This window comes from Tauraco erythrolophus, chromosome 7 (assembly GCF_009769465.1).
Source record: "Tauraco erythrolophus isolate bTauEry1 chromosome 7, bTauEry1.pri, whole genome shotgun sequence".
Classification (NCBI taxonomy): Eukaryota; Metazoa; Chordata; class Aves; order Musophagiformes; family Musophagidae; genus Tauraco; species Tauraco erythrolophus.
The window spans coordinates 33,283,119-33,426,953 of NC_141471.1; the positions used below are offsets into that span (position 1 = coordinate 33,283,119).

Below are 143,835 nucleotides of genomic sequence, written 5' to 3' on the forward strand. Positions count from 1 at the left end.
TTCCTAGATCCAAGAGTGGACAGTGACTACATCATGACTCCATATCTAAGTCCCAGGCATTTACCTATTGCTTGCCACTTGTCATGAAATTAAACTTGTGCACCCGAGCTACAGGAAGTCGATGCATGTCAAATGAGAATGTCACTGTATGTCCCAACAGGTGTTAAGAGATGCAGTAAACAAGAATTGACACTCAGCTCCCTTCTTTTAAAAAACTTCCCTTTATTCTTCATAATTTATTCTTCTGATCTTTGAAATTAAAACACAGGTACATTCCCTGCACAGAAGCATTTATGTATCTTCACTCTTACAGTTTTCAGACTATTAAACAAAAACTCTCAATATATTAAATAGTAAAAAATTACTAGCATTTTCCCTCTATTTTGAGGATGGTCCTTATTCCTCTAAGTTTAAGGATATTGCCATGTTCAAAACACCAGCTATTCATCCAACAGTTAGAGAATCTCGAATTTTGCCATCCTTATGCAGCAAGCAATAGTGTTGGTTGTGGCATTCCCTGTGAAAACAGCACAGTTAAGGGAAGCTATTTTCTAGATTTGGTATTTATTTGAAAGCCCAAGTGAAGTCCCAGTTGTATCAATGCACACATGAATTTTCCCATTTAATTCACTGTGACCAGGTTCAGCATGAGCAATTTTATGTTTATGAAATAATTCATAAGCAACATCCCATTGTGCTACAAGACATCTTCACCTGAAAACTGAGATTTAGAAGCCATTATTATTGTCAGTCAAAATATTTTAAATCATTCTGGTCTTCCCTTCATTAGACTTTGACAAACTTGGAATATTTTTGACCAAACCAATAGTGAAACAGTTCTGTTGAAATGCACATTTCACAGTCAGCTTGAGATATCTGAAATGGCAGTACCATTTAATGAAATTGCCACAAAACAGACACTATTGTTGTGCACTCACTAGTCAAAAATATTTACAGTCATGTCATGAAAAGTTCAGAATTCAGACGAGTATTTTCAGAAACTTAACTGCTCCTGAATTCCCTCAGATAAAGCTTCATAAAGTGGTGTAAAAAACAAATTTAGCAGTTGGCTTCCCAATGCTTTTAACTACAGTTCTGTGTACTTGCAGAAAAAAAATACTAATATTACAATTAAAATAGATTTTATGTTCTGAAAACATGAATAATCCCAATTTGTTTTTCACTAAGTGGCTGATTAACCACAGATACTCATAGATTTTTACTATGCTTACTGTTGGTATACATACAGATGGATCTATGCCACTCTAGTTTTTATCAGATAACAAATACCTATTTTGACAATCTACAACAGAACTTTCTGAAGTATTTCTAGAAAAATTAGCCAGTATTTCATCTTGTGATGAACAGAGACATGCTGTCTTTCAAAGGGAGTCGTGCATAAGCCATGCTGTAAGAACTCAGACATGGTCAGCACAAAAAATTCTTCATGACTCTTGAGGTACAGGGACGTAGCCAGAACACTTTGTCCCTTCCTACTTTCTTCTTATTCTTCTGAATCTTGAATTTTTTGAAGAGCAATGTCAGATAAGCCAGTCTCACTTTCCAGTGGACTTTCGGGGTGCAGGGCTAGTGCCTCTGTCTCTTTGGTAAATTCAGGGTCTTCTGTTCGGTCAGTACCATCATTTGGATCCACTTCTTTGGTAGCATCTGGACCAGGATCTGACTGTTCTTCGCTTGTAGAACTACCCTCTACGAGTTGCACTTCATCTAAACAAAAGAGAAATTGCTCATGAGTTTAGGAACACTAAACTCATATGCAAGCAAACATTTTTATTTTTGAAGAGTAATAAACACTAGGAAACTTTGAATCAATTAGAAGTGATTAATTTAACCAAGCTTTGTCAAAAAAGACCTAAGACACTACAGTTCTGCTTAAGTCGGTGTAAGATTACTCTGAAACTAACTCTACACAAAGCTCTCATTAATTCATCTTCAATTTTGCCATCCTCCTTTGTCATATGTAGAGGATCAGAGTAGGACACTGCAGTTATTTTAACTTTCGACTCAAATGTGCTTTATTGACACTACTCTTACAGGAGAGTTTTGTTTTTCTTTTTTTTTTTTTTTAAAAAGCAGCATGTAGTTGATTACATAGGAAGCATTTTTGCATATAACAGACTGAAGAAATTATTTGCTAATGAACTGTTGACCACAATGAACCAGCTGAAGTGAGTCATCCTGAAATTTATAACCTGGCTGCATGGAACAGAATTGGCTATTGCACCTTTACTTTTCAAGCAATGTTTTCAGAGAAAAAACTGTTTGCTGTAGTTCTGCTAAGTAGGGGCTGTGCGATCGCAATTCTGAAAAGAAAGAGGGGAAAGCGGAGGGGCTCCAGCACCTTCAGAAGGAGTTAATCTGGTTTCTTATTCTGTTATGATTGACAGGCAGCTGAAAACACTGTCACAGCTGGCCACAACACTGCCAAAGCCCTGCCAAGGTCTTATTTGGCTATGGTGCTAACTGCCTTAATCACAGGCTGAAGCACAGACTTCCTTAGCACTCACCCTCGTACAATGGAAACCCTTGAACTCTTGGTTTTCCTTGTAGTTGCAGCTGTGAGACTCCCCCCACCCCCCCACGATGTATAGGATTGGCAGAGGCTATTATTAGCTTTTTGAAATAAACTGCTGTTGATAAGAAGAGCTTTGATACAACACCATTCGCAAGGTGACTCTAAGCTACGATGAATTCACTGTCTTGCTAACAATGCACGATCTGATAAGGTCTATAGAGTGTTGGCCATGTAGCTGAAGAAGTTAGTGAAGATTAACGTTTACTACTGCACCATCTACATGTCAAAAAATGTTAGCTTCGCTTTTTAGGAAGGGACGGAGAACAGCTGTCCACCAAGATCCTGTCTCCACCTCTGAAGAGGGCAGCACCTGGCCACTGATTTGTCCAGTTAACATGTATCTGCAAGCGTATTTGTCACCAGTGTGAGGTATCACACTGCTCACGGCTCGTTATGTTTTGCTGTATTAGTAGGCAATATGTTCAGGGATTTCTAGTATCCTTGCCTCCAACTTCCATAGTCATCTTGATCCCATGCAACAGCAACTCTTGTAACTGGAGCTGTTGAAAACTTCCATAATTACTAATTTATTACTAATTTATATCCTGCTATAGTTTTTCCAGTCCAGCTGAAGTGAAGAATACTGCCATTTTAGGAAGTGTGATTTGTCCAGTGCACTTCTACAATCTTTAAAACAAGGGAAGCGGAATCTAATAAGTTGTAAAAAAGAAAAAGTGATTTCACCCCAATTTTCCTACTATTTCACTTAGAGAAACACTGTATCACAGTAAGTTAAGGGAGGGTGTGTGTGTGATACAGTGTTTTTTTTCTGTCATTATGTATTAATTTGCTTACTGAAGAGAGGAAAACACCATAACAATTTAAAGAGTAATGCTTTCTTCACATTCAAAGTACACAACACAACCTGGTACTGTGATTATGAAGAAGAAAATACTACAGGAGAATTAACATCTTCATTAACCTTTCCAACTGGAAGGAACGGGCTGCTTTCTTCTTATCCAACTTGTCCTAATGCCTCCAACAAAAGGTGGTGTAGCATGAAACCTCTGTACGATTTTGATTAAAGACTCGGATTTTGAAACACTGCAGTGTGATTCAGAATGCTTTAGTTGTAGAAACCTATGTTAACTCTGGAATTAGAAACCAGATTTCAGAAGTACTTAGCATTTATAAATTGAAAGACTAGAATTCCAACAAATGCAGGTATGCTGCTATGTTACAACAAAGATTTTTCTTTCAACCTCAGCTGTTAGAGATTTTAAGACTTTTTACTATTGTTCCTTGTGCAGTTAAAGCAGCATTAGTTTCAGCAAGTAAACTATAGATCCTAACCTTTTTTTTGCCTTTTTTCTTGTTTCCTTTTTTCTTTGGCAGCTTCTAGTTCTTGTTTCTCATGAATTTCCTTCAGGGTCTTGCAAACTTTTTTATGGGTAAACCAGTGTATCTTCTGGCAGTTCTGGTCACAGTACATCACCTGAAAGTTACCAGAGTTATCAATTCATCTTTATGTACTAAAAAAAATACACAATATCTTTATGTACTAAAAAAAATATACAATGTTCTTGCATTTCTTAGTGTACCAAGTTAAATCTCTCCATGTATATTACTTAATGGTATTTTAAGCAATTTGGAAGGTCATGTGGAGTGATTCTAACCTATATAAAACTCTACAGTTTGTTTTGTTAACTCTAAACATAAATTTTACTCTTCCTTAATTCTTAAACATACACACTTGGGAATCCAAGTACTCCTATTTAGGAATTTCAGGCACCTCTCCCAGAAGAAGATCGCTCGCACATTTTCAGTGTAAGCAAACATGCCATTGCTCCTAAGTCTACACAGTAAACACCCAAATATTCAAAATCCTCAGCACCTCTGTGGTACTATTTTTTGTGATTTATTATAACTCTTTATGGATTCTTACCATTTTACATACTGAGCATCTTTTGCCTGCTCCCTTTCCCCCACAAGTTGTACAGAATTCAGCATCCACAAAACCCACTTGGCCAGTAATAGCTTGTGTAAGTACAGAAAAAGCTGTAGGATCAGAGCCCTGAAAGGTAAGACAAGAGGCAGTAATGAGATTAAAAACCAACACTATCGTAAAGAGGGACAGACAAGAGGAAAACAAAGCAATGCAAGCTTCCAGGTGGCCAGCTGCAGTCTCACTGAGGATGCCATAGCAGCAAGAACATGAAATTGAATCATGGAACTTGAACTAACATACGTGACCTAACATTTATATAGTTAGATAAATTTTTGTATATAAAGTTAATTTAGTCTTTAGCTTCTGTAGAGGGAAGGATAAAAATTATAATTTTTTTACTCTGTAAATTATTAATACTACTACTAATGAACTCAGTGTTCTTTGCACACTGTCATCCACTTGTAGAGTATATGCAGGAGGTTTTCGCACATTAGCCTCTGTGCTGGCACACAGAAAGATATTTTGCGTGTCACTGACGTATTATCGTGCTCAGTGTACTCAGATACTGCAGACCAAATGGTGAGAACTCGGAATCTTCAAAACAATTATTTCCATGTTATTATTTAGATATTATTTGCAGTATCTTTCCCATGCAATACAAGCAGTAAGATTTAGTATATTTTCCTAGTAACCCTAAATTACGACTAGTCTTTTGGGCAATGATGTAAATATTAGAGGAAAAAAATGCCAAGTTGTTCCAGTTCTAAGTAAATCCTTAAACTGTGAGACTACCATGGAATAGGCACGATCATAACGACTATGACAATGCTGAGATGCCCAGATTTGAATCCAAGTAACTGTGCATGCCAACGGTCAAGGCCTTCCAGACAAGCGAAAATTTATAGCATCTCCTCCTTCGCAGTTCTGCAGAATGGACAGAAATCCAATGCAACAAACTGTGTTTCTTTAAAGGGAGAAAGCAGAAAAGACTGCAAGCTCTTCTAAAGAAAAAAGGGACAGGAAGGAAAACGTTTGTTCTAAAGCAAGTCTTAATGCATCATGATGGCTTATGTTTTCCCACTGTGTTTATTTTTCTGGCTTAGACAAACAGTAGGAATTGCATTAAGCCTCAGGACATTTTAGTAGACTGGAGCCACTTAAGATGGAGGCTATTTTTAATTCACTCAGCATATTCCAAACACATCACAAAATTGTTCCACTTCCCCAGTGTTAGTACATGTAACATCTAGTTCTCAGAGACCAGAGAGAACATTCTTAAAAAAGAATTAATAACTCTTGTCTAAGATTTATTATGAACTAATTAACAGTACTATAATGAAGAGCATGTAGGCAAAGATGCATGAGGAAAACTGAAGTTAGATTTTTTTACTTGTGATCTTGATTTCCTAATTTAGATATACATTTTACTCTGTATTGCATCACTTTGCCTCTCTCTGTGATAAAAGGAGCTTCACAGAATGTTTTCCCTTTTCATACCATTATGTATTTCCAACTTTTTGTGTACGCTAGAAATGCATTAAATCTAGGAAATTATTTGATCTTAAATTGAATTTAGTCATTGTGAAAAAATAGCACAAAATGGGTTTCATCTGTGTCTGAATCTGTAAATTGTAAAAGCGAATTGGCAAAGAAAAACAGAATAGACATCCTAGAATAGGAAAAGAAAGCTCTGACGCATAAACAAACTGTTCCAATTTTCTTTAAAAGCTGAGGTATTTAAGCATTCATTATGGGTACAGGAAAAAGCCTGCTAGTTGAAGTATTTTAGAGCATTTTCCTGCAATACGTAAAATAAAATTCCAGTTTGCCAGAGAGTTCAGGGACAGTCAAAAAACAGTTGCTTAATATAATACATTGCAGAAGCTGAGAAGCAGAAAGATGGCTTAGTTCAAACTGAATTTACTACGCAAGTTGCTTAGAAAGTATTTTCTTGATAGGAAGAACTTACTATTTCAACAGGAGCGATACTTCTCACGAGCTGCTGGAGCAACGTAGCTTCACAGTAAGGAAACTTTCGGATACTTTCTCGAATGAGCTTCTCTTGATATACAGGGAAACCATCTTTCTCTCTCCCCTTCAAGAGACTAAATTTTTTAAAACCGAAGTCAAACAAGAAATCACACAGTAAATGTTCAGAACAAATACACGGCTTGCTGTGCCCTGTCCTCCTGACTCTGTCCTCTTTCAAATTACAGAGAAGAAATACAAGTCAAAACAATTTGGTAACTTCAAATGCAACAGTGTTTAAAACGCAAACAAAATTGGTTTTATTCTAATGCATAATGAAATAGAAAATAACCAAATGTATGCTCTGATGCCACTACTTACTAATTCAGCCACACAGAGAAAAATAATCATCTACAGGCAGACTAGTATCTGCATCAGACTGAAGCAGCAACATGCTTTGTTGCACTTTAAAATGAGTATTGTAAAAAGAAACACTGAAGAATACACAACACTTCAAAACACAAATTATGTTTTACTTACATTTAATAACGTTACAGTCCTGATGCTTCTATATTTATCTGGTTGGCTCCTACTTTTTTATACGGATCACTGATGAACTATTTGTTTTTAGTATGTAAAAGCTGATTTCATCATTTATTTTCAGTATCATGTACAAATCCACAAAGGTCTACGGGGAATGTGATCCTTCTAAAAGCCAGGCCATTTACTTTGATGCTTAAGATCAGGCAGCGGGTTTTGTAACTCTGAGTAGGTTCTGAAGATCTGTCTAAGTGATTTAAGAGTCTAAGTCTCATCCCGAGCCAGTGGGATTTGCAGTTCTTGGTTGCTTAAGTGATTTTGGAAAAAAATCTCACCCTGTATGACTGCTAGAGAGTAAAATGACATGACAGAATTTCCCATATGATCCATATTGGACATTGAGAAATTATTTTTCAAACCTATCACTCCCCTTTTTCTCCACCACATGTTGTGCTCTGCGGCTTCATAGTGTACGTGTGATTGCCAAGCTCTAACCAGTTCCAGCAGGGAGCTGAAACTCTAGGAAATGTTTCCTTTGTACCCCAGGAAAGGACAATGCCACTTCAGACAGAAAAAAGGGAGTCACAGTGCCACCCTGAAGTGACTGCAACTGAGATTATTTCAAAATTGGCTCAGCATAGCCTTTATCCACGACATTCCCATCTATTACTACAGTTGTCTTTTTCTGGTATCTATAAAGCTGGTTCATACATACACCCTCAGACCCCTCTGTAGAAATACCTACCTTTTGATAAATCCATCTAGTTTATCCTCTCGCTCTTTTAAAAATGTAATACACTTCTGGAAGATGCAACTCATGTAGTGCATTTTCATAGCAAGTACTTCATTCATATCTTTCTGCTTCATACATTTCTCACAAATTAGATCCAGAACCCTGTAACATTTCTGCAGTGCTTCTACTTCGGCCAATAGAGGGTTCTCTTTTACCAGCAACACGATCTATGAGAAAGATTAAAGAAAATGTAATCCAATTAGGAACTAATATTTTCAAACTTGTGCATTAGCATTAAAGGTTATATAGCTCATTGTAGCTAAAGTTCAGTGGAGTTTCTAATATTCCTCTATTTCCACTTATGCAGTCTTCCTCTTCTTTTTTCAGTCATTATTTAGCATTACTATTTAGTATACTGTAATTCACAGTTCCCATACAAGAAACATTCAAAATTAAGTCTGGTATTAAAAATAATAAGGATTTTTCCAGAATAAGGACCTGAAGAATCAAAACCATTTCAAAAGAAAGTTACAGAAACTACCATGCACTGTCCTGAAATGTCTTTCCTTTTGAACATCTAAAGTAAACTGGACTTGGATGATTTAAGCAGTTTTACAGAATACATCAATCTCACATAATCTTGGAATACTTCAGGTAGACTAGTAAAGCACTGAACTAAACATTTTAAGAGGAAACTGTATACTCTAGTCACTAAATTAGCTGCCACTGGTACATTACTATTTCTATGTGTTGCAGATACCTGGTTGGCAACTGTTGACAAATTCCTGACTTTGAATGGCAAATCCAAAGAACTTGTCTTTGAATTTACATGTAGTAATTTCTCTGAACTGTATGGGAGGAGCAAACCATAAAAGACATTATTTGCAGCAAATATACTGAGAAGTAAAAATAAACATCTCTTGCCCATACTTTCAGAAACAGCTGCAGATGTTACTATGGTGAACCGGTGATGAAGGTAGGATGATAGATGCTGAGACAAGCACTGAGAGAACAATGAGATTTTGTTAAGATAGGAAATTGTTCTATGTTTCCACTTTGAGGGGTGTTAGGAAAAAAAGAAAGCCAAAGAAGCAAGCTATTTATGGTCACTGATGTAAAAACGAAGAATCTCTCCACTTAAAGGTGTTACCTCAAGATTCTGGTGTATATAAACACTGAAATAGCTTCATTTTTTAAATCATGTCTGAACGTTGAGCCCAATTCTTTCTCATTTCCAGAAGAATCTGAATTAGTGGATAACGCTTTTGATCTCAGTGGACTCTCGGAAGAGCTGAATGCTTTCTGACATAAAGAAACAGTTCCCATGCCAACACACACTCTACCTTTACAGGATGCATGTTAGTAGTAGTAATAATTTTATGTAGAGGCCCAGCTAATTTTACTGGCAGTTTTGGTTCTTTATCCAAGCCTTGTGGTTTAGTATAGTAGTCCAGCCTTTCACGTGGAAAGAAGTTGTTGATGACGGTGACACAGTCATGTTGACCTAAAGGCACACAAGAAAAAAAAAAATCACCAATGAAATGAAGTAATAACCAAAATATAAAAGACCCAACTCCAAATCTATAAGCAATACAGGTGAGAATTACCCACAAAGGAGCTTAGCGTGGTATGCTTTGCACTGGTAACAGGCAACTCTGGCCATTCTTTTACATTCAGTAAGGGCCACTTTTATGTTCAGTAAGTGCAACTTACTGACTCCCAGCAGCAAAGGACTCCATGGAATTTCATTCTGAGAACTGTGTCCCCCTCCTGCACCCTCTCTCCCTGGTAAGCCAAAACTAAGATAATAGGTATTTCTCCCCAAAGTTATACTATACTAGTAGTGTCATACTGATGTTAAAATTTTTCAGGAGAAGTTCTCTCCCCTTTGTAGTTTCAAAAATTAATGACATTTGCATTGGGACTTGTAAGTTTTCAGACCTGAAGCAGATAGTGATGTGTTAACCTAAAGTGGGAGAAATTATAAGAACAGAACATGCTTAAAATTTACCAAAAAAAAACCCCGACCCTGATGAAAGTAACAAGATGAGAGTAGTTACACTCCCTTCTTCTTTTCTACATCTGACAATATGATGGATTACTTGCCTAAAGAGAGAGTAAAATTTAGCTTCTCTAGTTCAGGACCACATTCTTTAAACTGATTTATCTTGGCACTAACCCTATTAATCGGCAGAAGACAACACAGCCAACCAAATTCCAGCATTTAAAACTTTCCAGTTTCGGAAGAGACTGTTCTAAGCTAATAGAGCACAGTGTAAGACAAACGACAGGGGAAGAAGTATCCTCACTTCCTACACACTGACAGATGAGTTAATGTTGATTGGACAGAGAATAAAAAAGAACAGGAATGGATTCCAATGTTCAGACTTTCACAGAGTCGCGTATCTCAGTATGCCTGAAATTATTTATTCTATCTTGGTGATGTGATGAGATTTTAAACAAGAAATCTCCAAAATTATGTTGGAGATAACATTCCCCGTTCACTAATAACTCAATTCAGCATCACATTAGAGAAGACTCTCCAAATCCAAAGTATAATTAATAGGAGTGGACTTCTCTGACATAAGGTTTTGCTGCTTGAACCTCAAGTGAGCAATGTCAATCTTTTTCTCTTTAAAAGACCAGAATGACATACGATTGAAATTGAAACTGCACTAACTCACTATTCAAGGCAGTAAATCTAAATGGCACGGTAGGCTCTTGAATCCAGAACACCTAATGGACTGGCAAGGGAGTTCTCAGACATTTAAACAATACAAGAAGGCTGCGTTGAAGTGAAAACACAGGTCCTCATTTTTGGTTGTTGAGAAGGTCATCTGGACAGCAATAGCCAAGTTATTAAAATGACTCCACTTTTTCTGGTAATATTCTATCACACATCCTTGCAGAAATAGAGAAAAAGTGGTATATTTGGGAATGTTAATCCAGGAATCTCCCAGCACTGTCAACGTGGGTACAGAAGTAAAAAGAGTTTAAAAAAAAAAAAAGAAAAAGAAATATAACAACAGAAAAAAGTTTGGTTGCATGTTTTTCCCAGGATCACACAGCACACTGGAATGACAATCTTCAAATCTTTTATCTTGTTCCAGTCAAGTTTAGGTCACTAAGTACTGACTACCTCAGAACAGGTTCTGAGACTTCTCCCTTTCCCAACTGCAGAGGGAGAAGGGCAGGAGGTGACTCACTGTGGCATGCAGCATGCTCCTGGCGAAGCTCAGGTGCGAGTTCCTGACTCCTAGCGCTACGTTTGGTCCTTCCTACAGAGGAAGCTCTAATTATGCACTTTCTCCTGCAGAAGCACACACCTGCACATCAGACACCTCAGGTGTGACCAGCTTCCTCTTACCATTTGAAAAGCGAAGACATTGCAAAAACTCGCATGCTTGGAGAACAGCAGCGTCTATTCTCACAGATAAGATCATTTGTGCTTTTATGAAATAAAGCGTTTTCACAAATTGACTCTGCTACAGAATGAGATGTGGAAAAAAAGCTGAACAACTGTGTCAGTTCAGAACAGGTCATTAAATAATGTTTCTCCAACAAAAAGCATCAGAATCTAACGTTTTACTTCTTTAGGAATTTAGGAAATGATAATAGACTTTCACCTTACCCACAAAAGCAGCCATCTGAGCTGCTGTCCTTCCCACCGAGTTGACAACATCAGTCTCTGCTCCAGCCTCTAACATCATCCAGGTGATTTCTTTGTTTCCTGCATTTGGAGGGAAGACATAGGGAATGAGAGAGAACAAACTAGAACTTGTAATTCTTTATGCTGTAGAAAAACAAGGAGCGAATTTCTTAAAGACCAGGAATAACACTGGGGGAAATGTGAATGTTCTTAAATGTCATTATTTTAAGACTAGTTTAAGAGAAGGGCATGGTGCTGCCTCCTTATTAATGGTTCCAGAGGGTCAAATCAAAGTGAAAACTAAATTCAGGCAGGGTGTAACCCTGCTCTCTATAACACACATTCAGCTCCCCGTGGAGCTTATGGGAGTCACACACATCTAACTACACCAGAGCTTGGTCCCTCTGGATAGTCTTATAGAAGCAAACTCTACTAATCTAGTTTGACAGTTCAACTATCGCATTTGCTATTCTAAGAAAAACACGAAATTCAGTACTATTATGTAGCAGGAGCATAGAGAAGAGAACAGATTGTTCCTTTTTCCACAGCGGGAACTGGGTGTTCAGACTGGGCTAAATACCAAGTAAAATTAAGCTACAGTTTGATGGGAAGATTAGATGACTTAATTGGTGCCCTTCAGAGACTAATAAGGACACTTGTCACCACTCGTGCTGCTTCTGCTTTCAAAGGTGTTCTCACTTTATCAGTTTTTGTGTACATGCTAGGTAAAGAAAAGCGAATACAAAAAAAGGACAGAGTGGTGGATGGAAACGAACGTTTCTGATTTAAAAACAAAGGCATTGTGTCAGTAGTGGGTGGTCATGTACCTTTTGCGCTCACAGGTAAGGACCTTAAAGTCAACATTCAGAAGCATTCAAACCCAAGATGACAGGTTAAAATCTCAGCTGTGAGAAAAGAGTAAAAATCCAGCAATTTCCACAAAGCTGCAATCACTTAACAGCCTCTAAGAGTTTGTTCCCATCTATCTTCTGCAACTCTGATAATGCCTAATGCCACAGAATGCTGAAATTTCCCAAATCTTTTCACCAAAGTTTCAGCAGAAAAGCAATCTGATGATCCAGCTCAGGTTCATGTATGTGCATATGCCTCTCTTTTTTTTTATACTTATGATGAAAGAAGGCAGAGTTTAAACTCTACCTGCTAAGAAATCTTACTTTCCTAGAATCTCCTTTTTGGGAAGATGTAAGTGGCCTAGTAAAGAAGATACTTAAAATAACCTAATATTCCCAAATCTAATCTTTTCCCCAGAAGGAACAACGTTTTTTTGTGTAATGTCTTTTCCTCACTCAAGGAAATAATTGTTCTTTTCATTAGGGAAAAAGAATAGCAAGTGGAAAGCTGCAAACCACCACATGAGACAGGAGAAGATGTATACAGCTATATTCTAATGAAAAAATAAAGGAAGAGGAGAGGAAGAATTAATGTGAGAAAACGTTTTTAAAACTTACTAAATAAATTTTTAAAAGCCCACATGATAGTTGCAAAAATAACGTAGGATAAAGGCAAAATTTGAAAAATACTGGATTAATCTGAAAACCTTCAAATATTACTAAAAGCTACTGATTTGTAGTCCTAAAAAAGGCAGTATGGTGCAACATCTTTTTCAGTGTACACAGTGCAATTAAACAGAGTGTATCCCACTGCACAAGAAAACCATCACAGGAGACTGAATTTTGAGATCTGAGACAAACAGGACAAAGTACAGATAGACCATATGCCTCGAAATACTGAACGAAGTCAATTTTTATACAAAAAAGATCCCAAGCCCAAACAGTAGCTATCCTATTTCACTGTCCTGATGATTCTACTGGTCTTGGCATATTTGCATAGTTCACGTAAGTAACACTAGACCTGAATAATAGAAAGGTGTCAACATTTTCCTTTAAATTATTCATTTTTGGCAAGCTGTACATATCAATGTCAAAAAGCCCCAGTAAGCTAAGTGTAGTAAGAAGTTACCTGAAAGTCCAGCAAACATCAAGGCAGTATATCCGTGCTCATGTTCATTGCAGTTGACATCAGCCCCATGTCGCAAGAGCAACCTGCACATGTCTACTTTCCCTTTGTACGCTGCATGCATTAGAGGCGTCATGCCATGCTGAAAAAAGGAAGAGGAAGGAAGAAGGAAGCAAAAAAGAATTAGTTATATCTCTTGATCTTCACACCATTGATAATTTTTACTTGTACATACATATTCAGTACAACTAACAAAACCTCAAGGAATTTTCAGTTAGTAAGAACAAAAAAGCTCACAAAATCCTCATGAAAAACTATGGTTACAAACATGCAGCAGATTTTCCAGTTCCCATGTCACTTTTCTGATTATGCGGTGCTATATATTTAAATCCAGACCAGTGCTGAATAAACAAAAACCATTTACTGCCAATTTGTCATTGGCCTTTTGTATAAGACATTAAAGACAACTAATGCTTCTGCCAGCAGGAGAAGCCTGTTTTAGAAAATTTGTTAGGTTCCTAAGTCATTTATTCCCTCCCTGCATTACACGGTAAGTAACAAGAAAATTAGGAACAGGTTTTGCCATTGCAAAGATTTGCAGTTTCTGGAACCCATCTTGCTCGTTTTCAGTCATGATTACTGGTAATTGTGCTGTTCTCCTCTCTCCCACTTATCCATCCTTTTGGTATTGTGTCTGTGATCTTACACCAGCCAGAGCTCTGAAAGCCCTTGTGAAGATACCCAGCTCTAAGGAGACTTTACCAACCACACAGTCTCAATCCTTGCCTTTGATGAACTGCACCTGTACAAAAACGATTAACTTCAGCAAGGAAGGCACCGAGTTTTTATGACAGAGTTGTACTGGTGTAATTATAAACGCAAACCTGGGCAAACACTGGGGGAAGCGCTCAGAACAAGAGTGAACTGTTAGTGCAGGCTCTCTCCCTCTCAAAGGGCAGGGAGAAGCATATTTCCGTTTGAGAAAATTGCATGATGTTTCATTTTTAGAATTTGATACGCTTTTTCGAATATGCTGTTAATTTTCACTTAACATCAAGTCAGGATTCATGTTATCAGCTGAGACACATTAATTGCCCAAGAACATCCTCCAACACTGAATACAAGGGAGTGTGCTTCAGTTTCTCCCTGAAGGAAATAAAAATGGCATTTTCCCCTGTTTTTTGCAATTCAAGGCTGTGTGCATGAATATACTCATGTACAGCACTACTGCCACACTCTCTAAACACATGGTAATGCGATACTCTGAAATAATGTAATTGTCAGTTGGAGCCTTAATACATTTCTTGTTTCAATTTACGATAGAATAAAATCCAATTAAATTAAAACTCAGTTAAATTTATCAGGATAATTTTCAAAAAATTCCTAAAGGTGAGGGAAATTGGGAAAGTTAAAATTAGAATGATAATTTTTAAGTATTATATTTTCATTATCCCCCATCCTAACTGGAAACAATAAAAATGATTACTTGATGCATTGTATTGTAGTAACCCCAAATATTTTGGTAAAATGCAATATAAACTACCATTAAAGAAACAAAAGACCCGAGGAGATCACTTCACAAACATGAAACAAATTTGTGACTGTTTTTGTTATGTTTAATTTGTGGTCTTATAAGGAAAAGTAAAATTCTGTTCTTTTACGTTGCATTATATTGACAGCAATTTTTACGGGCCAATCCCAATTTGGAGTCACAGTACAGATACGCCCCCTTTCAGCAGTGCAGGAAAGTACTGCTGTAAGCGGATATGAATGTAGTAAGGTTTTTGACTAGAAAAGGAATTTTAAGAAACCAATGACTTTAAGATTGCTTATATCTTGAATGCCAGTTGTTTCTATTAAAAAATCTGTCTGAAGATTATAGGACACAGGAAAGGTGTGCGCCTTTTTTTTTGTGATCCCTTCCTCCTGGGAAACTTTTTTAAAAACCTTTGATTAAATTTTGAACATGTCAAGCTGTGGTGTGGATCAAAAAAAAAACGTATCAAGCAGAAAACACATGGACAGCTGCTAGAAAAACTAGATTTAAAGTCACACTAATATCAGCCTCTCACATTCACAGCAAACAAAAAAGGGACAGGCTAGACACAAGCTTCTCTGGAAACGCCTGGTATCCTGTATTATGTCCCTACGCAGAAACGGAAGTGACTGCAAAGACCTTTCTCGGGCTGAGTATCAAAGGCAGGTTCAGCAACAGTCTGTTTTCTGACAGATGACATTTGGATTGTCAGCACAACATACTTAAAAGACTAAACTAGCAGACAGCTTATTAAGCTTACAGATGAAACAAATTATTTATTGTTCCAGTATGGAACATAGGATGAAGAATCCATTTTCTAGCAGCTACTATGTAACATTCTTCTGATCAAAAATCCAGCCTTTTAACCTCATTCCTTTGGACAAAATTGAATCTTTCCCAGTTTATTGTCTACTTTGCAGGGATGTTACATCATTTACAGGTAGCAAAATTAACACCTCCCGTCTTCTGCAGCGCTACAAGTACAACCCAGCTGCATATTAACATGGAAAAAGCGTGCCTTACTTTATTCTTTAGATTCAGGCAACTATACCGGTTATATTCACTGAGAAAATTATTATGCCTGACTGTACAAGGGGAATAGAGTTTGCAGTGCCTCTAGAAATCGCTTGGCATCTCCTTTGACCAGGTTCTTCAGCTCATCAGCCAACAAAGGACTCCCTGGCACAATGGGGTAACACCTGATGGCACAGCCAGCCCAGCCATTACACACCACCCTTAGTTCCTGATACTGAAAATGTACCAGAAGTAGACTGAGGGATGGGATTCTAGGAGCTAAGTTGATCTAATGCTGCCATAGTGGGGGAGCCAACTGAAGAAAAAAACATACTACAGGGCCAGTGGGCTGCATCAGCTAGAAAGCGAAGAAAAGGATGTGTGGGGAGGCAGGAGGGTCACATGAGTACCAGAACCAGAGAGGGGCTGGACTCCACCACCAGAAGCGGGGGAAGAAGAAAGCAGGTCAGTCAGTCTCTCTTCAGGACCTGGAAGAGGTGTGCTTCCACAGGATGAATAAGATAATAAACTGGAAAAGTAACCTTCTACCTTCTAGGAACTACAGAGGAAGTTTTCAACAACACTGTTTCTCAGCCTTCATCGACCAGAAGAATTAGGGGATAGGAGGTGGCCAAGGAACAAGAGTCAGGACCAACAAAAAAAATACACAGACCATCTTACATCCCAGTGACCTGTGCATATTTGGCAGAAAAACTATGTTGCGAGCATTTAAATACTTATGCTGACTGTGTAAGAACAGACATGATACGTTTTTCAAAAACTGTTGATTCACTGATGATTCACTACTGGAATAGCCACATAGACTTGTGTTACTCAAGAGAAAAAGAGTAACCCAAGTGGTCCCAACATTCCCAGTGTTTTACACTTCTCCTGCTCACTTGACCCTTCTCAATCATGGAAACACAACCAAGATGTGTCACACAAGGTCTGGATCACACTGGAGCAGCTATTGGGGTACGCTACAACACTGCAGGTGTGAAAACCAGCTACCTAACTAGACGTTAATTCAGAGGTGATTTGGGTAAATAGAACAAGGGAAGAAAAGGGGAAAAAAAACCCAAACACACAAAGAACAAACAGCTGTGAAAACCCTAGCTGAAGAACTGTTGTAGACACTTGTATGCTGACACTGTCCCAGCATCCACCTCTCCCTGTCCCAGCTCACTTTGCAATGAGGAACCCAGCCCCACATTAACATGGAAAAAGCGTGCCTTATTTTATTCTTTAGATTCAGGCAACTACACTAGTTGTATTCATTCAGAAAATTACAAACTGAACACATAGACTGGAGGTTTGGCTTTTATTTGAGACAATATATGGGAAGTTACTAAAAAGAAAACAAACGATGCAAAAAGGTGTCACAAGGAACACAAAAATACTAGTTGAGGAATGTCTTCAACTCTCCTAAATGAACAGCACTACTGAAATCAGACCAACTCGTTAACAGGTAGGTATTTGGAATTGGATTGTAAAAATGCCTCGTGACTTTTAACAGAAATGGTACTGAATGCTGCCAGCCTAGAAATACACGACTTGAATTTTCATTGGATAAAAGCCTTCAGAAATTTCACCCTTAAAGCTTTTGAATAAGATTGCCCTTACCTACCTTAAACTCTCTGCAAGTGGGATTTGGAAGGCAGTCAACGGACACGTGCACGAATAATTTTAGCTATAGCCAAGTATGAACTAATTAGAATATGAAATACTGTTCAGTGAGTGTAGATATGTCAATCATAACTATAGTTCTCCTCCTTTATAGTCATCCTGCTAAGCTGTTTGTTTCACATATGTAACACATTAGGTTTCTCTGATGATCTGCTTATCTGCAGCGATGAAAAGTTAAAATCTGCATCAGTCAGCGACCTGAACTGAAACCAGATCATTCTTAATAGTTGTTGAATTTTCTTTTGTTTGTGTATTTTGAAGCACTACATTGAAAACATCAAAAGACAGAACTCTCCTCAATAAAGGCCAAGGATCTGGGCATTTTCTGCTAGCATAGGAAGTTCATACTGGAACAGCAAGATAAACTGAAGAACCCTCCACTGAACATAATCAGTATGAGTAAAGCTATGCATATCTCATATACTAACAAGCTGGCTGCTGCTGTAATTCCCAGAAAGTATTCAGTGCTGTAATTAGCATAGAAAAGTAGACCATTTCTAAAAGATGTTTTTTATTGCGGAAGTGAACAACTGAATTACCAAACTAGAGGAAAAAAGTAATGCTGCTAATGCCAAATGACAGTTCTGTATATAAGAAGATTATGAACAACCTTAAAATTATTTGAAATACAGAAAAACTGTGAAGCCTTTTCAGGTCAAGTCTCTCTGCTTTATCTGCAGAAAATATGGGACTATAGTACTACAGTGCTCCTTCGCAGCCTTAACTACCAACATGACTGGAGGCAGCCTCCATGGCCAGAAATCCTCTAGACTGCCTTTCCATAGCAATCTGAAAGATCTTAGCCACACTCTGCAAATGGAAGGAGTTAAAGTCAGTAAACTGCCAACATGAAGTCACAGGACTATTTACAAGCTCCGTACTCCCAGGGGAAAGAAAATTCCTGAACACTTTCTTCCATACTTCGTTTCCAAATTAGCAACCAGTAGGCCAAAAATGACTAAGCAGTGTGCATTTAAATGAAATGAATTTGTTTATTTTCCATCCACTTCCATTGCCCATCTATTTGTCCTAATATTTTGGGACACCTGAGCTTAAATGCCCCTGAAGTTTTAAAGCTGACAAAACTGTTAAAGACAAGTTTTGTGGAAAAGCTACATTATTTCTTCGTTTTCATAAAAACAGTGATTAAGCCTAAATACCTTCCCTTTCTTCAGCTACCTAAATTCACAAAGAAACAACAAAAAAATTGATTTGGTCAGAAAAGATGCTAGGAAAAAACAGGACTGTTATCTGCTGGATATCCACAACCTTCTGGATGATGGGCATCTGTGAAACTAATTTGAATAAAGGGGTCTTACTCTGCTTTCAAGTGACCTACTGCTCCCAGGAGAGCACTGCAGACAGCAGGAGGTGAAGGGTGATCAAGTCCTGGCACATGGGCAGGAAAAGCAAACAGACTTCAAGGAGCTAGTTATTAGTTTGTGAATACATGTAACAACAGCAGAAGCAATGCTGAAATACTGTGTCCAGCTCATGCCTGCATTTTTGAAGGAAGAAGCTGAAACAACTCGAAAGGATTGGGAAAAGAGCCATGATTGATTATAGCTCAATTACTGAAGAAACAGAACTTTAGGCAAGATTCTAAAAAAAAAAAAAAAAAAAAAAAAAGCACTTGGAAGATGTTAAAAGGTGACTTGGTCCTCATCTAAAGGTACCCAGAGAAAAGACGGCTGATTATCAGTAGTTTTTAATCTAAAAGAAAGCAGATCTAAGCAGTTAGAATATAGGGTCAAACTAAAAATTTAAAGGGCCATCTCATGCCTATTTTCTTAAATCATGAAGTGCAAGATATAACTGCCTGCTCCTGGATGCTGTGGATTCTCCACCCTGTGGAAATTATTAAGTTGTGACTGTCTATTTGCTGTACCACAAATAGAAGAGAGAATTACATTAAACCTGTGCTCGTTCTGTGGATTCTCTCATGTAAAAAGGACTGTAAGGAAGGAAATGAGTTCTTATTTCCCAACTGAATTGTGCTCCCATTTCAGTATCTAAGTATTCAATTTTCAGGGCTGTTTCCTCATTTCTTAACATTAATAAAACAACAGTAGTAACATAAATAGTGGTAATATAAATTTATATAAATATGAAAAGACAGCAGCAGAAGAAAACAGGACCTGATGCATTCAAAGTAGTCTCCCGTTGTGGTGACACTGAACAACAAATGAAGCTAATGTTTAACTGGGGTTTCACATACTCTATTTATGTACAGATATTAGAATAACACATCAGAGGGAAAACAGTTTATAATAGAAAAATTCTGAAGTTGACGCGAGATGACTAAAGGATTAAGAATCCTAAACAGATCTGAGCCCTTTCCTGTTTGGTATGTATCATTACACATCGCTCTGGGGGACAAAGGGGAGACCGTGAGGAGCCCATCACATGACCTGTCTAAGCCTTATGTGCCTTGGGTGTATTTAGTCAGATGCGAGCATTAGGCAAGTGTTGTTAATACTATTTCTTCTTTAACAATAGCCTGAGGCACAACTCAGTTCTGGTTTCTACTAATAAACCGTATCTTCTAAACAGTAATCCTGCACGTTGCTCTAACACTGCATCGAGGGTGCGGTCATTCAGCACCAGCTCAGCAATTACACTAAAATAAAAGCTTTTAAAGTCCATATAACAAAGCACAGTTGCAAACACACTTATATTGTATCTTGTCTTCCTAAAGTTTACTGCAAAGCTGTTGAAGTTTGTCAGAAGCTTGTTGAAACTCATACATTAGAAATTATTGTTTAAATATTTACCTACATTTAAGAATAATCAGAAAATGGATCTGTTGGCAGCACAAAAAAGGCTAACAATATTCCAGGAAGATAGCCGGTACATGAAGTTATAATTTTCCTCTATTCGGCAGTCATGAGACCACATCTACAATATCCTGTCCGATTCTGGGCCTTCCAGTACAATAAAGACATGGATAAACTGCAGTGAGTTCAGTGAAGTACCACCAAGACATGGTGGGAACCTTAGTACTTGTGCAGTGAAGAGAGGCTGCAGGAACTCGGCTTTTTCAGCCTAGAGAAGAGATGGCCTTGGTGGGACCCAAGAGCAGCCTGCTGGTGCCCACAGGAAGATCACTGAGAAGATAGAGCCAAATTCATTGAGAACATAGAGCTATGGTGGCAGGAGGGCACGACACAACGAGGTTAAGCTGAAATAGAGGTTCACATATAAGGAAGAAACATTTTCACCCTAAGCACAGTAAGGCAGTGGAACAAGTTGCCCAGAAATACTGTGCAGTCTCCATCCCTGGAGATTTACAAGGCCAGACAGGATAAAGCTCAGAGCAACCTCATCTGACCTCAGAGCTGAAGCTGCTTTGAGTGGGAGGCTGCACTAGAGACCTCAGAAGGTCTCTTCTAGCCTAAATTTCCCAGGGGTCCTAAGAAATGGTGAAGTTAAGAAGAAACACAATTGACATTTAAATTGATAAATTACACAGTGATGAAAATTGCAGGCTGGCCAATTACAGTTACAGTTTTGCTTCCATGTTACACTTCACATTAATGTTGCATGCTTTAGAAAACCACTGTAAAAAGAGGAAACAGATATGGACATCACACAAGGTTCCTTTCTCCACGAACATCCTCCCGTCTTCAGGTAGCACTTAAGGATTTTACCTTCTACATGTCTATAACATCTGCCTCTGCAAAAGACAGTGTTTTCCACTTCTGACCTAGCTGCTCACTGAGCGTGTTTACGGTTCTGCAAAGATAAGGCTTTGGGCGATGAGATGCGGGTGTGAGATGGGGACAGGTTTTCTTCATCCACGCTGTCTGCTGCTACCTAAGCAGAGGGACTACAGTTTGGTGGAGGTGACAAGAAGTAAGGGAGCATTCCCGTGCGTATTGCTGCAGTGTGCATCTTACCTTACAGACACCAAATCTCATGCTAGAACTTGAGAGAAAATACAAACAGTGTAGTACTTTATGTAACATTAATCTTTAAATTTTCTTTAAAAAAAAAACAAACAATGTTAAGAGCTCTTCAAAGGTTCATTATTCTGCTGCAGGCTAAAAATATCTTCAGAATAACTGATTACCAGGAATCTGTATAGCAATGTTATTTAACAACAAGGCAGTCTTCAGACCTAGTATTTTCCTTGCTAAACCCAGCATAATCCTTGTACAGTTTTGCTGTACCTCATCCAAGCAATTGACACGGACATTCTTGCTGCCCAGTAGCCTTCCAGCCTCCTCAGTGTTTCCTTTAATAAAAAAAAAAAAAAAAAAGAGACACAAAGAGAGAGAGGTGGGGTGAGAAAGGGAATAAATTGAAAATCAAGAGGAAAAAGACTAGTTCCATTCCTGATTAGAATCCCAAATCTTTGTAGATTAACCACCAATAAATCAATCATATTTAGTGAAGAGGCTTAGGAATGAACAGTGTTCTGTTCTAGAAGCTAAAAGCCAAAAATTCACAATATCAAGGAGCAGTCTGAGAACATGCACTAGAAGCAAATATCCTTTTTGGTTTTTTGAAGTAACTGATCTACACACACACTAAACAGGACACTAATGTCTCTTCATAAACTGCATCAGAACCATTCTGGATAAGTAAAAAGATACTGAGCATTTTAACACATTCTGTACTTCGACCTCTTTTGGAGCATCTTATATCCAAATGAGCTATCTAAATTCTCACCAAAGCAATTATCCCATTTCAGAGACTTTTCTGGTCTAAATGAAACATGCTTTATAATTTACTCCCTTCCTGTTTAAATTTGAAATTTGTAACATTCCACCTCCCAGGTCCCCAAAACTGGAGGAATTTGCTTTTGGTAACAGAGAATAGAGGTGGAAAGGACAAGGACTGAGGTAGCTTGATCACTGACATTTGTAAAAATTACCAAACGCTTAAGCAGACTGAAGTCTGAAAAAAAAAGGTGCAAGGAAAAACAGGGCATAACTTTGTAATTTTCCATTTGCTATAAGAACCCTTTCAGTTAAGCCACAGATCTAAGAACCCAATTTAAAGCCCTTCGAAGGCCTATTCAGAAACGTCAATGCAACTTCAACAGACATTTAAACAAACAGAAATAAAAGAACACTCAAAGAGTCTAAGTTGGGGCAATTAAATTTATTGCAAATTAACAGAAACTTCTGATCGCTAATTCAATCACAAGCTAAGCTCTTTTGGCAGTAATGTGCTTAATAAAAATAAGCATTACGTCCCTCGTTTTACTGATAGCCTTCATGTTTATCTTCACTATATCACAAGGAGGTGCTCTTCCAGCAAAGTTTCAGCAAACTAGCTCTTTAAACTTCAGTTTTGACTCATCTTTCAAAAAACATTACAAATACTAGAAATAATTTATTTTCATAAAGTTTTCGTTGTGGTTTAACTATTCTAAACAGGTTTCTTTACTCATTTTTTTTAAATTCATTCTATTAGGGAAAAAAGCCAGTCACCTGAGTCATCTCACACACTTGTAAAGACCCAGTAAAATACACTGACTGCCAGTCAGGGCACTGTCAACCAGCCTACTCCTTCAAATATATATAATTTTTTAAACATGTGAGAAGCTTCTTAGGACCTGGAGCAGTTTTCAGAAGAACATTCCAGCAAAAGAACAAATATCAAAACCAGCAAGTCTTCAAGAGGTGATCTTCAAAGTAAGTTTTAAAGCAAGTAAAGCAAAGCAAAGTCGCATTTACAAGCTCAGGTTCTGTATGACACAGCATTCAAGGATTTCCAATCAAGACACTAAACTGACGGAAGTCAGACTTCTAGAATTGGTTAGAGCTTAAAGTTGGAGCCAGGCTGTTCATAGCAGTGCATGGTAGGAGGCCAAGAGGCAACAGGTGGAAGCTGAATGAAAAAGAAGCTTCAGACTCGATATAAGGAAAACCATTTTCAGTATGAGACCAGTAAGACAGCAGAAGAGGTTGCCCAGAGGCACTGTGCAGTCTCCATCCTTGGAGGTTTTCAAGGCCTGATAGGAGAAAGCCCTGTGCAATCTTATTTGACCTCACAGCTGACCTATTTTGACCAGGAGGCTGGCCTAGAGACCTCCTCAGGTCCCTTCCAACCTGAATTATCCCAAAACCCTAATCATACGCATCAGGCAAGTTAGACAGAAGTGTCTGCAAGACAAAGGCCTGAAACTCCAATTAAAGTGAGTCAATCAAACTGATTCTGATCCATAATAAATTCATTGCTGACTGTCCTATGCTTGTGTCTCTGACACAGAGGAATATTTTAATATAATTGACACTGAAGCTCTGAAACTATAAATAAAATTTCTTATGGGTTCAAACTGCCTCAAAACTACATCTAAAAATGCATGGAGCACATCAGGTGTTTTGAGTTTACATCCGACAAACACCGCTCATAATTTTCAAAATATCGTTTGGAATGTAACTATTTAGACAGGGCTGGGAAATTCATGTTGCTGGACCATGAAACCAAACTATTACAGCAAGTGTGACAGCAAGCCCCCAGCAATAAGCATATATGCACCACATAACATGGTGAAAGTGCAACACTTACATGAAATGTAAAATAAAACAGTCTAAGGGATAAGAGGCGCACAATACCCTGGACAAGCTCAAGTTCTGCTAATTTAAGAACATCCTGTCTGCAAGGACATCCTGGTCTGGCAACAGCACACCGGGAAACCTGTAACAGGCTAAACAACTGGATTATAGAATCATAGAATGGTTTGGGTTGGAAGGGACCCCAAAGATCATCTAGTTCCAACCCCCCTGCGATGGGCAGTGAAACCCTCCACTACACCAGGTTGCCCAAAGCCTCACCCAACCTGGCCTTTAACACTTCCAGGGATGGGGCATCTACAGCTTCTCTGGACAATCTGTTCCAGTGCCTCACCATCCTCTGAGTGAAAAATTTCTTCCTTATATCCAATCTAAATCTGCCCTCTTTCAGTTTAAATCCATTGCCCCTTGTCCTATCACTACACGCCCTTGTAAAAAGTCCCTCTCCGGCTTTCCTGTAGGCCCCCTTTAGGTACTGGAAGGCTGCTATGAGATCGCCCCGGAGTCTTCTCTTCTCCAGGCTGAACAACTCTCTCAGCCTCAAAAAAACATTTTTTGCAGAGCACGTCGACACAAGTCATTAGATAAACGTCAGTGTACGCTACGAACACAAACACACAGGAGAAAGACGTAAGCTTTCCTTGGCAGAGTCAGACCCTCGCGGTTGGGTTTCCCCAGCCTGAGCTCCACAGCTGCACCCAAGCGATACCGGCCGGCGCCGCGTACGGCCGGCGCGAGAGACGCGGACTCCCGCTTCCAGGGGAACGGCCACTTTCCTTGCCTGGGAGAAGAGGGACGGGGCCCAAAGGCGGGGCTGGCGGGCGGACAGGCCCGCGGCCCGGGCCCCGCCGAGCCCTGCCGTGCCGGCGGCCCGCGGCCCGCGCGAGGAGGCAGCGCGGCCAGTAACGGCTCCAGCGCCCCCGCCCTTCGCCCGCCGCCGCTAACGGGCGCGGAAGCCAGCCCTCCTCGGGAGCAACAGCGGGGCCCGGCGCGGCGGGGAGCGGGACCCGCCCGGGCTCCACGAGGCCCGCGGAAGCTGCGACACGGCCCGGCCCGCGGCCGCACGGGAGGGCAGAGCGCTGCGCAGCCCCCGCCAGGAGAGGCGCCGGCTGCGGCCTCGCCAGCCCGCGACGACGAGGTGAAGGCACCGGGCCGGGCCCGCCGGGGCAGCACTACCGCCCACCGCCGCGGCGGGGCGAGGGCCGGGCCGGGCTCACCTGCGGCGATCACTCCCAGCAAGTCCTTCTCCTCAGGGCTCAGGTCGCCTCTCCTGGGCGGAGCCATCGCGCCCCCCTGCCTCTCGCAGACGGTAAGGCGGTCTCGGGACGGTGCGGCGAGGCGAACTCAGCCCGGCCGCGGCGACAGCCCGGGCGCCGCAGCGCCCCCCGAGCACCCCCTCCCTGCGGCGAACCCAGCAGCGCCGGCCCCCGCCCCGCACCTCATGGCGACTTCCTCCCACAGCTCCGCCTCGCCAGGGCCGGCCGCGGAGTAAACCATTCCTGCTGCGCGTAAGGGGGGACTGGGTGCCGGTTGTCCCCCTCCGCCGCCATCCCAACTCGGCGCTGCTGGAGAGAAGGGGACCGTTTCTCTCTTGTCCTCATTTTGAAGTTGGGAAACGGGTTTTCCTTTTTTTTGCGCCCTTCTTCCTGGTTTCCCTCCGGCTCCTCCTCCGTGCCCCCCCGGGGCGGTGCCGGGGGTGGGGCGGCCGGGCGGAGGGGGCGGCCGCAGAGGCGCCCGTGTGTCAATGTGTCTGTCCTTCACTCCTCCATTGTTTGCCGCCACCGCCGCCGCCGCGCCTGCCCTCCGCTCCCCGGACCGCGCAACCACCCGACAGGTGCGGCGGGCGGGCGGGCGGACATCCCTTACGGCCGGGCCGGGCCGCCCCGCCCCGCGGAGAGCGCGGCCGCCGCCGGCCGAGAGCGGCGCCTCAGCCCCGCGGCGGGGCTGCCCCGGCGGGCGGCGTCCGCGGGCGGCGGCGGGGCAGCGGCGGGCAGGCGAGGCGCGGGGCCTGTGCGCGGCGGCCATCGCGGGTCCGGGCGGCGCCGCGGCGCGGTGCCCGGGCTCCCGCGGAGGAAGCCCGCGCGATGGAGCGCCGCCGTGCGCGGGGTTCGCCCGCCCGGCCGCCCTCTGCTCCCCGGCCGCTGCCAGGGGCGAAGCGTCTGGGCGGGCGCGGGGGGCCGGCTGGAAGCCCCGAGCCCCCGGAGCGGGCGGCGCTGGGGCTGCTGCTGGCGGGAGGGCGGGCGGCGGGGCGGGCTGGCACCTGCGGCTGGCCGGCCCCGTGCCCCGGGGGTCTTCCCTCAGGGGCTGCTTTCTTGCCTTTTCATGGCATCGGTTCGAGGGATGTTTTTTTCCGAGGCAGGAAAAGCTGTTTATTCGGCTAAAGCGGTCGGATAAAGCCCTGGCATCGCGTCTCCGAAAGGAAGCAGACTTTGATGGATTGGGAAGGGAAGTAAGGCGTTTGGGGTATTTAGAGCGGTGCCTTTTGTTAGCGCCTTTCTAAAATTAAACCGTCGGTGGAAAAACGATCTTTGTTACGGATCCAACTTTCCACTCCTCCAGTTGAGGCTCGGTAGGCACAGGGATGATCCTGCAGATCCCCAGGAAGGGTCGGAGACTGAGGTTTAACATCCTTGATTTCTGCTGGTGTTTGTACGAGAGAGAAAAGCAAACCTTGGTACTTGGTGGTACTTTTTACCCTCCTTCGTCTTACTTTACAATGTGTAGTTTTTGTATCCTTTCTGTTAAGGAACCTATTTTTTTCCTGTAACTAAGTTTTGAAGGTGTAGCCTTATCAGCAGGCTGATTTTTTTTTTTTTCTTTTCTTAGTATTTGCAGGTCATCTTGTGGCTACTTATTTATTGGAATCTCTCTCTTAAGTATTTAACTTGTTCTCTGTCTTTACATTTATTAATTACTTGAGTGACTTTCAGAAGAGATGAAATCCTGTTGTTTTCTTCCTGGCTCAGAGAAGTGCATGCTCTCTGGATCTACTGTGTCTTCATAACTATTTAGGTACAAAACCAAAATGTGATACAACTTTATTTTAACAAAACAGTCAAATTCTGTATGTTTTCCTGATTTTAAAAATCACGGATATACAGGGATGTACCACTATCTAGTTTTATTTGAATCAACAGATGTAAATGAGAGAGATTGCTCTGGACTTCAGATTATAAAAGATTCTCTTGACTTTTTTGGTGGGAAACAAAAAATGCCTTGAAGGAAATGCCCTCAAGACAAAAGACCTTTTATATTCTGGTCCAGAAAGATATCCCCATGTCGTGCTAACAGAAGTCTGTTACTGGCTCAACTGTGAAAGCTGAAATTAGGTTTTACGTGGTCTTTTGTTGGTTTACTGCTGGGTGTGAATTTTACCCGCTGTGAAGAAATTTTGTGATATTGTAGTACACCAATAATTTCTGTGGCACTATTAAATAACAAGAACCTACAAGCTTCCTTTCATATTCCAGAAAAACCCTGTCAGGCATTCGATGTCCAAAAGTATGCATATTACATACCTTTTTTTTAATGTGAGAATGTCAGTACTGTCATTGCAACCTAGTTCACAGAGTGAACAGGCAAACACAACTTTTTCTTGGCAGCCTCACTGGATCTCACTTGGTGACTAAGGCTGCAGGAGTGCTTCATCTGTAAGATTAATAAAATACTTTAGTTAAAAATGTTTCCTCCTCTTACCTATGGAAGGCTTCTGTATGACCTTCAGTCCAGTAGTTTTGTGGACATTTCACAATCTTCTGCTCATCCTTGCGACATTGCGATGAGGTAATGAAGTGGTGTTGCCTTCATTTTATGTATAGAATTTGAAGCACAAAGAAGGCAGCAAGTGATTTTTCCAAGGCAACATAGGGAGTCTGTGTCAGGGCAGGGAACTGGAACGTGAAGATGTAGGTTCTGTACCTTTGTGTCTTGCCCCTTAATGCATTTTCTTTTATCTACTGTATCTGTTTCACATATTTAAGTTGTGAGCGTTAACTGTTTGGTAATTAGTAACTTAAGTTTTGAATATTAGAGAGGGAGAAGGAAATGTTGATCTCACTGCAACTCAATGTATTGTTTAGATTTCAAATTATAAGAATTACATATAAAACATTCCCTATTTCCTTGTCAGGTGATACATCTTGTATTTTTGGTTTGTGAAGCAGGTATCACTATTGACAATTTTCCCCTGCGGTTCACTGGTTCTAGTATGTGCGGGTGTCATGGTTTTAGGCTGATCTGATGGGCAGCTCCTGCCACCAGAACCTCCCCCCCCATCAAACCATGACAGCAGGTCTGCTTATGGGAATTTATGATGGCTATTGTAATCGATGTATGGGTGTTCCTAACTCCTGATGTTTTCTGCAGTTGTTGAGAGCAAGATTCACGCAAGAAAATAAGAAGGATTTCTTTAATTGAGTAGCGTTCACTTTTGGTGAATATACAAAACAAGCTTTTTCCTGATTCAATCTAGGGAAGAAGAGAATGCCTTATGCCTTGGAGAGTGCACAGTGAAACTGTCATTCTTTGGGCATAGAAGAGGAGAAAAGGAGATGCTGAACTGGTTTCACTGGTTTCAAGATGTTTTCTCTCAAATGACTAACCTTTGCTTGTATCTTGGAGGCTTGCTTCAATTATGGACATGTTCTCTGCTGCTCTGCTACTGGTAGCAAGAGTCAAAGATCCTGTAGCCTCTTTCTGTGTCTGGACTTGGCATGATCAGAAGCTTGGTCCGATCCACTACATTTTTTATTTAGGGAAAAACAAAAGAATGGGTCAAACAAGTACTGATATTCCTATGACTTATTCTCCTAGCTCCCATCCCACTAGTTCTCAGCTAAGGACCCTTGTGTTTACCTTTGTAGTTGATAGCCTATGGTGGGCTTTTTAAATTTAGGTAAATTTTGTGTCTGCAGAGTCCTGTGATTATAACTTTTGCAGATGCTTGAGAAAGGACCTCTTTTTATTTGTTTTTGAACTTGCTACTTCACAGTTTCATTTGATTCCCCACCCCCACACTCCCAGTTCCTGTTTTGGGAGATGACAAAGAATTGTTCCGTATACAATCTTGATGTGCAGTCATGCCTTGACAGACCTGTGTTATCGCCCACGACTGTCTTTTTGCCAGGCTGAAATCTTGGGTCTGTTTAGTCATTTCTATATAAAAGCCATTTCATATGGTTCTGAAGTGCGTTTTTGTAAAATGTTTCTGTCTTCTGCATGGCCTGGGCTATGGGAAATCTCCTTTGCCTGCAGCTGAGCCTTTCCAACAGACCTCCACTGGGTTTTGGTCCTGCCTACTCCAATCCTGATAGTTATATCCTGGCCAAAGTGAGGAGTATCTAATATAATTATTCATTTAGATCAATTCAAGTTCATGCAAGTTCAAGGGTTTTTGATTGCTAGAAACAGCCTCTGTTTTTTCCTCTCAGATCTCGCAGATACTAATCTGAGGATAGGTTACTGTTTTTCCCCCAGTTGATTGGCATTGTGTAACTCTTTGACTAAGTAATTTTTATTTTATTATAAGTGGAGTTTTTAAGGTTTCATCTGTATTTGGATCTCAGAACAGCCACTGGATCTATGATATGATCTGCAACGTTGCCAAGTCTTGTTTTGTACCAGAAGGTAGATTATAAAAAGACCACAAAAGAATAACTGAAAGCAGCTGGGGACGGGCATGCACAATACGTGTCTGAACATAATAGGTATCTCTTTGAATGACAGGGTATTCCTGTAGCCAGGATGCTCATCTGAAACATGGGTAGAGATCTCTATCTGCTCCTGACCTTGCACAAAGTTAGGCTTTGCCTACACTTTGAAATTTAGGAGCAAATTCCAGCACTTGACTCTAGCTGTATCCAAAGTCTAGCAAGATGAGACCTGGGCTTGCGTCATCTTCTCTTGAACCCTTACTTGAAGAATTCTCAAGCATATGGGACAGAGAGACACCAGAGTATCCTCCAAGGGATTGTCTGGTCCAGAGTGTTGAGATAAACAGTGTTGTCCAGTGGGAAATACAGGACAGAGGAATCTGAAAGTACCAGTTTGGGACTTGAAGGTTCATATAACTATGTAGTCCTCCTGACAGGATTTATTAGTCTGATTTAGCATGAGTGTTGGTGGTTTGCTCCAAGACCTGATCTGACTGAGCAGAACCAGCTTTGGTGGTTTTGCACCCAGAACATAGCCAGCATAGCAGCCACCACCTGTAGAGGTTTCTTTAAACTGCTCAAGAGTTTATTTGTATTGGCTGCAAAGTGTATTTTTGAGTTTGTGCTTTTATTTTTGTGTATGTTTTTATGTGGGTTGCCCTTGCAAAAGTAGAAGTTAATCTTCCCACAGATAGGGAGAGTTAACAGTGCAAATAAGGAATTTTGAGGTGCTTAGTTATTGTATGATTAGGGCCATGTGAGTGCCTTAGTTAAGCATGCATTTTTACTTCCTGATTAAAAGCTTCTTTTTAAAAAAATATCGGCATTACTTTAGTAACAAAACCAAATATGTGTACCCCTTGCTCCATTTATATACTCAACATTGGATTGTAATTTAGGAAAAAAAAAAAATTGCTCCTTTGCAGGTTGACTTCATATTCTCTTAATTGTTTGTTCTAGATAGTCCTGACCTGAACAACTTGCTGATACTACATCTTTTTTGTTTTTCATGTGAGACTTTAAGTCATTATGATTCTTTTTGATTAATAAAAATCCAAGCTTTCAACAAATTGTTTCATGCATATGAATTCCATGTAGGTAATGGGTGCTTCAATTTTTTGGTGAGTATACTAGAACAAGCAGCTTTTAGCTGATAAAAGACTGAGGCATGTTTAGTGACTGCAGAGCAATATGGATGAGAGGGCCAGCTGAGCGCCTTTGCAAGGCTTAAGTTCTTTCCCACTTAAGCTTTGCGAGTGGTGGCAATAACTCAGTCATGCATTAGCACAGTTTCTGTAAGAGTTGCTTTGCAATGGCTTTTCAGACAGGTGTTGCTAAAACAAATTCAAAGCTTTAGAGATGTAAAGTAAATAAAGTTACATAAAGCTGTAAAGGAAATATACCTCTTTGAAGAAGGATGCTGAAAAGCTTTACAGACCCAACCCACCTTTTGGGAATTGTGAGTGATACTGGGAAAAATAAAGTCCCAGGGAGCGTTATGTGTCAGCAGCAGTTAGTGACAATCAAGCCTTTTATCTGGTGAAGACTGGTGGAGGCAGTTGAGTTAAACATATCTAATTAGGTCTAATCTGTGAGTAATTTTTTAATGTAAGATAAGTTTATTGAAACTCTTCTTAAGTAATACAGTCATCTATAGATGTATGTGCCTGTTTGCAGGCTTAATGTGATTGTTTAGGACAGAGGAATAAGATTATGTGTTGAATAGATCACATGCTATTAAGTTCAGATTGCTTTGAGAGACGTAATTTTTTACTCCTCAGCTTACTTTCTGTCCTCATTCCTCCTGTTCAAATTCAAGAATTCTTATGTCCATGTGGCACGTAACGCAATAGGCTGTCACCTGTTTCTGTCTCACTGCCTGAGCCTACAGGTAAAGTAATTCCATTCTGATACATCAGGTGCAAGAGATTTCACCAGTGAACTTCCGTGATTGCCTGTTAAACTGTGGATTTGATTTCTGTGTGATCGGTAGTTGATTAAATATGAGTACTTGTCTCAACTGCAGCAGTACTTACTTGTTAATTTAAAATAGTAATTATCTGTTCAAAGATAACTAGAATACTTGGGGATCACTCAGAGGTGATGCTGGTGTGTGAGAGGAAAATTGACAAATAGAAAAAATCTGTTGCTTCTCCCTAGAGAGAGAAGTCTGTGGAGTACAGTAATGCTCTGGCAAGCCTGACAACCCTTTTCGACTTGCCATACCATACTTTTTAAATCTAGCTGTAGATCTTGTAAGAGACTACAAAAGTCAAAATAAAAGCTAATCCAAAATAAAAAAAGCAAAATAGAGAGAGTCCAGTGACCAAATGGATGGGTACAGTGGTGTGGTGGCCGTATCTATGGCAGCGTAGTGCTCCTCAAGGTTCTTACGTGCTGTAAAGCTGAGAGCAGAATGAAACACTTGAGTTCCAGGGTTTAACAGCTTTGGTCTTCTGTAGAGTGTGGCTGCGTAGTACAAGCGCAATAAAGGGAAATCATGTATTTGTAACGTTGCTGGTTAAGCTTCCGACTTGGATCACAGTTTTGCGATGGGCTTGGATAGGTGCAAGTGGCAGCTCGCATAGGTCACGTTGCAAGCCTAGGAGTGCTTGATGCATGCTTCCTAGGCAAAGGGAAGGTAGTTAAGAGGTAAGCTGGTCATGAGTCGGTACAGAAGCTGAAACCTGGGTAATGGCTCATACATGTGGTAAGAACTTTTTTTTCCCCCCCCCTGTTGTTCAGTCTTGTTCCCAGTCCATCTTTAGATATGCTTTTGTCATCAAGTATGTTTTAATATAGTAAAAACACTTCCTCACATGTGCCATATAAAACAAATAATCTTTTGTTGAGTTATGTAGCTTGTTTTTTAAATTCCCAGAAGTCAGGAAAATATTTCCAGGAAGTAAATCAGTAATAATTCCTACCATAATAGGGACTTTGTCTATAAGCGCTGTTTGTTGCTACATGTCTAAGAGCTTTTGAAATTAGAAATGTGTTTGTGCTGCAGTATTCACATAGAGTTTTCCATAGAAATTTTAAAATTCATTGAGTACTTCATACATAGGCATGTTTTGGAGTCCTGTGTAAGGGTTTGCTCTGCAAAATCTGAGTTATTCTTAGGTCAGATGGAGAAGTTTTGTATAGAGACTGCTTGCAGTTATTGCAGACTCATAGTAGTGGACAAAGGTTATTGCTTCTAGTCAGCCTGTAAGAAGGATGGATTACCTCTGGTGAGAATTAGAATTGAGATCAGACAGGTCAGGCAAGGAAAATACTAGACGCAGTCTGGGACAGAGAGGTCGGTCAGGGACACAGGAAGCATCCTCTGTGATGCCTTGAATCCCAACAAGTTACACCCTTCTACAACTCCTTCAATTACTGCAGACAGTACAATTAAATATGGCTTTGGCGTTCTACTTCATTATGAAAACCACTATTTCATGTGTTTTCCTTAAATGTCTTTTCATGCAGAAAAAGAAGTCTAAGCAGTTCAACAGTTTGCAATTTGCAAGCTTAAATGATCCTTGTATTTTAGATTTTTTTTCTATAAGTAAAATTTCCTACTTCTCTAGAAATGTTTTTTAAGAGGAAGTACTCATTCAGTGCATTCAAGTTATACATTAGTCATTTTTCTTCTGATAAGACACAGGAGGTGAAATCTTAGGAACATGTTGCTGAGCATTAGCAGACACAGGGCTAGTCATTTATTTTCACTTCCGTTTCATGCCTCAAGTGATAGAAAATTAGAAAAACAAAGTATGTTATTTGTTTTAAATGCTCAAGATGTCAGCCCTTTAAAAAGAGGGGATGGCAAGTTTCTTCTCAATCTGCAACCATCTCTGTATGAGCCAGGATTGATATGATGAGTTTGGTTAGAGTCTCACTGCTGGTTTTGTCCCGTGTCTCTGCACCTCTCTGAGGTTGCTTCTGAAGCCTGTGCTGGTAGTCTCACTTGTGTCTTAGTTCTGCTTTGACTGTATCATCTTAATGCATGGTTTCCTGTGGCAAGACTGGAGGATCCCCAACCCATCAGCCACTGCTTTGGAAGCCTGTTGTGTTGTTGAAACCCATATTCTGTCCAAGATGTGTTTTTTCTACATTTTGTGGCAAAAAGAGACCCAGTCAGCATGTCTTCAGGGCTGCCTGAATCCTTGGCTCTGCCCTTGAGATTCATCCTCTGCATCAGTCTCAGCTTCCTTCTCAGCACAGGGAAAGACCTGCTTCTACACTCAAGTACTTGGGTGAGATCTTTTGCCAGTTTTTGAGTTTGCCTGTCTTATTTTGTGGAACTTTATTTAGAAGGCTTTTCCTTGGATTAGAGAAAGGAAAACATAACTCATAATTTACTTTTCCAAAGGAGCCAAAGGGAAGGACTTCATATTTTTGATTCTTTGATTCCTGTTAAAATGTTTATTGGCGTATGCCGAAAAGTCATAGTACCTTCTTCCCAGTGTGCTCTGCCACCAGTATGTCAATTTTTTTGCGTTGCTGTTGTGCCTTCAAGAGCCTTTGTTAGGATAGTGGACTGGTTGTTTAGTGACCTGCACTGCTAAATCATCAAGACACCAGACTATCAGGACTCTCCTGTGATGAAGTTGTGCAATTCTTGAACTTTCATCTGTAAGCAGTGGTCCACACCTCCCTGAAGCCAAATGTGTCAAGCCAAAGCATTTCATGGGTGGCCTGTTTGATGCTAGGATTAGTGTAGTGGCTTAGTGCCTCCCCTGAGTTGCTTTTGTTTCCTGGGAATAGGAAGACCTGATTCTTTCCCCATTTCCCTCGGCCTTGTCTTGTCAGTTTAAACAGTTGTTGACCTTTTCAGTCTCACCTGGTAGGTATCAGTGCTGCAAAAGCAGTATTATGGTCTGCAGAGGCTGCACACACAAAAAAAATTAATCTTTTGAAGCTGAGGGAGAGCAAGATGTCAGTGATGGGGAAAAGGGCACTGTCTTTCTTCCTGTTGCCGACCAAGATGTTCCTCATTTATCCTTTTCAACATATTTGTTACTTTTTTCGTTTGATTTTTTTTTTTGTAATCGCAGAATAAATTGCTCGATTCCTGTTAATAACTAGGTTATTAGGTTACTGAACAGCTACCTTAAGTAGTGTTCTGAACAATTGGTTGATAAAGGTTTGTATCAGCATATTCTTAATTTCAAATATCAACTCTGTTTTTGCAGCATTGTCAAGAATAGAGGAAAATTGCCACCTATCGCAAAGCCCCTTATTGAGAGCCATGTTAAATATCTGCTTTCTTTTCTTTTATTTTTTTTTAAAAAATTCAGATTGACACTTCTGCTGCCTTTGCATTTTATCTTCCAGTAGCAAAGAACATATGCCAGGTTTTCTAGTTTTCCAGCTCTGCAGAGTGCATCAGACTAGGTAGAGCAACATTTGAGGTGGGATGCATATGCGTTGGACTGCATGGGCTTTAACAGTCAGTTCATTCCCTTTGAGAGTTTGGCTGTATCCATGACTGAACGGATCTACGTTTTAGGATTTAGCATCAGTTTACTTCTTAAAATTAGAAATATTTTTTGTTGTTGTTTTCCTCATTGTACAATAGATGCAGTAGCTGTTAACAGCTTTTTAGGCTTTTGAAAGCATCAGTTTCTTTCAAAAGGACAGGAGGTGTAGCAGTGAAAGATATATGCCTCTTTTTCACTGAAAATTTATGTGTTTTGTAGAATCCTTTTCTAGATCCACATTCAAGAGCCCTAGGTTAACTGGCATGTCTTTCTGAAGTCCCCAGAGAAACCAGCCAAGCCTTTTGTTGTGTTCTCTTAGTCCAGAAAAAAAAAAAAAAAGAAGAAAATAATCCTTTGGGTGTCTCATTAATAAGCCTTTCAAAATTCTTCGTATCTTGCATCCTTGTAGGACGCGAGTTGTAGAAATCTAACATAGCATTTATTGGCATTCTTACTCTTACGTGTACGTATGTACGCATACACCTAGAGACATACATCCCGTGGAACATTTGTTAGGTTGTCTGCAAAAGTAGGTTGCTGATATTGGCCTTTCCAGTGCATGAACAACAATGCTGTAAACAAGAAAATAGATTTCCCTATTAATAGCGTCAAATATCGTTGTGCTGAGCTGACACTGATACAGCCCAAACAACTGCAAAGTGGATGAATGCTTTTTCTGCTGAAGGAAGCCAGACTGGCTTGCGTAGTGATGTTTTATGCCCATTAAAAAAAGTTATTAAACCTATTCCGGTTAGAAATCCGTAATTCCCTGCAGTAACGCTCGGCTTCAGAAACTGGGTTGGGTGCGGGTGGGTTGTTGTGGTCTGACGCTGAACCTGTTCTCTCAGCATATTTGTGGTATGCTGGATTTTGAAGCTTCTCAGCCAACAATGGAAATTCTGTGAATCATTTCAGAAAGATAAACAAGGAGGTCTACTGAATTAACTGTAGAACTGAATAATATACCATTTGTAATTGTCCTGTTGTTAATTTTGGCTGCGTAATTAAACTCTTGACTCTGCCTGAGATGTTTTTAGGTGTCGCTGAGCTATAGGCTTTCACACAGATTGCCAGTCTTCAGGTGTGGATTTCAGTTGTAGCACTGTAGAAACTAATGGAGGAAGTTTGATCTAGTTCACATATCTAAAAAGTGCCTAAAGCTGAAGCTGTGAAGCTGTGCGTAAGAGACTCCCTTCAGATATCACTCTGAGATGAACAAGCGGAATGTTTTAGATAAGCTGTTTTCTGGAAATGTTTACTTTTCTCCATCAATTGTGAAAAGAGGCAAGGGTCGCAGGGTCAGACTTAGATGTCCGTCGTCATTCATTTTTAAAGTTAGGCCAAATGCACCCCATTTTTTGGGTTCTGACAGTCGGATGTTCAGTAAGGAAAAGTGAATGTGGGTTTTGGCTTAGCTGATTGCCTCTTAAAACAGGTAGTGGTCCTCATGACCAATAGCATCAATTAAATTGTCGTTTTTTGCACTGAACTGAGCTGATGACAGCTGTCCATGTTTCCATTGCCAGTGCGTGTGCACAAAGCGCTTCAGGAGCTGGTGCAGTGTAGGCGGTGCTGCCCGCGGGTGGGATCTGCTGCCTCTGTGATGGAGTGGGGCAAAATATTACATACCTGCTCTGGTCTGCATCTCGGTGAAGCAGATGTCTCTCACTCAGTAACTTCTACTAGCTTTTCGTAATGTGATTATGTTGTTAGTGCATGACGCTAATAATGGAAAATAGATACAAATTAGTGAAGCAACAGGCTAATTACTTTTATTTTTTTCTTGCTCAGGTGATTTGTGTTGCTACTTCATTTGACTTCCTTTCGTGTCAATGTTTCTTAATTCTGAGATTCTGACTACCTGAGTATATAACTATATTTTTGAGAACAAGAGTTTTCATCTGATTGCCATTATAATCAAAATTGCTTATAAATACATCTTTTTGAGGAGCAAAACTATCAAGACGCATTCATAGCATTCATAATAGCAATTGCTTGCAGTGCAGTGTTTATAGATAGACTCTGAATTCTTTTGGTTAGTCTGATGGACTTCAAAGTCTCCCGAATCTGGATTACCGCAAAGACATATTCTTGGTTTTATGCACTTGTATTTCCAGAAAAGTGTTGCATTTAATGCCCGTTTATGTCCTTATACAGCATGGAAGAAGATCACAGAATCATAGAATGGTTAGGGTTGGAAGGGATCTTAAAGATCATCTAGTTCCAATCCCCCTGCCATGGGCAGGGAAACCCTCCACTACACCACGTTGCCCAAAGCCTCATCCAACCTGGCCTTGAACACTGCCAGGGATGGGGCATCCACAACTTCATCAAGAAAAGGGAAGCTGAACTGCTGAAATTGAGAGAAGACGTGATGTTTTAAGCACTATGTGTGTGTATGGTATATCAAAAGAGAGGAAACTTTGCCACATGTGGTTGCTTAACATTTGAACTTTTTGGTTACCAAACCAAGACTGATCTCTCGGTTTGTTCTAATGTGTGAACAGTGTCAGAGTCCAATACTCTCTGACCAGCTTCTTTTAGATATTTCATGCTTGGAGGTTGTAATGTTTAATATCTAATTTACTTATCTGAAGATAGTTGATGATATATGGGATTTCCGATTTAGCAGAATGTTACAAAATGTACTGAAAACACAATACAAATGTATGTTGCACATAACAAAATAAAGCAATTGCAATACATAGTTCAGTTGCAATAACGATGTGATTCCTATTACCAGTCTCTCCAATATGCTTACTCTCAAGACACTTGAGCATCCCTAATCACTGGGAAGAAATATGTGAGTTCAATCACAATATTCTGTACAGGCTGGCTCAAAGCTTTTTGTTTTCGTCACTGAAGACGACTAGTTTGAATGTTTTCCCTCATCTCAAAAGACGCAACCTCAAGTCCTCCTACAAAATTAGCAATACAACATGCTGACCCAGGTAAATGGGTCTTCTCACTTCTCACCTGGCCTTACTGAATTGCCTTTCAGCTCTCAGTGTTATGGTCATAGTACTCCCAAGTGGAGTATGCTGTCATGGGTGAGTACTGCTAGTCTCGTGTGTTCATGGATTTAAGAGACAGCCTTTCTTTACATACAGAGTGGGAAGGAGCTACATGGGATACTTGATGCCTATAAGTTACCTGACCTCAGACCAAAGCTTGATTACTGGGAGAAATTGGCCTTTAGTCCAGAGTTTGGGCTCTGAAAGTGGTCTGTAGAGTTGGGTAGATGTTTAAGAAGAAAGGGGGGGGGGGGGGGGGGGTGGAGAAAGAAAAAGAAAAGGCGACGGGAAGGGAAAGGATGTGGTCGTGTAAAAATATAGATAGATAGAAGTGCTACATTTATTTTCTTCTCATGCTCTTGTCATACTTACAGCAGTTTTCAGCATAGAAGGTTGTATGATCCCTATGTTTAATAGGCCTTGATAGACACTTCCATGAATCCATCCAAGAGCTCTCTGACTTGTGCACAAAGATGAAGAAATGACTTTCTGAAGTCAGGCTGAGAGCGTCAGTATGTGAGCTGCCAAGCAGTGGGTAGGATAGCAAGTGTGTGCCCCCTCTCTGTGTTCAGTCTGTAATAGCTATTTTTCTGACTCACTCAGGATAATAGTTGATCATGTAGGCACCTCGTGCCATACACTGTGGGGTGAGTTTTGGTTTTGGTGTGGTTTTTTTTTAGCAGCCAACTTGTGGATGTGAATCAATATCTAGTGCCTTAGAATTGTCTTGGCTTGGTCTGAGAAGAATTGTATCCATCACTGCCTAGAAAATAACTTTTTGCAGATTGAAGCAATCCAAGTGTTGACTACTTTTATCCTTCGCTCCAGGAATCTGTTCACCAAAACTAGTGTGTTGTCTCAAAATGTTCAGCCTGCTCTGAGGAGAAAGCAGCCACAGGGAACATAGGACTACTTTTGGGGTGCAGAGTGATACACGTCAGTTAGGGGCTCCTTTTCCATCCAAGTGAATGTTGCCAACAGCATAATCAGCATTAGTTGGTATGTTTGGAATAGCTGACATGGTGCAAAGGGTTGTGGCTTTCCACTGCTGGCCATCTCCTTTTAGCCAGAAATATCAGGATTGAAGTAGCTGGAAATTGATTCACTATCCTGCAGGTAAAAAGCCATGTGTTAACTTGGTGAACTCGTTTCTCTTGTACATACTTTGAAGAAATAATTAGGGAGTTCTAAGTTAAAGCTTGCTTTCCTGCTTACAGCAGTTGTCCTTTTATTAAAGCCAAGGCGTTCAGTGCTTGCAAGTGTGTAAGAGGTGCTGGCTATTAATACATCCCTCCTCAGATTACTGTATTTAGTTCATGAAATAATAAGCTGTTAGCATCTGGGAGGCATTGCTTTCTGGAGAATGCAAGCTTTGTATTTATTTTTTTTTTTAAGCTTGGTCCTTGTAATTTTGAAGACAATTCATGGGTTTTCAAATGCGGCAGTGCTGTATCCTGGAGACACTGGTGATCTCCTGTGCTTTTGCTGCTGCTCTGAGCTTTGAGTTAGCAAGAAAAATGGAAGTGGCTTATCTCTGATTTTATTGTTGTGATATTTGAATTGTATGAGTAGGGTCGACATTATAAAAATATAGCTTCCAGTGAGCTGATAAATTAAAAAAAAGAGAAGCAGAGTGCACTTGAGCAGATGAGTGGTACTGTACATGAGAACACTGCTCTTCTTGTCTCTGGCCATCGTTCCTGAGCTGTTCTTGTGTTGTCTTGTGTCTGAGAGACTTCATTGCCAGTTATTTTTTTAAGATGTTTTCTTCCGAATACTTGTATTTTTTTTGATTTGTTGGAGACCTGTCTCAGGGAGACTCTATGAAGTAACTCCATTAATGATTTCTTCCCAGTGTACTTGGAACAGTGTCCGGTACTACTCTCTCTGCCAAACATTAATGAAGGATTGAGCTAAGTTGCGGCAGTACCTTTACAATAATGTTTTTGCAGCATTTCAGCTGCACTGTTTTTCCTTTAGCAACGTCATCTCTTGCAATGATTGCTGAGATAGTTATATTTTTTCAGGATAAACAGCACATCCAATGTCCCTCTGAATTCAAGAATCCTGTTCTAACATCTACACGGTCCATTGAAAGTCATGTCCTGCATAAGGGAAAATACTCCACCTTGTTAGCCTTGGAAGAGTACTGTCTTCTGCTTGTTATCCAAGTTAACCTGACCCTGATCTCTGCTGATCCTTTTTATCCCCTTCTTTTTCTAAGAGGTTTTCCTGCTGGCAAGGCATGCAAGCTTGGAGTTGGATGACTAGCCATCACCTTAACATCAATGTTAATTGAGTATGAACTGATCTGTAGCAATATACCATCTCCATTATCTCAGGATACTCCAGTTAGGAACACAGCAGCCTAAGAGAGCTCTTGGCAGTCTGAGAAAAGCTCCTACTAATACCTTGCCCTTGAAAAATTATACCTAATTCCTCCTCTTAGTTGCTGAAAGAAACCTTGTCACCGAAAGATAACTTTTTGTGTGTCAACTCAAGTGTATGATTTCATTTTCTTGATTTATGTTCTCACCTGTCAATGATTAAGAATTTTTTTCTCTTTTTTTTCCTCCCTGACTGTGCCATGACTCATGCATATTTCATATGGTTGCTGATTACGAGACACAGAAGCCCATTGCCTCAGTGGTTCAGTTTACAGTTCTCTTGACTTTGTGGAGTGCTTCGGTCGTGGGAGATTTCTGTCTTGTTTTTACCTTGTTATTCAGCTGAGCCGCTTCTGTAGAAATTCTTGGTTAGTGACTTAAGAAATACCTGCTCTCCTGAAATACGTGCAGTGGGCTGGGTCTCTAATGCAGTGTGTGATTGTACATTAATTGGTGGCAGTGGGGTTTTTTGACTGTTTTTCAAGAAACATCTTCCGTCACATACCAGTTTAGCAGTTAGGTGATGAGATTTATGGTACAGATTTCAGTGAATTTGTGTTCTCATTTTTGTCTGGGTTTACTTATTTCTCAGCTGGGTAACTACTCACAGGTTACACAATTCTTGGCTGGAGAATCTTGCATGAGCACAATTTTTTATTTTTTATTTAATGTGTGGTAAGTTTCATTCTCTTTCGGTATTTGTTCTTGCTGCAGAATGAAAGCAATTCCACTTGTTTCATCTCTTCGTTTTCTCTCTGCCACTAGACATACTAATAAAGGACAAGTACTTTTATTGGAGTGGACACTCTTTGCTGTGGAAAAACACTGTCTTGTGATTAAAAAAAATAAAAAATTAAGTGTCTTAAGAGCTTCTGGAAGACTCTGTTGGGAAAGACAGGGCATTCAGAGTATGTTGAAAACCTGCTACAACACTATCTTAAGACACTACATATGATAGCCACTGGTGACTAGGGCATGCTTCCAAGTATGAAATCAAAGGTCGGTATCTAGTTGCTTTATGTACTGTAATGTCATAAGCAAAGTTAATCCATAACTTTGGATTTGGGTTAGTTTGCGCGTTGGAACTAGATGATCTTTAAGGTCCCTTCCAACCCAAACCATTCTATGATTCTATGATAACAGAAGATGTATTTTTCAGCAATAAACATGTGGATTATTAGTATCCTTTTTTCATGTAAATATTAAAACATGAGGTTGATTGTATTTACCCTGCACATCATTATGTGATTGCTTCGTCCCTGCATGTTGCCATTGAGGTCGTTTGTACAATAAAATCAGTGAGGGGATTTTAACACAGTGCAAGCCTGGCTCTGCCTTTACTGTTTGTACTGAGTGAGACCTTTGGGATAAAGGTTTCATAAACATTGTAACTCTACTGGTGGCCTCTGTGGGCAAAATAGCAAGGTAAACCTTCCGGCTGGCAGTGCTGCCCTTCCTGCTGATTTGTACCACAGTTGAAGATGGAGACCTCCAGGTTATTAGCCACTTCTTAAAAAAAAATGTTTTAGGAACGGAGGGCAAGAGTTGGAAAATGATGATGAAGTGGCACAAGTCAACCTGCGTAAAGAAAACCCTGCGCATCTCACTAAGCGTAGGGGCTTGGTCTTGCTGGCTCCCCAGATGTGTAACGGGGGCGAGAGGAGAGGTGGCTTTTTAAGCACTGTTCTGGTTCCATCCTCAGCACTTGGGACCCTGGGAAGCAGCAAATAGATCTGCTTATTTCCTTATTTTTCAATACTATCAAAATGAGCTTGGTCAGGTGCTTTAGCAGATGTTAGGGAGCGTCGCCACTGCTCTTCACGTTGTGCACTAGCTGTCGTACTGGCTCAGACGTGCAAATACAGCGCCTTTCCTTCACACCAACCTAACCTGGGAAACGTCAGCAGCCGAGGTAGATTTCTTAGCCTTATGAAAACTGTGTTAAAGCAGAAAATGCTTCACAGCTGTTGCAGCGGCTGCGAGGGAGTGAACAGTGTGTGAGCAAGGTGCATTGCAGTCACTCGCCTCTTGCTGCACCCAGGTGTTGGGAAGTGCTCATGGAAAAGAAGGAGCTGTGAGAATCCTTGCAGGGGCTCTGTGTCCGGGTGGAAAGTGGGAAGCCTGACGCAGATTCGGCGAGAGCAGGGGGCTGCATCACATCCTCTCTGTCCTGTCATCCCCTAACATTACTCTGTTTCTCTGTACTGGAAATGATTTATGAGTTTTCCACCTACAGATTTTGTCAGCTCATAGTCTAGCTGCCTGCTGCCTTCCTGGGGAGCTGTGTGCTGACGTGATTCCTCTCCTGCAGAAGCACAAGGGCAGCTCTTCCTCCCTGCCACCCGAGTTTGGTGATTTGCTTTTAACATAAGCGCTCGGCTTGTTGTTGAAAGAAGAGGAAACCCTTCTTTAGGTTTTCATCCCAAGCCTGAAACTGCAGTGGTGGGAGGATGAAAATGCCTAGTAACATTGCTGGATGAAAAAGACACAATAAAGCCTTTTAGAGTCTTGGATATTACACTTCTTGGGGGAAGAAAAAAAATGACCTTGATATGTGGGTTGGTATTTTTCCTTCATAGAAACTCTCCCTATTTATACTTTTATTTTATTTTACTTTGTGATGAGTGCTTCTGTCTTGCATGATGTCTGAGCAAGGGAAGGGGATGAAAATAATTCCTGCCAAGCATCTGTTCCTGTGAAAGCTGGTGGTGCTGTGTTGGTGGTGCTCTGGCAGCTCTCTCCAGCACCATGTCAATCAAACGCCAACCGCACAAGTCCCCACAGCAGCAGCATCCCGTGGAGCAGTGCTGCTGGAGCCTGCTGGCCAGCTGACCAAAGGGTCACCACCAGCTCCCCTGGGCTCCCTTGCTCCTGTTGCAGTGCCCTGCGTACACAGAGCCATAAAATCTTGGTAGGGAGTTTTATTAAATGGTTCTTTTTTTTTATGTCGTCTGGCATTGATTTCTCTCTCTCCGTAACTAGGGCAGTGAAGTTTCGCAGCAACTGTTCTTGAATTCATCATGAGCGTGTTAATGTTTGGAGAATCTCTGATGATTCTGAGACTTTGGTTAAAAGAAGTGTAAAATGATGCTTAGAAAAATAGTATTGGTTTGGATAAAAGTTTTTAGTATTTATTTTTCAATTCGAGCAATATGTTTCCAAGAACAAACGTTTCCAGTATTTTAGCTTGGTAGAAACTTCAGCCTCATCAAGGCTTTCAATAATTTAGGAGTTAATCATCGTAAGAATTTCCCTGTGGTATGGATAAAAGACTGCATTTGTCTAACTTGTTCAACAAGTTCAAGCTTGCTGAAGCTCTGAAGTAACTTGTAATTCATCTGTTACTGGTTTCATAATTTAATTTTATTAATTAATGCTGGTTTTATTAATTAATTCTGTTACAATCTTTAGTAATCGTGTGAGAAGAACTAGTTGATTATAGAAGCTGCTATGTCGTATATGGCTAGATATCTACGACTGTAGATGTCTGTCAGCTTTATTTTAACTGTTTAGGATCTTTAGCATGTAAATGAGAAGGAACTGTAGAGAAAGCTGAACTTGTGAACTTCAAGCAGTTTCAGGAGTTTGTACCAACTCAACAACTTAAGTATTTTTCAAGTATGAATCTGTTTTGTAGAAGCCTGTTAACAAGTTTGGGAGTGGAATTTAGGAAACTGTTTTGTCATGCCTTTTTTTTTTTTACTGTTTTTCTGATTAGTTTTGTAGCTGCAAGTTAGTTATTGGCAGGCTTGGATGTTTTGAGTTTCATATGGAAAATGAGCCTGTTCTGGAATGTGATGCCTGGTTCTGTAGTGCTGTCTGACATCTCCTGCTTCACTCAGCCCAGCCCAGCTTCTGGGCTTATACCCCCTTATAAAATAAAAAGTATTTGAGTATGGAATTTGAACATGTAAGTTTTCTACAAGAGGTTTTCTGGATCCTAAAGGGAGAATCAAGAGTAAAGCATTTATTGGTGAGCCTCTCCTATCTTCTGTAGAAGAGTGGAGTCTGTGAAAGGAGTGTGCTAAGGAGCTATCATTTCCACATATCTTGCTCTTTCCTGCTGGCAATTCGTATGAATCCTGAAGAATGTTGGCTCCAAGATACAAGTTTGACTGGTGGTTTGGGTTTTCTTTTTGGGTTTTCTTTTCCTTCCTATCCATACCCATCCTTAAGATCTTTACTCTTCTGAAACTATTATGACTTCTCTGGCCAGCATTTCAAAGTCTGCCTTTTGCTTTGACCTACCCAGATCTTGTACCTTTCAAAAAGGAGAATGTATGTGATAGTTCAAGGTCTTTTATGATTTTAAGGTTTTATAGCTACATGACACCTGAGAGACAGACTGCACGCTGATGCAATCAACCGAACTGTGCAAGTTTATATGCTGCCATCTGAGTTTACAACCTTCAGCCATCACTTGTGTGCTGTTGTTAGTGTGTTGCTTAAAAAAAAAAGTTTTTGCAATGCATTCACTTTTGTAAATTTAAAACTATCATCCAGGCACCTGTTGCAGTGACAACAGCACATTAAAATCTCATTTGCAGTGTCTGGTGTCATTTGTAGTATAGATAAAACCTGGGCTGTCATATAGATCACTGGGTTGGTTTTGCTTAAGCTTATGCTGCAGTTTCTGGATGAAAGTGCCTGTGCCCTCCCTGGGCCAGGGCTTGAGGGAGTGCCTTATAAAGCCTGACCCTCACTCGAGCAGATTAGTGCGCAGTGCATTTAAAGCTAAATATAGAAGAAGGCAGATCCTGTGTTCCTAATAATTAACTATTCAAGAGTCTCTTCTGTTGCACTGAACCTCTAGTCGTTAAATCTGCCGCAAGTGGTGAGTCTTACTTTAACTGTTTTTTTTTAATCTTGTTCCCATCAGTCTTAAAGGGCATATTTTGTTATTACGGGGAACAGTTTTAGAATCTAATAGTCAAGCTTCAGGTGCATGCAACTCTTCTCACAGTTTAAAAAGACACTGCATCAAAGGAAAGGAGAAATCTAGTACTAGAAATTCAGCATATGCATTTATGCCTTTTATAACGACTGGGAAACCGTACCAGTATGGCTGGGTTGAAGGTCAGGTGTCATTGATTTCATTGCCCCTAAGGAATTCGTTAAGGAAGCAGGCAGTGTCCATCCCAGCCCGACGACATGTTTTTGCTCAGTGAGCACAGAGAGCGCTGTGACAACCACAAGAGCTGTGACAAGAGGATTAATTCTTACCTTCTTGCTTGACACTTTCTTTGCAAACCTCATGGACTCCTCCTGCAATCTATTGAAATGAACGTTTTTAGACCCAGAACAAGGTGTAAGGTATCGGGACCAAGCATAAAAACAATCAAAAATACCTGGGCAAGTGTTGTATATTCCAGATCAGTCTCTTAGAAATAACTGCAGGTCAGAAAGATAAACCAGATAAATTTGTCAAATCTAGCTGGTCACTGGCTAGAGGCTGGGCTGTTGCTTATCCCTGTTGACTGCTAGGTTATCTGTCTGATTAACTTGTAAAGCACCTCCTGTTCCTCTGCCACCGAGACAGCTAAGTCAGGGAAAGAGACTTTTGATCTCTGCTGTGAAGGGAGGCTTGGATCCTACAGGGCTTTAAAACGTCCCATGATATCCTGGTTTGCCATTTTTAACTCTTTGCAGAAGGGCCGATCATTTCTCCAGAAGGCTATTTAGTGTTGCAGTTGTTTCAAAGTGCTCCTTGGTCTGTTAAAACTGTAGCTTTAAGTCTCAATGATGAATGTGAACCTCTCAATTTAACTGCTTATTGCATCTTTGTATTTTTTGTGACTCGGAGGAAGCAAAACCAGTCTTGACTCTGAACTTTACTGGCTATTTCCAGTGCATACAGGCATTTTGACTGCAGATAAATTGTAGACCTAAACTAGAAAGCAGTGGTTTGCCAAGTTAAACATTTGAAACACTGCAGAAGTGGCCAGCTAGTGATGCTGCAACCAGAAGAGGTAGTCTGGGGAAAGGGAACAGATCGTATAGTTGGAGCTTTGTTAACAGAGTTGTTAAGTGAGCTTTCAGGGGTAGAGAGAGCATTACTTGGATAGTAATGTGTAATTAATGGCATCTTTCTAGCCATGAGGTTTCTCTTCGCCCATGGTAGGAAGAAGTGTTGGCAAATGTATATACTTTTAACCTCAACCTGCAGAGTCCGCAATGAAGAAATACAAATACAAATTTTTGTAAAACTAAACTTATTAGAAGAACATGCCCAAAAGACAAAGCTGCTTGCATGGTAAGGCTTAATTCTGGATGAGCAAATTATATGTAACAGTGACCTGATGACCTGCTGGGTGTGAAATAGGTGGCCCGTAAGTCCCATTGCTGGCACTTGCTGTTGGCAGGGCAGGGCGATGACTTGTGATGACTGCCACACGCAGCAAAGCTTCCTCGTGTTCACTGCTGGTTGCATGCAGCTGTCATTTCGCTGCTCGTTGCGCAAGCTGCATCTCATGTGATTAAACTAATTATATCCAAAGCTGAAAAATAGTTTTGTTCTCTTTAGAAAAAATGGCATCAATATATGAGCACTTCTCAAATTTTTTAATGTTTCATGTGGAGATTCGCCTTTAAAGTCTGAAGTAATATAAGCCAAATATTTTTTACTGTTGTTGTTATTATATGATGTGCCATGTAGGTCCTTAACTGTGTATTTATACACAAAATTGATGGGGGAGGGACTTGGTTATCTTTTATTTTTACAACACCTACATGTTTCTAGGAACTAAAAGTTTTAAAGATAGAGTGATACTTGGCAGAAACATTTGAGCAGGGTTTGATGGTTAAAACATTGTCTTTGTGGTTAGACTGCACTCATGTTTTCAGCAGGACCACGTGTAGCTCTGGGAGTCCGTCTGTCTGGTGAACGTGCCAGAGGGCGAGACCTGTGTCATGCTGAGCCCCACCAGGATGGTTCCCAGTCTGTGTTCTAGTGGCTTCTGTGCCCCCGGGCACCCCCATGAGCTGCGTGGGCATCACTGCTGTACCTCTGCCCCGGCAGTAAGGGCGGAGGCTCCATCACCTTCCTGCTTGAGTTTGAACCTTCAGGGTTTTTTTATAGGGATGCTGAGAGCTGGGTTTTGAGAGCAGCACATCTCATCAAAGTTATTCTTGGATTGTAGTGCTTTTCATCTTTAAGATAATGTGAGTTATTCCTTGCGTATACATCAAGAACTTTCTTTCCCTTTCACATGTCGGGATTTTACTACACTGAATGTTTATTTTGAATTTAGGTTAAACTGTTATCTGTGAATGCCATAGTAAAAATACATTTTTCTCTTTTTTTTTTTCCTCCAGAAATTTTATGAATAAGAATCAGAAGCCGGTGCTAACAGGCCAACGGTTCAAAACTAGGAAGAGGGGTAGGTTACATTACATTTTTTACTGTATTTTCCTCTTTGTTGGAACAAGTAGAAACAGGGCAGGTGGAATAACTGAAAGTTCAATAGGATTAAGGTTTTTCTCCCCTTCTCTTCAGCCATATTAAGAATGCAGATGTTATTTTAACTAAGCTCTATGAATTTTATTATTTTCTCTATATATCTTAGGACTTTCTGTAAAATTTGGGTTTATTAGCTATTAAGGCTTGTAGAAGCCTCAGTTAAAAAAATAGATTCTAACTGAGTTTATAGTATATTTATGTACGAGGAAGAAAACTTATTAGATGTTTGTTTCTGGTGTTTCATAAAGTATCCCTTTCAACCAGTAAGGTGAAATATGAGCTTTTCTTTAAAGGTTGCGTAAAGAAAATAGTCTGGCTTTTTTGGTTTTGATTTTTTTTTCTCTGATTCAAATCAATGCCATCTCTATAAATGAACTTTTCTCATCTAAAAAGGAAATCTCTCACCTTCCATCTCATTGGTCAGATCATCTCATTGGCCCTGCTTTTGGTAACGATAGAGGTCAGAAAGCTCCTTTTTCACAAATATTTTTCTGCTGTGCTAGCGTAGTTTGTGTTTTTTTATTGTTAAAATAAAACTATTGCCATTGTGTAAGTCCTGTTTTACTCATTGGGATACTGATTTTTCTAGAAGCATAACCAGGACTCTTATTGCATCAATTTTTAAAGAAAGCTAAGTGGTGCTAATTATGCTGATTTTCCAGGTATTCTGTACAGTGAGTGTCATCCTAACATGCTTGCTTCTACTATACTCAGAGTTCATTTGTCGTGGTTTAGATATCTGAGATAAATGCCCAACACTTTGAGGCAGAGAGCAAAACCATATGTAATAAATAATTTATTTTTTTCAGAAAAATTAAAAAAAGTCTGGTTTATGAAAAGAAGACTTAGATTTTTTTTTCCTGTTGCAGTAGCATATTATTATAGCCCATACAGGTGAGGTTCCCGTCCGTCATGTAACAGACTTTTTCCATCTTGACTTTTCTGTTTCAAATCAAAAGCTAACACCTGGTCTTAACCTCTTGTGACAGATAATGAAAATAAGAGCATTTTCTCAGTGTGGATGAGAGAAACAAAAAGAGTTTGTAAGCTTTCTCAGAAAATTACAAATTCTGCCACACATCTGAATTGCTGAGTGAATGTGCTAAGATCATGAAGCTTGTATGAGAATTGCAAAATAGTTTTGTTTTCAGTCTGCTAAAAAGCAGTGCCAGCTTTCTCTCATTTTTCCTCCCTTGCACATATCATTTCCTCAGTTAGTTTTACTGGTGTGGTCTCTTAAATGGCAAATGCCCTTTCTGTGATGCACATACAATGTTTGTAGACATAACTAATTAAAAAAAGAAACCTATATTGTTTGTAAATAAGTGTCACGATGCTCCAGTAATTAGCGGGATTGACTTTCTATCAGCATGTTCCAGAACGTTAGGCAGTAACTGTACACTGCGTTAACAAACAACAGCGTAGATGTAGCTAGAGGAGTGGAATTAACAATCCCTGTAGAAATAACTGTCAACCAGTAAAAGCAATCAAATATGCATACTGCTGGATTGATCCAAGGTATTAGTCAGTCTAGGTCAGTCAATTACAGTACGTATTTTATTTGCTAAAATTGTTTTAGAAGACCTCTCTCTCATAAAGACTTTCTTTTCAGTCCTTTTTTTGCAATGTATTTGACATAATGGATCCTAAGATGGATTTGATCTTTGATTTCTATTTAATACAAGTAATAATTAGAATGAATAAAGAGCTTTTATCCGTAATTCTATGCCTATCTTTTGAATTTCTGTTGCAGTGAGCGGAAGTGGCAATAGATGCTCGTTTCATAGATTTCATAGATTTCATAGATTTCTAGGTTGGAAAAGACCTTAGAGATCATCGAGTCCAACCATCCCTAATCCCCATTAAACCATATCCTCAAGTAGCTCATCCACCCTATTCTTAAACACATCCAGGGATGGGGACTCAACCACCTCCCTGGGCAGCCTATTCCAGTGGCTGACAACCCTTTCAGAGAAGAAATACTTCCTAACATCCAACCTGAATCTCCCCTGACTAAGCTTATGCCCATTTCCTCTTGTTCTATCACCCATCACTAATGTAAAGAGCCCCTCCCCTAACTCCCCACCATCTTTTCTCAAGTATTTATAGGCCGTAATCAGGTCTCCCCTCAGCCTCCTCTTCTCCAGGCTAAACAGCCCCAACTCCCTCAGCCGCTCCTCATAAGTTTTATTTTCCAGCCCCTTGACCAGTTTAGTCGCCCTTCTTTGGACTCGCTCCAGGAGCTCAATATCTCTCTTAAAGTGAGGGGCCCAAAACTGGACACAATATTCCAGGTGCGGCCTCACCAGTGCCGAGCACAGGGGCAGGATCACTTCCCTGCTCCTGCTGGTCACACTATTCTTGATACACGCCAGTATCCCATTGGCCTTTTTGGCCACCTGGGCACACTGCTGGCTCATATCAAGCCGGTCGTCAGCCAACACCCCCAGGTCCTTCTCCGCCAGGCAGCTCTCCAGCCACTCCTCCCCGAGCCTATAGCGATGCTTGGGGTTTTTATACCCCAAGTGAAGGACTCTGCACTTGGCCTTATTAAAGCTCATGCCATTGGCCTCAGCCCAACGATCCAGTCTGTTCAAATCCCTCTGAAGGGCCTCCCTACCCTCGAGCAGATCGACACAGCCTCCCAGCTTGGTGTCGTCCGCAAATTTACTGAGGGTACATTCAATCCCCTCATCCAGGTCATTGATAAAGATGTTAAACAGAACTGGACCCAGCACTGAGCCCTGGGGAACCCCACTGGTGACCGGCCTCCAGCCGGATTTAGCCCCATTTACCACCACTCTTTGGGCCCGGCCATCCAGCCAGTTTTTAACCCAAAGGAGGGTGTGCCTATCCAGGCCAGCAGTTACCAGTTTCTCCACCAGAACAGTATGAGAAACTGTATCAAAGGCTTTACTGAGGTCCAGGAAAACTACATCCACAGCCCTTCCCTCGTCAACCAGGCGGGTCACCCTGTCATAGAAGGTGATCAGGTTTGATTGGCAAGACCTGCCTTTCATAAACCCATGTTGACTGGGCCTGATCACCCGGTTAACCTGTATGTGCTCATTAATAGCACTCAAGATAACCTGTTCCATGACTTTGCCCGTCACCGAGGTCAGACTGACAGGCCTGTAGTTCCCCGGATCCTCCTTCCACCCTTTTTTGTAAATGGGGGTAACATCCGCCAGCCTCCAGTCCAGCGGAACTTCCCCAGTGAGCCAAGACTGCCCAAAGATAATGGACAGGGGTTTGGCAATGACATCCGCCAGCTCTCTCAGGACTCTCGTTGACTGCATGGAAGAAGGAAAAGACTTAGGGGGAGTCTGGAAGATGGAGAGAGGGTTGTTTGGAGTTTTTTTGAGAGATTACTTAAAGGGGATTGGGGATATTAGATGGCTTTATAGCCATATAGAAAACTTAGCATGCAAAGACTTCTTTATATACTTAAAGGATAAAATCTCTTCTTCAAATATGATGGGATCCTGGTTGCCTTAGTATTTGAGGATCCTGCTTAGAAAATTATAGATACTTGTTTTCTTTCTGGAAGCACAGGGCTTGAGGAAGAGCACGTTTATTCCCTTCTGTTTGTGTATATATATATATAGTTTGCGTATATACTTTTTGTATCATAGAAGTGGCACAGACTGTTATGTCTTGGACTTAGACTAGAAAATACTATTCAGTTTTTGTCTACTGACTTTCAGTATATCAGGGAGTCATGAAATTTCACCCAGGTAGGACAGAGGACAATGGCTGTGGTTGAACATGGCATTTCAGACATTGGAGATGATTCTGTTGTGTGTAACAGGCAGGTAGGGAGGTCTGAAATGTGTAAATGCTGGGAGGAGTGAGCCAATTAAGAGATGACTGCTGGTACTTACCAGTTGATTTGTGTCTCACAATGCTCTCTTTCCCTTTCTGCAGCTCCCAGGAGCACTGCCGTCTGAGAAGACAGTGAGGTGTAACACAGCAGTCAGGGATTTCATAAAAATCATTGTCCATATGAACTCTATCACTGCCTCTAATCTCTGAATGCAAACAATTTTTGAGCTGTTGGAAAGCAAAAAAGGAAGAAGACTTTTTTTTTTCTTTAGAGTTTGCAAGTGTGCTTAGTGTCTATAATGTTTTTGAGAGAACTATGAAGGTGGAGCTTGTAAATCCCACTCCTTCCAGTTCTATTAGTTGACCTAATAGAAAATATAAACCTAGCCTCCAGCATATCTAGTGGTAGGCGTTAAAATCACTTTAAAAAGATTTGAAGGAAAAAGAATTACGTTGCAAAGGGAAAAGCCTTCTGAGGGAAGGAGGCATCTCACAATTCCGTATCAAGTTTCTAGCAATCTAGGCAAAGAAAATAGTTCATTTAGTTTGCAGTATAATCCCTATACCTGTTGAATACTGCATTTTTGGTGAGGGTCAGCAGTAGCTGGCATCTGCCCAGGATTTGTTCTTATGGTGCAGATACATGGGATGTGGATTGTATTGACTGCATGCATGCAAATTTATGTCTTTGTGTGTTCTGAAATGGAAAAGGAACAAATAGGAGTAGCAAAAATGCCGGTAGTAGTAAGGAAAATTTCTGTAACCAGACAGTTGACAAATACTTACAAGACAAAAAGTTTCCTGAAGCATTAACAGGGACAAACAGTGCATGTTGTTTAAAGTAAGCTGACAGGCAATACCTGAGACCTGAGTTTGTTCCCATGGCATGAATAACATAGAGTTAATATCTGAAAAAAACTGGCACAAAAAGGTAAATGGCAGCATAAAAATAAGCTAAGCAAAATGATGCATATTGCTTTCTTTCAGGAAGAATATTATCTAGTAAAAAGTCAGTATTAACACCTTTACATTAGCATGAAGTCTGAAGAGGGGCCAAACCAGGGCATCTCATTTTTCTTCTGCAGAAATACAGTTGTGGGCCTTCTGTTGAAGAGTTACAGTTAATTCTTAAGGAGGGATGTCTAAATGTACTTTGTGATTTCCTTAGAAGCAAAAGAAAGGACACAGGATCCGGGAACATGATGAAAATGAAAAGCTGTGTATGGCACTGCTGCATTGGGTGTTGTATGCATCACATCTGCAAGCTACACCTGCCTTCGCTAGCCCGTGATTGAAACTGTGCTTGTTTAGTAATTATGTACTTGACAGCTCAACACACTGTCACCACTTCTTGATGATGGCTTCTTACTCACCCTGTTGTACTATATCAGCATATCTTCTTCAGTACATTAGCTTGTTAGGAAAATGTTTCAATAAAATTATAAATAATTTTTCATGCAATGAGTTTACCTCCTCTTCCTGTGTAAATTTTTACGTTGTGATAGACAAGAAAATAGTAGGGTGCTCCAAATGAGAGAAGGTCTTCTGGGGCAGGAGAAGAATCTGTTTAAAATAGCTAAGAAATATCAATCATGGTGTTTGTACTGAGCACTGCGTGCCCGTGATACCAAGCATGTAACACTTTGTAGTTTAGATGTGAACATCTTAATTTTTTAGACAAAATATAGTTGAAAAAGTAAAATAGGAATTTTTTTTTAACTCATCTCTTGAGACAGAACTCCACCTTCTTACTGGTTAATGAGCGATCAAGCATTTTTTTTAATCCTGCAAATAATAGATACTTATTTGGTAACCGAAAAGAGAATAATTATACTCAGATACTTGTTTATGGGTGGAGCTGTGTTTCTGGTGTGCAAATAAAACTGCCTGAATTACACATACTGAAGGGTTTACACTTACTTCAGTAAAAGACTTGTTTGTTTGTGGGTTGTTGCTTTTTTGGAGTTTAGTATTTCAAGTTGCAAGAGAGCTGCAACTGAGTATTTGATAATGGATCTGATACCCCAGATGAGATTCCAGCAGTATGCTTCTCTGTAGGCATTTCCCAGAGCAAAAGCATGGTTCTTCAGTTTCCCCACTCGACCCTCTCAGGTTTGTTCACCATGGGCATGCCCTGCAGATATGAGAGATGTTTACTCCAGTGGCAGACTCCAGATCTTCATCACAGCTGAAAGTCAAGGTGGTTTCCTGGGTGTATATGTGGGTATCCATGTTGTTTAGTAATCCTCAGCTTTGGTCTGAGGAGGTCAGCTTCAGGTCATGGGGCAGCAAGACACTGGGAGATAGGTAACAGTGTTAACAAGCCACTAAAAGCTAGGAGTAGCAAGGCATTTCTGGAAGACGAGGTGGTACCTCATTTTTCCAGTGTTTCTGAGTGCTTGACAGACAGCCCTGGAGCTGCTGTTGGCTGCATGCTGCCAGACTCCTTGGAAGCACCAGTTCACTAGTCCACTGAGCTTCCCAGTGGCCTGCAACACTGAGTGGGAGAGACTGCTTGTGCTTTCCAGATATTATGGGGGAAGGGGATGCTCTGGGAGAGGGGGAAAATGGGCAAGTGTTGTACTGAAGATGGTAGAATGAGCATGCTCCAGGTACATGCAGGGGAACAAGGAGAGAGGTATGTTTCTATATTACAAATAATAAAGCTGATAAAAGTAGACGTTACGTGTAAAATAGTTATTTAATTGCCTTAAGGCTATTGTAGCAGGAGGAAAGAGATTAGAGGAAGAAAGGCTATCAGAAACCAAGGTCTTTTGGAGGTTGCTTTTGGTTAGTATTTGGGATTGAAAGCTGTGCTATGAGTCACACGGAAAGGAAACCTGCAGCCAGAGGATGTGTAACATCCACAACTTCTCCCAAAAAGCCTGCGAGAGTTGCAGCTGCCACATTTCAGACCGCATTAGCACATGTTTAGACAGGAATTTTACCAATCCTCATTCGTCTTAGTAACTAGAAGTCTCTGAATTTGTCTTTTGGATATAATACATGCAGGGTTTTTAAGAACTGGTATCAACTTTTGCATTGGCAGGTGATAAGAAATTAGTTTTGGTTTTTGAGTGTCACAGAACAGCTCGTGGTTCTATTTCTGAAGTTCAGAGTTATTTTGATGGTAAAAGCATTTCATGTGTGCCGTTATATAAAGCCGGGACTTGTTTTGCTAAGAAGCTTCAGGTGTGTGCGGTAAGCTGTTAACAGCCTGCAAGAAGCAGCAGCCGGAGGTATGGGTGAATGTCCCGAGCTTTGTCTGGGGTTGCAGTTACACCTGTTGAGGCCAATGGCCTTGACATAGGGATGTAGTCTGGGGGTCACACTGTACCTGAATCAAGTTCAACCAGGGACAGCTGTGGAAAACATAATGGGAGCACTGCATTTCCGTGTTCCTGGTGCTGCTTAGGTCTGTGAATATGAAAGATAAATTCTTGGTTACACTGTGTTGCTGGGTCCTAAATGTTTACACAAAACCTGTTTTTATGAATGCCTTGATCTCCTCTTCCTGAAGACTTATCTTTTTGAAAACATTTTAGATACGTGACCGTAGTTATTTAAAGAAAAATAGCAAGAAATGAAAAACAGAGTGTTCATACAGTGAGATTATGTACACATAGCTGTCATTCCTATTATTCTTCTGTCAGATTTAGCAATGCATAATGATACGCACATTCGATAATATCTTCAACAAGAGAAGTAAGAGTATGACATTTGAAAGCAATTTCAATAATTACTTTTCCTCTGCTTTATTTATTTATTCCTGTATGTTTGTGTGTGTTTTGGCATTGGGGGGATGAGGAGAGGTAAGCAAGGGTAAACACTGCAAATTTCTAGAGGCAATAAAAGCCAAACAACCAAACTTTTGGTGTGGTGAACAGAATGGGAAGAATATGTTTAGGTGCCATGGTCATTTCAATTGCTAGCTGGTACGAGATTTTAACAGAAAATTTAAAACCTGATTCTCTTTCCTTTTCCTTCTCCTTTATTTCTGCTCCAGATGAAAAGGAGAAATTTGAACCCACAGTCTTCAGGGATACAATCGTCCAAGGCCTCAATGAAGCTGGGAGTGACCTGGAGGCTATAGCCAAGTTTCTGGATGCAACGGGCTCACGGCTTGATTATCGACGCTATGCCGACACACTCTTTGATATTTTGGTAGCTGGCAGCATGCTAGGTAACTTGCAGTGTACCTGATACAGAATTTTGAGGATCAGCCTTGCTTCTTTTAAGATGCTGTCTTCCTTTATAAAGTGGAAATTATAAACTATATTACAATTTCACATATCTAGATACTTCTTACATCTTGTATCATAGCATTATTTATTGTTTGTAGGGCAGTAACACCTAGGGACTTGATTGTGTGAGGCATTTTGCAAATATAACAAAAAATGGATACTGCTCTGAGAAGCCTTCAGTCTGAGCTGAAACAGCATATAAATGCAACAGCAAAGAAAGTGAGAGAAATGCTAACTAGGGGAAACAGGAATTTATTAGCATGGAAAGGTGTAATGCAGCGCTCCAGGTTATGAACTGTTGCAAAGCTTGCTTTATAGATGTTGCAACAAAGGCTAACTTAAGAGGAGAAGTGAAGAATAATGAGGAGTGCTTTGTGGATTTTTGTGGAGCATTTTCACCCAGGTATCACTGGCAGTGTGGGCAAAACCATGCCTTTCACCTTCCTCTGTATTTTGAATAAGTTCACTCTTTTTACTGATCATATTAGTTTGATTCCTGCTTCCTGCTCTTTGGCGTACAAGAAGAAGAGATGTTTTTGTAAGACTTGAGGTAATGCAGGAAATAAAAGCCAGCGGAAATATCTAGGAAAAAAGCTGTCAACAAACTAAGCCAGGAGAAAATTTTGCAGCAGTGTTTTGAAAGTGGGCCTGATAAGCATTCGAGGGGTTAGGAGGATGTTCCAAGTCCTCAAATTAGTAACATAGTGCTAATACTTTTCTCTTTGGAAAGGATTTACATTATTGTGGTGTTTAAAGTAGTAGTTAAAATATGTGCAAGATTATACTCCAACCCATACTTACTTGATTACACACAGTGCTCTCAAAACCAGCTAAGGTTCCTTAATGTGACCTGACCTGATCTCTCAGTTCTGTGTGGTCTGAGTGATCTAAGCTGCGGCATATTGGCCAGCTGTCCCTTCTGTCAGGTGCCACCACAGCCTTGCAAAGCTCATTCTCTCTCTGTTCTCCCCTTCTCCCCTCCTAGCTCTTACTCTTGCCTTTTGCCTCAGTGATACTAAGATAAGACTTAGTAGACTTATTAAAACTTGTAATTATAGAATATTCTCTAAAGTGAGAGATTGTTTCTTGCGCTTTCTTTCTTTTTTTTTTTTCTTCTTTCTTTTAGCTCCTGGAGGCACACGCATAGATGACAATGACAAGACCAAGATGACCAACCACTGTGTATTTTTTGCAGATGAAGATCATGATGCCATCCGAAATTATGCTCAGGTCAGTGAAGGTGTGGTTGAATACTCTTTTCCGTTTATGCATCGAAAGAGATTGAAGTGGAACATCTGCAGACTGTCTAGACTGTAATAAGCTAGTTACAGGGCAACTGAAAATCCAGTTAACCAGTAATCTGCCCTAACCTGTAAATTTTAGGTAAGAAAATAGAATGTCTAAGATAATCTGATTACAGCTGGCAACGCTTTCTTTTACAGAAAGCAGACTTACTTATTTCAGTCTGCTGTTGGTTCAGTATATTTTGGACATCATCATTATTTTTGTTGACCTTTTCTGTATGCAGCCCGAAAGATTTGTATGAACATATATTGAGAAACACATGAAGTACGACAAAAAATATAAACCTCACACCTCCAAGCTTTAGTTGTATAACTAGTTAGGAATTGAGCATATATTGCAAGAGCTTTCATTTCTCCTACGTATGTGATATATAATTTCTTTTTGCAGGAATAAGGCTTGCACAAGTAGGCCTATGTGAAATTAACATAAATAAGCAATGAAGCCTAAAACATGGAAGAGCAGCTAAGGTTGTGTAACTCCTTACTGGAAGATAATAATTATATGAGAAAATGCCGTAAGAATCCTATTGAAAGTTCAAAGCCACTATGCAATTCTAGATACAAGCAGGATTGCATAAATGTGCAAACACCATATGTCAAAAGTCTATTGTTAATCAAGTAACATATTTATCTTTTTAAGTAACTAGTTATTATTGGGATGCTGGAAACAGCGAAAGCATATAACCTGCTGTCCCTGCTAAGGTGTTGAGGGTGATAAATTGCTGAAAAGGTACATGGTTGATTTAAAGGGTGCTGAGATGAGAGTCTGCATTGGTAACAAGTGTTTGCTAAATAGCAGAGAAGTCCTTTAAAAACACATCTTTGATAGTCTGAAGAAGTGAAATATATTGACTCCCTTTCCAGAAATAAGTATATCTTGTGTATCAGCTTTATTGTTTCTTAAAAACAGAGTATTCTACTTCAGGAAAATCTGTTATTGGTAAAAGCATTGATTCTGTGTTCTTGAATTTTAATATTTTAATGATTTGATGATAAACATTGGCAGTATGAGTCCTCCAAGGAGAAATTTAACTTTAAAGTAAAAGGTTGCAAGTTGGAAAATGTAAAGGAAGGCTTCAGTATTTGAAGCAGTGGAATTTTCAATGTATTCTCTGCATTTCATATCAAAAGCCACCAAAGTAAGTCAACATTCTGAAGTTAATGCCTGAAGAGATGTATCCTTTTATAGACCTCACCAATTTTTTTCATGAATAATGGGAAATAGAGCTCTTACTGTATTATGAAAAAGTGGAGCTAGCCTAAAGTAGTGTTTAGAGCTTCCTTATCTTCTCAGTAATTTCTTACTCTGACCCCCAAGTGAACTAGTAGTGTGGATATTTTTGTGGTTTTAGTCATGGAAACAATCCAGAGTGAGAAGTCTTCAAGAAAAAAGACTAAAGCTAGCATTGATATTTTAGCAGATTATTTGCTTATGAAGTGTACTTATGTAATTTACAGAGACTTGCAAAAATATACAAAATTTTGTATGGAAATATGAACAAGATGCTAGCTTACATTTTTGTATCGCACCTTATGTTATGCTTTATTTTATTAGAATTCTCTGTGTGTCTGCCTCTCAGCATGGCCACAACTTGATTTTCACTTGTTCTGAGCCAAAGTACTACCATTTAGGATGTTTAGATGTATTTTACGTTCTCTGAAAAGTGAATCGAAACTTTCTAAACTTAATTTCTCCCCCACCACCATCCAGCCTGACAATAATGTCATACATTTTGTGCCCTTTGTACAGTAGTGAGAGCAGTGATTTATTTAATTTCTTATCTCTCCCGTCTTCCATCTGAATGCACCCTGCACCTGTGCTACTTCTGCTTTCGTAATCTTGCGGTTGCATGATGGGAAACAAATGGTGAAAACTGGAGAACGAGTGTTTCCAAGAACATAATCGTAAAAGCTTTGTCAAACCTTCTTCCTCTTTTCCCTGGCAATAGCGTGTTTTGTTGTAAGCATTCATGATAGTGAATTTGACAAGCATCCTGCATCTACTGAAGATGCCCAGCAGTGCTGCCTGAGTGCCTCACTCCATCAGCTTACACCTGACAGCTTCCCCAGAGAGATGGATTAGCAGGGGGAGGGTGCACAGTGAACCACCTCCTCCTCCTCCTTTCCCCTGCTTTTGCTCTATGGGTAGAGTGAAAAGTAGAGTAGGAATAAAATTTTGAGAGGTACAAAAAAGAAAACTCTACATCTGCAGTAAATTCTCTGATTCAAACATGGCTGTATAAAGCAAGAACTGTGAAACTTGTATTTTTCCACTTGTGAACAAATAGAGAAGGATGTTTTGTGGTCTGCAATGAGACAGGCAATGCAACCGGTGATTGCAGAACTATCATTCTGCTGGCTGCTTGTTTCCTGGAAACCATGTCTAAGGGAAAAACTGTGCAGTGAAGTATTAGAATGTGAGACGACAGCAGTGCTTCCTTCTTTTTCTTTCCTGCTGTGGAGATAATGAAAAGAAAAAATTGCCTTGTGGATTAGTCAAAGATATTCTTTATAGATTCAGTAGTGGTAATCATGTTTCCTGTTGCCTTTTTTGTTAATCTGTGTTTATCTTTAGGTCTTCAATAAACTTATCAGGAGATACAAGTATCTGGAGAAAGCATTTGAAGATGAAATCAAAAAGGTAATGTTGATGGCAGTCTCCTCTTATGCGTTAATGTTTCTTACCCTATGTCTAATATAGTTGTATAGGTACAAATGCTGTGCTATTATGTGTTTTATTTAGCTCTGCTGGAAAAGAGGATGGAATCTACAGGTGACAGCTGTAGTCTGCAAATTTAGCTCTGTGGGAATACTGCTGGCAGCACTTGATCTAGACTAATTCTTGAATTAATGCTTCATTTGTTTGCTTTGACCAAACTCACCTTCTTATCCCAGGCTTTTCTGTGCAGAGCTTCAATGTGCTTTGAAGGGGGGCTATAGCTCTTAATGAGAGGAGATGTTACTATCCTGATATAGAATAGCTCTCTGTGTTTTTTTCCATAGAATAAATGCACATCTGCTCTGCAGAACGTCACTTGATGTATTAATATTAAACTGCTCCTGCATTGTGGAATGTGTCCTAACGGCAACTTTTTGTATTCGAGGCCATAGATATGTGCAAGAAAAAGTCAGAATGCTCAAGATTTGCTTGTTAGACTGCAGTGAATATTTGTGGATACTGTTCTGTTTTGTGATACTAAATTCTACAGAGACAGGAGAAACCTGGGTGAAAATTGTTGAAAACAAAATACAGATTTATTTTGTCTATTTTGAGTTCCTGGAAACAGATGTAAATATCTTTTTCTAATGGCCTGAATAAGTACTAAACATTGCTGTGGTGTAAGTTAACAGGCATGCTGATAATGGCAAAACCTGTCCTGTGACTAAAATACCATGTTTGTTAAAAGAAAGTGTCTTTCCATATTATTTAAACATTAGAAAGATTTCTGCAAGGGTCACATGAGGGTAAGTCTGAAGCATGATGCCTTACCACCACCTCTTGTGGCTGAATAAATTTGGCTCTGATTTATGCGCTCTTGCTCATGTAGGAAATTATTTTTGTGCTTGTGGCCAGCATTCCTATTAACTGATGCTGATTGCTCAATACATCATTCTAAAGACCTAAATTTACCTCTATCCCCACACAAATCTAGTGTTCTTGCTGTTAATTACTATAATCATTGACATGAGAAGCGCTGACTCACAGCATTCAAGTTTCAGAGAGCATTCAGCATATTAAGCAAATGCCATGTCAATTCAAGCCGCCTCCTCTCTCTTCTGTAACTTGCTTGAGTTTGAATCATTTAAGTTTCTAAGCATTCACTTTGCACACTTAGTAACCAGATGAAACTATGGTTAATTAATAAATAATTCGGCCCTCCGGTTGAGGAGTAAGTGGCTCTGATCTGAAGATTAGCCATATGGTAGCTTGAGAGAAGGCAATAATTTGAGGTGCAGTGCGACTGGAGTCATGATACTCATTTAAAGCTGTTGGAAGCATCCTAGCCATGGCAGCACGGGGTCTGGGCTTGCTCACCTTGCAGACTGCAAATCTCAATTTTATGTTATTTTATGCTTTTTGTATAGTTTTCAGTGTCAGATTATGTCATGTATAACAGATCCCGAGATTAGGTTTGCATAGTGGTCCTTAGCTGAGGGGTAACTTTTCCATCTGCCTTTCCATCGCTCTGCGCTCTGGTGTGAATCTTGATGTGGCTCCTGGGGACCTGGCCTTTCGCCATGGGTGCCGGGTGTGCCCCCTTTCTCAGTTAATGCAGTTTATCTGAGAATTAGAAACGAGGGAGGTGATTATGAAAGTTTTGGCCTGTGTATTGCACCTTCACTGTCATTGCCTCAAAATCCTTGAGGACTGCTATTCATAGATGCCTTTTGCTTACCTTGTCCCTACCCCAGCTTTTGTGAAGCCACCTTCAAGTGGCTGTCTTCTCACTGATGAGGTTTGTTGGGTTTTTAACTATGTAATGCTTCAATTACTATGTGCAGTAACGTATATGAGAGTAGCTGCTCATAGAGTCACAAGATGGATAATTAATATTTCTAGAAGGTGTTTCTGCAAGATTTAGTAGTTCAAAGACTACTGCAGTTAGTTGTTAGAAAAGCAAGAGAGTGACTCCTTGATGTTGTTTCATGGGTCACTGTCCCAGCAATGAAAGTGATTTTTCTGGCAGATTCATTAGGCAGTTAGAGCACTTGGGGGAAAATTAGCTCTTCTCACAGAAAACGTCATGCTAAAAAAACAAGGCAGTATCAGCAGTTTCACTCTGAAAAAGCAGATGGTGTCAGTGGGACTTCTCTTTCAAGACAGATTGTCTTAAATGGCCGTATTTGTACAAGTATTTGCTTTATGGCTTCTCGTTCACAATTTTGTCATTAGGACATTATTAATTCCCAACACCTTTCCCTTATTTGTCTGCTTTTTGCTTTCAAATATTTTATTTCTTAACTCTCTCCCCCAAAATTGCCAGTTATTCCTTCTTCTAGTGACATAACCAAACTGTTACATTTTACATCTGAATTATTTTGTACAAGCAATTTCAACACAAGACAAGGATTTTTAAGTGCATGGCTCACCTGCTAGTTTTTAATATAGGCAGTTTAAGTTCATAAGAGCACTGCCCAGTGTACTGGCATAGACCTGTGACAACGTTTTGCAATAATTTAAGTAAAATTCTCAGTTTCAAATTTGCTTTCACCTTTCTTACATATCTGTTTCTGTTCAGGTCAGTGGATGAAACATGCAATATTATCTGTTTATGTAGTATGTTTGCAAATTTAAGTAGTGTTCTGTATAAGTTTTTTTTTAAATAAAAATTGGGATAAAGTACAGATAAGTACATTTTTAGTCTTAACACTGGTAAATATTACTGAGTCATATGAGGGCATGTGAAGTACTGGGGGATGTTATGAAGACTTTTGTTCGTGTTCCTGTTTTCCTAATGAAAGAACCCTAAATCAAGCTGGGAATTATGAAATATGAGGAAACTAACATTCTGAGATCAAATGGGGAGTAAACAGAGATGCTTGAAGTCAGCTAAATGAAAAGCGAGAATCAGTCAGCAGGTATGTGTTATGTTAGCTGCCTTCTCCATTGCTGACAATTCAGTGCTGTCTACAGATGTGACAAACTGTCATATGCTAAAGCAACAGACCACTTCAGATAATGAAGATCTAAAAGGACACCACACTCCCTGTGTGGATAAAATTCCTTAATTTTCACTATTAAGGTTTCCCGATCAGAAGAGGAGAGCAAAGCACTTGTTTTTCTTGCATGCTTTTTAATGTTGTGTGCGCGTCTTTACTTGTGCGTATCTTTTATGCCCAGAATTTATACCTAAAAGACTTTAAAGATAAAAATAGCGTGGAACAGCACATTAGGTCTGGTCTTATGCTTATTAGGCATTCTGAACTCCCACTTAAATAGGTGGGAGTTCTTATAGCTATGATAGAAATACAAAATTATGAGCCAGAACTGTGCATTTTATGCCTGGAATCAGTCTGTATCTGTAACAAAAGCAGTAATGCCAGTGCTCAGCTAACAGCAGGGAAGCATCAGCTTGGAGAACTTTCTGTGGGTGGTTTGGTCCTATTCTGAAGTGACTTGGACGTTTTGTGACTTCCCTGCTGAGGTTTGTAATTGTGATGGTAAAAGAAGAGCTCTTAAAGCAATTGGCAATAAAAATCTGAAATGACAGCTTGGAACTGAACATTTTGTTCGTTTTGATGTTTTATAAGTGGGTTTATCAAAGGTTTTGATTCTTCCGATCACCCAGTCTCCCCCTAAATTAGGCTATGTTTCACAATTGTTTGAAAGTAAATAATAATATCCTTGAACAGCAGAAAATGACATATATAAGTTTATTGGAGCTGCTTTTCAAAACTATTAGTAAAACAAAAATTTTGCTAGTAGCACCAGCAGTACTTTGAGCAGTGAGAGATATGTAGAAGACCAGATTCCTGTTCAAAACATACTGCAGTGGGGTACTGTTCAAGAACACCATAATTCAGATTCGTTCCAAGAGACTTGCAGAAGCATGTTTCAAAGGAAAGAGAAGAGGATGAGACTGAGCTTCATAGATAAGTCATTTCAAACCTTCCAAAACATTTCAACAAATACAGATTTCTCAAAACTAGAGTTGATAAATGTTTGGAAGTTCTCTTAGAATCCTTCTCCGCTCTGGCTTTGCAGCTGGATTTAGTGCTGTTGAAGCTTTCATGACTCAAATCTGACATGAATGGGTATAACTGTTCATGATCTACTCATTACTGACAAAACCCAATGCAGGTTACAGTTCAGAACTATGTCAAAACCTGGCCTGTCATGTTAAAATAGTCAAAATCCTCATCTGTTGCTTATATGGGAGCAGAAGGAAAAGGAGTTAAGCAGGCTAATACAGAAATCTGAAGCTGTTTCCTCTTTGTTAATGGTCTCAGTACTCAGTAAAGAGCAAAAAGTCTAATTCCTTTTTTTTTTTCTCGTGCAGATCTCATTTCAGTACAGTATTGTTGATAAAGCATGTAAAGAAAGCTTTAAATCCCCAGGCCTCCATTTTACACTAGGCTTATATTGAAATTCTGTAAAAATGTTCTCAGTCTTCCCATTTCATGTGGCCCTGGTGTTCCTTTACCTGCGCCATTATATATACCAGTTAATTACTGCATTTGGAAGTACAGCACACCACTTGTTTCTCATCCATATATTTAGAAATAATAATTCCCTTCATCTGCATCCCAAATTTTCATACGTTTTTTGGTTGTGAGTCACAGTTTGTTGAAATAAAACGACACCTTGAGATTTTACAGTTTCATAATTTTTCTTTCAACCTAAAACTGCATGTTGCAATCCTTTGGCTGAAGCCCACTAAAAAAACCAAATGATTTATCTGTGGTTGAATCATTCAAGCCTCTGTAAGCTCTAATTTAAAGCTGATGTTATTATGTAAGTACTACCATATGAATGAGGTTGAGCTTTTTTTTCAGTTCTGTTCGCTGATACAGAGCAGAGCTATTCATAAAACACTGCATGAGTTTTAATAACTTCATTAGTTATCCAGATTTTTAAAATATCACTGCATTCGGAAAGCTTTACAGTTAATGATAAGCTGCTTAGTTATCTTGGAGAAGAGCTGTCACTGTCCATGGTAACAGACAAGCACAGGCACGTGTCTGATATTCTATCCCTTTGTATGAGTAGGTTTTGGTAATTAAGAAATACCATTAATTTGGAAACCGAGTGGGAATTTTCCATCAGAAAGAGCTGTTCTGCTTTGATTGCATCTGTTGCTCATTTGGAGAAGAGTGTCATGACAGCAGAAGGTATCCGAGTAAAGTGCTGGTAGCTGAAGAAGGAAACAAGAATTCCTTTTTAACTCCAGAAATAGATGTTTGCAGGTTTGGTTTTTTTTTATGTGTGTCTTTTTTTTTTTCCTTTTTTTTTTCCTTTTTTTCCCCTTTTTTTTTCCTTTTTTTCCTTTTTTTTCCTTTTTTTTTCTTTTTTTCTTTTTTTTCCTTTTTTTTTCCTTTTTTTTCCTTTTTTTTTTTTCCTTTTTTCTTTTTTTTTTTCCTTTTTTTCCTTTTTTCCTTTTTTTTCCTTTTTTTTTTCCTTTTTTTTTCCTTTTTTTTCCTTTTTTTTTCCTTTTTTTTCCTTTTTTTTTCCTTTTTTTTCCTTTTTTTTTTTCCTTTTTTTTTTCCTTTTTTTTCTTTTTTTTTTCCTTTTTTTTTCCTTTTTTTTTCCTTTTTTTTTCCTTTTTTTTTCCTTTTTTTTCTTTTTTTTCCTTTTTTTTCCTTTTTTTTTCCTTTTTTTTTCCTTTTTTTTTTTTCCTTTTATTTTTGGTGGTGATGCTAAATTTGTAAGCTAGCTTCTGATGGAGTCAGCAGCTTTTTGCAATGATTGAAGCTGCCCTTTGCTGTCTAGCCTCCTTTTTCCCATCACTCATATCGTGATTGCTAACATGTTAAGAAAACATTATTGTTAATGATAATGTTACTGACAAAATCTCATTTTACATAACTTTTTTCCTGATGTAAAGGAAGGACTTCATTAATACACTTTCAAGTAATTAATTTTATTTTAACATGAAATGAAGATATTTAAATAAACTTAATTGCTCTTTTTAGACTTTAAGAGACAAATGTGTAGTTCCGATTTTCTAGGGCTGAAGATGGTGAAATTTGTAATTTTTTCTCGACCTGGTTGTTTCCTCTTGTAATTAGTAGTGGGAATGGTGAGGTCTTAAAGCAACTTTTGTTCCTGTCTGTCCTTTGTCTATTTTATCAAGAATGTCTGAACTTGAAACATATTCCTTATTTTAGCCAATAGAAAATCCGTTGTAATTGTGCTGTGTTCCCTTCCCCAGAAGGAAAACAGGAAACATTCTCATCCTTTTATTGTTCACATGAGTAATAGTTTTTGTATCTTAGAAAAGGAACTGCAACTGTGTGGGGATTAGTCCAAAGTCCGAAGATGGGAATGACAGCATTTTGAAATCAGCAAGCCTGTGATCCTGTAATTTCTGTGGGTCTCAAGCCTTTAACAAGCGTTTTTAGTTTTACACATATAGATGTATATTTGGAGAATTTGGCCTTGTCTCCCTGAGTAAGGCCGTATTCCACATGCTTGCATCCTTACGGAAAGTGAAATGAAAAGCAATCAGTGAAATGGCACTGCCATGCTTCAGGACAGGTTTTGATATGATTGCTATTAGTTATAGTGGGACTTCTTGAGAAATAAGAAATTAAACTGTCTGCTAATATTCATCTCTACCCGTTACCTGCCTATGACTCAAATAGATTTATTTTTTTTTTTCCCCCCTCCCCTTGTCTGACCCACAGCTTCTGCTGTTTCTTAAAGCCTTTACTGAGACGGAACAGACAAAGCTGGCAATGCTTTCTGGCATCCTGTTAGCCAATGGGACTCTTCCTGCTACAATTTTAACAAGCCTCTTCACTGACAATATAGTCAAAGAAGGTAATTTTCTATATGACCTTTTTTCTTACATTGGCTTTCATCAGAGATGTATTTTATATGTTACTGTACAACAGGAATCAGTATTTTAAAGCAGAAATGTATACAGTCAGCAACAGCCAACATACTTTGTGAAATCTAATAAGAGGACAGTCAAACATAGGAAAAAAGCAACAAAACCAAAAATAAACCCTAAAGGATTTATGTTTTTCAGAAGTTCAACGTGCATGTGCAAAATTGTAGAATATATATTATTGCGATGCTCTAAAAGTGTAAGTAAACTTCTATTCCTGAGATTGCCTACCAGCATTTTTTCAGGTGTTGCCAATATCTTGTGCATGTGAGTGTGAAGTGGGACAGAGAGCATGTGCAGACCAACTGGATATTGCAGAAAGAAAAAAAAAAAATTCAAATCCTCACTTTGCCTTCATACCATTAGCAATCAGTGTTTGATACTTTCCTGTGGAGTTGTATTTAGCATATGATGATACCTGTTCTTTCAATCTTAGAGAATAATGCCTTTTTGAGATTACTTTTTTGCCTTTTTTTTTTTTTGAGTGTTTTTATTTAGTTATTTATTTATAGCTATCTACCTTGGAGTCCTGATTTTCCAAACGCTGTCTTTCTCCACCAGTTACTGACTACCTGGAACAATTGCAAATGCACTGTCAGTGTTGAACAATATTCATGAAATCTTTTTGGTTTTGTTAGAGAGTTATGTATTAGCTAAAATGTATTCTAACTTTCATTTAAAAAAGAAAAGTAGTCTAACTTCATGTTCTCATTTGCAGCATGCTAACCATTACATTTGTTTTCTAAATGCTGCAAAAAGAAAAGCCACAGCTGCAGTTTTGCTCTGTCATCACCCACAGCTTTCAGAATCAGAATTAAACTAGGAGAAAATTCAAACAAAAGCACTAATGCATGTCTTACGGTGATGGCCTGCAATGTTCTTAAATCAAAATCTGTTCCTAGTTATGGGAAGACAAGAGGCATCTGAAAACTCAAATTTTTAAAACTCAAGTAATTTGTTATATTTTGAATTTAACATTTTAAGAATACAATTGTTATGTGGAAATCCTGGAACAAACTCCATTTGGATTATAAACTTATGTTTCTAGGAGCCCTAAACTTTTGTCAGAAGCTTACATATACTTTTGTTTCTTGATTTATATATACCAAAAATGTACCTGTGTCAAAATTTGAGGAAAAGATTGTTAAATCAGTGTTCTGGAATAGATCTTTTATGGAAGAATAATTAAAGATGTGAAGATAAATGAAAACAGGAAAAAGATCAAGGCTTAGAACAGGTAGATCATACAAAAATAACTTGATACTTTCTTTGATTTACAAAAACAATACTGCAGGCAAATGAGGTTAAAATACATGAGGAAAAAACATCTGAGGGGGTTGTTGGTCAGCATGGCAATTGTTAACATTGGCAAAGAATTGGCTCAAGGGGAGAAAGGATAGGTTGTGCTAATAGGTGATGTATCAAGTTTGAGGACAAATGCCTAATTCATTTTAGGATTGCCCTTTTTCAGTGTTGTCATAACTTTTACTGTCATGTATAGGTGGGGTAAATGTCTTTTGGGGATGGCTGACATATTTCTACAAGAGACAGAGAAAGGTCTAGGCAGTGGTGAGTATCAGGGTTAAGTGCACCCTGTTGTCACCCATGCTGAAAAAACAGTGCAAATGCAAAGAGCAGTTAATGGAGTTAATCAATAAAATGAATGGCTGAAGTTGCTTTCTGCTATAGAGAAAAAAAAAACCAACAAAAAACACACACAAAAAACCAACAGCAACAACTACAAAAAGAAGAGCTATTTAAAGGAAGAGACAGTGACAGCACATGAATAGAGTGTCGGAACTGGCCAGTGATAAATTTGGGCTGTAAATCAGAAGTAAGTTTGAAAATATGCGTGCGTAGTGAATCCCTATAACAACTTCCTTCTAATATTTGTACTGGCATAAAACTGGTTTTGTTTTAAGCTAAAACTTGAAAAAGAGTATAAGACATTGTTACTGGGGACAGTGCTTGGTGACAGAGACCAGAGGGTTCCATGCAATGTTGGTATTGAACTCATAGGCACATCGGATGCACTGAACTGTGTTTGCAGGTTCAGAGACAACAGGCGGATGTCACGCCTCGGTCCCCCGTTGGTTGACCAGGCTTTGTCAGTCTTGACTAGTCATCCTGCAGTACTTCCATCGCTGCATCATGCTGGTTTCACTTGGAACCGGCTGTACAACATGTAAAATAAGCTCGAAGTTGTATTCATAGGCCTGTCTCGCGTGGCGTTGTGCATCCGTGGTTCCATACAGTACTTCTCTAAGGACTGTGCCTTACGACTAAGCTCCTGAAATAAGTTTGCCAAACGTCAAGATCTGTAACGAATGTTAATGAAGTTTACGCTGCTCTGGGAATAATCTTTTCTGTTCTTGTTTGATGACTCATTTAGTCGATGTATCCTAGAAATAAAAAGAATGGATATCCATCTATGAAGTGGCTAAGAGTGAGGAAGCTACTTCCTAGCAGTAGGTCCCACCTGGCTCACAGGGTTTCAGGACTCTTTCAAAGGGAAACAGAAAATTGTAACGATCGGCTGTGACATGGTGTACCGTTACCATTATCACCACCCGCAGTGGCTCTGTAAATGTTGGTACAAGTGTAGTACGGAGGAGCGTAACTGGCCTACAGAGGACCTTCCTTAAGGATTAATTTGGTCTCCATCTCTGAGACCTGGCACCTTCCTTCAGCTCCCTGTGCTCGCCACTTGCAGCTGAGAGGCCGAAGCAGAGCCATGGTGATGCCGCTCTAGGAACACGTGCCAGAGAGAAATAGGAGGTGTGAGGCTAATGGCTTCTTAGCTCCCCTGGGAAAGCTACAGCTAGCAGAGGCAGAGTTCTTTTGATTTAATGCAGAAAATACTAAGTTGTGCCTTGAGGAAAGAAATTTTCCATTTAAAATTGTATTTGTGTCTGGTCCTATCAACTACTAAATACCTCCTAGGAGGACAGGGTATAATCATTTACCTTGAAGTTGCAAAGTTATTTAACCCTATTCCAGGACTTGATAAAAAGCCCTTTGAAGATATGTTTTTTCAGTTCTTATTCCTGACTATCCTTTATTATTTTGTGCCTTCATTCCCTAACTGATTTAACGCATAATTTTTCCTTTTGCATTGGACTTGGTCTGTAAATTGGGGAGGCAGGAAAAATAATTGCAAAGAAAATCTTTGAACAACTGAATGGAGATAGGCAATACAGAATGAAAATATTTTCAAACAGTCTAGCATACTTCAGAAAATTAACACTGCATTAAAGGAAAAAAAAAGAGCATTTCAGCTCTACGCGTTTGGTCCCGTTGTCATAAATTTATTTTCATTCCATATTCTTGTAACCATTTTGTACCCTTGTAATTCTTATAACCATCTGTGATTCATGCTGAAAATTGCTAAAGCATGTTTTGTATTTTTTCTTGAACAGGGATTGCAGCCTCTTTCGCTGTAAAGCTTTTTAAAGCCTGGATGGCAGAGAAAGATGCCAATTCTGTTACCTCTGCTTTAAGAAAAGCCAACCTCGATAAGAGATTGCTAGTAAGTACAATATATTTTCAATAATCCTTATCTCTTCTTGGGAAAGAGAAGGAAATCAAATGCAGATGGTAGTTTGCTGTAAGCATGTTAACTCTCCCTCACACTCCCTTAGCATTTTTAAAATATTTTGAACACAGCAATATTGTTATGGTTGTAGCACTGATACAGGTTCAGGAATATTAAATATCACGTTTTACATTCTGTCTCTATTTTTCCTGGAGTTAAATGCCTTCTGAAAGACTATATATATGGGGCCTGGGAATTAATTAAATGGTTTTTTTCTAACCATTGCTAACAAAACACACACCACCAGCAACTGTGTCAGGACTTTTATTTTTTTTGAAACATGTTTTATTTTTGTAAATAATAAAGGATAAAGGGTTATGATTAAAATATGTTTCCAAAGTGACAGTGTTTAAATAGTATAGCGAAAGCACAGTAAGCTGATTTTCCACAGCAATAGCCATCTCAGTAGCATAAGTGATACTGCAGTGATGACAGCAGACCTGGTAGGAGCGATGCAGGAAGGCTTTCAGCCCTCGGGCCCAAAACCTGTGTTCTGGGTTTGTAGCAATGACCTGAGGTATTTAGAGTATGTATGAATATGCATCAATGTCTTGTGCCTTTCTCTCCCAGTGTCTTTCTGAAGATCAATAGTTGTTCTTTTTAAATCCTCAAAAAGATTGCTGCTGCAATAATCCAATCAAATGCACTACACCCTGTGTAGCACTGCCTGGAGAATTTCAGCAATATTTCCTGTTTCTACCTCAATAATTTATGATTAGGCAAGAATTTTTAAAAAGTGAAGCAATCTCCCACACCCCTTCATCTCTTCAACTTGTATTTGATTTTAAGAGTCCAAGTCATAAATAATTTGCCACAAAGCTGAAAAAGGGACTAATTATACTGTTTATTAGAGAAGGGAAAAAAGCAAACTGCATTTTATTTCTGTTTCAAACTTGACTGAAACTTTCAGCTGTTGTCTCTCATTATGCTGCTATGTTAAACAACTATAAAGTATCAGATGATATTGCCTAGCATAGATGCCTTCATGAAGGTTTCTTCTTAATCTCATTTTCAGTAAGTAAACAGATTGAGGGTCTCTAGCTGCTTTTTTTTTTTTAAAAAAAAGTGCTATCCATCCCACAAATCACTGTTAGACACAAAGAACTGGATGGTAAGAAAATGCCATTGAACCCTTGCCAAGATGGAGCATTTGGTGTAGCAATTTTTAAGAACCATTTTAACTTTTCTAAGTAGCTGAACTTTCCTAAATCATAGATTGACAGTGTCTTTGAATTAGAAATGCCTACAGGAGTTAATGTTAACAGTACATGGTGGATTTTGTGAGTTTTGTTAAATGGTGCATTAGAGTCATCATTGCTCAGCAGAGCAGCGACATTAGGCCAGGATGCCTGGGCCATGTATGTATTGCTAAGTGTATTTTTCTTAAGAGGTAAATGTGTAGACACACTAGGAGGGCATGGTAAATGTGCTTTGCATACAATGGCTTTACGGTCTGTTCCTTTGTCCTTTCACCTACAAGACTCTTGGAACCTGGAAAAGGTATCATTTCTCAGAGGACTGTTTTGAGCTCACAGCTATTCATAAGTACATGCCCTTCAAGTGGAGAGGGTGTTAAGTTTTTTTGCATAACTGACCATTGTTTTTTCCTCCACTATAATGAAACACCACATTATGAATGAAGTGTTGACTTTTCCAGTGTTAATACAAGCATTGACTCTTTTTAAGTGGAGTACCAGGTGATTCTTACTGTTCATTCTTAAAAAATGTTCCTTCCATTCTGTCAAGAGTCATAGTTGGTTATTTATTTAATGGAGAGCGTTCCTGTCTTTTTTAGGAACTATTTCCAGCCAACCGGCAGAATGTGGACCATTTTGCCAAGTATTTTACTGAAGCAGGTCTAAAGGAGCTCTCAGATTTCCTCAGAGTTCAGCAGTCGCTAGGGACTCGTAAAGAACTTCAAAAGGAGCTGCAAGAACGTCTCTCTCAGGAATGCCCAATTAAAGAGGTAAAGAGTGTTTTTTTACAACTTCTGTTTATATAATCATAGTAAAAGACTTATATCAACAGTAGGCACAGAGGAACAGATATAAGCACCTCATAGACTTTGTCTGTTTTTCTTTAAATTATTTTAATTTATTCATCAGTTCACTTTGCTTAAGAATAAAGCAACAAAACATCCTCTGGATTTACAAGTGGAGCTAACTGTGGGGTTTTTTTGTTGTTTTGTTCAGTTATGCTTGATGAGAATCGATTTCATTTAACCACATTAACTGCTAGGTTTGAGGGGAGGGACAAAACTTGTAGTCAAGTAATAGTAATGTTGCTAAATAAAAATATGCTAAATACTTGCATTTTATTTGTCATCTTCTAATTTTCTTTCTTATTACTTCTATACTGTGATGTTATTTGTAAATAACTGCAAGTATTTGTAAGTCAGCATTGTTTCTAGTTGATTGGAAATGTTGCTTAAGACAGGGGTTTATTTCCTGCTCCAGGTAGTGCTTTATGTAAAAGAGGAAATGAAGAGAAATGAGCTGCCAGAGCCAGCAGTGATCGGTCTCCTGTGGACCTGTGTCATGAATGCTGTGGAATGGAACAAGAAGGAAGAGCTGGTTGCAGAGCAAGCCCTCAAACATCTAAAGGTGCGTGTGTGGGTGAAGAGGGGAAGGGCTGTGGTGAATTAACAGAATACATTGTACAGCTGTCGAGTTTTTACCTGGTTAAATCCAGGAGATTTAGAGTCTTGAGGGCTGAGATGGAACACACCAAGCCTTGGAGTGTCTTGTGTGTAGTCCCTTTTCCTTTAGTCAAATCAATGCAAAATTGAGGTAGTTCAGATTAATGAATTCCCTGAGGCATACAGTGCAGAGAACCAGGGAAAACTGAGGTGGTCACAGCTTGAGCACCTCTGCGTTGTGCTTTCCCAGGGCAGATCCTGAGAGGCTCCTTGCCTTGGGGACACTGCTAAGTAAATGCTGAGATGCAGATCTGCTCAGACCTGACTGCTAATCCTCCAGGAACTGCCTTTGCAATGTCTTTGCCAGAAGCAAAGAAGTCTTGGAAGCATGGTGAGGCAGCACCTGTGCTGGCCTTGCGTGGAGCTGGTTGGCTCCAGGCAGGACTGCTGAGCTCAGAATCTGTGAAATGGTTGTTGCTGCTGTTGACTGTGGGAGCTGAATACTCAGTGACTTGTCAACTAATAAGCCAGGAGCTGGCTTGAGAGCATGTGCACTGTAGAGTGCGGTTACTCTCTGACCCAGGTACTGTCCTTGTGGATAAGAGAACTGGATGTGTGGAAAGACAGGCTGTGGTTTGCTAAGTGATGACAGATTGCAGTATCACAGTCGCACGTTGGTACAAAAGCTCTTATGACTTTGGAGTGGGAAAAAAAACCCAAAACCTGAGAACAATGCACAGGCATCAGAGTCATTCCAATGGTTGCTATTCCTCATCTAAGTCTGAAGGAATTGTGCAGTGCAAGACACTTGAACTGAGAATGGAGACAGAGAGGCTTTTCAGCAGAATTAGTCCTTTTAAGCTGGTAAACCATGAGCAAGAGTCTGCTCCTTCATAGCCAGGGCGACAAAGATTTGCCCTGGGACAGAAGCAATCCGTAATTTATTTTTTATGGTAAAATGGATCTTCAACTTGATCTGAATTCCTTTCTTCTTCATATTGGATGCCTCTCCATACTTGGAGTTCCCACGTTGGTTTAGCTCTTGCTGCTGCTGTCCTTTCATCTGAATTTGTTTTCCCAAGAGCGACATCAGTGATCCTAGAAACGCAGTTGCTTGGGATCTTGTGTAGTCTTTGATGGTAAAATTGTGTGCCTTGAAGTCTTCTCAAGTGACCCAAAAAGCAGTAGAAAGACGAGACAGTTTCCAGAAGGAGGAGAGATATTGTATTCTTGTTCTTTTGATGTAAAAATTGATCATATCTCTTTGAGTTGTAACAGAGTATCCATTGAGATTTATTGTCTAGTACTGCAGGGCAAATTAACAAACACTTTTTAGAGTATTTGAATGTTGGGAAAAGAGAAACATAGCTGGTTTTGTACAAATATTGTTGACTGGATGCTGAGTCCTATGTGTTTCACTGACCTAAGCTGTCAGCTATGTATGTAACCCCACTAAATCAGGCAAGGCATCTTGCCTGTGTAAGATGGCGTCTTTCTAGCTAAAAACAGGGGGCAAATTTGTGTGGGGTGTTTACTATTTTACAGATTTTAACAGAAGCAGTAGAAATAGAAATTTAGACTTAGCTAGCTGCCTCTTTACATTTCAGCGTTCAAAAATAAACAGCATTTGTTTCACATCCTTCCTCTATGGATAGGTAGGGACAGATCTTGGATTCCAGTCTTTGGGCTCTCATCTGCCCTAACGTGTGAGACAACTCCAGAAATCAGATTAACGCTGTTAGCATGACACAGAGTCTCGTTCTTGTGCCCTCCTGTGGGTCGACATGCCCTGAAACAATCCTGGAGTTGTTTCACCCTGGTGGCGTGAGTCAGCATGCATATAAATACGTACTTGACATGGGACATGCCAGGTGGCGGGATTTATTCTTGTATGGCTGTACCTGACTGATAACTTTCACAAAGCACAGTTCTCAAAGCTTTGACATCTGGGTACCAATCTCTTGGATTTATTAGATTTCTTTTAGTAAGCTGTATACGAGGGACCCCTGAAAAGATGTATCAAGGCACAGAATATTAACTTGGTTTACAGTTCTTAACAAGCTGTACTGGATAGATGGCTTCCTAATGGAGGTGATGGGCAGCCATGAACCAGTAAATGCCACATGTACCATCCACTTGGCAGGAGCTGAACTCAGGAGATGGGGCAAGCTGTTAAACCCTGAATCTTACAGGATAAGTTCCTCATCGTCCCAGTAACCTCACCGTGAACCTGGGGCTTAGCTTCTAGGCCACCTCCAGTGCAGGGAAGAGAAGTTCCCCATGGGTGGGGAGAACCCTCCAGACAATTTGTGCTGCAGGCAAGGCTGTGGTGTGAGCGTCATGACACTGCAGCTGCTGACCTGCTGCTACCCAACCTGAGGCAAATGGAAAATAATGCCACTTAGATCAGCCACCATTGCGAGGAAGCTAATTTTACGGTTCCTTAGTCAGTTAGACACTTGAGGAACTTTCATTTTAAGTCTGTACCAGTTGAGGAGTAAGAGCAAAGCAAAGGGAATGAGGTCAGAAGGTATCTTACTTTTAAACTGAAAAGATAGGATTTTTATTGTTAATTCCTTAGTGCTTAAAGACAGCAGCACTTCACAAACCTGTGGATGGGAGTGGGTTCTGCTGATGCTGTTAAATAAACAGCAATGCATATTGCCCTGCCTCCCTGCGACTTGCCTAGATACCAGCTGGATGCTTCAAGGGCTGAAAGGGGAAAAAGAGGGAGTCTTGCTGCCCAAGGCCTGCGCAAGTTTTGCAGTGCTTTTAGCAAAACGGTAACATCGTTTCTAAAGATGTGGCTATCCCTGCCAGAAGTGGAAAAACTCAACCTCTGGTGTTGGCTGCCATGTAGTTAGCTGTTATCTAGTCGTTTGTCTTCGTTACTTTGTAAGGGAGTTTCTTCCAAGTAATCATACTGTCTGCCTGCCTGGCTGCTCTTGTTACAGTTGCTGTGTGATTTCTTGCTCTCTCTGTCTTTAAATTGATAGCTGATAATTATTTTGCGAAAGACATTCTGGACTCTTCAAATTTTAGTCAATTTTTGTGCGTTTTAACAGTTGTTTCCATGGAATCATGTTGAGTAAAACTCTCGGTATTTAGCCCCGTGTAAAGAAGTCATGAAGTGTACGTACTTTTAAACGTGCCCATCAGTGCTGCTGGTGATGATGGTTTAGTACCTGACTGCCTCCATCGGCAGCCCTGGTCGCACAGACCAGAACTCTGCTGTATCAGGCCATTGCAAACCCAGCCGAAAAATGCCAAACTGACAGTATTTCTGAAAATGATGAAGAAAGGCTGAACCGAGCAGTGCAAGAACAATTTAAATAGTAAGCTTAACGTATATTCGGCTGGGGACTCTGAAGATCAAGGGTAATTTGTCTTCCCTTCAGCTCTGAAAAATGCTTTTTAATATTACCTTTAAAGATTGCAGTCTTAGCTGGACTTGTTACAGGCTAAGAGGAAAGTGGAGAGATATAGGTATAAACATTGTAGGTTTTAAGGCAAGAGTGAACAGGATATGGTCCTTTAATGTAATTTTTAATTTTAAAATCTGAAATAAGAGGAAAGGAAATTGCATTTTAAAAAAAGTTTTTGCTTTATCTTTTATTATCTTAATAAACTTCAGGAAAAGGCAGTGACATATACTGCTACTGTCTTGTCAGAATAACATTAGCAGTTAATGCTGTACTTTGAAAACATTGCTGTTTACCAAAGCAAAGTTTGTCATGATACTCTGATGGTGAGAATGAGACAAAATAATGACACTTGATCACAGTTAACCTGGAATAATTTCATTTAATTCAATTTCCTGGGACTTTTGAAACTCCTGTGATGCTAGAGATTTGTATTTTCACGCACTTCATCCTTGGATGTCTTCCATTATGAACATCAATAAAGCATCACTCCTGAATCAGCAGCATGCTGCCTTGTGAAATGTACAAACAGCAGTATTCCAAGATGTGGGCTTTATAAATTGATTTTACAAAACTCAGTATCTCAAAGTGGTACTGAATTTTGGCTCACAGCATGCAGCATGTCCTACAAAAGCTCATGGATATTTATGAATATGCATTGTATATGTTTAAGTAAATGCAATTGGCAAGTAAATCTAAGGTTCCAGTGAAACTGATTTTTAAGGATGAAATTCATGATGCATACATTAAAAATGTTTCTCTGTTCATTTTTGTTTTCAGGAGGATACTGACATGCGTTTTGTTTTTTACCCTCTCTTCCTTTCAGCAATATGCCCCTTTGCTTGCTGTGTTCAGCACTCAAGGCCAGTCAGAGTTGATTCTTCTCCAGAAGGTGCAGGAGTACTGTTATGATAACATCCACTTCATGAAAGCCTTTCAGAAGATAGTGGTACTCTTCTATAAAGGTAAAAGTCTATATCTGCTGTTGTATACTGTGCATGGATTATCTGTGCCCACCACTCACCTACGATATAACAGGAAACAGACGTTCTTTGGGTATTGCACATAAGAAGGTTGTGTTGGAGTTGAAGTCTGAAATACCTTATGCTTTGATAGTTTAAAGGAGTGTGTGGCAGCAGGAAAAGCTGGAACAAGCCCTTCTTTCTCTATTGCTTTTATTCTGTAGTCAAGAAGCGTGAGCAGGATCCAAGCACGATCCACAGTCTATTCAAGTGCAGTTTAGTCCTCGTGTAAAACCTGTTCTAGGAAGACATTTCTATAAATTCCTGGCAGGTTTAAAAAGTAGATTAGACCTTGGTTTTTAGAAACCTTGAAAGTGCAAACTCTGCCCTCTTGGCAGGAAGATTTTTCAGGGTGAGGTTTTTTGTTGTTGGAGTTTTTTGGGTTTTTTTGTTACTCCCTCCTGGCAGAAGGAGCTTTCCTTATTCTTCTTTCCCTTTTCCTTTCCCTGCCAGTTTCTTGCAGATGCCATAATTTGAGGGATTTAATTTTTATTGTGAAGTTAACTTCTTCACAAGTTTATTCTGATCAGGTTGTCATAGAGACTAATGGTCCTGCAGTGCCCGTGACGGGTGGGTGCCCAACAGTTTGTTCGACATTTCTTGCTATAAATAGTTGAAGGAGAAAAATCAGCAGGAGTAGAAACCCAGTATTGATCTTTTTTCACAATGTTGTTCAAGGCAAACAAGTTTGGACTATTAAAATAATTTCGTGGCTTCAGAAGGTAGAAGTGAGTGCATCAGATTTATTTCCGTCCTTGCGTCAATATAGCATGGCCTCGGTGACCAAATGAAAAAATTATATAGCTTGTCCCTCTGCCTTCAAATTCTGCAATATGTAAAGACTGTTAATGACTGAGGACAAACTTGACACTGCAACCTGCAGCAAGCACTTTTATTCAGTTTTCTTTTTGAAAAAGACAATTCACTTCTGACGTGGTCAATGAGTGCTGCAACTGCTGTGCACTCAGAGAATAAGTGAGGATTAAGCCAGAAACAGTTTTCTGTAGATCTCCCTTCAAAATGTTTGTAAATTCATTACTATGGTAGCGTGCAAGAGCAATCCTGACATTCCAAAGTATTTTTAAAAAAGAAAATAGATCACTAAATTGTACATTAGACTTAGCATACTCCAAGAACCCAGTTCCCATCTATTCCACTTACCCCACATGCTCTTGTTCTGACTCTGGACATGTACTTGGGCAAGCTTGTTAGGACGAATGAGAAGACTTTAGCCTCAGCACTACAGGTGCCGCAACATTGTTTAGGATTCATATGATGTCTAGAAGAGTGTTTGGAGCTACCGTATGGCCCATCAGTGGAAGCCGTAAGTTCAGTATGTCCCGTGTTCTTGCCTGGAATATCTTGGGTAGGCGTGCTGGAGCACTTGCCTCTCTGCCATCTGATGCAGTCATGCGACAGCACAGCTGCCAGCCCTTCCTGGCTCCGTTTAGGCTGAAGCTGGATCTGCCCCATTTGGCAGACTTACTGGTGCCTTCTAGCAACTGCTTGCCTGACTCTTCAGCCACTAGCCGTAGGGCCCTTCTGAGCACTGGACACAGTAAGGAAGTCATCAGCTCCATCTATTTAAAGCAGCTTTGGAGTCAAACTGTCCCTTAGCTGAGGACGTGCTACTGTGTTAACCAGGGTAGATTCTACAAGCACTAGTCCTCCCAGTCCTGCTTCTCCCATGTGATGTTACCATGCTTTAACTGGCCATGGCTTTGGCTTGGGAGGAAGATACCAGCCTAAAGTGGGGCCCGAGTACTGCCTGCTGCCTGCCTCTGCTTCGTTTCAGTGCCTGTGAATCTCACCCTTTCCTTCTACCCAGCTCATACCTACCCACTAGAAAGAAGCCATCAAGTCTTTTTAGAGACATATACCTTATTATAGATAAGTTGCTGATGACAGCATGTCTTCTGTTTCCTAACAGTCAAGGAAGACAGCCCCCAAAAGCTATTACTGGCCATGTTGGTGGTGAGGGAACAACAGATGCCCATGTTCCCCTTTCTGTTGTGCTTCAAGTGTAACCTGCACAGGATCTGGAGAGGTTTCAGGGTACCTAATGAACTTTTTCTAGTGACAAATGCAGGCATCTGAAGTATCTGTGGATGGGCAGACAGAAATTCAGCTATCTACCAGCATGAATGTGGACAGTTTATTTGCTAGTTCCTCATTATGAGGGAGTGTTTCCTGGGCATGACGATAGTCGTCAGTGATGATAGGCACCAAATGCCACCCGTGCTTTGACAAATTTAGTTGTGTGACTGCTCTCATCAGTGTGTCCAACATCTTGCATTTAAATCCTTCTTATATGTCCCTTGTAAAATAGCCCTGGGATTACTTCCTGGGAATTACATGGAAATACCTAAATATAATGGGAATGGTTGGGCCCATTAGCATCTAGGAGGCCTGAAAGCCTGTGGTGGTTTTTTTTTTTATTCTGTCTTGAGACATGGAGGAGTATCCACTTTTCCTCTAGTGAAAGCCCAAGCCCTGTTTTCCCTTACGTGGTAGCAGCTTCTTACTAGCTTGTATGTACAATCTGCAAAAGCAGTTCTGTAGTCAGTTAAAGCTTGTTGACATGATTATTGTTATTATTATATCTTTGTGCTCCTGGTACAGTATACAGAGAAATAAGCTGTCCAGTTCTGTACTGATCCCTGGCTATGATGTTCCTCCTCTGGTTATCCCTTAAAGCCCGTGCAATTGTAAATCTGCCAACCGCATTTTGACCAATAATCTAAAAGCCAGTTGCAGAATAAGAATTACTGAATTGCCCTGAGAGACATCTGCTAAGTTTGCCAGCCTCCTTGCAAGTTATGCATGTGCTGTAAAATCCATGCTGTTTTTTAGTCCATTTCAAATTGCAGTGTGTCCCTTCATTCTGGGTAAAATAAGCATTAGATTACACACTATATCTTGTATTCACCTGCAGAATCTCGTTTCTTTTAGTTTGTGTCCAGCCTGGAAATTTCAAATCTGAAATCTTGACACTACTGAAATTAATAAACATTCCTTTCACGAGGATCAGAATTTTTCACCCTTTGAACGGCAAACACCCTTAGCAGGCACAAAGTGTGAGTGTGCTTTTGTATTAGAGGTGGGGGAGAACAAAACATAAGTACGTGTGAAGTAGTACTCAGGTTTGCACCAGCATAATTAGGCCTGAGAGAGACTCTTCTGTGGTATGGAGATCTTGTAACCACAAGATGCAGACTGTCTTCTCAAACGCTGCAGGAATCCTGTGCTTACAAGAGCTGAATCTTCAAGTTCCACTCGATACACAGGTTTTGTATTTTGATGGAACACAATTATCTTTAAATATCTTGATTACTCAAGTACTTTGTTTTGGTACTGGATGCAAAATTTTCCCAGAAAAAAAAAAAAAAACCAAAACAACAAACATAAAGACCATAACTGTACTGTGGGTGACATTACTTACATTGAAAGAGCCCTTGCCTTAAGGCTCCATCCTCCCAACTGAGTTAGCTGCGATGGAGTTGAATTTTGCAGATTGATTGACTGTTGGCAGCTGACAGGGTGTGCTTTTCCCTTTACTGCCGACGGCTATGCAGCTTGAGCTGAAAGCAGAAATTCATTTGAACTGGGTGATTTGGTACAAAGCTGAGACCTGAACTTAAGTAACTTTCCAGTTAACCCTGCCGTAAACACTGGGGTCTTCAGTCTCTCTGGTCTGCAGCCTCTCCCTTTCACGAGGGACATTCCTGGGGGCTCTGGCTGTGGGTGGTTTGCGTGGCAGTTGGCTGCACCTGCAGGAACACCAGCTCTCTTGGGCTGACATCACCTGGGACTGCAGTGGAAATGATGTGCACATGCCCACAAACCACAGTGTTCAGCTTCAGCTGCTAAAATATATCTATAATCAACTTTAATGAGGAATAACTATATATATATATATAAAAAAAATGAATCATTCCTGTCCTCCTTCCATCCCCCAAAGTGTTCCCATTGCTTCAAAGCAACCTGGAGGTATGATTAACTACACCCTGTCCTGCATGATGGTTTAATTGAGCATCTCTGTGCTAACAGGAGAATGTCATCTCTTAGAAGCACTGGAGGCATGAATGTATTACAAATAATATTGCTCAGAAATGAAAAGAGAGTTGCAGTTGTCCTTTTTTGTAGTTTGAATGCATTTTGTTCTTCTCTGTTAGTGTAGGAGGCTTAATGCTATGGAGTTATATGCAGGCAAATTTTTCATCCACCTGACTTGAGAATGTTTTAATCTTCAAGGCACACAGTGAGATTGCATGCTGCTATTATCAGGTTTGAGGTTTTGGGGAGGGAGAGAGGGAGAAGTTCCCCCCTTCCTCTTTGGCAACAAATCCATCAAGCTTACAGTCTGCAAATAAAAAAAATAAATCCTATTACTCTTGGACTAAGATGTGTGTCTACCTGGAGGCGCTTCCTTGTATCGTAATGTGGACTGTAATGCAGCCACGGGCTTCTGCAGCTTCTTCTATACAGGAACTTCATGTTTTTAGATGTCCACAGTGCTCAAGAGCCAGCTTGGGCCCTGGGAGGGGGTTGCTCTACTCTTCCCCCCTCCCCTTATTTTTTTTTCTTCTTCTCCTTTTTCTTTTTTTACCTGAAATTTCTCCTGATTTTCTTTGCCTGTCCCTAAGGATCATAATACATGTCACACCTTGAGTAATTCTGCAGCTTACAGTTGTGTGAACTTCAGGACTCTGTGGTGAATGTCAGCTTTTACATGGAGGGATTAAACAGCAGTTTCATGAAGAGTCCATGTGAAATATTTTCAGGTTCGTGAAATGAAAATCCTGATTTGTTAAATGCTGTAATGCCTTTGAGCTGCTGCTAAAGACTAAAGATTACTGGCAAGTATTTAATACAACATGTTGGAAACCTCTTTCTTAGCTCCAGTGTTTCTGGTGCATTGGAGAAAAAGTTCATTGTGCTGGGTTGTGTTTTCAGGGAGATACAGGTTTATGTGCCACTTGTAGGGTTCACTACGTGCAACTTTATACGTACTGACAAAAGCCCAGAGGCAGCACAGTCCTGTTTTCCCTGCATTTTCAGCTTACTGCCAGTTGCAGCAAACTGCAGAAGAGGTTTTATTTTGGAAAAGTATCTGAGAGACAAGGTAACTTCCAGTCACATGCACTCACTAAATACCAAATTTTCAGGGAGACTTCATTTTCAGTTACTGCTGGATGTCTTGGGATAGTTTTGATTAAGTTCAAATGTATCCCTGGTTGCTTCCATCTGTTTGTTATTCAACAGCATATGTGAAATGTGTCTACTCTGTCTCATTTGATCAGATGGTTTGGGGTTTTGGTGTCATTTATTTCAGTTTGCCTTCTTCCCTTTCCTGCCACATCTGCTATAACCTTTAGGTTGAAGCAGAAGGTGATGGTCAGGGTCAGCACTTCAGCAAGCGAATACGCAGTGGGTGGGACGGCACCAAGGAGCTCAAGGAAGCAGCGAAGAACTTCACATAAATGTGTTGATTTTGCAGAGCAAGGGAGGGTAGTTTGTTTAAAGACAAAAAGAATGGAAATTTTGATGAGATGTGAAAAGCTGTCTTGTCTTTTTATAGAACAAATAGAGTTTGATTTTTTTTTTTTTATCTTTTTGTTGTTATTGTTCTTGCCTCTTGCATTATGTAACTGCTAAAATGCCATTGTGGATCCCGGATTTTGCCTCCATAGACATCAATTACTGAGATATTTGGCTTGGCTGGATCACGGGAGCTTTGCTCCTGGGGCTAGAGGTCTGTTGCTAGACCTGAATTTGCATCTGTTGGAAACAATAAGTGTCCTTGCTGTTTATTAGGATTTCTTTATTTTGAATCTCACTCAGCCTCACATTCCCTCACTGACAGCTATTTTGTTCTTGATGCTTGACAGTGAAATGTCAGCTGTGCTGTCCATCTGAGCCAGTCCCTTAGAACGGGTGGTCTGAATAGTGGCCTTAAAACTTATTAGCTAAAAACAATATATAAAACCTTTAGCGAAAAATGATTGCAAAAATCCTTACTGGTTGTCTTTTAACTGTTCAATCAGGAGGTGTCTGTCTCTTCAGATTTCTAGAACCATGCACAGTGCTGTGATCCAAGAGCAAGAAAAAGCATGGTATTATTGTGGTAACTTCTAAGGTGTTCAGAGTGAATTTTTTTTTTTTTCTTCCAACCATCTTATGTGGTGTATTTAAAGCAGACGAATAGAGAACTATCCTTTACAGAAGCACAGTATTTGGTACTTTATTTTAAGCCCAATACGTTACACATTTTATTGCATCTGGAATCCCTTATACGCATCAGACATTCTGTAGTTGTAGCCTAATATAGTTCATGCAAAGCTTGTTCCACTGCAATCATATTAACTTACTTTATGCTGCCTTTGAAAAAAAAAAAAATCTTTCCTCCCACATGTTCAAATTCTTCTAACCTCTAAAAATACATTATTTTTTTACAAACATTGATCTGTATTTCAGCTGATGTTCTGAGTGAAGAAGCTATCCTCAAGTGGTATAAAGAAGCACATGTTGCTAAAGGCAAAAGTGTTTTTCTTGACCAGATGAAGAAATTCGTGGAGTGGCTGCAAAATGCTGAAGAAGGTATGGATTCTTGTAAAGAAACATGGTAGTCTCTTGGCAAATCAAATTTATTTTTCCAGATTTCAGTTCTACCAGACATATGAAGTATATAGACTTAGAAGAGAAAACAGCAGGCATGACTGCACCAGATTGTTTCCAGTCATGGCTGAGCCTAACACCACTTGCTGCTTTTTAATGTTTGTGGTGTCCTTGTGAAGTCCTTAAGTCATCAGGTACCACTCGTCTGTAGATAAATTCTTTTAAGCTTGTGCAGAGAAGAATGCTGCACTGATGACAGAATGAAGTACCTTGATGTTGGCATGTGCAACCTCACAGTTTTCTGTATCTGTGCCTTTTCTGCTATTAACATCTGTACCGGTGACATGAACATAGCATAAGACTGCCTGTGCCACTGCAGCTGAAAGTGCTTTTAGCTGAATGATCAAGCTAAGACATGTGGTCTGTATTTACAGCTTTAAAGCAGTTAGAGGGGAGGGGAACTACTTTTGTTAGTCACTAACTTGGTTTTTCTCATGTTCTGCGTAGGAAAATACGTTGGTTGGTACTGAAGAAATAAGTTATCATTTCTGTCTTGAAAAAGAATTCCAAATCAGTTGGAAAGATCAATCCATGTGTACTAGATAGGGATATAATTATTAGTGTTCACTTGCATCCATTTAATGTAATCGATTTTTAGAAGCTTGGAGGGAACACATAGTAATGCCAAGGAGCAGGTTAAGACTTTGAAGCAATTCACATGTGCAGGTAGCAGCCTAAAAGTGGTAGCTTATTTCACACTTGAGACTTTAGACTGCAATCTTGGTCTAATTAGGCATTTTTTCCCCCTTTCAATCTTCTGCTTGTATGCCTTTCTGTTGCTCTTTATCCTTTGTCCTCTCTGCCAAATGTCCTTAATTACGAAGTCCAGTACAAATGGAGACAAAATGTTGCTGCAAGAACATGTAGGCCATGTTTGCTCTGAGAAATCTGATCTAATGCGTAATATTTGTTGGCAGCAAGCCCTTTCATGTCAGGCGAACACAGACAGAAATACAGTATGATGCAAAGTAGCTTTAGGTGACAAAAACACTGTGTATGTTCCTACTTCTAAATTACTTCTACTTCTCCCATTTCTCCTTCTAAATTACTTGTATCTTATACTATACAAATCATATAAAAATATGTTTGTACAGATTTCATACCTGCTGTAGGGTAACACCACATATACCTTTCTAGATAGGCATATGATGATGATTGATATTTGCAGAGCACGTAGTTTAAAAAGTGCTTCCTGGATGACAGCAGTACAGCCTACTCAGAGATTAGAAGAGCGAGCAAATAACGCTGACCCTTTATTAAACTTTGCTCAGCCAGGCATTGCTTGGCTCTGCAAATGAGGACCAGAATAATTCATCGTGATCTGGTTAAAATTCTAGTGACAGAGCTGTAAATGAAGAGCTCTACGGTGGAGGGTAGCAAAGATCTTTGTATTCTGAAGCTGTGTGTTTCTTTCTGGCTTACTGTTTAATCTGCCAACCTTTCCTAAGATGTACTAGGTGTGATGAAAAATGTTAATCTGAATTTTGGAAGGATATCTTGTTATTTTTATAGTATTTCTCGCATCACTGTCCTGTGCAACCGACATGAAGTGTTATTACTTTCTTCTCTTCTAGAGTCGGAGTCTGAAGGGGAGGAGAACTGAGACGGTTCAACAAAGCACAGTCTCAATCTAGGTTAATGCCAAATGCGCTTGGGAATGCTGTACTGTTCAAGCAAAGAGGCTTTACTTCAGTGTCATACAGAAAACTATAGGCTAGGCTTTCCTTTTGTTTAGAAGAATAAAGGTTTTTAATGGAGCCCTGAGGCATTAGATGCTTTACTTGGGACTCTACCTCTGGCTCATTGTACACTAACTTAGGCAAAGACATTCAGCAAGGAGCCATATAGAAAAAGTCAAATGAAATACTTATGGACTCCTTTTTATTAACGGTCTTTTTCAGGTACTATGGTATATGAACACTCCGATTTCTGTTTATAGAACTGTGTGGTCTGTGTTTGTAGCTCAGTATTGGCTTGTGTATGTGATTTGACACCACCACGTTTTTTTGAATAAATGGCTTTTATATCTTAGTTTTGTGGTGTTAGTGTGTATGCTTTGTAGTTGACAAAGTTTTTATGATTCTTCAAGTGAAAATTACACAAGAATGTCAAAAGGCTGTTTTCATACTTCTTACCAAAAAAATCAGCATCCGTAGCTAATTTGGATCACAGTTTAATCTTTATTCCCATATTTCCACATCCCTTTGGACAGATTAACCAGATTGCATAGCAAATATTGATTCACTCCATTAATTAACTCAAAGAAAACGTACAGGAACAAATCTGTGGAGTCCCAGTTCTGCATGTACAAAATTTATGCAAATAAGTAGAATAATATGCTGTTCTCAGTTCAAACTAAGCTCAGTTATTGTTGATGGCTAAATTTTGCGAGAAAAAACATCTCATTTCAGAAGCATTAGCTTCAAAACATGCATGACTAGAAGTCACTACATGTGAAATCTGAAATTTATTTACATCAGTGTGATGTTACAATCGGATTTTTGACTGAAGTACATAAATGAATATATAAACTTCTAAAGACCCATTCTACTTTCTTTAATATTCTCCTTGTGCCTTGATGTGATGCCACTTACAATTCCAGTGCCTGGGACCTGGCAAGGACGTTGCATAAACAGAGCCAACACGCCGGTTTGTACACGCATGCAGTTCTCAAAACCCAAGCCCAGAGCTAGAGGTCTGACATTGTGGGAATGCTCAGCCAGCACCTGGGATCAGACTTCCTGGAATCCCGTGTTGTGTCTCGTGGACATGAACTTGACAGCACAGGTCCTGTGCAGCACTGTCTCCTGACTCACGCTTTTTTTTCACGCAGCAATCAATCAGGTAACAGTTGCTGCCATTTCATTTCTCACAGGCAAGCAGTCTCCTGTCCCACTCTCCCCTTTGCTGTCCATGCTGGTGGCCCAGAATTACTAGGGCAGCGAGTCAGCTTGCAGATATAAAACACTGCATCCTTCCCTTTAAACATAGAGTTAAACCCACATGATAAATGAATAATTGGGTTAGTGAGGTTTAGAAAAGAGAGGTTTGTATTCTTATGACGGGAGAAGGCACGAAAGAGCATAATTAACTAATGAAGTGGTGTATTTTGTCATTAGAAACCAATAAGCTAACAGATAGTATAGATTTTTCTGTGGAAAAGACAACACTTCCTGCAAAGCACAGATTGTATGGTTGTAGAAGTCTTGTCTCAATATGTATCTAGCTTTACTGGAAACAGCAAATAGCAAGTGGAAATCAAGTGCTGTTGAATGCCAGCTTTCCATCTACAGCAGCATTTATTTTTGTAACAAGTATTGATCTTTGGAAGGGGAAATACATAACGTGGATGTTTCCAGTAACTTAGAGGAGATTTCATAGATTTCATAGATTTCTAGGTTGGAAAAGACCTTAGAGATCATCGAGTCCAACCATCCCTAATCCCCATTAAACCATATCCTCAAGTAGCTCATCCACCCTATTCTTAAACACATCCAGGGATGGGGACTCAACCACTTCCCTGGGCAGCTTATTCCAGTGGCTGACAACCCTTTCAGAGAAGAAATACTTCCTAACATCCAACCTGAATCTCCCCTGACTAAGCTTATGCCCATTTCCTCTTGTTCTATCTCCCATCACTAATGTAAAGAGCCCTTCCCCTAACTCCCCACCATCTTTTCTCAAGTATTTATAGGCCGTAATCAGGTCTCCCCTCAGCCTCCTCTTCTCCAGGCTAAACAGCCCCAACTCCCTCAGCCGCTCCTCATAAGTTTTATTTTCCAGCCCCTTGACCAGTTTAGTTGCCCTTCTTTGGACTCGCTCCAGGAGCTCAATATCTCTCTTAAAGCGAGGGGCCCAAAACTGGACACAATATTCCAGGTGCGGCCTCACCAGTGCCGAGTACAGGGGCAGGATCACTTCCCTGCTCCTGCTGGTCACACTATTCTTGATACATGCCAGTATCCCATTGGCCTTTTTGGCCACCTGGGCACACTGCTGGCTCATATCAAGCCGGTAGTCAACCAACACCTCCAGGTCCTTCTCCGCCAGGCAGCTCTCCAGCCACTCCTCCCCAAGCCTATAGCAATGCTTGGGGTTTTTATACCCCAAGTGAAGGACTCTGCACTTGGCCTTATTAAAGCTCATGCCATTGGCCTCAGCCCAACGATCCAATCTGTTCAAATCCCTCTGAAGGGCCTCCCTACCCTCGAGCAGATCGACACAGCCTCCCAGCTTGGTGTCGTCCGCAAATTTACTGAGGGTACATTCAATCCCCTCATCCAGATAAGGGGGGGATAAGACAGTCATATTAAAAAGCTGAATTGATGCATTAGTTGCATGCTTTCCATTTCAGTTTTTGTCACTACAGAAGGTGCCCGGCCCTACTGACCTGAGACCCTCTGTTCAAACTGCAGCTGTGAAGTGGTGGTATTGAGGTGTTACTGATACAGAGCTGCTATTGCTAAAAACATCTCACGTTCCAAACTGCAGTTTTCTAAGGTACTAATGAATATGCAGTTGGGTGTATATGTAAAAACTACTTTTCTGTGTAAATTAAAACTCGGTCTGGCCAGGCCATCTGCTGGAGACGAGAATCATTGTCAGCAGGAGGCACTTTGTGGCACAAGGCAGTGAGTCTGGGATGCCTGCTGTGTCTGTGCCCTCTGTGTGCAGCAGATATAAGCAAAGCCCTATCATGCCTGGTGAAGGCCGCTTCACTGAAGTTCAGATACCTACAAGCCAGGCACCTATCGAGTTGGACTCGATCTTTATGCGTCCCTTCCAGCTTGTGATATTCTGGGATTGTTGATGCAGTTGTCCCAGGCTCTCTTTGTAGATGTTGCACTGGAGAGAAGCGGGTGTCTTTAGGACAGTGCTGCTGGCCAAGCTGAGACCTGTGATTAATTTACAGCCGGGTGAGGAGTTGCACTCTGGACTGACAGTAGTTGTTTAATTTTGTCACACAACTCCCAAAACCCAACATCTTCTGTGTTCATATCGTGTCTAATGTTTAGCTTGCCTTCCCCCAGCAAAACAATTTGTTATTTTGCTTAGGCACCAAGTGTTTCTGAATTCAACCTTCTCCCTTCCTGTCCTGTAAGAAACAGCTGGGCAACAACTTTAAGAAAACACACACAATTCATCATCTAGCTGTCAAAATCACTTTTAGATTCCTTTTAATTATTATGCATTATTTTACCTCTACAGCTTTTTTTAATTAAAAGATGCAAAGGCTATTAAAAATCTCTTAAAAGATCAATTCTCATCTCAAGCATATTTCAGGACATGCTATTTATTAACAAATTTCTTTGTAATGTAGGAATGCCTTGAAACCCTAGTCATGTCCCAGAGGAAACTATGCCGTATGGATGCACATATGTACAGAAGCATCTACTCTTACCACATCTTTTTGGGGCTTGAGAAACACCTTCCAGAAGGGCTCCTATTCTTCATTAAGACATACAAGGTAGTGGGTTCTCTTACGACTTACCTAGCCAAGCTCCTGGGTACGTCTCTGAAGTACCAAACGCTTCATGCCTGTTGTTTGGCGTATAACGGAGAGCTGGGCACGTAAACAGAAACAAGTGAGCAAGTTGCACCATCGTTTTCCAACGCTTGAGAGCAGCCCAAAAGGGGTTAGTATGCGTAAGTGTAAACACAGGCAAGTGGTATACTCTGCTACAGTGCTACAACGTAAGCTCTCAGTACTACCCACACCAGTGTTCACTACAGCATCTTTAAGCCACACACACTCCTAGGCAATAGTGCAGTTCAGCTCTTCCCACTCTCCCTGGGTTCATATTAGCCAGCTTCCATGATCTTCATAATTTTCACAAGCACTAGGTTTTGGTTTTTCTTAAGTCCTGCGTGGTTATGAAAATTTGTTCCTGAAACACTGAATCCCTTTTGCTTCTCAAATCGTCACTTGGCACTCGAATCAAGGGTTCAAGTGACAAGAAGCCATTTTCTCAAATCTTTAAAAGCTCCCCACAGTCTAGTTAGAGGCACACAGTAGTGTTAACGAGGTGTCATAAATGGGGGTGGGGGGGTGGTGTTTACCCGCAATGCAGCCGTAATTCACAGTTCAAGATGCAGAACTTTGTTCAAACACCCATTGTCGTGGTTTTAGGCTGATCCAGCAACTAAAACTCACACAGTCTCTCCTTCTCCAATAAAGTAGAGAGGAGAGGGAAAAAAAAAACCAAAAGGACTGAGGGTTGAGGCAAGAACAGAGGGAGCACCCACCAACCATGGTCCTGGGCAAAACAGGCAGCGCTTTTCTCAAAGCAAAACAGTTTATTAATGATTACTTAGAAGGACAAAGGGAAATAAAAACCGATTACTTGAGAGGACAGAAAGAAAACAAAACCAGATCTTAAAACCGACACCTTCCCCCCCCCCACCTTCCTTTTCCTCCCGGCTCTACCTCCTCCCCCCAGCAGCACAGGGGGCAGGGACTGGGGGAGTGCAGGTCAGTTCATTCCGTGCTGTTACTGCTGCTTCTTTCTTAAAGGAGAAGGAGTCCTTACACCCTTTTCCCCTGCTCCAATGGATCCCCTACCCACGAGGAAAAAATCCACAAATTTCTCCAACGTGAGTCCAGCCCACTGGAAACAATCCTTCCCCACAGATTGCTCCGGTGTGGGCTTTACCACAGTCTCGGGTACTTAGGGAGCTGTAGCCACTCGCTCCGGCGTGGGTCGTCACGAAGACTCCAGATGCCTTTCTGCCTTGCCGTGCCCCCAACACGACCATCCTCGGGCTCAGGCATCTTCTCCCCACGGGCTGCGAGTGGGTCGCTGCTCCACCGAGGCCGTCCTGGTTGCAGGGGGGCCGCCTGCTATCTCACCATCAGCCGCAGGGGAAACTCGGCTCCAGCACACCTCCTCCCGCTCCATCCTCACTGACCTGCTGTCGATGCAGCTGTTTCTCTCAGATCTCAGTCCTCTCCAGGTGAACTCAGCCCAGTGGGCACCCTGGGAGTGGGGTGCCCCCGAGTTCCCCAGCTGGCTCCGCCGCCGCCATTCTCCGTGGGCGGCGCCGGCCCGACGCAGGCCGCCGCCCGGCCGGGAGCCAGGGAGTGGGGGCAGTGCCCTCCTCCCTTCTCTGGTCGATCCTGGGCGAAGCACCTTTTCCGGTTCCCTTGTCCTGACTTAAATAGGGCAATTCGCAGAGGCGCCCTATTGGCTCAACCCCGAGGGGGATGGCAGTCTGATCCGGTGGCCAGAACTAAGCCTAACCCGGATCCAAAACCGGGGAGGTCGCAGGGAGCAAAATCCCTCTCCTGCCACCAGAACCACCCCCCCCTCCACATCCAACCATGACACCCATGTATCGACCTCAGCGGCACTGATGGGTCTGATGGGCGGGAGAGGGATGGAGGCCTTTCCTCCCCGCGCAGGCAGCACTCAGGCCGAGGGTCCCTGGTGGAGCTCATGGTGGGGCTCCGGCTCCCAAGCAGCAGTGCCAGGGGCAAGGTGCTGACAAGCCACAGCTGTAAGCAGCTGTGGCACTGCATCAGCAGCAAGAAGCAAGCTTCCCAGCGACTTGTGTTTGAGCGGCACAATTTTATTTCAGGACATCTTGAGCACTTAAGCAATGACAGATGAGCACTTCAAGAGCAAAGAGAGTGAGAAAATGTGGCCCAATCCCTTACTTTCAGCGTTGTGAGGGTGAGCGGTTGCTGAACTCTACCTTGTGTTTTGAACACCTTCCTCCACATGTGAGCTTTCAGAAGCGGTAGGTGTCAGCCCTGGAGCGGTGGCAGGCGTAGGGTACACGATGATTCAGCCTCGCTGGGTTTGTCTGAACAGCCTGTGGAGAAGAACAAAACCTGTCGCTCTCAAACATGCCTTTAATGAGATGCTGGTAAACTGCCTGGTAATTGCAATGGGTCTCCTCTGGCATCTCAAAGGCTTTGCTTTAAGTTCCCATCATGTTCATGGACAGGAATAACTACTTTTAAAATCATGTTTGCACTTAAAAATGGGGCTTTTCATTATCTATAATAAGGCTTGTGGGCTGACTAAGACAAACCAGACCTTTCTCAAAAAGAGCCACAAATAATATTACACAGTTTAATCAAAGCCAACCATTCTGTGCTGGCTGAGCTGTGCTGGTTACTAAGAACTAAAACAAGGACAAACTACATAAGTATATATTTAAAAAAAAAAAAGCCACATCTTTTGATTTTGAAGGGAGGAAAAAGCAAATCTTCAGGACTGGCTTCTTCCATTTCTCCATTAAGCTTTTGGTTTTCTACTGTGATATTTAAGGAAAAATTAATTCCTGCTCCTCACCAGCCACACAGGCCTTTGCAGCTTCATGTCAACGGAAACAAATCCGAGGAGGGGAAGTTATGCCAACATCTGCAGAAGCCATGATTCAGGCAGGCAAGCGCTCCCAGGCTGTGTGCATAACCTATATTTGCCCTTGGTGCAGAGCTGCTGCACTGGCATCCCGGATGACCTGCTCACTTGCTATTTTTTCCCAGCAGGAATCTGATTACCGGCATGACGGCGGCCACGGTTTCCTCCCACGGCAGGCCTGGCAGCTCCTGCCACCCCACGTGCTGGCAGGGGTTTCAGCTGCTTGGCCCCTTCTGGGTTTCTCCCTTCCAGTTTAGCCACATTATTCTCAGACAAGAAAGAAGTGCCGAGCTTGCAAGGAGCTTCCGTGGAAGCTGTGCAGGTTGGAGTCTCACTGCTGCTGCTCTGGGGCTCCAGGGACATCCTTAGTACTCATCTGAGGCAATCCAGACACAGAGAGTGAATAGCAAGCGCTTGCTCCCCCACTCCTCTCCCACCAGGCATGCAAAAGAGAAACGCGCTTGTTGGTCTCAGCTGCCACTGAGCAGGACTGTGCGGATGGCCGTTTTGCAGACACACAGGGCATGTCCCCTGCCCACTGGGGAGGCGCTGGTGGACTGTATATGCCAACATCCACCATCATCTCCCAGTCAGCATGAGGAGAGAGGCCAGAGCTGGAAATGCTCATATGACACAGTTGCAGACTGACAGGTAACATGTTGGCACTTGGATCTGCCAGTCCCATGGCTGCAGGTCGCCACAAACTCAATTACCTCAAAACATCTCATTTAACAGTTCAGCGTCAGCGACTGCCACTGCATCCTCCACTGACCACTCGCAATGCTACCGATGGCGTTACAAGACTGGAGCGTCTGCTTCCGTACCATCCAGCACCCTTTACCCTACGGGACTGCAGGGAAACTGCAAACGACTCTGAAACTCCACCAACACAGTCATGAACACCAAATTTCTCTGATTTAGAAACACACAAGAATAAAAAATGAATGATTTGACCCAGAATGAACAAATGACTGTATCATGGTAACTTCATAATGATGACATGCATTTGTGTTGCCGTCTCTTCCAGTACATTGGTTGCCTGAAATTCTTCTGTTTATTTTTCCCTGACGAAGTTTAGGAACATTGCTGACAGGCCCACATAACTCTCTCCATGTCATTACTAGTTATTGCTGGGATATTTGTATAATGCTGACAGCCATAAATTATGCCAGAAGAATTAACCAAACAGTATTGCTGATGTATCCAAGGATATGACCAAAATAAGGTTTGTAGGCAGACCTATGTTATCAGACCCACTAGTCTAGCTGGGAAAAATCAATAAGCTTTCAAGTACATTAGTCCTCCTTCTTCAGCTCCAAAACAGAAGCAGCAGTTTCAAAAAATAAAAAAACAATTGAGAGCAACTGCTCTAAAATTTAGTTAGATTTGTAATAGTAAGACCACCCAAGAGAAAACACATGGTGTCGGTGATATTGAAGGATATTCTAAAGGAAAGTGGGCAAGTAGATCATTTATAGATTGTGCAATAAGTAGGACATGCCAGTGGAAAAAAAGGTTAAAAGATGTCACAGAATCTCTCTCTTTTACTGTGTTGATGACCTAGAGAAGTTCAAATATAGGAGATTCAGACTTTTCCATCTTTGCATAAGGGTCACAGACAGCACTACACTAGCTGGGAAAAAAATGATATTTACCATGTGGCTGGGTGCCCATCCCTGCATCAAATCTGTCCCTACAATCCAGGCCCTCGGGATCAATGCCAATGCAAAGACATCTTCTCAAAGAGCCTGGAGATTAGACTATACTTCCACAACCAGAAATTTCTCTTGTGTCAAGAGATGGAAGCAGCATATGGACACACCTGGAAGATCACACTTTTCCCAACTTTTGAACATAAAAACATTTTTCTGTGGTTTTATCAGGAAAGTGGGATTCTGGGGTTAACAGAAACAAAAATGTATTTCTTCTTGCTACCACAGACTTCATATCTCCTGCATTTTGCTTTGAGTTTAAGATATTAGTGAATCCAGAAACCTCTGAACCTGTTAAGCTGCTCCAGAAGAAACCATCAAGGCTGATCTCAAATCAAAGGGTATCTCATCCTGCACCCAGCTGAGAATGTCCTGAATTCTCTCTCACCTCACACAACACACATAATTCAAAAAACCCAACATGGAAACGCCTTCTGCTCCCAGACAGATCACCTCTCACTGCAGCATCTCACCTTCCTCTCCCTCACAGGTCAGTCCAGGTTTCCAAAAAGACTGGGAAAACATTTTGTTACTCTCGGCTCAACTTTCTGACCTGCAATCAGAGCCATGTGCCCTCCCATGCTGCTGGCTGCTGACGCACCTGTGCAGCAGCACTTCCCGCAGCCCCTTGCCTCGGAGATGGAAGAGGGATCCCCAACTTCCTGAGGGGCTGGGACTAAGGTGGCACTGCTTCAGATGCTCCTTGGTGCCCCCTCCAGCCTGTGCATGGCCTCCCTGCCAAGCCCAGGGGACACAAAGCACATAAACCGCATCTTCTGGCACAACTCCTCTGCTCCTGAGGGAAATCTGTGTCAAGCACTAAAATAATCACAGCAGCCAGATTCATAGGGACACGGTCTCTAGAGATCCCAAATAGGCCAGCAGCTTGTCAGGTGAAATGCCAGAACCTGGAAACTGCAAAGACACAGAGAACGAAAAAGTATTCAGTATCAGTCTCAAGTACAGGATACAAAAAAACAGGGCAGAAAGATAATTTGGAATAACTGCTTAAATCAAGGTCACATGCTGCCACTTCTGCACCAAATAGCACATCTGTACTGCTCTCTCACGTGCTGCTCCTCTTACAGTCACACCAAAGTCCCTGTCACCAATGAGCAAGATTGCTTTATCTCAATTTCATTCCTATTATTTCAGCTTTCATCTGTATTTTGTGCATGATCACATTCACAGTTTCGTTTACTTGTTTTCTTAGTTTTGGTTGGGGGAAGGGGGTGTTAATATTTTATAACAATTAGTTATAGTTTAGTCATTTATGTAGCATCTATGTCATTATATTTATGTTATAACTTAGTGGCTGTTACAGCAACTGAAATGACTTTTTTTTTTGAAAGAAACCTTTCTGAAACAGCAGCTGATGGTGTTTCTTTCGCTGAAGAATTCTCAGGGCAAAATCGAGCTCAAATGATACAGGCACATATCTGGATGATTTATTTAAACTTATCATAGAATCATAGAATCATAGAATGGTTAGGGCTGGAAGGGACCTTCGAAGGTCATCTAGTCCAACCCCCCTGCAAGGAACAGGGATATCTCCAACTAGATCAGGTTGCTCAGGGCCTTGTCTAACCTGGCCTTGAACGTCTCCAGGGATGGAGCATCCACCACCTCTCTGGGCAACCTGTTCCAGTGTTCTACCACTCTCATAGTAAAAAATTTTTTCCTAATATCCAACCTGAACCTACCTCCCTCTATTTTAAAACCATTACCCCTTGTCCTATCATAACTGGCCCTCCTGAACAGCCTCTCCCCATCTTTCCTGTAGGCCCCCTTGAGGTACTGGAAGACCGCTATAAGGTCACCCCGGAGCCTCCTCTTCTCCAGGCTGAACAGCCCCAACTCTTTCAGCCTGTCCTCATAGGAAAGGTGCTCCAGCCCTCTTATCATCTTCGTGGCCCTCCTCTGGACCCTCTCCAACTGGTCCATGTCCTTCTTATGTTGGGGGCTCCAGAACTGGACGCAGTACTCCAAGTGAGGTCTCACAAGGACAGAGTAGAGGGGGAGAATCACCTCCCTCGACCTGCTGGCCACACTCCTCTTGATGCAGCCCAGGACGCGGTTGGCCTTCTGGGCCGCAAGAGCACATTGCCGGCTCATATTGAGCTTCTCGTCCACCAGTACTCCCAAGTCCTTCTCCTCAGGGCTGCTCTCGATCCAATCACCACCCAGTCTGTATTTATGCCTGGGATTGCCACGACCCAGATGTAGGACCTTGCATTTGGCATGGTTAAACTTCATGAGGTTGGTACGGGCCCACCTCTCCAGCCTGTCAAGGTCCCTCTGGATGGCATCCCTCCCTTCCAGCGTGTCGACGGCACCACACAGCTTGGTGTCATCGGCGAACTTGCTGAGGGTGCACTCCATGCCACTGTCCACGTCACCGACAAAGATGTTGAAGAGGGCCGGGCCCAACACGGACCCCTGAGGGACGCCACTCGTGACCGGTCTCCACTTGGACATTGAGCCGTTGACCACTACTCTCTGAGTGCGGCCATTGAGCCAATTCCTTATCCACCGAGTGGTCCATCCATCAAACCCATGACTCTCTAATTTAGAGAGAAGAATGTCGTGCAGGACAGTGTCAAAAGCTTTGCACAAGTCCAGGTAGATGACATCCATTGGTCGACCCTTGTCCACCGATGCTGTCACCCCATCGTAAAAGGCCACCAAGTTGGTCAGGCACGATCTGCCTTTGGTGAAGCCATGTTGGCTGTCACCCACCACCTCCTTGCTCTCCATGTGCCTTAGCATGGTTCCCAGGAGAATCTGCTCCATGACCTTGCCAGGCACAGAGGTGAGGCTGACCGGTCTGTAGTTGCCCGGGTCCTCCTTGTTCCCCTTTTTAAAAATGGGGGTTATGTTCCCTCTCTTCCAGTCATCGGGGACCTCGCCAGACCGCCACGACTTCTCGAATACAATAGCCAGTGGCTTGGCAACTTCATCCGCCAGTTCCTTCAGGACCCGCGGATGGATCTCATCAGGTCCCATGGACTTGTGCACCTTCAAGTTCCTCAGATGTTCTCGAACCTGGTCTTCAAGTACAGTGGGCGGTGGTTCATCCTCACAGTCCCTGCTAGTTCTTTCCACAGCTTGGGTGGTAAGACAAGAGGCTTTACCATTGAAGACTGAGGCAAAAAATTCGTTAAGTACCTCAGCCTTCTCTATGTCCCGGGTAACTAGAGCACCAGTATCCTTCCGGAGGGGGCCTACATTCTCTTTGGACTTCCTTTTGTCCCCTACATACCTATAGAAGCATTTCTTGTTGCTTTTTATATCCCTTGCCAAATTCAATTCCTTCAGGGCTTTAGCCTTCCTCACTTGATCCCTGGTCACTCTTACAGCTTCTCTGTATTCCTCCCAGGCTATCTGTCTCCGCTTCCGCCCTCTGTAGGCTAACCTCTTCATTTTCAGTTGGTCCAGGAGCTCCTTGCTCATCCACGCCGGCCTCCTGGTCTTTTTGCCCGACTTGTTCTTCGTCGGGATGCACCTCTGCTGAGCTTGGAGAAGGTGCTCCTTGAATGTGGACCAACTTTCCTGGGCCCCTTGTCCCTCCAGGGCCACCTCCCACGGCACTTTGCCCATCAGGTGCTTCAAGAGGCCGAAGTCCGCCTTCTTGAAGTCTAGGGTACAGAGCTTGCTGAATGGTTTCCTTGCTGCCCCATGGATCTTGAACTCCACTGTGTCGTGGTCACTGCAGCCAAGGCTGTCCTTAAGTTTCACCTCACCCACCAGTCCCTCCCTGTTGGTGAGCACAAGGTCGAGCATGGCACCCCTCCTTGTCGGCTCCTCTATCATCTGCAGGAGGAAGTTGTCATCCACGCATTCCAGGAACCTCCTGGACTGCCTGTGCCCTGCTGTATTGTCTCTCCAACAGATGTCAGGGTGGTTGAAGTCCCCCATGAGGACCAGGGCTTGTGACCGCGAGGCTGCTCCTATCTGGCTATAAAGCGCCTCATCTGCTCTGTCCTCCTGGCCAGGTGGCCTGTAACAGACCCCTACCGTAACATCCCCTATCCGTCTCCGTCCTCTAATCTTGACCCATAAGCTCTCTGTCAGCTCCTCCTCCGACCCCAGGCGAAGCTCCACGCATTCCAGCCGGTTGCTGACATAGAGAGCAACACCCCCTCCTCGTCTCCCCTTCCTGTCCTTTCTAAAAAGCTTATACCCCTCCATGTTGACACTCCAGTCATAGGAGTCGTCCCACCACGTCTCCGTGATGCCAATAAGGTCGTAGCCCTGCTCATGTGCACGCATCTCCAGCTCATCCTGTTTATTTCCCATGCTGCATGCGTTGGTGTACATACACTTCAGCTGGGCCTCCGACAAAGCCGACTCGCTGGCTGGAGCGACAGGGGTTCTCTTGGACGGCAGTGTAAGTTCGTTTGAACATACCTGCGATCCTTCCCCAGCCTCTGGACCCTCAGTGCTGGCACTGGTGCCATGCTGACAGCGGTATGAATCTGACTTCTTGGCTGGAGCGGCTGGAATTCCCTTCTTCTGTTCTACGGGTACTTCCACCATATCTTTATCATTCTTGATATTCCCCCCCTCCCCCTTCAAATCTAGTTTAAAGCCCTGCCAGCTTTTGAGCTAAGACTTAAATAACACTATTCTCCCTTCAAAGACTCGAAAAGCAAACGGCCACTTTTTATGCTCTGCCTGTGTGCAAACTCACATTTATACATTACTAAACATGAGCAGGATAGTTGAAATGCAAGAATCAGATGCAGGCAAGAATTAGCATATCTACTAAAGAAGTCCTAAAGCAACTGGTTCTCATGACCCTAGACTCCAAACAGTTTCCATAGGGTCTGGGAGAGCTCTGAAAGCTGTAAGTGGATACGGACAACTGACTGAAGAGGAACACAGGGTGGTGCTGATGTTGCAAAGAAATGCTGAATTTCTAGTATGAAAAAAGCAGAGAGGAAAAGTGTGGTCTCCTTGGGAATACTAATCCTCAAAGACAAAGAAAAAGGACAACTTCTTCCCATACCAAGGGAAGAAACCACAAGGGACAACTTTACTAGTATAGATGGGAAGCTAAAAGTAAACAAGAGGAAAAACACAAAAGCACTGCCTTCTGCAAACATAAAAGAGAGTGACAGCAGAGCAACAACCCACCAGTCGAAATCCCACAACAGTGGGGGGGTCTGAACCACGCTGCAGATGACATTTAAGCTGGAGATTCATTTCCAGGATAAAATTCATGTGAACTGTTCTCACAAGAAGTCACTTAAAATATGAGGAACCCAGAGATAGTCTGGAATTCCCAAGGGTTCTTCCTCCACCCTATCAAATGGAAATGTTGGAAACCCTGATATTCCTCCAAGAGGCAGCCATCAGAAGCAGAAACTCCTTCTGGTTTTGAAGAAAATATTGAACCTATAATTATGGTACTGACCCACCTCTCACCTGCCACCTTTCACTGCTGCGCTAGCCTATCATATGCAGAAGTAGAAATACATCCTTCTTCAGAGGCAAACAAAAAAAAAATTCAAATCTAGAAATCACCCAGCTCAGTAAAATAACATTAAATATATCTGAAAAAGCACTGTGAAAAAAAACTCCTACTTGGAGGCAGTATTCCAAGATATCTGGAAATACTGCATGAATTCTTACAGCAGAGACTTATGGGGATGAAGTGGTGGAGTCTCAACCCCAAAACAGATACAGCAATGAGAAGCAGATGAGAGAGACCTGAAGTCCATTCCTGCTGGTCATCTCAGACAAAAACTTCTTAGCATCAACAGTTTGAATTGAGACTGGAAGCAAATACTGGCCTGCTGTTGTCAGGGAGAGTGCCATAAAGTCTATTTGGCTTTTGTTGGCTGCTTCACTGGGTAAAAAACTATCTGGATGTCCAGGCCCAAAGAGTGGTAGTGAACAGAGTTAAATCAGTTGGCAGCAGGTCACAAGTGGTGTTCCCCAATCTCAGTATTGAGGCCAGTTCTGTTTAATGTCTTTATCAACCATCTGGATGAGGGGGTTGAGTGCATCCTCAGTAATTCTACAGACAACACCAAGTTGATCCGGACAGGCTGGATCAATGGGCCAAGGCCAACTGTATGAGGTTCAACATGGCTAAGTGTCAGGTCTTGCACTTGGGTCGTAACAATCCCATGCAACACTACAGGCTTGGGGAAGAGTGGATAGAAAGCTGCCTGGTGGAAAAGGACCTGGGGGTGTTGGTTGACAGTCAACTGAATATGAGCCAGCAGTGTGCCCAGGTGGCCAACAGCATCCTGGCTTGTATCAGAAATAGTGTGGCCAGCAGGAATAGGGAAGTGATTATTCCCCTGTATTCGGCACTGGTGAGGCCACACCTAGAACACTGTGTTCAGCTTTGGGCCCCTCACTACCAGAAAGACATCGAGGTGCTGAAGCATGTCCAAAGAAGGGCAACAAAGCTGGTGAAGGATCTACAGAACAGCTTTTATGAGGAGCAGCTGAGGGAACTGCGGTTGTTCAGCCTGGAGAAAAGGAGGCTGAGGAAAGACCTTATTGCTCTCTACAACCACCTGAAAGGAGGTTGCAGTGAGGTGGGTGTTGGTCTCTTCTCACAAGTAACAAGTGATAGGACAAGAGGAAATGGCCTTGAGTTGTGCCAGGGGAGGTTCAGATTGGATATTAGGAAAAATTTCTTCACCAAAAGGGTTATCAAGCATTGGAACAGGCTGCCCAGGGAAGTGGCTGGGTCACCATCCCTGGAGGTATTTAAAAGACGTGTAGCCGTGGTTCTTAGGGACATGTTTAGTGGTGGACTTGGCAGTGTTAGGTTAACAGCTGGACTCAATGATATTAAAGGTCTCTTCCAACCTAAATAATTCCATGATTCTATCACGGTATCACTTGTAATAGCTGATAATACTCATCATATTTATTATCACTCACATCAGCAATCCCACTGAATGGCTGCAAAGCACCACAGTGCACTCACAAGTGGACACTGCTCCAGAGCTGTCTGCTCCTGATATCACTGATTCCCTGCTCTACCTAAATTATATGAGGAAATATTTCCCAAGGAATTCAACCTTCAAGAGTGCTTTTCTTTTTTTTTGAGTATATCATATTCACTTAAGGCTGGATCCTTTAAGAGATGGGTTCCTATTTAAAATGTTTTGCTACTGCCGAAAGAGCCATGTTTTTCAGCAGCATCCCAGTTACTGCTTTGTCAGCTGCTGTCTCTCTCTTGGAGGCATCAACAAGGCAAGCAGCACCAAGCATACTGTGAGCTGCCATGACCTGGGCTGCTCTAGGGAAACTGTGCCATGTAAGACAAGCTTCCATACACTTTTAGAAGAAAAGCCACTCCTGCAGTGACAGGCTGGCAGCTTCCAGAGCTGACATCTCTCACTCCTACACAGAAGGTGGAAATAAAACACAAGATGGTGTCAACAAATACTTTCCAGCACATACTGGGAAATAAACTAATTATTTTCAACTTGAAAATCCACCATATTAAAAATTCTCTGCAGAATTAAGTTTAGATTTACCTTTACATTTGCTTGGAATTCAGTGTACTTTCTGTAAAGCACAGTCACTGCAAGTTTTCTCTCATTTGGAATTTTCACTCACTCATTTTCTTAAAAAAAAAAAGAAAAGAAAATAGAACAGCATAAAACCTCCTGTGTCCTTCCTACATCCCTTACTGATTCTCTTGCTCTCTCGCACAAGGGTTCTTGACTCATGTGGAAGCACATAATTACACGAAAGCTGCAGCACCACACTGGCAGGGCATTCTGTGCAGTTTACACAGTCCAAGAGAGAAGAGAACAAACCAAAGTTAATACCTGGCCGATTCATATCAAACCATTTTTGACTGACAGCTGTCTCAACCAGCACCAACTAGAAACGTGAAAAAACAGCTTCGAAAGAGTGAACCCTGAGTTGGGAATGCAGGCTGGCAAGCCAGACAACAGAACGAGGCAAGTCTTGGGAACTCAAAAAGAAACTTTAGTGAAAGATAAGCCATGCCCTATCATCTTTATCTTTCTTTTAGGGAAATCATACAAAGTAAATTCAACTGACAGAAAATTCCTGTGTGCTTAAGGGATTAATTATTATTGCAGATATCAGTATCTGACTGTCAGCTTGTGTAATGTCCCTAATGGAGATGTTTGGGCACTGATAACAGAAAATACTGATAGTAGACTCGATAAGCAGCTAACCTGTAGGATAAAATATGAAGCAAAGTTTAAATGCATAAGCCTATATATTGCTTATCTTCCATAAAGTCAGAAACGCACTCCACACCAAAACAAACAGGCTGATTTTCACAACGATGTGTCTGCTGCTGTACCGGAGCTGCACATATAGCTCACGAGCAAAGCAGTAAATTAAGAATAAACATGAAACTTTAGGGTTTTGCTGTCAAACTCTGGTTGTCACCTGACATTCCAAGAAAGAAGATTTCTTTTTTCTATATCATAATTAACTAGGCACCTATTTCACTGTTTGTGGCATCTGCTTGCAAGAAGACTACTGGAAAATAAAGAGCTTTACTCATAGATGAACATACTCCTGAGAACTCACGTTGCTTTACATTTTTATTTTCACTCTTTCAGTGGTTTCAAGGGAGAAAAGACCAAATGATGAAACTGCTTCCCAGTTTGTCCCCAGCTTGCACACAGATGATGGTGGTGATGCAGCGGAACTGGCTGGCAGCAGCAGATTGTTTTCCTAACTAGAGGAAGGAGTCATAGCTTTTTCTATGCGCTCCTCATACACACTTGAAAGTACTGCATTCACATTACTAGCAGCTCATGGCTGTAGGGCTTCTCTTGGCAAGAATAGAAGCTAGGCTGTTCTAATAATGAGATATTTTAAAGAAAGATGAATTGCTAGGGGCACAGAGCAATATTACTGAGCCAATTGCTTCAAAATATATGTCAGGTGTCTAAATTAATTATGACGCTGTTTTAAGATTTAATATTAGGAAAGAAATCAGGTTCTTTAAATTTAACTTGGGAATTTTAAGCCATTTACTGCTCATGTTTTCAAGGTTTTGCTCACAACTAAATTGTCTATTTCTGAAAGATTCTGACATGATCACAGGAACACAGCAGCTACCCTTACTACAGATAAGCCATGCCGATGAAGCAGGGTGAGCATACTGACTGTGCTTTACAGAAATCACAGAAAAAAAACAACAGATACATCAAAATTCAGCATTCTGTCTTTCTTTTCTTGCTGTGAATTTCTTTCACCTGGCGATTGCTGGTTTGGCCCAAACATCTCACAGGTGATATATCTCACTTTAGCAGGAAGGCAAATATCTGACATCATGGGGAACAGTGGACTGCTCCAGCTCCTGAATGAATGACGCAGGAATGACAATGGAACTGTGTTTATTTAATCTAGATAAAAGAAGGCTGGGAGCAGATCTCACTGCAGTCTTCCACTCTCTACAAGGAGACAGAGCTGAACTCTCTCAGAGGGACACAGCAAAAGAACAAGGCAATGGCCACAAGTTGCAACAAGGTTAATTCTGATAACAAGAAACTTTTCACAGTGAGAGTAGTCAAGCACTGGAACAAGTTGCCCAAACAGGTTGCGGCCCTCCGTCCTCAGAGATGTTCAAAACTTGACTGAATGTGTCCCTGAGCAGAAGGTTGGATCAGACAACCTCCAGGAATCCCTTCCAACCTGTGTTCTCCATGGTTCTGTGATGAGCACAACACACCTTGTCAGAAAGCTCACATGTGCAGCGTGAACAATGACCCAGTCAACAGACAGACTGGCTGACGAGCACTTAGCTAAGCAGCTTACATGAGAACCTTGGTGCTCAAACTTCCTCTGTGCCGCACAGCTTTTCTCCCCATCCTTCCACTCCCACAGAACAAGGTCCTGCCCAAACCATCCTCTACTGTTTTCTACATACTTGTAAACACTTCGGATTTCTGCTTCTTAGCATTTGATACCTGATTACTTCAGGATTTCTTGGAACTCTCCCAGGGAATCGGAGGGCATTCAGCAGATGGTATCCATTTTCCCTTCAAACCAAAACCAAGTGGTGATAGTTTCCACCTGAACCTGATAAAGAAATCTTTGGGATGCAGTGGTAATGAGAACCTGCAGCAGACATAACATAAGACCAATAAAACATAACTAATTTGCAAACTGCTTCACCTTACATGTCCTGTTAATCACAGAGTTATTGTCTTATATTTAATGTTGAAGTTCGCTGGTTTTATTTCAGACCTGAAGAACAGATGTGACAGTGGATAAGGTGCCAGCACACTGCACAGATATACTTCCCACAAGAACAGGGTATGATAGACACTGTCTCCAAGAGGCTACCTTCCCAGCAGTTATTCACCTCTCCAGAGAGACAAACAAATGCCTTATACTTAATAGCACAAGTAAGTTCGGATTTGGCTGCAGGAAGCATATGACCACTCCACTGCCTGGATCTAGAATTCAGCCTTTTTTTCTTCCAGATGTAACTAAAACCAGCCCAATTCCAGGTCATCCCCAAATCCTGGTCTCCAATAAAAGGTCTGGGCTTTGGGTCAAGCCTTTCAAGTGCTACTATTCAAAATATCATTATACTGTTACTTTCAGCTTCCAATTATTTCTTTAATACATTAGATACAGCAAACTCTCCTTATCCTAATCCTCTGTCAGCTTCATTCAAAATGGATTCTAAATGTGCTGAAAGGCAATTCTTACAATTAAGATGGGACTTTTTAAAGATCTTAAGAACTAGCTTCTGAACCTATAAAATTAGTATTTGCCTCTTTTACTATTTTTAGAACGCTGACCTCTGAAATACGCTTTCCCTTTAAAGTCAGTGTCCTGGTTCTATCTTAGTTCTTTGTTGCGGTTTGTTGGTTTTTGTTTTGTTGGGTTTTTTTTTTTTCATCACCTGTCTATAAACATTAGAGGGAGAAACTTCACCAAGCCTATCTTTTGTCTGGCAAGCACCATTCATGGGACAATTGAAAAGACATGGGCACCAACTGAATTAACAAGTAGACATGCTACTGTTACACTCCAATGTTACTTTCACCCACGGCATGGTAGATCCGGTGGGAATTATAAAGAATGGCTTAAAAAGCGAGGCTGAACATTCAGCCGCTCCATCCAGAACAACAGCTTCACACTTGCCTGTAGCTGCTTTTGCTTGAAAAGTATCTCTCTTCTAAGTAGTTTTCTAATAGCGATTTAAGTTTCCAGGCTTAATCCAAGAACTTTATGCCATTTTGATTTTGGTCAGAAAGTTTGTCAAAGAATACGTTCAGCACCTGTCCTTCCAGGAGCAAATACGAACAAACCATTATTTCTTCCGTAGTCATTTGTAACCACTTGTTAGATTTACTAAACTGAACATTTGCTATGTCTTTGTGCTTTTGGAGGAGCTAATTTCTGACCTAGTTGTGGGTTGCTCTAGCCGCTGTACTTAAATGGCCTATTTTCATGTCCTAATTTGCCTTTCTCAATCTACTCCACATCACTAAAAAATTAAATAAATAAAAATGCCAAACAGTTTTGTACATTTTTCCTTCTCTGCAGAGAAGAACCTCTGATCCAAACAACACAGGCACGTTTATTCTGTATGCCAGAATCATCTCTCTCTCATGCCTGGCTCATAATGATCATCAACATAAAACACCATCACCACACCCACAAGACAGCAAAGTTCCATGCAACAGCTATTCCTTCCCATGCTATTCCTCACTGCCTTGTGCCAGAAACGGCTTCTTTAAGGCTGGGGGTGGAATGGCACGAGCACAATAGCACTGCCGGGAACTGATTTTGTCCCAGGAAGTGGAGAGAAACTCATGACTGCATGCAAACACCATGGCAGAGCCAAATCATTACTAAACAAGTCAGTAAATAACTGGGGTACGTCTTCAGGACACTTGCACTGAATTCAGCTTTAAAAAAAGCAATCTCAATTGTTACTGCAGATGACATTTTAAGTGTATGTTTTATTGACTCCATATATTCTACCTGCTGTGTAGTTGACTAATTGACATGACTGAATAACTGAGGCAGTTCACCTGACTGAGATGAGATGAGTCAGATTTCCCTTTTCAGTGACACAAGAAATGACTGGGCATTGGAACCTCTACTTTCCCTGGAGAGACACAGTTGATCATGAACAGCATTTTACTTGACAGACTTTGTTGACCCTAACACAGATCCTACAGCCATCATCAAACTTTAGACACACTTACAGGTCCAAGCACAGGAACATGCTTTAATGGTCAACTGCTCAGGCAGGATAAGCCCTTTGTTGCTTTAATGGTCAACTGCTCAGGCAGGATAAGCCCTTTGTTTACTCCAGGTTAAGCCAGCTGAAACCCTGTCCCTTTGTGCATATACACTGTTCACCTCAACACTAACATCTAAAAATACCAATTGTAAAAAAAAAATACTTCGAAAACAATTTAGACAGTAGATGCTTGGTTTGTTTTTTAGGGCTCATGCAGTAAGCTTTAAAAACAATCCTATGGACCTTTTCACATATCTGAAAGGAAAACGAGAAATTCTCTAGATGCTGCATCATCATAGCAACAAGTACCAAATTACTGATTTTAACAGCCATTTGCAGTTTTCCTACAGTGTCTTAAAAGAAGCAAAAAGACTGATGTTAGACTTTAAAAAAAAAACCACACAAATACCAAGACAAATGTAGCCAAAAAAGAAAACTGTGCAAGGTGCATTCAAGTTTCTTTAAAATCCTAATGGAATTAGCACTGATTTTAACATGCCTGATTGTCTTGCAATGGAGTTCACACAATTTAGACTCATTATGTTTACTTTTCTTACTATCACAAGTATTTTCCTTATACATTTAAGCAGAGAAAGTAAAATTAAGGTCTAACTTTAATAATTACAAGTACAGAGATGGTTCGTGGCATGGTTCCTACTCCTGGAAACACCTGACTTTTTTTGACCCTGTTTTTCCCCTCCCCGATTTTGATGCGCATGAGAGACTTTATACAAACAACAGGGGAAGAAAAATGACTTTACAAGACAAAGAGTGAAAAGGAATACTCAAAGTGCTGTCAAGGGCTCATTGTAAACCTGGGAAAAATAAAGCTATAAAAATCGATTCCTGCAAACAGTGTTTCACTTACAATGTTTTAAACACCATAATAGTAGAGAGTAAGAAAAAAGGTCACACTGTCTTAATTTTAATACAATAGTATACATTTTAAGAGAACTTTGTATATACTTGAGCCTTCACATTTCAAATCTCAGCCTCAGAAGTCACACAGACCTTTAGATTTCAGGCTCATAATAAATACCATAAACCAGCAGCAATAATGTGTGATCACAGCCTACAGAAAGAGATTTGCTTATGAGCTGAGTTTGTATCCAGAGTGTTTCAGCAGAAGGCCCCATGCAGAAAACCTCCTGAAAACAGCCCCAGCTGATGTCAGCTTTACAGGGAAATGAAGAGTAAACTACCCAAATGGCTCCATTTGAAGCTCTTCTGACTAGTAAGAAGCACACTGGCATCAAGCCCCAGTAATTCTGTGTTTTCACTCCCCTCTCTCCTTGCAGGAGTGTTCCCTTGCGTACTTTTTACCGTCTGTAAGTGCATGTCAGCAGCATTACAAGTGCCCAGTGTACTCTGCCCCCATCACAGTTTCCCATGAAAAACCAAGTAATTCATGCTATTCATAGCTTCTCCTGTTGCCAGCAGTGACATTGAAAGACACCAAAGAAGGGCAGGAGAACAAAGACTGTGCAAGGAAGCGGAGAATAAACATCAGAAGAAGCGAGAGAAGGAAAAAGGCATATTCCACTCTCGGTTATGTCTGGCAGCTCTAGATTCATGTAACAGATGGGAGTGCAGAATTTGTCCCCTATAGAGACAAAGGGTGAGGAGACAAATACTTAGGATCCTCACTTGGACCAGCTATTTAAATAATCTTTAAAAAAAATAAATCAAATAAACACTATCTATGTTTTCCTTGCAGAGCAGAGAAGGAAAGACTTCCCTCCAACTGCAAGAGAGACTTTTTATAACTAACAATTTGTAATTATCCATTTAAAAGAATTAAGCCAATTTAGTTCTAGCAAGAATACAAGCTAAATTCTGCAGCCTGATGGGGAACGGGAGCACAGACATACTCCTGACCACTACCAGAAATTACAGCAGTCAGCACAGCAGAATGCTGTAACAGCAAAAGCATTACTCTAAACCTAAACCATATCACTGGTTGGGGGGGTGGGTGGGGAGAACTAGACCTCAGCTATGTTCATTTGTCATATCCCTATTTACTTAATTGAAGCCTCTGATTATTTATACCAGCTGAACTGTATCCCTGAGTTTATGGTCAGATGTGGGTACAAACCAAGTCGCATAAGATAAGTCACGGTCAGATGCCTACCCAAATCTGAAGAAGTAAGCCTGTAATAGGTACTTCTCACTCACACAGGACTGTAGAAGCACCTACAGAAGAAACATCAGCATTAATTAAGAAAGTGGAGGTACACCTTTTAATAATTAATAGTGAAAGAGATCTTCTACGAAGGGCAGTGAGTGTTAATATTGAATAATTCAGCACTATAACCAAAGGAACAATGGTACAGTAACTTTATATGTGAACATTTGCAACAAAATCCAACAAAAAACATTTGATACACTGATGGCTTCTTGTGTTCGGGAAAGGACATACATTGAAGATACTCTTTCCTATAGAGAGAGCATCAAACAGTTTCTGAAACCAGTCTTAACAACAAAACTAAAAGTAACCGGTAAGATCGCACTGAAGCAAATGACTTTATACTAGGCTTACACTCTGCCAGATTTGGGCCCAAAGGATCAGAAGCATGGCCCAGTAAAGGCAGTAGCTCCAGGCAGCAAATCTGCATTCCCAATAGGCCAAATTAGCCACAACATCAAGTCAGTTTAATTAGCAAGGGGAAAAAAAAACACAACAGATTTTTTCATCATCCCATCACTTCACAAAGCTCCCACAGCAGGGATAGCCTGTGTCTGTCAAGTTTAGAAACAAACAGAAAGCTTTAGCAGCTGTTGAGCATTCAGATTTAATTCGCGGTCATAAATATTGGAGAATTTTAATTTGTTGCCTGGCTAGCAGCTGAGAGGTAGATACACACCAGTAAAAAAGCAACAAGTCTTTGTTATTGCATGAGAAAAAAATGTGTATTATAGTTAATTGCAGAAGTCTGGCAAAATATCAAAAAGCATGGAAAAAAAGACGTTAAAAAAAAAAAATCTGAGTGACAGACCAGGAAAGACAAAGCTTGCTGCTGTTCAGCCTCTTTTCAATCTCACTGCTGGCAACGATTATTAGCCTGCTGCGGCTTCCCTTAGCAGATGGAGGCCAGCCAAACTACATAAAACAAAATGCTTTTGGAATTTCCTTCTTAAATTGTTTTGATGACAAGTTCCTATTAAGAACTGTTGTGAATTCATCAGAAAATAGATGCAGCTTCCTCTCTGTGCTAGGAACTGACCATCACAACTTTTTCTCTGGCACCAAACCCTGATAAAGTAAAACTACTGCGCTACGTACCCTTACAGACATCCCGAGGGAGAAACACATGTCTCTCCTTGCCTTTGTGAAGCCCAGCAAAAAGAAAGTATCTTGCACACTAATCCTGCAACACATAGAATGGTTAGGGCTGGAAAGGACCTTCAAAGGTCATCTAGTCCAACCCCCCTGCAACAAACAGGGATATCTCCAACTAGATCAGGTTGCTCAGGGCCTCGTCCAACCTGGCCTTGAACGTCTCCAGGGATGGAGCATCCACCACCTCTCTGGGCAACCTGTTCCAGTGTTCTACAACTCTCATGGTAAAAAAATTTTTTCCTAATATCCAACCTGAATCTACCTCCCTCTATTTTAAAACCATTACCCCTTGTCCTATCACAACTGGCCCTCCTGAACAGCCTCTCCCCATCTTTCTTGTAGGCCCCCTTGAGGTACTGGAAGACCGCTATAAGGTCACCCCGGAGCCTCCTCTTCTCCAGGCTGAACAGCCCCAACTCTTTCAGCCTGTCCTCATAGGAAAGGTGCTCCAGCCCTCTCATCATCCTCGTGGCCCTCCTCTGGACCCTCTCCAACATGTACACACTGAAGTATCCGGCAGTTATTAGATTTGTTGTAGTTATTATAAAGCATCATACAGCGGAGTCCAGCCCATGGCAACTGTGGAGACAGGATTTTGGGGGGCACTAGTGAACTGGGACACCATTCAAGCCAATTAAAAACAGTAACAAAAACTTGGTACTGACTAGTAGGAAGTTATCAATAGAGAGGGAGGATTTTGTTTGACTACCTGTAAGTAAAAATATTTAACCCTCGAACTAAGGAAATATACAGATGTAAATATGTAAGAAGAGGCATAATAAAAACATGACCGTTAAAATAAATAAATAAATAAATACACGGATGAATAGGTGGCAAAACTGTAACAACAATCCAGATACTTCAGTGCCCTGGAAAAAGCATATCCCTGGATGTTTCCTTTCGATTACTCAGGGGATGATGTCATTGATTATAGATACGTACCATCATGGAAAGGAGGAACCTCGCGTTCCCTAACAACAAAATGGCCGAGGAGATGCCAGACCTCCTCCAGCCGCCCGTAGGTAAGGCCCCGGCAAGCCTCCCTCCCCCGCCGCGTCTCGCGGGCGGGGCACCCGGCCGGTGCCACCCCCCAGCCGCTCCGGCGGCGGGCAGGTGGCGTTCCACCGCCCCGGGGCGAGGCGTCCGCCCGGCGGCTTTCACAATAGAGGCGAAGGGGGGAGCGCGGCGCCGACACCCCCCGCGGACAGAAGCGGCCGAGGCGAGGCCAGCGTGAAGCCCGGCCCTCCGGCCCGCGGATAACGGGTGCCGGTGGGCAGGGCCGGGGCCACCGCCCCTCCCAGCCCGCCCTGCGTCGGCGCAGCGTTACCTTTGCGCCCGGCGGCGCCCAATCGCCCGGCGCGGCGGCGGCGGGAGCCACTCACCTGCTGCGGCTGCGGCCGCGCCCGCTCGCTGGCAGCCGGCGGGGTGGCGGCGGCGGCAGCGGCGGCCTCTTGTTGCGCGGTTCCCCGGCGGCGGTTGCAGCAGCAGCAGCAGCGGTGCCGCGATGGTGTGCGGGGACTTCGCCTGCTCCAAGAACTGCCTCTGCGCCCTCAACCTGCTCTACACGGTGCGTGGCTCCGTGCTGCGGCGAGGCGGCGGGAGGGGCGCGGCTGCCCCGGCGGGGTCTCTCACGCCCTGCGGCTCCGCCGCCGGGTGCAGGGGGAAGGCGATGGGGCTCCCTCCGGCCTCCTCTCGGTGCGCGGGTGCTGAGGGGCTGGGGGGACTCCCGGCCGCGGCCTCCGGCTGGGAGGGAGGGGCAGGTGGCACCGGTCAGGCTGCGCTTTGTCACCGCAGGGCCGTGGCTTCTCGGGATGAGAATCCAGGGTGGCACAGCGGCCGCTGCCCGCCCGGGGGGTGCTCTCATCTCCTGCGCCCTCAGCCCGCGGCGGGCCGGGCCGGCTGGCCTGGGGAGGGGGCGGCTCCGTGGCCCGACCCGCAGGTGCCCTTCTTCCCTGTCTGGGAAGGTCGCTGCACCAACCCGGGCGTGAACGAGGACGGGTTTATTTTGCTATTCCTCAGCCAAGCAGTAGCACCGAAATAAGCGCAGTTCGGTGAGTGCAAAGGCCCCAGACCCCGGGTAAGCGGGTTTCCCTGCTCTCCTGAGAAGAGGAGGAGGAATGGACCAGGCAGTTACAAGGCCTGGCAGCTTCGGGGCCGTGGGAACAGGCGTGAGGGGGGAAAGGGAAAAAAAAACAGGTAGTGTGCTGAACTGAAATAACTGACTTGCTGGGGAGCTCTAGGCAGGTCCCTGGTTTTGTTCAGGCAAGTAAGTTGGAGGAGCTATTTTCAACAGGGAACAATAAAATCTCCAGTTGTGGTATAGCTGTGGGTTTTTTCCTCATTATCTATTTTTAAATGACATAGAAATAGCAGGAAACGGGAGTATATGTAATGGCTTCCTCTCACGGCACATCTGGAGAGGTAGTATGTCCTCTAATGTTTCATATTAACAACTGCGCTTGGGGATGACTTCCAGCAGACTGAAATTGGGGTCAGCCGGTGCTTACGGGCAGTTGTATCAGTGCTTCTCTGAAAGCACTGCCTGATCTCGACTGAAGGCGAGACAGGAGAACAAACAGGTTTGTTCATTAGAACAAACAGTTCTCGTAGCTGGTGGTTACTGGACCTGATGGTAATCACCAGGAGGGAGCATGGATGCATGTAGAAGTGCCTGTGCTGAAGCCAGAGCTGTTTGTGATTATATTTTTTGGTGTACAAGATGTCCCTCATTCCCCTAGAAAAGAGCAGAACAAAAACCTTAATTTAGGAGAGGCTGTGTTATGGCACGTGCTTCCTTGGAGGAGCTTGTGGAGTATGTCCCTGAAAAAGCCTCTGGAGCATGCTTAGGGAGCCCCCCCTGCCTGCTGTGAAAGTCACTTGAGATCCCTGTGATGGCATGGTTTGCCCATGCTACCTCCAGGTAGAATAGAGGGGAGCAGGTGGGTGCTGCCTTGTTTGGCATCTGTGGTTGGAGGTAAGTTTAGTGTATGCAGACTGTGATGATGAAGATAACTTAGAACCATAGAGTAGCCCAGGTTGGAAGGGACCTCAAAAGATTGTCTTGGCCAGCTTTTTGTGGGATTGCCCCACCCCAGCAGATGGGTTGTAGGTGAATTGTCCCATCCCGGTTCCTCTTTTCAGTAAACCAGAGGTTAATGCAAGACTTCTTTTTGTTATTATTGTTGTTGTTATTTCTTGAGTGACAGAAGAGAGAGAGAAATCTGCATCTTTCTAGCATTATACATGCACAAATCTCATTTTGATGTCATGTGGACAGCAGGTGTTTTTTGTGAAGACACCATCACTTATTCCTACAGCAGTATATTAACCAGGTGTAAGGGATCTGATAGGTCTTTTGGGTGTGTTTGGCCTTAGCAAGGGTGGGTTGATCTTTGGGACCTCTGTAGTTCTGTTTGTTGTACCTATACAATGCACCTATGACCTTAATCTTGCTCTGATGCCTCCTTGAGTAGAGTTTACTTTGTGGGTGTCACTTGATATTCTTTCATCTGACCTATGCAGAACATATGTTTTTGCTAAAGGGAAGGAATGACTTCTCTGAATTATAGTAACTGGAATATCCAATTGTTATTGCTTGTGTTGCTTATTAATTGTAGGCAAGTTACAAGACCAGTGCTTTTAAATTCTGAGTTGCGGAAATAAGATTTAAGGTTTTTAGTTGGCCTGGTGGAGTTGATCTAGCGAAATACGTGGGCTTCTTTGTTCCTTGGTTGGACAAAACCTGACAATATTAAGATTGAGGTTGCAACAGCAAAATGAATGATGGGCTTATTTTTCCCCAGCTGGAAGAAAATACAGAAGACAACCAGAGCAAGAACTTAATCATCATCTTTTTAAACAATGTTAATTCACAGTAACAATTGGTGAGAAGGGAGTAGTGGGAGTAAGAGTGGATGTAAGGTCAAATAGGTAACACTTTGTGAATGTTTTTCTAGCTGGCATCCATGGGTCTGTATAACATGCTCGGAATGAATTAACCCTCAGAACTGTGTATTGGGGGTTACCGTTTATATTCTGCTTTCCTTTAATACACTCCTATAATAGGATATTGGAGCTTGATTTTCTTTTTTAATTTATTTTTTTAATGCTGTCTTATTTTGCTTTTTACAGTATTACCCAAGAAAAATATGTTCTGGCAGTAATATATCAATTACTGGTTTAAGGCAAGAAACTGGAAACCCACTAACCTAATTGCTCGCTTAAAATTCTTTTCAGATGGTACTTTGCTGATGACTTTTGGGTATTCTCTGGACTAAGTTAATGTCCGTAGGCCCTGGTTGAATTTTTAAATTCATTTTATATGAGTAATTCTGGCATCTATGCTGAGCATTGCTGACTTCATTATGGTTCCTTATGAGTGTTGGAAGAGTAGAGAAAAATAAATGAGAACATTCGTTGACTCAGTGTGTCTATATAATGGTGTGTATTGCTAGAGTAAATGGAAGAACTGTCTGCATACAAGGACCTTTAAAATACTAGTTTTGGGTATCTGGCCAATTTTGTCTTTATTTATTCAATCATAATTGCACTTCCCATCAAATGCCATACAAAATGTTTAAAATGCCTGTCCGTGGAGTTCAGCCAAATTCAAGGCTGTGTATGTAACTCAAGAATTCTAATCTTCCAGGTGTGAGAACCCTAAATGCTGGCTCTGCCAATATTTGCTCGTTTGAACTGGACAGGATTACCTTAGGTAGATAGTGTTCCTTCCAAGGAAGTCTTGAGTAATTGTGTTGAAGTGTGAACAGTTGATATCTTATTTCAAATCAGATTCTCAGAAAGGAAAGGGAGATTCCTAAGTCCTAGCTAGTGATGAAAGATTGAAATGGTAGCTGGGCCACAAGATTAAATACTAAAAAACCCCAACATACTGGCAGTTCATCTGGATGGTGTGTGCTGGTTTTGTCACCTGAGCAGCTACTCAGTTATTGCTGCAGCAGCAAACCTGAACTGTTTGTTGCCAGTATGTAAACATTTTTCCTTTGTTTTGGTAAGCAGGCTTTCAGTTTGATTTAAAGTAAAACACACAGTACCTTTACCTTTAAAAGTGTATATTTTTTTATATACACCAAGTATATAAAAAAAGTTGCACCAAGTTCATTCTATAAGAGCATCCATGTTTCCACTTACCACTAGAAAGTACTTTTATCAAAATAATTTACTTTTTATACTTTGTTCTTTGAACTTGTTTTCTAGACTGCCTGTCAAGTGTCCCAGTTTTTGCATCACTTTCCAAAACACTGTATTTGAAAACTTTTTTTTTTTTTTCCCAGTTGCTGCCTGTTGTTCTCTGGGTGCAGTATTTTTTGAAAGTGTAATTAGCGCATTTCTGCCCTCTTTATCAAAATGTCTTTTCCTGTATTATGGAAGTATACAAAGATGAGGACACAAAATCTCAGATTTGGACAGCATGTGTTTGGCGTGGTAGGGTTTTTAATAATGTTTGTCTTAGTTGCTGCATTCCTGACACAGAGGGGTGAGCGTGTTGCATCTTCCATGCAGATCTGCTAGCTCCATCTCCCTTCTCTCTACATAGGGGAAAACTGGTGTTTGAGGCAGGGTGAACATCTGGATTTTCCTAGGGAAAGGGAATGTGACCGTTTTCTGAGAATTCCTCGCTGCCGTATTGGCTATGCAGAGCCAGGTACTAGCAGACAGGAATTGGAGAAGCACAGTTCTTGCCTCATGTGCCACTTTATTTCACGGTGGTAAATGAACCTGTGATCTCTGAGTTCAGTTCCATTTTGGTTTGTATAAGCTTGTTTTCAGCTGTAACAAGCTACCAGTCAGTAGCCTGCTGTTTGCTGTGTCTGATGATCTATGGTCAGCATTCAGGAGTAGTACAGCATCAAGAGTTTGCCCCAGCACCAGCCTGCACTGGGCTGGTCTGGCTCATCGTCCTAACTGGATGCTCAGCAGGTGGGGCAGGTGGCCTTGGAGCCATTTCTGTCATTCTCAAGGACATTTTGAAGGCAGCAGTATAAACTGTGCTATCTAGTCTTGACGTGTAAATAAAACAGTGGCACATAAGCTCCCAAGTATGTGGCAGGAAAGGTTAATGTTGGTCATGTCAATTTAGTCTTGCTTTTTGGCGTTGTGGTTTGGTGGGTTTTTTTTGTTTTCATTGCCTTTTTAGGAAGGTTTCTGTGCTCACACTTGAGAACACGAAAGAGTGTGCAGCAAAAATATAGATACATATCTTAAGACTTTTTGTTAGTGCTTGGGAATGCCCTCAGCTATATGGTGCATCAGTTTACAGCCAAAGTGACAGTGGTTTGTGGTAGCGGATCAGAATTGAGATGTGTGCTGGGTCTGTAAACCGGATACAAGCAGGTTTTGTTTTTTCACTTGTCTTGCGTAGTGTGCGTTAGTGGCATTTGGAGCTAGGAAGGCAGGCCATGTTTAGTGGAAGAACTGAAGAATGACAGGGAATAGAAGAAGGAGGCTATATGGAACATGGTGTGTTTTAATACCACTGATGTTTTCAGCCATCCTAGCAGTGCAGGTGGACACTTTAAAACCAGCACAATTATTGAGAAGCCCTTTGAATGCCGTGTAGTACCCTTTTAGCTTAAATTATTAGTTGTGTTCTTTCTACTGTTGTTTTTGTGTTGAGGGAGATGTGTGTGTAGAAGGAGGGTCTGTGGGATCACCGAGCTTCCTGAAGACTTTCACAACTTCTTAGAAAACAATGAACAAACAAGCAAGCAAAAGTAAATGTTTCAGAAGGTTCTTGTTCCTGCTACGCAGCAGAAAGCTTGCATTTCCAAAGACCAGGGAGTATAAAACAGGGGTTAAATGTCACTGCTGTTTTAACATGAAAGAAGCTTGTTACCTGATCAAAAGCAGTTTGAGCCTAATTATTCGTCAATAACATGAAGAACTCTGAACTAGGCCCTCAAGCTGAAAGAGCTGGCTTTTGTGATAGGAGACAGGAGCGCTGCCTTTCACATAAATTACCTTGTTCCACATCGCCTGTCTCAAGGATGTTTGGTAACCAGACTACTCATCACCCCTCATTTAGATAGGTCACCTGAAAGTGGAAGATTTCTGTTAGAAGTTCTTTGGAGGTACTCTGTGCTCTCAGTAGAGCTGAAAAAGTACTGTAAGGAGATAAAGTTGCTTGCAGTTTGGCTGGCTTACAGCTGTGATGGAAATCAGTTTAGCCCAGACTTAGCTTGCTACAGGTGCACCTCTCTGTATACTGCCCCATTGTTTTAACGTGATGTTTTTAGATGAAGTGCAGGGAACCAGAAGAATTGTCTTATAGATTCTCTATGGCTGTGCAGAAATGGTTGGCCAAGTTGAAGGGGAGGGTGGTGAAAATCTCTGCCTTCAAAATATAAACTGTATACTTTATACTATATACTGTATACTTTTGAGGTTCAAAGCCCCCTTAAAAAAAGTGGAATATGAACTTATATGTGGAGAGAGAGTTTAAGGAGGATGTGTTTCATCATCTGTGCAATCCCTCTGGTTTTAGTTCCTGTTCCATATCCAGTCTGACAGCTATTCTGTAAATATTTCCTCTGCTGATACCAATGTAAATGCTATGTAATCTCTTTACCCAGAAATCATGAGGCTGTATTTCTTAAATTTTAAGTTCTTAAATGCAGTTTTTACTAACTCCTTTTTGGGCTGAGGCTACAAGAAAACAGTGAGAACGCTAACTTACGCATATGTGTTCCTTCCTAGTGAGCAGTCCAAGCTTGCTGAAATGCTGAAAAGTTGCTGGCTAGTCAAAACAGAAGATTTGCTTGTGGCTTGCTGTTAAAGGAAAGAGGAACTGGTTTTGACATTTGAATTGTTTCTCAGTGATGTTGTCTAGAGAATTCATTTGTCAGTATCTTGGGGTTTTTTGTAATGTAGACTATAAGCTTGTGAATAAATACACAAGAGGTAAGCGTGAAGAGAAATACATTTTTCCAGTACAGAAGTGAGGGAAATGAGCAGCTATGTGCACAGGACAACTTGGATTTAAAGAACAGAACAAATTAGGAGGGATGGGTGGTTTTTTTTAAAGTAGTAATTTACGCAGGAGTAAGGGGAAAGAAAGCCCTTTAAGGCTAATGCTTTAATCATGTTAATAAGTTAATTGGAGAACAGGACAATCAAACTAGTGATGACTTTACCTCTGTGACAAAGAAATTCTTCTTTGTCTAAAGATTGTTATTTTTGAAACATCTTTGAAATTCAAATGTGTGTATATGTGTGTGTGTATATGTATGTATGAAAAAATATGATGGAATTCACTTAAAGTGGAGTTTGATCCATTCCAATGATCTTGAACTTATAGTCCCTAAAATCTTTCCTATAGAGGTGCTGACATTGGAATAACATTTTGTCTATTGGCAGTATGCTTGGTTGTCTTAAATTTTTATTTTTTTTTTACTCCATAGAAAAGTATTTGGATCTCATAGTAAAAACTACCAATTTTCACTTAGGATTTATAGTAGCCGTAGGTTTATTCTGGTAAAGCATTTACCTAATTTCAAAGTGATGAGTTTGTATATTGGATTATGCTAAGCCTATGTTTGCATGTATGCTTTTTTTAAATAAGGTTGCTAGAGTTTGTATTGATGGAGAAGATAGTATATAGTAAATGAGGATATTAAATTTAAAATACTAGCTGTCACCCACTCCCTCCAGACACACACTTCCCATGGCTTCGTGTTGCTTTTCTGCTGTATGGTGTACAGTATGTGCTTGTAGCATCTTTCTGTGAGACAAATCACTGCATCTTGAGATTGTAATAATTTTTGCTCTTTGCTCGTAATGCCTGTTGACTTTCTGTGTAAACATGCCTTAAGTGAACAGGACCCTTTGAATCACTTCTGAGAACAAGACTTGTACTTGTGTTTTTGAAGCTCAGTTAGTACTTCTGAGGAGTCATTCACTGCTCTTGTATTGAGAGACCTTCTTACTGCTTGCAAGAAGGTGTTTTGTTGATACTGGGTTTAGGAGCTGGTGGTAGTCTCTAATACAGAAAAAGTCCTTGCTAAGAAAGGTCCTTGGTAAGTGCTAAATCTGTCTCTTATCTGTCTGTTAAAACTTTGGGGTTTGATGTGGACAGTGGCAAAGTATCCATGGTGGAAGAGCAGGCTGTGGTGTGTGGGAGTGTTTGTTGAAAGGAACTTCTGGGGCTCGTCTGTCCAGACACCTACTCAGAGCAGGATTACAAATAGCACTCGTTTGCCAGCTCTGGCTTTGTCTACTGAGTCTTGAAAACCTTAGAGAAGAAAAATTGCCACCTCTCTGAGTACAGCACCACACCACCTTGCAGATGTTTTTTCTAATGTCCAGGCCAAGCCTGCTAAGCTATTACGTGTAGTTGTTGTCTCTTGTTTTGTGGTCGATCAATACTGAGAAGAGTTTGCCTCCATTGTTTTTTGTAATGTGCCTTCAGCTTCAGTTGCTATTAGATTATCCCTAGGCTGCCTTTTTGTCAGACTGAACAAACACAGCTCCATCACCTGATTCTCAAACATCATTTTCAAGGCTCCAGGCCGTTTTTGTGACTCTTGCCAGGTTCTCAAATTCTTTTTTGACCTGTGGGGCTTGAAATAGGACACAGTATTTGAGCTGCAGTCTTACCAGTGTTGAGTTTCCGTTGATTGCACTCCTCTTGGCTTTCGCTGTTTGCAATGTGAGGAGACTCTTGGCTCATATTCAACTTGGCAACCAGCGTGATCCCCAGGTCTATCTCAGTAAGACTGTTGTTTAACCGGTGTGTTCCGAGGCTCCGCCGAAGCACCCCAGGAGCAGAATTTTGCACTTCATGAGGTTCCTGTTGGCTTATTCCTCGAGTTTATCAAGGTCCATCTGAGTTGAATCTCTATTTGGAAAGTCAATCACTCTTCCTTGTTTAGTATCATCCACAGATTTTCTTAGGATTCATGCTGTCTTATCACCCAAGTTGTTAATGAAGATACTGTATAATATTGGCCTCAGAATCAGCCTTTTTGGTGCTCCTTGCCTGCCAGGAGCTGGATACTGAGCGGTCGGTTACTACCCTTTAAGCTCAGCAGTCCAGCCTGTTGTCATTCAGCCTAACAGGCCATTCTCCAGCCCATACCTTTTCAGCTTACTAATAAGACTACTGTGGTAAACCAAATCAGTCCTAATCACCACAAACTGGGCTGTGCTTTCATGTATTTTTTGGTAGATTTATCAAGCAAATATTTGAAGTGTTAGTAAACAAGGCTAGTTTTATGTGAGTAAACTCATGTAGATAAAACGGAGTTTGACATGTTCTTCAGTCTTCCAAGGATAATGCTGTTTTTTTGTGGGGAGTTCTGGTGCTGTGAAATGTGGTTTCATGAAATGTGGTTTTAATGAAACCACAAATGTGGTTTCAGTAAAATAAAATGTGATGTTCAGAAGCCCCCTAGAGAGTCCTTTTTTCTAACTTTAACAGAAATAGGTGACTTTCCTATAAGTAAGCAAAGCTTGTATGTTTAGAATGTACGTATTGCTCACTTAAAAGTAGTTAGGGTCACTGAGTAGTTTTGTTTCAAGTATGTTCTACTACAAAGTTGTAGCAGCTTCACTTTTAGAAATAGTGCATCTAAATATTGTTTCAAAATGCTGGAATAAGCACTCGAGTAGTCATTTCTAGTGGCTAAACAGTGCCTAATGCTATGAGCCTTGCATTGTTTTACAGAGTTGTAAAACCTCTTTCCAAAGTAGATGAAGTTGTTCTTCCTGTTTGTAGAAGTGTGTGTTTACTTTAGTTTTTCACGTTATGGCACTATAAAATTATATACATGTATAGTTTTGTTGTTCAAAATTCAGAGAGTCCAATCCAAACCAGGAAATGAAGGAGTAGCCATAATTTCATCTTTCAGTCAACATGCAGAGGAGGAAGGAACTTAATATTAAATCTATTTCTGGAATGGTTTGTAAACCTGCAGTCTCTATTTCAGTTTTGAAACACGAAGTCAGTTTTCCACAACTTTAAGTGACCAAAATTGGATTAGCCAGTAGGTATTTTGATCCAAATTATGTATCTGCCTGACTGGATAAAGCATTTTCACATAGCTTGCCAACCAGAGCCCAGTAGCATGGATCTGTGATCATACTCAATTTCCAGATATTTTAAGGAATTGGACAATGGACAACCCTGTCATGTGAAAGAAGGGAAAATTTAGCCATGGTATTATGGAGGTAAAGATTGAAAATGAGACCGATGGCTCTAAAATAGAATGTGATCAAAAGAGAAACTCAAATATTTTATGTTACTTTCTTTTTCAAAGCTGGTCACCTGATTCCTGAACATCTGTGGTTCAACAGTGGATTTGAAAGCCAGAGAGGTTTTGTGGGTTTTTTCCACTTGAAAACCATAGAAGTTCTTGATTCAGTATGTGGCTGTTTTTACCAGGAAAGCTTTTTGGGCCAGGGGGTCGTCATGTTAAGAACTTTTAGTGTTATACGTACTAATTTCACGTACGTATCATCAGAATAATGGAAGCTGACATGAGTCACGGCAGCCAGAAGTAACCAGTACCCTGCAACTTACGCGCTGCATTTATCCAATAGATGTTTTAGGCACAGATTTTGTTTAGGTGTTTTGGGTTTTTTTTGATACTTTAAGAATAAAACTAGTTTCATCTAGTTGTTTTAGACATTTATGAAATGAGCAAGGAGCTGAACAAATACACATTTTGGTATCCTGGAAGCAGATTGAAGAAGATAAAGATTTGCAGTCATAGCTCAGGCAGGAGAAATAAGTATTAGTAAAACCTTTAGGAGCAAAGTTTCTTCTGCTTTTCTTTGTGAAATAAATTTAGATTTGACATTATCTCATAAAAAATCTCAAAGGTAATACTTTGAAGAGCTGTGTAGTGGCATTGTGAGTTCAGTGCTTGGAAGTTGATGCAGAGCATGGGACACTAGCCGGCACTTTCTGATTGGAAATTGGGTTACGAGATTTCTTTTGTTGTTCACTTCTGATGCTTGCGTGGAAAAATAAATCTTCCCAGTGGTATGAGACAATGAAATAAAGTGAATGGGCATGATCAGAATGTGTAGGTATTGCACTTAACTGTCTGATTAGCAAGGCTAATTTTTAATGTAATGACATTAGGAAGTTTATAGCCTTGTGCAGCATGTGTTCAGAAAATCTGTCTGTGGCAGAACCAAGGGTTTGTTTTGTTTTTTATATTTTTCTTTCCCCTTCCCTGTAATTTACATTCATGACATCTTGGCTGGGTGTTTTGGTGATTAAGACTTTTTGTTTGAGAAACAAAACCAAGCATGAATTTATCCTAAAACTCTACTAGTATTGAACAATTCCTTTGAATGTTACTGTTTTCTTCTGTCTCTTCATGTGGTGAGAGAGGGGTGTAGGTATGGCAAATACCCTCTTTCTTGCAGACTCTCTTAAATTTCTCATGTGGATTACTGGCTTTTGGTAAAAACATTTTTTGAGGTGTGTTCCTGTGCGAACACGTGAAAAAAACACCCACTGTGTTTCGATCTTGGTGAGCATCACTACTTGTTTTAGTAGCTTACTCGATGTTATCTTAGATTTCCATGTTTCAAAAGCAGCATTACATAGGTCAGTCTTCTAAAAGGTACTTAAGTTGAAAAAGTATACAGACATGTTTGGCATTAGAACCAACAAAAACGCCCTGCTCTAGGGTAAGTATACTGAAATGATGGATAACTTGGAAATTTCCTCTTATGTTTAATTTTTTTCATTCCTCTGCAGAAGCAGTAAAAGGTCATGAGGTATGTTGTTTGAAGGGAAACTGATGAACAAGTGTAAGTGCTTGCTCTGTATTTGTTGTCAAGTAAAGCCAGGTAGTTGGACTAGACTAAGCACTTACTCTTGTTTTGGTTTTGTTTGTTTTGGTTTTTAATAACGATACAACTTCTGGGTATTTTTTGGTGAGGTCAGGGTTTTTGGAAGTTAAAACTTACGTCGTGAATGGGTGTTACTTAACAGAGAACGCAGTGAGCGGTGTGTTACCCATAGGTCTTACTTTGAAACAAGAGTGTATTATGCATCTTGTGTATTGGACATCTGGGTTGGCTTTATCTGCAGCTTCACTCCTGCTGTACCTCATTACAAATTTCTCTGCAGCTTTTCATGTTGGAATTTTTTTTTCTTCTGCGTTTTTGGCATGGAAACAGGAAAGGCTGGAGCTTCCTGCCCATATAAACAATAAATCCCAGTAAACTAACTGAGACAGATTCTCCTGCCTTCCCTGAATACCATCTTTAAAAGGAAGGAAACAGCGTAAGTGGGTTTGGGGCATTGAAATAGTATTGACTTCACAGTAAAGCTATTTTCTTAAATATGTAGCGGAGACAGGGCACCTTTTTTGTTTTACTACATGAAGTCCTTGAGATACAGATCTAAAAAGTATTTTGTGTGACCTTGTTAACTGTTATGTTTTATCATCAACTACATAGAAGCTTGTCTAGTGAATTAAAACAGCTGTATTCCTGACTACAGTAAGTTTTAGCGAAGTGCACTTTTTTACATGTTTGGAGCTGTGGAGCTGCATATTGTCCTTTAAATACACTGCCACTGTTTCAGAAAACATCTGGAATTTTCATTCTTCTTCCATTCTGTGAATTAAAGCTGATGATTTTAGGATATTTGTCAATTCTGTTATAATCTACACTTCAGTGTCTCTAGTCTCTCTAATCACAAATAATGTAGGATGGCTTGACTTGCAGGTAGATTAAGTTGTAACAGTTCCACATTAATAGTGTTGAAGAATATGTGTGCCTTAAAACATCTGGAACTGAAGTTATCTCTATGATGAAGTGGAGGACTGGTTTGTTTAGGATTGTGCTTCTCTTTACACAGGAAAGAAAAATTGTAGCTTTGTAATAACAGCTTTAATATAAAGAATATAGCCATGTATGGGCTGAGCCTCTTTTAAGATACAGACTAACTTTTTGTTTTCTCTTCCCTCCAGCTGGTGAGCCTGCTGCTGATTGGAATTGCGGCATGGGGAATCGGCTTTGGCCTCATCTCTAGTTTCAGAGTTGTTGGAGTGACAATTGCAGTAGGAATCTTCCTCTTCCTTATTGCCTTAGTCGGATTGATTGGTGCGGTGAAACATCATCAAGTATTGCTGTTCTTTGTATCCTTCTGATGAATTACATGGATCACAGCTTGGTTCAAGCCGTGTAAACAACCTGCTCTGTCAGCTGAGGCTGATGCGGAAGGTGCTTTAGAAATAGAATAGAAATTCACAGTCTGATTTTGATCAAGTGCAGTCTAAATTAAAGTTCCTTCCCATTTAACTTTATTCCAGCTTTAGTTTTTTTCCCTTGTTTATTCTCTGAGGACAGAAGTATTCATATTTCCTTCTTTTAAAAATTAAAATATTTTAATTTTTGAGAGCTTTTTATGGCGGGTCACTGTGTCATAGTGCCTCTTACTGCATGCTCAACCCTACACCAGGCTAAAATATGTGAACTGCTAGTGTTTAATGGTAGAGAAAGGTGATACTTCCAGATAGCAAGCTTGTTGCAGCTGGCAGGGGAATGTGTTGTGAGTATTACAGGCTGTCAAGAAACACTTTCTTTTCATACCTAGTTTTTAATTGCGAACCCAGACTAGAAATGAGCACAGGCCTTCTCAGTGTGCTTTGCTGCCCCTTTATGCTTACTGATGCTGTGTATGCAGTCTGTGGTGCTGCCTTGCGTAACAAAATCAGTCTCTTTGGATGAGAGAAGAGATTCATCAGATAAAATTCTTATTTTTCTGGTTGCGGTCTATGAATAAGTAGTAACCTGCACTTTGCAAACAGTTTAATTGTGTTAGATAATTATCTGTCTCTGGAATTGTGAAGCCAAATTGTGAAGACAGTGGCCAACTTTCAAAAAGTGATCTTTAGTATCAAAGTTTGTTCTTTTTGTTTCGTACTGTTTTCAGATGCATTAGTCCAAAAGTGCGAGAGGCTGCGTTCCAAAAGCAACTCTCACTATTTTTTTATGCTAAAGTTTTTTTTGTGCTAACTATGCTAAAGTTATCTTTTGTAATTAATTACAAGACTGTGTCATTGAAGGCAAAAAAAATTTTGAGTATGCAATACCCAGAAAAATATTTTCTTTATCTTGGAATGACAGCGTGAGTCCCTGAAGCTGGAGAAATTGGCTGTAGATTTTTCTCTCTCAAAGCTCCTTTTAACTTCTCTGCTCATGTTGTCTTGCTAGCAAGAAACACCTAACCTAAAGATACCAGCCATGTATAGCAGTAGCCAAAAAGAGATAATACATGGTGATTGAGTTCTGGGAACATTACTTGGGTCATCTTTTCCATCCAGTCAGAATTTAATTCTATAGTTAGTTTGTTTTAAAGGACCTATTGTTGCTCAGTAATGAACACCATTAGGCGTATACATTATAAAAGCAAAATTAATTTGAGAGTGTATCCTTGACTACTGTTTCCAGTACATGATTATTCTTTTGCTAGTCTTTATTGTCCAGTTTTCTGTCTCCTGTGCCTGTTTGGCACTGAACAAGGAACAGCAGGTAAGAGAAGCTTTCTGATATCTGAGTTAATCTATAGCATAATACTATAAATATGTATGTACACACACACACACAGATTTTTATGTATATATAAATTCTTCCACGAAATGAGGAGAGTGTATTTTAAGAAAAATCAGCATTATCTTTTTAAAAAAGGACTAGACCTTAGGCAGTGCTTGGCTGTGGTAGCTAGAGACACATACATCTGGGCTCCAAAATTACTTTCAGCTGTCTTTTTTTTTTTTTATATATATTGTTTTTAAACTTCCTATGTAAGTTTATGGTCACAAGTGTAGCAGCATGATATCTTGACTATGTCATGTGTTCAGTAATTCCAGATAAGCTGATGAAATCTACAGTCATAATGTAAAGATGATAAAGCCACTGAATTTTTCTTGTGTAACTGAAAAGGTCGTGACTACATTAGGAACAGAGGTGACCCTTAAGTGTGAAAGTAAAACCAGCTTCCATGGAGTATAAAGTCTAATTCTTACTGCATGAGAAGCAGGCAAGGGTACAGTGACAAAATAAACAGCTTCCTACGCTTTTTGTTTAAAGTTCGAGCAGTCTCTGATTATCTGCATGTCCCATTACTAGTGCTTTTACAGGGTTTAGGAAAAAGAAAGGAAGAAAACTAATTATAACCATGAATGTGCTGCTCCTAGGTGCTGCTATTGCATTAGCTACACACACTGTTTGAACATTCAAGTCATTCTTTAATGTGTTATCCATCCTGATAGACTTCAAGATCTGAAGGTTTTAGTTAGGGAATTACCAGCTTGGCCTAGTATATTGTTTTCCAATGAAATGCAAAGCAGTTCAGTTAATATAATATGTATTTGCTTATGCCTTCTAGAGTCAGCTTCTAGAGGTGGGATGGAATAACACTAACAGCGCGAGAGCAGACATTGAGAGAAGTCTGAATTGTTGTGGATTCAGAGTTTTTGATCCGAATGAAACCTGCTCCTCTGTAAGTTCTTCAAGCATGAAAAAACTTGCAACTTCATTGTGTTTGTTCAAATATGTACATCTGTGTTCATAGTGGCAGAAAGCAGAGTGTTTTAAGAAATGTGTAAGGTAATTGTTACAACGATACTAAGCTCTTTAGTTAACTTACTGGAAACGTAATCACACAGCACCCTGCAAGGGTTGTACTCCATTGTCATTTATATACTTGATTTTTTGGAGTCTTTTAAAACTGCCTGAGTTTTGTCTGTGGCTGGCAGTCTTTCACAGAGCTAACTAGATGCTTTCAATCAATGAAGCATCATCAGAAAACGGAGTGCAATTCTCTGTTTATATCTGCTACAGGATTGTTTTAGAAGTCGCCAGTGTCAGCCATGCGCACCGATAATAGAAGAATATTCTGGAATGGTGCTGACATTTGTTGGAGGCATAGGACTCTTCTTCAGTTTCACAGAGGTAAGTGAGTAGGAGGTTAGAAAATTGAATGAATGCTTTTTCCCCACTTTTGAAGCCCTATTTTGTGAAACAATTAATTTTAGGGTGTTTATTACAGGAATTCTCAGTACTATATCAGGAGACAAATCATTAATTAGGTCAAATTTTTCAGGCTGTCAGCTTGCTTAAGTCTGCCAAAGGAGGACTTGTCTTTATTCAACACTGGGAATTCTTGCAACTTTATGTTATTTAGACTACAAACTGCAACGAGATACCACATTAAAATGTGGTGCTGTAAAGTTTAAGTTTTGCAGAAAGTTAGCTATTCAGGTTTATCATTCTCCAAAAGTAATAAGAAGAGTGCCATTGCTTTGTCTTGTTTCCCTGTTCTTTCCACCTCCTTCCACCTATGCACACATACAGTGGGGTTTTTAAGTTTTGGGGCTTCTTGTTTGTGCCTCCTGTAGTGGAAAGATACAGTTTCATGATGAATGAACTGTATTTTAAACATCAGGTTGAAAAGGTCTTTGACTTTTTGCTTTAGTATCCAGATGATACATATACTCGCATTAAAAGTCCTCAGAGCGAGTCTTTTGTAACCCCACAGTAAAACGAGTGAAAACACTCCTTCTGCTGCTTAGTGCAGTTTTCAGAAGGTTTGTAGATATTACAGCAACGAGAGGTACAGCATCTTAAACAGAATCACTCTGCTATCTGCCCTCAATTTCTCCTCTAAAAAATGTGAAGCTGCTGGGAGGGAGGAAGTTGGCTGGGGAGAATGACAAGATTTGAAAATGTACTAGAAAAATAGCCTTATAGTTGAGTAGTAACTGTAAAATGAAACGATTTGGAGGAGGTTTACGAATGTTTATCATTTGGGGAGGGGAAAGAATAGTTTAATGCTGGGCATGCCTGTGGGGGAAATATTTTGCATTGCATTGCAGATACAGTTTTGGCTTTTTTGTTTTGTTGTTCTCTTTGTTGCTAGGTATGAATTTCTGAGAAGGTGCGTTCTTTTTTCTAATTAAGAAAGCTGATGTGTGGTTGTGCAATAGCAACAGTAAAATATCCTAAACTTATGTACTGGAAATTCTTTGTTAGGGTTTTATGTTTAAAACAAATTTTGTAAAATTGATGGAAGATGGGGTGGAGACCCTCTGCTTAATAATATCTTTGGGTTTTGTTTTCAGATTCTAGGAGTCTGGCTGACTTATAGATACAGGAACCAAAAGGATCCCCGTGCAAACCCGAGTGCATTTCTTTGACGAGTTTATGAAGGACTGAATCTTCTCTCTGCACCCTCCACTTCAAAATACTGATTCTCCGTAGTTTGGTGTTTTTCCATAATAGAGATTCTACATGTACCCAAAATAAAACTTAATTTCCATAAGAAATTTGTAGTTTTCATATTTAATTTCCCACTATTTTTCTTCTAAGAATCCCTATCTTGAAGTAGACTGGTGCATTCAGTAGCTGGGCAGAGTCAAACTGCAGCTCTGAGCTGGTTAAACAACCCTGTTAAGACTTTCGTAATTGATGTGGTGAACTCTATACAGCGAGTGTTACAGCACTACTGGCTTCTCTCATGTCCAAAAAGCCCAGAAGTATTTTCTGCTGTATTCCTTGATTACAAAAATTCACATGATTTATCATTAAAATGATGAAATATATGGTGGGTGGTTGGACTGTATGATTTGATTAGGCTTTATGATTAACTCTAGTCGACTTTTTGTCTTAATAATGATCTCCCACTTTCCTATTAAGGTAAAAATAGAAGCTAAAGATGTTGTTTTCTGTAGTGCACATAAGTGTATGTTAATGACTACTGTAGTCTTCACCCCTCTCCATCCCTGTTTGTTTTGGCTTTCTGGTAGCTTTAGAATTTTGTTGAGAATAAAAATAGTTCTTTACTGTTTAATGGATATCTTCACTATAAGAACAATGAGTGAAGAAAACCAGGAGAATGTAATCTGCAGCTAATTAACTTGAAACTTTTTTTTCCTTTGACAAGTGAATGAAATTTGGTATTTGCACAACATCGGGATCAATAGTGGTCTGTCATCTTCAATGTAAGAAACTTGATGTCTGGCAAGTACAGCAATTTTTTTCAGATGGTGTGAAATTATTGTTGTAATAACTCAACAGTGTATATTCCTCTGTCATCCAGCAAAGTCTTGATTTCATGAGAGATTGATGTGTAAAAAAAGAAAGAAAACAAAAAAAGTGGTGGTTTCCAGTAGTTTGTTTTTTTTTAAAAAAAGAAAAGAATCCAAGTTAGAATGGTACATTATCCATGTAGTAAGTGTTGTCTGAGCTGAAGGAAAGCATGGTCCCTCTTCCAACCTGTAATATAAGTGATGTATCAGCTGGAACATCAGACATCTAAACACTCGAGGTGCGTAATCTTCCATTTGTTTCTAATTACACTGAATCGCAGACCTGCACTGTACCTTTTCTTCATTCAGTTGCTGCTTCTGGTGTGGTAGGCAGCTGCTGTATCCTGAAAGACAGCTCTGCTGGAAGAAAAGGGGAAGAGTATTAAGGCCATCTGCCAAGGAATACAGCAGCTGAGCGAGGTGGAAAGGAAGACAGTGAGGGCAGACAGAAGTGGATCCTCACAGTCTCCCTGTACTAGGGAGATGCCTCCTTGCTCTGCAAAGGAGGCAAAAAGAAGTTGAAATACACGCCCATCGGAACGCTTTCAGACTTTCATGTGCCCAGTGCTCTTAAAGAAGGAATTGCCTCGAGCGTTTAAACGGGAAGAGTTGAACCTGAACAGAGGGATGTCAGGAACTTGCTAATGACAGCTTCTCTTCAGGTGTAGCTGATTCTTCAACATCTGCTGTCAGCGCCATCTCCTGGTGTTTGGTCTGTGAATTACTGCTTCGTATGTTGAGAAGTATTGACGTCTGTTCCAAGCACAGACGTGTACGTTCAGTGTAAGAGCCCACTCATGCACTGAAAGACCTTAAGAGCCTTCAGAGTATTACTGAAGTATAATGTAAATGTATGCACCTAACCCCCCCCCGCCCCAACCCCAAGTACTGTCCTGTTTAAGCAACTAACCAGCTGTTCTTGATACGTGTCAAGAGGATGGTGATCATCTTGTGGCTGTCTTTAGCAGCAGTTAATTTTCTTAGTCAAGACGAGCTCCATATTTTGTACATTACTGTAATAAACTAAAGGAGTCGTCTTATGGAGAGGGTATACGAAGCTTAAAATAATACTGCATTGCTGCTTCAATTCTGACTTTTTCCCTAATTGTTTTTAGTGTTTACTTTTGTGTGGGTCTGGTTTCAAAAATATGGTAGGTGATACTGGAGTGTAAATGTGCATCACTGAGAAAATACTGAAAATGTGTACCGCTTCAGAAACTCTCATGTCTCAGAACATAAGATTTTGGTTTAGTTATCAAAAGATAGATCAGTGATCATAGAGTTTGATTAAAGTTTTTCTATTGTATTACTAATACTTTGTCTCTTCAAGATTCTACTTAAAAAAAACAACAACCAGCTGAACACAAATCTTGACATTTACATCAGAGATGTGGATTCACTTTCAGAACCTAATTCTTAAGAAGGGCAATAAAATATATTGAGTCAGACTTTGGTTTTGGGTTAAAGAGAGTAGCCTCCCTCAGGAGAGGTCTGACTTGCCATTTCAGTGTACAAGAAATGTACTGTTCTGACGTGTTGAAAGAGAGCATTTTTTAGAAGTATTTATACCTATTCTTAGTGGGTTTTGTCTTTGATATTTTCTTTGTTCGTGGTTTTGTCTTTCCTCTTGAGAAAGTAGTTCTGATCATATTAAACTTTTGTTTCTTTGTTTCATTTCTAGAGAGGCATTTTAGTTTTTATCTGCCTGCTTGAGAATTAGAGCTAATTGTAACATATTTTCTAGAAGCTGTTTACAGCAGCAGAGTATCAAAATAACGCAATTTAACTTGGAGCATTCTTAATGCTTACATTAGATGTCTTTTGACATCTTAGTTATGTTGAAATGCTTTCTTGAAGTTTATTGTTCTGGGAAATGTAGAAACCTGTCTTGACTTCCTTCAAGACATCTGTTTATCACATAAAAATAACTGGCTATAAAATAATAATTCTTCTGCATCTGTGTAAGAAAGGGAATCCAGATCTTAACTAACATACTGATACTACTGTACATCTGCCTCCTTTCACATGAAATTGTTTATTACAAAAAGAAAAAGCTTGCATAACTTAAATTGGTAACTGTAAAAATGTACCTTAAAACCTATAACTGATAGGGGAATAGGAGTGTGCTGGTATTAGTAGCTCGCATTGGTTTTAGGCCTAATTATTTAAAGACTGTCTGAATGCTAGTGGGCTTCTGGAAACCCCATTCGTCCTGTACACTTAGCACAGTTACTGAGCATATATACTTGAGAAATTGTTTCCCAGGTTTTCTAAATAAATGCAAAAAGATCTTTTTTTTAGTTACTTTGGCTTGCCTTGATGCCTCTGTAAACCTAAATAATCCGTATTTAGAGGAGGGGATGAAAAGAACAGAATGGAGTTGACCATTTAAGTATTAAGATTATTGAAAATTTGGCTAAGGTCAAAAGGCAACTACAAAAGCATATCCTGGAGTTCAAAAAAAAATATTTATTTAAAAAATTAAATTCTTGATATTTGCAGGCTGAAGTAGCTTGTATATTTGCATCTGTAGCACATACACTGTTAGACTTTTGTAGACTATGCCCTATATCCCTTTTGCTGGATACTGTCCGTAGCATCAGTACATCTGCTTAAGAAAATGATACTGCTTCAGTAGAGTTATAAAAACAGACTTTTAAAATGCGATGGCATGGGCAGCTTTTGTTTTATGTCAGGTACGCAGCTCTAGCAAGTGTACTTTGGACTGAGTAGATAAAGATGATTCTGATAACCAGTCAGTCCAGCCGCCGGCTGTGCTGTCCCTCTACTCAGTGGTGTAACCACCTTTTTGGCTTTTTATGGATGAATTGTAAATAAACAATCACAAGCCATAGCACAATCATGAAACCCCTATACTGAATACAATATCACTTCTATTAATTATCTCAAGGCTTTACTGAATTCTGATATAAGCAGGAACCTTGTAAGGGAAGCAGGTTTTGTCTTTTAGAAGAAATAATCTTCAAGTAGATAAGGTGATCCTTGGTTAACTTCAGAATGCAGTCTGTTTAAAAAAAAAAGAAAGAAAAAAACCCTACACATGTAAGCAATCCCATCCTCTACTCTCAAGTACTTTTCCGTAAAAAGTTTGCGCTTCTGGTTATCTTAACTGTAAAGAAAGGCCTGATAATGAGAGCTCGACGTAGGTTGGTGCTGTGGGAAAACAAATGGAGATAAAGCAGGCTGAGCAATGCAGAGCTTAGCTAGCTGCTGAAATGAGATAAAAGGGTTGAGTTAATTTTCTTTATAGTAGCTGGTGTGGGGCTATATGTTTTGGATTTGTGCTAGTTACTGATGATGCTTACACAGAGAGTCAAGGCCTTTTCTGCTCCTCACCCTACCCCACCAGCGAGTAGGCTGGCAGTGCACAAGAAGCTGGGAGGGGACACAGCCAGGACAGCTGACCAAAGGGATATTCCATACCATATGACGTCATGCTCAGCATATAAAGAAGGAGGAAGGGCGGACATTCGGAGTGATCGTGTTGTCTTCCCAAGTAAGTCTTATGAGTGATGAAGTCCTGCTTTCCTGGAGATGGCTGAACACCTGCCTGCCGATGGGAAGTAGTGATTGTTTTGTTTGCTTGTGTGCGGCTCTGGAGGGGAGTGAGCCAGCCAGCCAGCGGCTGTGTGGGCCTGAGCTGCTGACTGGGGTTAACCCACAACAGCCCATTTCCTTCCAAAGTGCTTAGCTGTAAAACTGCAAGCTGTGGTTCCAAATGACACAATTATTTTACTCTTTCTAATAATGGTAGATGATAATAAGGGAAAAATACAAAACACAGCAACATTTTGTATGTAAACACTTGAAATGGATTTATTTTTTAAAAAAAAATCATTTTTACAGTTGGATCATACAGTGTTCTTCTGTACGCCTTAAATTAAAAGCCTCCAGCTTTTAAAAATGCTGCCCAGTACAAAAGTGCTAATGTAAAACTGTAGTGTTTATATATATAAACCAGCACTACGCATCAGTAAGTATCACTCTAAATATTAATCTCTTCACCAGTTTCAATGAGTGGAGAAGAGATGGAAGATCAGACTTCATAGTATTTAAGGGCTTCCTTCTTGCCCTCACAGTTCAGTCTTCAGGAGCTTCAGAGCTTTCTGCATATTTGAATACACTAGAAATGAAATATTCATACATGTTATTTTTGTTGCAACTTCCTCTTCCAGTGACTACAACTACCGTAGAGAAAATGTCATCGTTATTAAAGCTTTTGCTCACATGCTTACTGCTATATGGATTCTGATACTCTATGCTCTTCTAAGCATTTTGTGAACATCAGCTGCTTCATTTTGACTGGTGAGAACGTACATCTGCTAATGCATTTACATAGGTGTTCGCAGGGCAGAGACAGGAGCTGTGCAGCGGTGAGGGAGGGGGGTAGCCTACCACTCTTCCCTGCTCCCAGCAGGTTACCTGACCTGGCTCGGCAGGGCTTGTGTGCAAGTGTTCTCACCGTGTCTTACACTGAATGCTGCTGAATTATGCAAGTTCCTACTGGCATATGCTTTCTTTTAAAACAGATGGGTTTTAAGGCTCCAGGGCTCTGCCATCATTCTCTTCATCTCGCTGAGTTTAAGTCTAGCGTCCTGTTGCATTTCAGTCCTGGTTGACTGTCTCTCAGCAAGTACTGACTGCGAGAGTCTGTAACGCCTGGTGTTACTTGTTGTCATGTGAAAAGCGCAACTGCTTTTGGAATATTTCAGAATATGCTACTTACACAGTGAAATGTCAGCGGGCTCGTATGCATAGAGACGGTTTGAGTATCTTCCAGTAATATCTGCTCTCACAGTCAGGGAAGGATCTGGAAAAAAAAGGACAAGAGATGTAGAGGATAGCATTAACCTTCAAGCAGAAGGAAATAAACCTTTCTGCACTTCTGCTTGCTTCCTAAATGTTTCTGCAAGACAAGTCTGCTTTCACTAAAAAACAACAGGTTGTTCTTCTACACCATCACTAATGTTTCAATTCTAAGTGTTGTGTTTGATGGTTTATTCAGAAGGAGATAGGTTTAATTCTGATAAATGTGGGTCAGTCTTCAACCCTATACCACTGCATAGTACCTGAATTGAGCCTATCAGCTGAGGCTGCTTTCAGGCTACAAATGTTGTTAAACAAGAAATAATAAAGGCAGAGATAATATGGCAGTTAGTCTGTTGAAAGTGGTAATCATGACCTAGATTTATCAAGGTATGTGTTAATGATACATGCGCGCTGTACATAAGGTTACATATCTGTTCTGGGAGAGGGAATACATGGCTGCACACATGGCCACCAATATGTCTACAAAATGCAAATGCTTTGGAGGGGTTTGTGCAGGTTGGTGAAGCACAGGACTGAGTACTGAGCTTCCAAAATTGGCCCCTAAAGCATCCGAGGTCACTGCTGTTCCTGCAATGTCTGTGGTACTGTTACAAATCGAATGCTGATGGGTTTATGTTATTTCTAGAGATAGGAGGATGAGCAAGGCTGAGCTGGTACCTACCCATTCCAGTGACTGTGGTGTCATGTAATTTCAGTGACATAATGGAAGAAATTACATCATTTGTGGAATTAGCAAGGGAGGAAGGCTGGACCTCTGAAGCTAATGACCTGTCTGGGATTGCTTTGAAATTTCATCCAACAAAACCCACTAGAAATTTTATATTTCTCATGAAACAAATGCCTGATAATAAGCCCACGAGCTTGAGATGCATAGTGCAGCAGGGGCTTTGCTCTGACATCAGCTTTGATGCGCGAGGTACTCACCTATGAACAGAATCCGAGGGACGTACTGGCCGTCAGGAGAAAGGTTCTTGTCTGTGGTTTCATACTTAAAGAAAACATAAGGTTCCCAGTCAAGAAGGGCATGTTACAGAAATATTTTATTTCTGTATTGTACTTTGTGTTATGAAATAGAGCTTAAATGATATGTTTTAAAGTGTAAGAAATTCACTGTCTAAAATGCCATCTTTCAACAGCCAGAGTTGCAAATTGATAGCAACAGTTAATGTCATTATTAAACTTTAAATTCCTTCATATTTTGAGGTTATGATAGCTACAGATGAAAGAGACATTACTAAACCTATTATGCTTCAGCACTACCCATTTTTCTTAGCCAACTAGCTATTAAACTGACTAATTATAGCTAGAGAAGCCATGATTAAAACTAGAACTTTATTACTTAATGAAGTGTAACTGGGAAACTTACCACAAGGTTCAGGAGAACAAATTTTTCAGCCAGTTTCTGTATATCTTTATGTTCAGCAAAGACCTTCTTGAGTGCTGGAGAGGAGATAAATGGGAACAAAAGTAGAATCAAGTTGAAAGTTCCAAGTTTATAATTGCAGCAAATGAAGAGGATTTTAAGTTCATCCCTCTGGAAGATGATCAGCTCATTTATATTCTCTGGTAAAGAGTAAGTATGATGGTAAAAAAATCTCCCTCCTTCCTTCAGATAGCACAGCTCTCAAATCTGTCTGCTTGAGCTTCAATTTGAGCATTTGACCCTTTAAACCTCCTGGTCTGCTATCGCAGTTTCTGGCTCCAGTTCTTAAGGCACAGAAAATTCAGTACAGAGGGGTAGGACTTCAGCCTGAGGCGTTTGAGGGGATTTTAATGCTCCTACAATGATTCTTCTGGAGCTACCAGGGCTATGGATGGATGCAAAGGCCTTGCTGTGTGGATCATTTTGCAGGAATAAGGGCCATTGAGTAAATCCAGAAACACCAAGACAAGGGGCAATGGCTTTGAACTGAAAGAGGGTAAATTTCCATTAGATATAAGGAAGAAATTCTTCACTCTGAGGGTGGTGAAACACTGGAACAGGTTGACCAGAGAAGTTGTGGCTGCCCCATCCCTGGAGATGTTCAAGGCCAGGTTGGATGAGGCTTTGAGCAACCTGGTGTAGTAGAAGGTGTCCCTGCCCATGGCAGAGCTTGGAACTAGATGATCTTTGAGGTCCCTTCCAATCCAAACCATTCTATGAAAAGAGCTTGATCACCAGAAATCCCACAAAAGCTCAATTTCAGCCTAGAGTCTCTGGCCAGGTTCAGCCTCCATCATCAGTAACCCTGAATACTGAATACATCCTTTCCAATAAATGACTGTTTTTCAATACTCCTGGTCTTGCTATTGGTTTTGGCTCATTGTGACACGAACCAAAATCATATCGGCTACGGGTCAAACCCTGCTGTCCTGCACTCGTTTCTGTATCCACTCTACATCATGGAATACTGAATCACCATTTTTATTTTATTTCTGCACATGGGAAAATACCCATGTGGGACAGTGACTGCAAGAACACTCCGCATGCTCCTGCAAGTTAGTGTTTCACTGAGGCTTACCCAGCAAGCAGAATGCTGGCTGGGTTTGTGGGGTTTTTTTGTTTGTTTGTTTGGTTGGTTGGTTTTTGAGGCAGCTTTTATCCAGAAACTGAAAGCCAGCTGGGTTTTTCTTTGTGTGGTTTTTTTTTGTGTATGTGTGTGATTACAAAGGGATTTACCTTGGCTGTGCGGGCAGTCGTCCAGGTGGTGGATAATCATCAGGGGTCTCTGGCTGCAAGAGAAGAGTCCTCATGAGGAGCTGGAGAGGGGAGATGCTAGAGGGCGCGGAGCGGGGCACGGAGCAGAGCGGTACCTGTGCTTGGCGCGGAAGAGGGCTTCTTCGTACGTCTGCGTCCAGATGAGCTGGTCTCCCCAGCCTGCAGGGCAAGGACAGGCGGCGCGTTATAAGCGGGGCCAGGCGCCGAGGGTTCGCGCCCCGCCACCTGCCCGCGCCTGCCGGGAAGGGCCCCCGGACGGGCGCGGTGCCGGAGGGCTTTAAATCTAGAGTAAAGGGGGAGGAGGTGCCAGGAAATGCTAGAAAATGCGTTTGCAGATTGAGTTGCAAGGAAATTAATTTGTTGAAACAGCATAAGAGTCAAAACTTCAGCAGATTGCACCGTTGTTTTTTTTTTTTAAATTTGGGGGTTTTCTTTGTGGTTTTTTTTTTGTTTTGGTTTGTTTTTTTTTTACCTCTGGAGAGTGTCTGAGGCAGTTTTGGTTTAGCAGTAGTCTCCTTTGTCTCCTTCTTGCCCACATCCTTTGCCAGAGCGCAGGAGATGGTGACAAGCAGCAGGAACATGGACATGTAAGTCTTCTCCATGACTGCTCCTGGAAGAAATGAGAGAAGCTGTGTGTTGTGGTGCCCCCCAGGCTGGTGCCTGCATTGAGGCCCACGGCAGATAAGGACGGGGAGAGCTGCAGGTCAGGTCACAAATATGCAGCAGGGTGAGCCGGAGCTGAAACAGAAGTGCTGCAGGCAGGGGCCTGGGCTGGGTCGAACATCAAGGAAGTGTAAGGTTTGCTTAGCAAATTGCCATGAAGGACCTGGCTGCTTTCTACTGCCCTGTTCACACCCTTGGGCTGTGATGCTTTTAAGATGCTCACATACGCATTAGATTTTCTCTCTTCTTTTTACATATATTGAATTTGCTCAGTGAAAAAACTGAGCAACAGTTCATTCACTGAGCAACAACTCAGTGAAACACTTTTGGCAATTCCGAAAGTACTTTTGAGTCCTAGTGAGTTCACAGTTGTACCTGGATCTCCCAGTGTTACAGCAGCCAAGGGCTTTAGCAGCCCAGGTGCTGAAAAACTCACTTGTCTCAGCTCTTCCTCCATTTTGCAGTGGGAGCAACTCAAATGAGAAGTCAGAATGTTAAGCTAGGTTAAGAGTGAGCCATTAGCATAGGCACAGCTTAATGCTGTTGTTCAAACTTCTGATTCTGTCTTCGCCCTTAAAAGCATAATCTAATCCTTACAGATGAAACCAGTAGAATCTATAAGCAAAAGAGTGGGCAGGAGTTGCTGTCTGGAACAGTAAGAACTCAAATGCAGTTCATTGGTTTAAGGAACACAAAGCAGAGGGCTTTTCCTGAGCTGGACTCTGGGACATGGAGATGAAGATGAGACATATCTGATGGGAAGCTCCCCAGCTTATCAGCTGGGATGCTTCTTTGAAGGGGTAAAACACTTTAGCAACATGACCCTATGTTTTCTTATTAAATTTGCTCCTAGAAACTAGAACACCAATGTAGTGGGTACAGCAAGAAAATCTAAGATATTCCAAAAGCAATGCAGAAAATCCCAAAGATTCATGCAAAAATTACAACAAGCTGACAGTTTTTAAAATTCAGACAATGAAAATGGAAGTCCAGGGAAATAGAAGCATTTTTCTGGGTAGGAACTGCAGGAGGAGGCATTAGCTGAGTTTCCATCAGTAGTGCAGTGCTCTTTGATACTGGGATATCCAGAGTCACTGGTTCAAGGGCATGAAATATGGCTTTTGCAGCAGACTGTCTTTCTGCCCTAAGAAAAGTCTGCTTGACAAGGAAGAAAATGACATAAAGTTAAATTAGACCCAGTGGATTTTCAAGATTGCCTCAAGAGTTGTTTTGGCTAGAGTCATATAGTGGAAGTAATGCTTCTTTAAAAAAAAAAAAAAAAAAGAAAGAAAGTATGGGACAACCAGGAAATCAAAGGTCAGACAAATTTTATGCTGTTGCTGATGCAGAATGCAGAAAGCAAAGACAGAGGAACATTAAACCTGCTCTTTAAAAACTTTGCCTCTGGAAGGCTATGTCTACTTTTGCTAAGTTTTCCACCCCGTAAAAAAAAAACAGCCTTCTCTCCTGGCTCTTTCAACCTGCAAAGCCAACATTTCTCTACACATTTTTCTTCATAGCAAGCTGTGCTGAACTGTGCCTATTTTGCTGCAGCCTTTTCTTTCAATTGATCGGCTGCCCCAGCCCCAGGTAACCCAGGCTCACAGCTCCCCAGGTACTTTCTAAAGCAGTAAGCGTGCCGTGCCGTGCCTTACCTTGTTTGTTCTCCCAGATGCCTGCCAGGGTGCGAAGGTGTTCCCCGTTACGGTGTGAACCCTGCCGTTCCTACTGCCTATTTATGCACCTTCACACACCCCAACTCCACCCACAAGCTTCGAATTTGAATATTACTTCTAAAGAGCTAAACTTTCCTTTTTTTCCCCCACTAAAGCATTCAGACTTAAGTTTGTAATTAAATAACGTTACATTTTCCTGTCGGACGCTGCATCAAAAGCTCAGAGCTGTTTCTGTAGACTTTTGGGACGTTTTTGGAAAGGTGATTTTAAAAGTTTGGCAAAGATCCAAGTCCAGGTAAGCTTAAGTCAAGACTCCTGATTTGCCTGAAGAGTGATTTGTCTTTTTTTGATTGGTTGGAAAATCAATATGGGTTGCTGTTCTTTTAGTCCTCTGAAAAAGTTAAATTGATGACTCAGAACTTTAGATGTTAATTAGATAATTAGCTACGCACATTATACAGATGTGTGTACACATGCACGTATAACACGACATAGGAAAAAAATACAAAAGGAAGTTTGTAAAGATCTCCACAAAAAACGTGTTTGGAAGCTATAACAATAAACTGTGTTCATAAGCAGAAGTCTAAATAAACATTTAATTCAAATTCCATGTTTAATTAGTTGTGTAGATGATTATTTTTAACTACAACATGAAAATCAACCATTTTACATTTCATCTACACGTATAATACAGTACAACGTTTAGGAAAACGAGACCTTTTTAGGTGGCTGGAAGGCCACCCCTACAGTTGCGCTGACTGCAGACGGTCCTTCCTCAGAGGTCAATGCGATTCTGTCCTCAGCAATATACGTTGGAACTACAATACGTTCCCCTTGGTGCATGCCTCATATATTTCAATGAGATTAAAATCACATGTTCATGGGCAGTGAACACATAACTGCTCCGTTGGGTAGGTGAAATCCATCAGATATGGATTTTCCTGTTTGAAATTCACAGTGCTCTCCGATGGCTGCTAACAGCACCCATTTTTTTGTGAATATATTTAAAAGAATGTAATTCTTTGGATCACAGTTTGTTTTTTTTTTCCTTAAATATTTTGTCAATAGTAATTAGGAAAACAAGGTACAGAAGCAAGATGGTGAACTCAAGCCAAAAAAAAAAATATTGCTGTTCCTTACAAATGTACAGTAGTACCGCACTCTGCTTAGATGTTTGACTTATTAGAAGAGTGAAACCAAACCTCCCATGGAGGCTGGTCATTTTAACTCCCCTTTTTGGATGTTTCATGTCATCTACAGCCTAAGAAATTAAATGAGAGAAGGAGACTGCATTTCAATCTCTTCTCCTCCTAAAGCACTTTCTCCTTGGAAGATTCAGTGATGTATTTTGTTAGCTTCAAATCACATCCACTCAGATTTTCTTCTAATACATATATCAAAATAAGTTTCAAAGATCCATATTTGGACATGTGAGCCCTCACATGGGACGATCAGGTTACATCCTTAACCCACTTCGATGCAGATCTGTGAGTCAAAAATTAGGTGCCTTTTTCTGAAATCTTGGTCTCAGCTCAGGCAATTCATGATTGTAATTTAATACACTCTTGTTGACTATCTTCTCAGGTCACACCTAATAGCATTTGGTAGTTTTAAAGCCTGTAACAGAAGCTCTAGTTGCTCTCTGGTTATGTGAAGGGATAATGAGCAGGTAGGCTCCCACTCACACTTTTTTTTTTTTTTACATTGGGTTTTGTCTAAAAATGCATTTTCAAAACTAAGTCCCCCCTCACTCCTTGGCTCCTGCCTTAGATGTGTTTCCATTTAATTTGCACCTTTGCTTTCTCCTGTTTTCCAGAGATGTACTTACCTTAACCTATTTCCACATAGCTTCGTGTTTTCTGTAAGAAACAGTAATGGAAATGCAGCTACTCACAGGGAGTTCACTGTCAGCTCGGAGCCAGTGATCTCGATGGAGCTAGTTGACCATGTCTCTCAGCCATCCTTGTGCCTTGTTAATGAAGAGACAGGAGAGCTCAGCCTTTCCCACAGCTGCTTGCTTAGGTCCTGAGACTGTACCCAGCCACTGAGTTAGCTTCTGGTCACTTATCGGGGGCTACTTTCTCTGCCTCAGTGACTAAATCCTGCAGGAATTGCCTCAGGAGAGCTTGGAACAAAACAGGGCTATCCCAGAAGATTTTTCCTCTTTTGCTATAAAGATCTAGTAGACCCGATTATCATTAATATTTAACATCTTTACAAAACTCATCATTGGACTTTGCCTTTGTTTTTAGTTTGTCTGGTCTGAAGATACCCTTGCTCATTATGTTACACAGAAGCCAGAACAATTTTTGTGACTGATGCTATGGCCGTTTTAAAGGCATTTTTTGAAGCTGTTCGTTTTTGCTTGTGTTTGGTAATACATAAGTTTTAGAAATGCCCGAAACACAGGAAATTCAGCCATTTCTCCTAATTTCATAACAAACACACACTTCCAAGTCTTGTGATTCAGTTTCCTGTTTTTACAATACATGAGGATGGCAGGAAGACCTCTATGTTTTAGACAGCTTAGTTTTGTGCTTAGTATCACAAAGAGAGTTTTTAATTAACCCCTTTCTTTTAATCTAACTTGTTCAAAAACCTGCCTTCTCTGGTCCTTGGATGATAAGCTTTATTGTGGGCAAGTAGCTGAGGCACAATGTCGATAAATCGGCAAGACTCCTGGAGTCGCCACTTTACTGTGATCCCTCTGTGTGCCTCCTTGTATTTCTTTTTCTTTTTTTTTTTTTTAAAAATATTTTTTATCAATGAGTAGTAAATACATCTGCTCAGTGAAATTTCAGCTGAACCCACTGACACAATTGCTTTATTTGCCCCACACCTGCTTGTGTGCTCATCTCCCATTATTAAACGTTGCTTTTGCTTTCAGATCAACATCCCAATCAGCATCACCTCTGCAATGAAGCTTATTTGTTCTGCCAACTTTGTCTCTGTTACTGGTAGTGTTGGTCTTTGTCTCCAAGCTGTGCAGATGCTAGTGGTGTTGGCACCTTCTGGCCAGCATGATGTGCTCCACAGCACCCTCAGTCCTCTCCTGAATTCTCGACATTTCCTTGGCTTGTGTATTTGTCATAGAATGTGCAGTTCCAGTCAATCACATGGACTGCACAGTTTTAATGGATTCCAGCTTTGAGGTTCAGATGCCTTTCTGCAACAGGTCTTGCAGTTGTCATGTGTTAGATATTCCACCATGTCCCCACCATGTCCACATCACAGTACTGTTTTTTCTCCCTCTACTTTAGTCTGAACTGGATGAGGGTCTTTGCTTGGACAATTCCAGTTGCCTCATCAAGGTTAAATCTGGGATTTAGCAGTCTCATTTTCTGAGTTGAATTTCCCAGATCCTGAATATAATCTGTTGTTTGTTTTGTTTTGTTTTGTTATTATCTGGGCCTCACTCAGCCACAAACTTGTAAAACTGACTCTCCAGATTTGGATCAGACTCCTTAAACTCCTGTGTTTTCACCATCTTACCTTTTTTTTTTTTCTGGCACCCCAAGAGTGCAGTACTCTACATTTCTCTCTAATGTCACTACTAAAATTGAAGAAGTTGACTGGGCTCGTCTAATCTGTCAAGGAGGGGGATAAGGGACTATCTAATAGCAGCCTGCAACTACGTGAACGGGTGTTATGAAGATGAAGAATCCAAACTATTCCACCACTTTGAGGACCATGAGCTGTGGCTTGGGAGGCTCATAGTGGACATGAGGAAAATCATCTTCATGAGGAGGATAGGGTAGCACTGGCACATGTTACCCAGAGAGCTGGAGAGACAACTCTGCTGTCAGGTTTCTAAGAGTTGGTTCAACAAAGTTTGAATCTTAATGTCATTATTCAGTGATCATGCCGGGGGACAGGGTTGGAAAGAGTACCTTCATCCCGTGCCTGACCTTCAACTGTTTAACAGTCTATAACACAAACTTTGAAGTTACACAGCAGCCTGTACCAGCTGGTTCATGCCATGAGGCAGTTCCCAATGCGGATCACTGAATGTGCTTCTGAAGGTTTCTCACTACAATTCTTGTCTGCAAATATTGACATAATATAGTTCCTTCTCTTACACAGTATCTTAATGACGTATTATAGACCACTGGTTTGTCTTCTCATTGAATAAAGCCATTCTATTGTAGAATGTCTCCAACTTTACATTTTCCTTAGTTTTTTACTTTTAGGTTGCCTATATTCTATGCTGCACTGATATTCTGGCTCCTAAAATAATCTTTTATTTGCCAATATAACAGAAATGTTAGGGACGTATACCTTTAAAAAGTCTTAACCAAGGTCACCTTTAAAAATCTCTGTAAAGCTACAAATCCTGAAATAGTTCCAGGACAGAATTCTTCCTCTTCTTGCATTCCGTGATTATGTGAGTATAAAGTGTTGCTGAATTTTCAGTGTTCTTCCTGCCTATTCCCTGCTTCCTGCAAAAATAGCCCGTCTCACAGAGATGAGTCTTTCCCACTATTTCTCTGAAGAATAACATTTTACTGCTAATAATCTCGTAGCACACCTTGCCAGTACACTACCCTGGGTTTCTTGCTAAAGAGTGTGCTTGCGCAGAAAGCTGTCACAGGAGCAGGGTCAATGATGGTGGCTTCTCAAAGATCACCTGTCGTGAAGGAACTGAGCTGCTTTCTTGGTGGGGTAACATATCACAATGCAGTGAACTTGGATGAGAGAAGATACATCTCCCATAACATCCCCACAGAAAAACTGATAATGGACTAAGTAAGAGGAGAGTGAGAGAGACTGGAAACTGGCTGATCTGCCAGGCTCAAAGGGTTGTGGTTGGTGACACACAAGCTGGAGGCCAGT

At 41.0% G+C, this 143,835-nt stretch overlaps 4 protein-coding genes across 8 annotated transcripts; 2 read left to right on the forward strand and 2 right to left on the reverse strand.

The window, feature by feature from the left end:
• Positions 1-202: 202 nt before the first annotated feature.
• Positions 203-25,478, reverse strand: ANKMY2 (ankyrin repeat and MYND domain containing 2). Of its 5 annotated transcripts, none has more exons than XM_086614495.1 (10): positions 25,333-25,478; positions 21,761-21,825; positions 13,355-13,493; positions 11,357-11,455; positions 9,069-9,229; positions 7,738-7,952; positions 6,454-6,589; positions 4,482-4,610; positions 3,890-4,031; positions 203-1,728 (listed from the first exon to the last, which is right to left on the reverse strand). In XM_086614495.1, the coding sequence occupies exons 1-10, from the start codon at positions 25,397-25,399 to the stop codon at positions 1,505-1,507; spliced, it is 1,377 nt and encodes a 458-aa protein (XP_086470621.1). In that variant the 5' UTR covers positions 25,400-25,478; the 3' UTR covers positions 203-1,504. The 5 variants fall into 5 exon arrangements, with proteins under 5 accessions (XP_086470621.1, XP_086470622.1, XP_086470623.1 ...); XM_086614499.1 differs by lacking the exon at positions 203-1,728 and adding an exon at positions 3,618-3,687; XM_086614496.1 differs by lacking the exon at positions 4,482-4,610.
• Positions 25,479-25,900: 422 nt separating this feature from the next.
• Positions 25,901-86,390, forward strand: BZW2 (basic leucine zipper and W2 domains 2). The gene is made up of 12 exons (XM_086614466.1): positions 25,901-25,949; positions 47,953-48,017; positions 55,929-56,105; positions 57,293-57,396; positions 60,046-60,111; positions 66,819-66,954; positions 70,444-70,553; positions 72,415-72,585; positions 73,076-73,222; positions 77,506-77,644; positions 84,179-84,301; positions 85,954-86,390. Exons 2-12 carry the CDS (start codon positions 47,960-47,962, stop codon positions 85,980-85,982), a joined length of 1,260 nt encoding a protein of 419 aa, XP_086470592.1. The 5' UTR covers positions 25,901-25,949; positions 47,953-47,959; the 3' UTR covers positions 85,983-86,390.
• Positions 86,391-111,542: 25,152 nt separating this feature from the next.
• On the forward strand, positions 111,543-128,223 carry TSPAN13 (tetraspanin 13). Its single transcript, XM_086614973.1, has 6 exons — positions 111,543-111,605; positions 123,994-124,161; positions 125,477-125,557; positions 126,414-126,527; positions 126,869-126,979; positions 128,149-128,223. The coding sequence occupies exons 1-6, from the start codon at positions 111,543-111,545 to the stop codon at positions 128,221-128,223; spliced, it is 612 nt and encodes a 203-aa protein (XP_086471099.1).
• Positions 128,224-133,208: 4,985 nt separating this feature from the next.
• On the reverse strand, positions 133,209-137,265 carry AGR2 (anterior gradient 2, protein disulphide isomerase family member). Its single transcript, XM_009991789.2, has 7 exons — positions 137,136-137,265; positions 136,759-136,822; positions 136,625-136,677; positions 135,332-135,405; positions 134,890-134,953; positions 133,862-133,945; positions 133,209-133,258 (listed from the first exon to the last, which is right to left on the reverse strand). Exons 1-7 carry the CDS (start codon positions 137,263-137,265, stop codon positions 133,209-133,211), a joined length of 519 nt encoding a protein of 172 aa, XP_009990091.2.
• Positions 137,266-143,835: the final 6,570 nt, after the last annotated feature.

Coding starts and splice junctions, on each gene's coding strand:
- ANKMY2 (XM_086614495.1), bottom strand. CDS start 25,399: ATGGCTCCGCCCAGGAGAGGCGACCTGAGCCCTGAGGAGAAGGACTTG. Junction 21,826..25,332: donor GCTGGGAGTGATCGCCGCAG/GTGAGCCCGGCC, acceptor TTTTTATTAAAG/GAAACACTGAGGAGGCTGGA. Junction 11,456..13,354: donor GATGTTTGCTGGACTTTCAG/GTAACTTCTTAC, acceptor CTCCAAATGCAG/GAAACAAAGAAATCACCTGG.
- BZW2 (XM_086614466.1), top strand. CDS start 47,960: ATGAATAAGAATCAGAAGCCGGTGCTAACAGGCCAACGGTTCAAAACT. Junction 57,397..60,045: donor CCATCCGAAATTATGCTCAG/GTCAGTGAAGGT, acceptor GTTTATCTTTAG/GTCTTCAATAAACTTATCAG. Junction 60,112..66,818: donor TTGAAGATGAAATCAAAAAG/GTAATGTTGATG, acceptor TCTGACCCACAG/CTTCTGCTGTTTCTTAAAGC.
- TSPAN13 (XM_086614973.1), top strand. CDS start 111,543: ATGGTGTGCGGGGACTTCGCCTGCTCCAAGAACTGCCTCTGCGCCCTC. Junction 111,606..123,993: donor CCCTCAACCTGCTCTACACG/GTGCGTGGCTCC, acceptor TCTTCCCTCCAG/CTGGTGAGCCTGCTGCTGAT. Junction 124,162..125,476: donor ATCAAGTATTGCTGTTCTTT/GTATCCTTCTGA, acceptor TACTGTTTCCAG/TACATGATTATTCTTTTGCT.
- AGR2 (XM_009991789.2), bottom strand. CDS start 137,265: ATGGAGAAGACTTACATGTCCATGTTCCTGCTGCTTGTCACCATCTCC. Junction 135,406..136,624: donor CGACTGCCCGCACAGCCAAG/GTAAATCCCTTT, acceptor TCTCCTCTCCAG/CACTCAAGAAGGTCTTTGCT. Junction 134,954..135,331: donor TTGTTCTCCTGAACCTTGTG/GTAAGTTTCCCA, acceptor GTTTTCTTTAAG/TATGAAACCACAGACAAGAA.